This window comes from Apaloderma vittatum, unplaced genomic scaffold, assembly GCF_000703405.1.
Source record: "Apaloderma vittatum isolate BGI_N311 unplaced genomic scaffold, ASM70340v1 scaffold19151, whole genome shotgun sequence".
In the NCBI taxonomy this organism is placed as follows: domain Eukaryota; kingdom Metazoa; phylum Chordata; class Aves; order Trogoniformes; family Trogonidae; genus Apaloderma; species Apaloderma vittatum.
The window spans coordinates 1-144179 of NW_009698784.1; the positions used below are offsets into that span (position 1 = coordinate 1).

General features: G+C 39.8%; 1 protein-coding gene across 1 annotated transcript; it reads left to right on the forward strand.

The window, feature by feature from the left end:
• Nucleotides 1-18097: 18097 nt before the first annotated feature.
• Nucleotides 18098-77333, forward strand: CA10 (carbonic anhydrase X). The gene is made up of 7 exons (XM_009878156.1): nucleotides 18098-18268; nucleotides 36770-36955; nucleotides 63965-64060; nucleotides 66322-66394; nucleotides 73325-73479; nucleotides 75692-75866; nucleotides 76575-77333. The coding sequence occupies exons 1-7, from the start codon at nucleotides 18098-18100 to the stop codon at nucleotides 76595-76597; spliced, it is 879 nt and encodes a 292-aa protein (XP_009876458.1). The 3' UTR covers nucleotides 76598-77333.
• Nucleotides 77334-144179: the final 66846 nt, after the last annotated feature.

The window sequence follows — 144179 nt, forward strand, 5'->3', positions numbered from 1 at the left end:
TATAATATAATATAATATAATATAATATAATGTTTGGATTTCAGCCAGATTTGGGCTTGTCTGGAGCAATAAAGTTTGTTCCATGGATGAGGGAACTAGGCAGCACTTTTGCTGTGTAGATGGCAGTCACGTAGGAGATGGATGGACCTTCTCAGCCTCAGCTCACCGGTGTGGGTGAGCGCAGGACAGAGTGTGAGCATGCCAGCCCCAGCACAGGCACTGGAAGATTTAGTCCTGGCTGGAGAGTTCTCAGTTATGCTTGGCGCATAAATCAAGAGTAAAACAAGGAATTGCTCCCAAGGTTCTCAAAAATGGATGGATTTTGGATTTACTACAAAAAGTACTGTGCGCGCTGAAGGAGGCACAAAAAAAAATCCAAACATTGGAAAAGTGGAAAGGAGGCACAAGTGCACAAAATGCATCGAGCAGTTATTTACAGCAAGTAAGGATTAGGGGAGGCTGCTTGGGGGGCTGGAACTGCCACACAGTTCACCCTGCTTCCACTCTTCCCTCTCTCACCCGCATGGAATTTTCTCTGCCCTTTTTGCAGTCTTTTCTTATTGTTACACTAATTTTGCATCCGTACTTTTGTTTCTACAATGTGTTTTTCTACTAATGAAAAAATATTTTTAACAGATTAAGTTATTGACCCATTCTCATTACCAGTGGATTGCTTGTTTATATTCATGAGTGTTGATTATAGGTGAGGAGGTCCTTGCACTTACTATGTTCTGAAAAGGCTCTGACATATATGTATAAATAAAATTAACATTTATGGTCACTGGAGCCTATTAACCTTCTGAAAAACTGAAATTAAAAGCTTGAATTAATTGCAAATTAATGACTAAAAATTGTCATTTAGACTTTCACAATGTAATGGCTTGAAAACAGTAAATATTTTCAGCGTAAGTGCTCAGTGAAAACTGAAATCACTGGCTAAAAAGGGATAATATGTAGCTTTTGCAAAATAAGAATTTTCTTAATTTGGCACTGCTATACTTCAGCCTATGTGAACAGCATGTGCTTCCAACACTGAAGTTCTTATAAGACCAGGATGGGGTAGAAATCACCGCAGTAGCTGTGCAAATAGGTCTCCCAGCGACTTTAGGCATTCGTTAGTAAACACAGAGTAACGTGATGGTACTGAGCAACTTCAAAATGAAGGCATAAATCTTAAACTGCTTGAGCAATCACCTATGCAGGTAATCACCTATGCAGTCCAACAAACTGAACCGTTTAGCTTCGCATGCTTTAATGTTTTTTGTGCATGTTTTCTTCATTTATTTTAGAAAATGATCTTATTCAATAGTAGCTCCAACAGAAGCTGTTGTACAGGATTAGGCAGCAGGAGCAGCTTAGTCCTAGTAACACACCTTTAAATATCATCTGCTATTTTTGAACAAACATAAAGCTACTAGAGATTTCAGTTCAGTTTTATGAAACTCTGTAGTAAATACAGGATAAAGCAGTTTTTTATTAGACTTCTAAGTTACAAAGAGCCAAATTGCTACCACCTGGGATTTGCTCTAATAACTATCAGTGAAGGTGAAGATGATCCTTTTCCTTTTAATTACACACAATCCCAAATCACTGGCACTATCTAGCTGTATTTAAGACTGGAATTTAATCCTAAAGTATAATTTCCATCATTTAAAAATTATCATTATTCTTTCATGTATTCCACACAAAGGGAAGCGAGGGTTTTCAGTCTGAGAAATACATGCACGTGTCTAACTTTTTAACACAGTTGCTATTATTTTATTCCGTGGTCGTCGTTAGCATGAAAAACTAAAAAAATAAATAAATTAAGAAATCCTAGTTCTCTGTGTCACTCTGTACTCCTTATGAAGTGTTTCACCTGAAATGCAATTTTAAGTGTAAGGGGTTAGTCCAGAGATCTTACTGATTCTGTTACAATTTTAATTGCAACATGAGTTTAGTTAAGTTTTCCCAAAGAGCCCCCACTGGAGAGCTGGCCAGGCTGTGGCTGATTCCTCTGCCACCTTCCACTGAGGAGGACCAGTGCTTTCTGGCAGTAATTCAAAATGCGATCTAAGGAAAATACACTTGCCTGTGTGTAATCAAAGACAAAGCTTGTCTGGCTGTATCCACAGCATTTGTAGTCAAATGAAAGAGGAAAAACTCAGTTAGGGTTCTGGATCCTGTTCAATATTCTTGGCTCATTCTTTTTAAAATATTGTTTTACTGACAAACTGAGATGACAGCAGTGAAATGGAAGATGGTAGAATCCCAAAATGTTGAATGCACTTACTGTGCTGTGCTATCTATGTTGTAAAAAAAAACTAAAATAAATTAAATAATGCCACTTTTATTGTCATAATTCTGCAGTATTGTCAACACTGCAATATACAGCCTTACTTTCAAACCCTTTCAGGTCATCCTGAGAAGTACCAATGACCTGTTTAGAAAATTCCCGACTAGGATCTACAAGAAAGGGAATAGATTTCTCCTCATTCTCTTATGTCTCTCTTGCACCCTCATCAGAATTTTTGAGCAAATGCAAGCCTCTCTCCTATTTTCTATTCATCTTCCCTGAGAAAAAAAACCAACCTCTTCTTTCTGGGGAATACAGTTTGCATTAATTGCTGCTTCAAACAGCATGTACTTAAACATGGAAATTCAGTCCGAGATGAGACAGTAATGTTGCCCCCAAAAAAGGCAACAACTTTTCTCATAAGGATTGCAGTGCAAAAGAAAAGAGACAGAGAAAATATGCTACAGGGCACATAAAGAATTGATTCCAAACAAAATGTGTTTCAGAGTTTTCCCACAAGGCATCAGCAGCTTCTTAATGCAGTTCATTCACAAATTCCTTCAGGGAGCTCAGTAAATAAAGGCAGCTGATTCCACTTCTCTACAGGTCCATGAGAAGGAGAACATTAAAATGTACTTGAGGATTCAGAGGGGTGCTTAGAGCTTCCAGAGCAGCTGATACACAGTTGACCGCTCATTGGCTTTGGTCCTAACAATTTAGGCAGAGTTAGGGTCAAAAGTCCCTAGTGGAGCTGGGGCCCATTCTCTAATTGAAATTCAATGGCAGCTGAGCAGCTTGCTCCCTTCAATGTCCAAATCTCGAGTCACTGATGGTTAAATGAGCAGACACAATTCTCAGGGCGCAGGACTCTATTTGTAGCTCTGCAGCCACCTATCACCCGAGTGTCTAAACTCATCTAAAATCAGTACCAGCTGCAGAAATCCTAATGGATTCCACGGACTCTCCAGCAGCACCCTCACGTTTTTGGGCTGTGAGTAATAACTTCAGATTTGGACAAGATGCTTTTCTTTTTTCTTTATGCTTATTAATTCAGGTCTAAACAAGCCTAAAGAGAAACTGTAGGCAGAATTGGGCATGAGAAGGGAAAGGACCAGAGCAGCACTGAGTCCAGCTACATTAAACATTACATTCTTTCTACGGTAAATGACTATTTCTGTTGCAAACTATGGAGCAGAAAATATGTGATTTGGCAATTACAATAACCTGTCAAACAAAATGGAACAGAAAGGAAAAAATACTTTTTAGAAACTTTCTAACATCAAAACTCAATAGATCTTTCCAAAAACCTGTTTTCTGAGAGTTTACCAAAAAAATACAAAACCTCTCCTAACTACATTAAAAGAGAATGCTTTACAATTTGAAACAGCTGCTGAACCTGAGAGGTAGTAACAAAAAATCCATACAAATTCTAAACACAATCCATACAAATTCTAAACACAGAGGCATTCCAGGCTCTTCCATTAGTAACTTCATCACCCACACACATTTCCTTAAGTCTCTTTTACAATCTAGTGAAACTATTTTTATTCCTCACACTATTCTATATAGGGAAATCACAAGGTGAATGTTCTGGCAAGTAGTATCTGTGTATGCATGAATATCCTGAACGTATTTTTTGTTGCAGAACAGTAGGACAGTGGGTTTTTTTTAATGCCAAGCAAAGATGACAAGGGGAAGAAAACTAGTGAACACCTGTAAGTGACTGGAAAAGTCTAGTGTTAGTCACTGCACACAGGTCTGGGTGCGTATCCAAAGATGGGTAGTATATGACTATGCAAAAAGGTTTGTGAATTAGAGGTTAACTTAAAAAGGAGAAAATACTTCTGGGGAAACCATGATGTTGGAATTGCACTTTATACTTCGTAGAACATCCACTGAAGTTATCAGGTCTGTCCTGGTGCTTCATAGCTTGATTCTTCTAGAATAATATAAAACTACATATTTTTAGGATAAAAGAGATGCCTCTATTTCTGGGTCACAAAACTTAATGATTTAGCTAGATTTTTTTAAAAATCCCTGCTGAAGTTTGACGATGTTAAACTTTCTCAGACTCTTGTGAAAAATGCACCTTTAAGATCTGTAAATAGTTCTCCATACTATACAGAGCTAAAAGCAACAGAAGAGTTACTCACTCTGTTGGGTTAACACTAACCACTTCTCTTCCTGAAAAAAATAATGAAAAATCACTTACTGATTATAGAAATATTCAACACAAAGCCTGCTGCAATCTCCTACCATGTTCACAGAGGACATTCTTTCTTTTATGCATAAGGTCAGTAAATAAGAAGAGTTGTGAGCAGTTGTGTTTGCCTTTACTGTTGTATACATAAGAGAAACTGGTGGTTCCTTAGAGCAGCTGTGCATCACCCCGATGTTCATCAACAGAATGAGCTGTCACTGTGCTGGGACTCCAGACACAAACAGCCAGGACTGCAGATCAGTGATGCCCATAAAGTTGAAAGAGCCCTCTTCTGAAGAGGAAATTTCTCCGCGTTGGCAGACTGCAGCCTGGTGCTGTGTGATACCAGCTTTGGCTTGATGGAATTCACGGGCCAAAGCAGCAGGCAGACGCTGGGTATTCTAGTAGCATCCGACTGCCAAAAACTATTCTGTGGTGCTTCTAGACCTGGGCAACCAGCTGTGAGACATGGACTCAAATGACCTGGAAAGAAAATTTGGCTTCACTGAAATCGATGGCAGAAGTCTCTTTTTTCTTCAGTGAAGCCAGGATTTCATTCCTGGCAGTTGCAAAGCTTCTGTTTGTACTGAATTGTTTCCCTACTGTCAAGTGTTGTTAGATTTGGGGTGGGGAGGCTGTTTCTCCTGCAATTGTTTCTGGAGTCAAGCCAAGATCTAGAGATTTTATCTTGAGCAAACCACTTCTACTTTTAATTTTCAAAGGAAATCTGCAAACTTTTCTTGCTTTGTGCCAAGGAAATAAGGCTACTTTTTTTAGCAGAAAACCTGAGCTCGGATACAGTTTTATAACTCAAAATAAGATGTTAGTAACAAGGGCTTCAGAAGTGGAAAAATTTGATTGAGTTGTACGCTGAGCCATAGGAAGGGTTTGCCTCCAATCCTCAGAGAAGTCAGTGGTCAGCTGCTTCATATTCTTATTAACCCAACCCAAATACTACTTTCTGTCAGAGTTCTTGATGCAGCATTACAATTTGAGAGCTCATGGTGTGCTGCTTACACGCTGGTCATTAAGCTGCTGCGTGGTTGCTGGAGGCTGCTGTGTGTGGTGTGAAACCTCCCGGCCGGCACTCAGCTCGGCTGCTGCCGTGTGTGTGCACGCACCGAGCTGAGCGTTGGGTTGTGCAAGTGAAATCCCGATTGTTTCTCTCCCTCCTCCAGCCCATCTGCGAGGCAAAGATAAGCAAAACTCAAACACGAAGAGGCAGGTAGGTATATTTTGCAGCTACACGGAAACCAGCCAAATATTGCGAGTAAAATCCTGTTTTCGGCGCGACTCAGAAATAGGGTGAAGGAGCCTCTTTTCCCCCTGCGGCAGCCGCCGGCAGCCCCCGACCTGGCTCCTCGTGCCATCCCTAGACTCCTGCCTAGTCTGCTGTTCACGTGCTGTTTTGCGTCTGTGTGTAACAATTCACACACTGGTACGAATACTCATTATTCCAACAAAAAGGATATTTATGTCTGGAGAGAGTTACACAGACCATATCACTGGGGCTGACTTTACTTTTATTAGTGTATTAACCTCTGAGCTTTCCACATACCCTGTCATTCTTGCTGACAATAGAAAGGGAGAGTTTCAGCCTTTACCTTTGTTTAGTTGCTCCTACAAAGTATTTTACAAGAATGTATTTGCTACTGAATACAGTAACAAATCTTCAAATTTATTGAACAACTTAGGGCAGGATCCTCTCTGAGGAAAATAACCCTCCGTGGAAAAATAAAGCACAAGTTCAGAACATGTGACTGCAGTGCTCTAATACTTCAGTTGTCTTTGGAATAGTAATTATAATTCTAACAGAACTGACAGACCACTTTAGAGGTATTTGAAAATTATTTTAAAAGCCTTTAAATATTATTAAACTTGTGGAGCATACCCTACCAGTGACTTATATAGTCATATTGCTTTGACATACCGCATAAAAGCAGAGTACAGCAATGTTCACTTTGGTTGGCCATTATTTCCCTTACTCGTGGATATTTAAATAAGGGTTGGAGACTATCTGCAGTGCTGCTCGTCTGGAACTGAAATTTATTGTTCACTTAGCTCCTAAAAAATAATCTAATTTTTCAAGCCAATAGAAGATTGTGTGAATTATTCACCTTGGTTCATTATTGTAAGATATTTTACGGTGACACCACAGAAGTCATTATTTATAACGTATGGGATCATCTTTTACCGAATGCTTTCTCCTTTATCTTCTTGTAAATGTCTTGAAACTATGAAGTAAATCTCGATTCATCCAGTCAAAAGTGCCTAACAATGATAAATAGTTGCATTATGTGCACAGGATTGCAACTGTAATGTTTCTCCCCAAACTGCATATTAGCTTTTACTTCTGAGAAACAAGACTTTTGCAATGATTTTTTCCTTAAGTGCTTCACTTTTTTGTAGCACTGAATATCCTACCCTGCAGTTTAGGTGCAGATGAAAAAAAAAAAAAAATGGGGTTAGGGAGACTGTAGGCTTCCGGTTTTGAAAGAGAGTGAACTAAAATTAAAACACAGATTTTAGTGTGAAGGAAACCCTATGACTTGCCAGAAATAAGCCAGTGGTAGTGTGCACGTGAGAGAGAAGCTCTGTGTGTGTGTGTGTCTGTGATAAATTGTGGGAGCGAGTGTAACTGCAGCAGTCGGACTGTGGCAGATTAATGTTATGGAGAGAAGGCGGCTTTTGAAATACCAAACCAGAGTTTTGCTTCTGGAATTATGGCTAGAGCACCAAGGGTACTGTGCCACCGAGTTGGAAAGCTGATTTTGTTTAAAGAGAAAATGCGCATCTGGTACGTTACTAGATGTGGACAAACCAAAAAGAAAGGCTAAAAGTTGGTGAAATCTTCTCGTCTAATTGTGTTTGTGATCTGATTCAGGTTAAGTTCAGAAGCAACTTTCCTAGTTTCTGCAAAATGCATTTTCAATGAAGTATCTGCCTAGAAGCATCACTACAGGGTGTTTCAGAAACGCCACATTGCTCACTTCAGAAGCTTTCTCTGAAAACTGACCTGCCAGTCCAGTCACGCCATCTCTAACTTATAAGCAGTTCAGCACCTGGTTCCATTCTTTCATAATCGTCACAAACTACAGCCGGTTTCTGGTTCAAGTTTTGAAAAAGATGCGCCAAAAATAAGCCCTTTTTGATGTTACGCCTTATCAACTCATCTTCCTTCTACCTCTAAAATCCCAGAATGAAATCAATAGGGATTTTGTATTTATTTTGCGATGAGGCTTCCATTCTTTGAACTTTCTGCTTTTACACACGGCCTCGGACGTGTCGAAAGCCAGAACGCCACTGGTTAAATCAATGTTGCTGCTCTCTTCCTGAGAGGAGAATCAGGTACAGCGACGACTTTCCTACCATACGCATGTGAAACATTCGGAAAACAAAACCAACAGGGCATAAAAAAGAGCACAATTTCACAGAATCACAGAATGTCAGGGGTTGGAAGGGACCTCTAGAGATCATCTCGTCCAGCCCCCTGCCAGAGCAGGATCACCTACAGCAGGTCACACAGGAACACGTCCAGGAGGGTTTTGAATATCTCCAGAAAAGGAGACTCCACAACCCTGTGCCAGGGCTCTGACACCCTCACAGGGAATATATTCTGATATTTTTGTAGAACCTCCTATGTTCCAGCTTGTACCCATTGCCCCTTGTCCTGTCATTGGACATCCCTGAGAAGAGCCTGGCTCCATCCCCCTGACACTCACCCTTGATGTATTTATAAACATTTATGAGGTCAACCCCCAGCCTCCTCTTCTCCAAGATAAAGAGCCCCAGCTCCTTCAGCCTTTCCTCACCAGGCAGATGTTCCATCCCTCCATCATTCCTGTGGCTGTGCTGGGCTCTCTCCAGCAGTTCCCTGCCTCTCTTAGCTAATATTAGACAAAATATTATTGTTTCCGTAGATTATGAGGCCATGTCTCGCTGCTTTAAGTCTCTGAGGAGCGCCAAAATCGCAACGTTATGTACTATATTGACAGGTTCATGTAAAATTCAGCACAGCCTGCTACCCCTTGGCAGCCGTTCTCTGCAAGAATGGATGTGTCAGCCCTCAGCAGCAGCGGTGGTGGCCGGTGCGAGATGTGCCTCAGTGCTCCTGGAATTTCCTCTCTCGAGCAGCTGCCGTGTGGGTGCTGTAACATCCTTGTCAAACAGACAGCCGGCTGCTCGAGGTGGAAGGGCCTTCCCAGCGGTACTAACGCTGGCAGATGTTTTCGGTGTTCCTCGCGAAACACTGACAGTTGAACTGGAAGGGCAAGACGGCGCGACGAGCCCCAAGGCGCGCTCCTGTCGGCGACCTGGCAGGGCTGCGGAGCTCCCTCCAACCAGCAAAGCCTTGGGAAGGTGGGGGGAATGTAAAGTCAATATTCCTGATGGATCAGGAGGGAAACTCCAAAGCACGGGCCAGCCCACTTTTACAGCTGTTAATTATCCGTTCCTACTTACTGATGAAACTTCAAAGTGTGTATGGAGCACGCAGCAAAACAAGGCATTTTAATATTGTTTGGATTTTCTCCCTGAGCACTGAAAAAGCTTTACTTAGACACTATTTTCTGAAGATGGACTAAAAATACCTGCCTCTTCCAGTTACATTCCAGAAATCAATAAGCAGGAAAGCAAATTACTGCTCCTTCTCTTACGTCTCTGCTATTATGGTCTCAGTGGAGTGAAATTACTTTACAGTTAATTAGATTTTTAAAAAATATAGGATGGCTTCTGTATAATTCCCTTGGGTGTTTCTGTACCTCCCCAGTGTTTTAAATCCATTTCCAGGGGATGAGGCATTGATTTTGAGGAGATTTAATAACCCTTTGGTAACTGTATAATCACCTGTAGCTGCCACGCTAGCATTGGCTGGACCTTCTAATAGCTATGAGCAGCAGGTCAATACTTTCAGAAAAAATATGTGTGTGTTTTCACAGTCAGCCCACTCCTGTAAACAGGTTTTTACAATGTACGTCTACTTCAGGGTTTCGGTTCAGCTCCGGAATGCGCTTTCAAAGTAAATCTCATCTACTTACAAAGATTTAGTTCACATCTGCAGAACCACCCAACATGAGAACAGAAATAAAAAAATCTTATATCGCTCTGTGTGTATGGGCAACAGTATGGATGGGGATGGGGGGCTATGCGGGGGATTTCAAAGACACCTGAAAACACACTTCTCACAGTAAGATCCTCCTTCAAGCTACCCAAAACTTCTGATACTTGAGTCAATGCATCTTCTCACCCAACGTCTTGAAGGTAGGAAAGGGTGCTCTATAGCCAGAGAGGAATTTCAGAGGCATGCAGGGAAAAAGAATAGAATGATTTTTGAGGGGTTTTTTGATTTCTCATTTTTAGCCATCATAATTCTACTGTTGACATTTTATCTGGGTTGCTTAGGTTGGTGCCTTGCCTTGGATTTTAACTTTATCCTGTGGATGAAATATAAACTGAAACAAAATTAAAAAATAACCCTCACATGAAGATCCTTGCTACTGTGGCTGGACAATTTTCCCTAGCCATGTTCAGTGACGTCTGAGCACGGTGCTGTGGTTTGCAGGATCGGTGTGCTCTTAGTTTCAACCTCCTGTTATTTCAAGCACTTTCCTTTTGAGGTCAAGGTGAGCTCTTCCAGGAGGCCACGAGCAGCAGCACAACGAGGGGCTCTGCAGGTAGCACCCCGATTGGAAACAGTCCTCCAAACGCTATTGCAGTGCTTCAGTCTTGTGCAGTTTGAAACAAGTAAGTGGAAAACTGTGACTTTCCAGGGTGAGAGACCACCCTGGAAGTGCCTTCAAAATACCCGCAATCTTGTGCAATTTCGTGAAGTCTGTAGCAAAATATTTGTCCTTCAGAAATCCCTTTGTAGGTAGCAGAGGAAAGTCTTTAGCCTGCCTAGCAGAGTAGCATCTGGAATATCAGGAACTCCATCAGCATTGGGGAAATGATCCTCATCTTTCCTTTGTTTGCACTGACGTTTTTACAGGGGCTCTTCTTTTAGCTCATCAGTGATTGAGCTCGAAATAGCATAATCAACTCAGTGGGAATTACCCGTAATAGATTCCAGCCAACTTCTACTTTCAGTTATGGCTGGCTGAGTCCACATAATTTTGCTGCAGTTACTGTGTATTTACCTTAGGGTAGCAGGGATCAGAATCCATGAATCTGCATTTCCTAGACAGCATGGTATTTACAAACGTTGGATAGTAATTACTAATTGAACTTCACTGTTTAACTGTAGGTTGTTTTCCTCCTGAAGAGAGCTACCCATTATCGCTAATTAACACTATTTAATCAAGATTCTACTTTCCTTCTAACCTTTTAAAGAGACATTCATGGAATTTTTAAGAGACAGATGCTGAATACTTTCACACCAAAATTCTGTTCGCTCACATTTGACTTTAAATATATGTTAAGAGTTTATTACTACTTTTTCCCTCAATCGTTATATTAGCTTCTTTTCTCATATAGTTAATTTAGTTGTGCTGAGCTTGGTTATTTTTTGGGGAAAAAAAAAAGAGCTATGCTTGGGTTTAAATGTTTTTGCCTCACTTAACTGATTATAATTGTTGAAGTTGTGTTTGGAATACTAGAGTTTATTATTCGCATCCTTTATCAGATAGTTATTTTGAAGTTATGTCTTATTTTATGGAGAAACTTTCCTAGTAATATCTGGAGTACAAATTGGAATTTGGGTGAGTTTTTTTACCGCTGCCTTGGTGTACAAGCCTGATTTTCAGTGAGTGCTGATAACAGGGCTTCCCTGTTCCATGTAATTGCTACAAGTGCTGCAGTTTGGTGTAAGAAGCGGATGTATATAAAATGAAGCCTTGCTATTTTAAAAGATGTGCTTATTTCCAGTGGATATGTGAGAAAAAAATGAAAATATGAAACAAAACCAGTAAAAGCCAAATGTTAGAAAAATAATCACTCCATATATTTCTTAAGCCACTCTCATCATTGTGTTTTCTGAGAGTTTTGAATACTTTAGGTTGGCTAAAAAACGAATAGAATCAGTGATAGCTCCTTAAATGTGCCTTATTTTCCCATAAGTTAATGTGTGGGTGAGCCCTGTGAATTTTCAGGGGTGTATTATCTTTAGCAGTCATACCTTAACAGATAATAACAGCTATTTCGGATGTGTTTGGTTTTTTATCGCCTTTTCAAATTAGCTCTGTTCCCAGTTAACAAATATGGGAACCATCACTCTTTTTGATCCCCCAAGTAGCTTGTGGTGTTCTGAGTTTGAGTTCCTGGCTTCAAAACACTGTTGAAAATACACCCTCTCTCCAAACCGATGAGAGCACAGGTAATGCCCACGTGCTGGAAACAACATGAACATGAACCTGAACCTGCTGTGCTGTCAGCTGAACAGAGAAGGAGATGATACCAACTGTGTCACCTGAAAGAGCCTGAGCAGCGTATCACAAATCCCTTCATTTTTCCTCACTTACTGAAGTGTTGGAGGCTGCCACTGGTTGCAATAAATAACAAAGCACCTGCTCACACTGACCCTGCCTGTCAGGTTTGTGACGAGAAGGGTGCCCGGGTCTGAGCGTACGGAGGAGCAGCTGGGAGCCCAGCAGGCAGGGAAATGCACACCGGCACCAGTGAGCACGGGACAGAGAAAGGACAGAAATGAGACTGGGAGAAGAGAAGTCCTGAGTAACACAGAGCGTGTGCCTAATGACACTGAAGAGGAGGAAGCTTTTCTCCAGATACACTGTTTTCATATAATCTAGCTATCAATGTCTACCCAGTTTTTAAACTACTTTAATACCGGCTGGCATTTTCTTCAAATTGTAACTTGTGCAATTTAATGATAACCTTTAATTTTCTTCTACCCTTATAATGTAATGGGAAGCAACAAAAATAGTAAGAAAGTGCAGACATTAGAAGTACTTCTTATCAGAAGGATGTAAAAAAGTGCATTCGTGCACTGCAAACTGTGAGAATTTTAATGAGTAATGGCTTTCAACATTTTATTTTCCAACAATAACTGCTCTTTGGCACTAGTTTGTGTGATTACTACTGCTATTACAGTAGTAATGGATTAAGATCACTTGTACCCTAGACTGATGACCTAGTTTTTAGAAACATTAAGAATTTTCACATTGCACTGACTAGTGGAAAATGAAGTTTCTGAGCTTTCTTTTAGAAAACCAAACTCTTTCTGGGTTGCCCATTTACCCATTTTGCCTGTCCAGACGCACACAAAAGGTTTCCTTGAGTGAAATTCCACTTGGTAGGATTTGGTAAAAGGACACAGGAAGGCACAAGAATGCATAACTTGCTGATTTACTCTCCCCTCCCCGCCCCTAAGGAAGTTATAAAACTTCCTTAGTTATATTTAAATTACATCGACTGAAATTTTAACAACTCAAATGCAAAATTCTTACGACTTTTTCACAGACGACGTTAGCTCCAGAGCTGTCCTCGTTGCTGTGAGTACAGTCGTGCTGACACACAGATTTAGGTCAACCGATATCTCTCTGATGACGCTGATGTCACAGCACGGCAGGCTCACACGTATGGTTCTGTCCTTTTAGCTAAACTGCTGAATTAAGTCTGTAAACCTAAATAGCACTATCATTCAGCTTGGTTCACAGAATCATTCGGTTAAAGCAAGTTCCTTCCTTTCCTAGACTGTTTATGAACATGCATTTGTGTGGACACGTGTGCATTTGAGGGTGACTTAAAGGTTAGAAAACCCACCAAAGATACAAAGCTACTTCATGTGAGTTGACTCGTATTTCTTCAGACCCAAGTATTTTTCCTTTTTCAAGAAATTTTATGCTGTCCTACGTGGCCTTTTACTATTCAGGAGATTTTATGCCACCTATAAGGCCTTTTACTATGGTCAGCAGGATGCAACATATTTAAGGTTCCACCATATTTAGCAGATTCTACCCTCCATGACCCATCCCTCCTCCCAGTTACTGGGCCATCAGCTCCCGTGGAACCAAGATCCTTGACCCTGGCTATCACAGTCTGCATGAAGTCTGCACTTCATAAAGATTGTGAACCACCTTGCGTGTGTCCTCACTGGCACGCCTCACTGAAAGATGGGTGGGATCAGTGGCCCGAGGTGAACTGATGGCAGAATTAGAACCTCTGTTCATTCATCTATATGAAACGACAAAACAACTTGGACCTGGAGCAAAGCAGGAAGGGCTTCCCAGCCTCCAGGCGTGCACCCCCACAAGCACTCCCTCTTCCCTCACCCACATCTTGCACGTCTAAGTGTTGTGCAAACACACGTCCTTATAGCCTGCTGCAATGCTACAGCTTATGTTCTCATGCATACAAGCCTAATTAACAGCTATCACTCAATTTATTCTTGATTTAAACATAATTAACAATATGCTTAAGTAATGATTTTGCTTATGCCTACTAACTGAAGCCAAACTTGTCAAACTATTGCTCCATTAATTTAATTTTTCCTCTTGATTTAGGGAAATTCAATTGCTGCAATGCAGTTAGGCATATAGTAAATGTGCTCAGTTCTTTTCTGTTGCTTAGCCACTTCCAGAGTATCTTCCAGATTATTATGATTTGTTGCCTAGGGAGTATATAAGCACAATATGGTATCTTTACAAGCTGTCAGATGTACCTGACCATTCTATACAAGTTCTGTAGCATAAAAGGCATTAGCTTCATTCCAATTTTAAGTCATCTACCAAATGTCTTTTGCTCTGCAGTATCATTTTACAATTGGGGAAGAAAGTGATCCAAATAATTGTTATGACTGGTGATCTTATCTGTCACTGTTGGTCCAGCACACGTTAACAGGGTGTTCTACAGAGTTAGAGATGGGCAGGAAGGGAAGAATTCCTCCAGAAATAGAAGAGGAGCCACCTTCCACCTCTTTTCCCTGCTGGGTGCTGGACTTCAATGGCTGAGGCTCCAGTGGACACACACCCCAAAAGCGCCAGGTTGATGCACAGAGTGATCTTAGAGGCTTCACCTCTGCACTGTGCGAAAAAGCAGCATTTCCTTAAAATCCTTCAGTTCTGCCCCACATCACTGCTATTACACGCATTCCCACGTGGCTGTTTTAAGCACGTGTTTCTTAAGTTTTTAGACATATGAACCTCACTGCAGCTGCTCAGATCGTTAGTGAATTCTTCCTCCACAGTCGGCGGAGGGGAGTCTTTCCGACACGAGGCATGTCACCTTGACTTATCAGTATGCTTGTAGATAGAAGACCTCGGTACATGTACTGGTTACTGAGATCATATGAGTGTTCAGGAGCAGAGGTAATATCCTCAAGGTCTCTGACAATGCGTACTGTGCCACACTCGATGACTAATACCATTTGCTCAGTAGTAAAATTCTGATTCTTTGACTTTTTTTAGCTGCGTTCCTCCTTTCAGCTGCCTGGAACAAGGCAAGACAGAGATGCTGTTGCGATGTCTCCCAGGGTTTGAAAAGATAGCCCAGTAGCACTATCTCTATTGATGTAGAGAGAGCTGTCTTGTGAATATTGCTGCCATTTAAGTCCCTCGCAGTTCAAAATATACCCTGAATAAGGGAACGGGTAGGAAAAGACCATGTGGGAATCCAAACACAAATGTTCTGCCTTAGAGAGCAGTGTGTTGTTAGCTGCCAGCTTTTGAAAGGTTTGCGGTCATTTGGGGGGAATCTTCAGATATCTATACCATGATGCTCCAGCTCAGTGAAGGCTTATTTTATTCAGTACAGCTGAGGACAAGGGCCTGCATTTTCTGAGTGATCAGGCCTTTTAAAATCTCCCTTGATAAATAAAATAAATGATATGTGCCTCTGCTGTTATCATTTCAGTGAAAAAGACCTGCCTTGAAACTTCCCCAGCTCCCACTGACACTAGCAGAACTCCATGTCCGAGGTTTCTGTCTATAATACAGTTTGTACCAGTTTACTTAACAGTAAACCAATTTTGTTACACAGATACAGCCCCTCTTAAACCATGATCTGCTTTGTATTTAGTTTCCCTACCAATTAAAAATAAATCTATGTTACATAGTTTTCAGATAAAGGAAGCAATTTGATTAAATTAGCAAAGTCTTTCATATATGTAATATATGTAAAAAACCAAGACTTCCATATTAATGTACAGACACACACACACATATATGTTTGTAGGTTATACATTAGGACTATAAAATGGTAGGGGTCCAAAAGAAACTAAACAGGAGGAGAAAACTGGTTTTTAAGAGCTCTAAATTTGGCAGGGCACAGAAGGCAGAGGAGTATTAGGCAAAGGGAAATCAAACTGTGAATAAGCTTGCTGTGCCAAATTTTGATTAAGTGATGCCTGACTGAGTTGTTTCCTGTGAATACCTTACTCCACCTGGTGCACCTCCCCTCTGGTTACGGATTTCTCCCAACATGAAGCTAACTTAACCGTCAGTGCAGTTCGTACCTGTGGTTACGCAGGAGTACACATCTTAAGCTATGAATAGTAGCTGCATTACATCTTAACTTGCATATAAATTTATTCACATGGGTAGTACTTCCTCAAAATCTAAAGATCTGGCTTTCAGACTTAACTCACTTCAAGACATCATTGACCAGGCAACAGATGAAGGCTTATCCTCCTCCTCAACACTCACAAAGAGGTACTTTCAGGGCATTAAGTTCTGTGTTTTGTGATGTCCTACAAGGAGCATTTTACCCAGACCTTGGCTGATGTGTGTATTACCCACAAACAGGATGGCACTAGAAGAGTTGCTGCTATTTGCCTTAAATGACCTTTTGTTACTGAGATGACATTATGACATTTCAATCTATCTGAAGAGGTCTTTCTGTCAAAGCCAAACAAAATCGTAAGCTTTGCTCAGAGCCAAAAATTTCAGATGAACTTGGGGTAGGGTGATGCTTCTTTCCCCAGCAGAAATAGCCTAATTCCAGCTCTTCTTGCCATGGTTTTGAGTCCAAAACCTGGATTTATTTTTTTTCAGGATAACCTGCATGTTAATTAGCTTGTTGTGAAATCTTAAACATTGTGCAGGTCTGCAAAATTCCCAGTAATCCTTAGATCTCCTATACTGCCAGGAGATAGTTTTCAATTTTATCAAAAAAAAACCCCAAAACAAACACTAAGGAATTTTGAATTTAAAAGAACAAAATATTTGGACACAGTTAAGTATTTTATTTCAAATAACACTGTAGGTATGTGGAGCAAATTGCCAGGTGACCTCCATAGCTTTCAGGCAAATGCATTTGCTTAAATTTCTATCTTGTATGCACAAATGCTAACACAGGGTGAGTAGCCACTTGAATTGCACAAGTAAATATAACCAACATTTTTCAGCCATGTTAGTTAGTGTAAGTTGAAAATTAACCCTAAACCTGATTTAATATCTCATAAGCCTGATTTATATGCACTCTGCTGTAAGTTTTCATTGGCTGAGTATTTGAAGCAGAAAGCCAAGTGAACTATACATACAGAATGACTACTTATCATCGCAAGGCATCCTTCCCTGTGCATGTTGAATACTTCATTTTTCCAACAATCACTTACAAATCCTCAGCTATAAAGTCTAGATCCAATTCTCCTCTCACAACAGTGCAAATCAGAAGCAGCTATACTGCAGCCAGTGGATTTATACTACAGTAAATCCAACGTGAGAGAAGCATCACGCAGTTTCCCATTGACATCGATAAAAAGAACACCAGGCTCCATCTAAATAAATGGCAAGAAGCTTCCTTGAGTCCATTCTAGTTGGCAAAAGTTACTTGATAAATACATTTTAATGAGGCCCCTTTAATCTGTGCTGTGTTTCACCTGATGCTTATGTGGTAATTCTTACAAACCGGTTTACTACTTGTAGTATAAATACTTAGATGCAGTCCACCTACACGTATGTGTAAAAACATGAGGTCGGGTGTGCCGCATGTAGAAGAAATGTGCAATTTAGGGTTTGCAAATGGCATTTTTACATAACTGTTAGAAGACTTAGAGGAGCTCATAGCTGTAGTGGTAAAAATAGAATCATAAAGGCAATAAATAAATACTTGCACACACATACCACACAATAATTACTCATTTAATGTCAGAAAACAAAGAGGAACAGCTGCTGAGTGTATTTTCCATAACGCAAAAGTTCATAGGGATTTAAATGTGGTACTGATACTACACTTGAATCCTTTCCTGTATTTTGCAGGTATTGTTAAATATTCCCTGAAGTTATCATTCCCATATATTTCTAGTAGTAAGCAAAACTTTCTCTTTTTAAAAGCACATGGATTCTGTGAAATGACCAGTTTTGCCGTAAATGGGATTTTGCTTTAGAACAATGAAGAGGAAATTCACTGGTTGTCAATCCAGCAGATTGCAGAGACTGCAAATACCTTATATACTGGGGCTTTCAGCAAAAAAAACACCATAATTTGACAGTAGCTTGCAAACAGACCTCCTGCGTGTCAGAGCCAGTGCGAATCCATGGCTGCAGGTCTCGGCAGAGACGGTTTTTAAACAACTTCCTAGAATGAGCTCGCCAGGGCCAATTAGCGGCCAGCGGGATCCTGGTGTTTGCGGCTCTAGGGCTGCCTCTGTCAGCAGCAGCTCCAGGTTCTTGGTTTGAGAACATCAGGCAGGGGCGACGTGCTCGCAGCTGATCTCATTTTGTTTCACCGAAATGCCGCGGTTTCGGTGGAAGCAGCGAGTCTGGCACCGACACCTCGTGAAAACCCAGCCCGAAGGCTTCGGTGTCGATGTTCAGAGCCGGAGCCGGTGTCTGCGTGTGTTGGCGACAGCGAGCAAGGCGGAGGGCAGAGAGCACGAGGACCTTGTGGGATCTGATGGACGTGTTGGTATGATGCAGAGAAGACATTGAGGTGCTGGAGAGGGTACGGAGGCGGCTGCCAAGCTGGGAAAGGGCTTAGACCACAGGTCGTATGAGGAAAGGCTGAGGGATCTGGGGCTGTTTAGCCTGGAGAAGAGGAGACTGAGGGGAGACCTCATCGCTCTCTACAACTGCCTGAAGGGAGGTTGTAGAGCGGCGGGAGTTGGTCTCTTCTCCTTAGTGGAGAGTGACAGGATGAGGGGGAATGGATTTAAATTGTGCCAGGGGAGGTGCAGGTTGAGTATGAGGAAGAATTTCTTTACTGCAAGGGTTGTCAGCCATTGGAGGGGCTTGAGTCACCGTCTCTGGAAGTGTTTAAGAGACGACCAGATTTGCCTTGGGGGACACAGTTTAGTAGGTTGATAGGGCTGGGACAAAGGCTGGGCTGGATGATCTTCAAGGTCTCTTCCAGCTGAAACTGTTCCATGATTCTATGATTCTAAGTGTCCTGCTTTATCCCCCAAACCGCGACAGAGAAATGGGAATAGAAGAAATTTTCAGCTCCGCTAAACCAGCCCACAGCAATATGGAAATGTGGTAACCTGCGGCGGAAAATGGAAATCTAAGCAATTTCTGAGAAGGGAGAGAGGATAGGGTCCTCCTGTGAAAAGGGAATGTACTAAATGCCACATAGCTGAGCCTGACAGCTCTATGGAATTACTCATACATTGAAATTTTGTAAGAAGAGTGAACGCTTTGATTTTATCTCAGATAATCATGTTGAATCATGTTGCGTCTCAGAATAATAATAGTAATTTTCAGATACCATTAACATTTTGAGAAGCAACTATTTAGCATTCAGGACTTTGTTTTTGTCTAATTTATCAGTGTCATGAGTTTAGGGGGGCTGCAGGGAAGTGTTGTTTGTTTGTGCTAGAATACACACAATCAGTAAAAGTCCTTCTGCTTGACAAGTCAGCTTTTCCTTGCTCATTTCTAGAGTTCTCATTTGAAACCAAACTGTCTCATCTTTCTCTAAAAATTGTTTACTGCTCTTTTATCACCACTTGCTTTCATAAATGCTGTCAGTGCATAAGATGCCCTCTCTACTTCAGAAACTGCTCATAGCTGTGTATTCACAAAGGTTATAAAACACATTTCATTTTCACTGAAACAAGCTCGAGGGCCCTGTTTATAAAGTATCTCATACAGTCACACAGTATTAATTCCATTTGTGTGGAAGTTAAGCCATGAATTCCAAACAAAATAATAATCGTTCTGCCTCACTGGGGTGAAGGCTAAATTTTAGAGTATGATCAAGTTCCAGAAAATGGAGACAACCCAGGGCATAGATGAAAAACTGTCTGCATAGTAAATACCATAATTAATTTTAAAATATTAATAACGAGAATTAATTAATATCAATCAGAATTAATTCTTCTCTGTTGCATACTCTTAACCTGTGAGGGGAGCACATACGGATTAAAACTTTCAGTGAGCACACGGCAAAGCCTGAATGAAACTTCCTAAGATGCAGCGGGTTTTATGTCAGCGCGTAACTTCTTGTTGTTGGATGCTGTGGCTGTACTGTAGGCTGCTAAACCATCCAAAACTGAGCCCAGGATTAATTTTGCTTAACTTTGGAAAACGGATCAGAGAAGAGCTCGTACCTTCCGGCCGTTTCATGAGCCAGCTCACGGTTCTGACCACTGCCCTCTCCCTTAGCTGGGGCGGTTTCAGAGCTCTGCTGCCACCTCCGAAAGGTGCTTTGCTGACTCCCTGGTGCAAGGTCCCACACCTGCCCACTGCTGAAGGACAACTGCTCGTGGTAGCGTGAGCCCGGAAAGTCGAGCTCCTAGGCTGCAGCTCTCCCACTGATCCCTTAAATAGATCTAAAAGTGGGGAACTGGAAAATAAACCCCAAGCCACCAAACTACAGCTCTTCCCAAAGCACAATGCTAATCCTTTGTAGTGTTTTGAGTCCTTTGTAGGTTTGAACTATCACTAACGGCGGCATCAGTAGCAGAGACTCTAAAGATAGCCTGGTCACAGATCAGAAGGATATCAGGAAACATGAAGAAGCTCCTTAATTAATTTCTAATCCTTTTTCAGCCTTAATCTTTTTCATAGTAAGATCTGGCATTACACATTTTCTGCACACATGCTTTCTAGATGATGTAGATTAAGTCTTAGCTCTCTGATTTGCTAGAAACAGCCTGTCGGTAGGTTAGCTGTTCCTGCAGCCTCATACTAGAATACCACCGGATTATTCTGTCCGCGCTGATACATTCAGCTAAAATATTCATTAGAAGCATGTGAAGTTGGTTTAGTCATCCAAGATTTTAATCCCTGCTTTGTTCTGTTCTTCACAAGGCTTGTTCAATCTCTTTGCCGTAACTGGAGTTGTTTTACTTGTGCGTTTATTCCAGAATCAGACTTTGCATATAGCAGTGCTGGGGCAGGGGGCAGGAGGACTTCTGACCTTGTGGCTAGGGTAGGGCTGTGTTGCAGTAATAAGAACAAAAATACTGTGGAGAGGTATTTTGAGTACATACTGGTTATCCAATTGTAATCAAAAGGGGGGGGGGGGGGGGGGTCCTTACTAGTTAATGGCATAATGTCTTCTAATTTATGAACACAAAAAATAAATGAATAGGTGTCTTCTATTTATATAACAGATGCAGATCCAAGTGCATGCTGAATGATGAAAACCTTTACTCTTAACAAGACAAATACTAATCTTTCCTAATGAACTTTTTAACGCCCTTCTCTACAGACGTCCCATAGTGGAATCCGAGGTCTCCTGTCTGGGCGATTTGAAATATGTATGTTAGAGAATTCTGTCCCTATAAAATTCTGTAGCAAAACAGTTTCAGGATCCTAGAGAAGGATCATAATGGGCTTTTTTCAGTGCTTTCTAGAGAAGCTTCTAGATTTCCTTACAGTTAAACAGGAATTTTCCATAGAGATAGAGAGCTTTTTAAAAAGAGTTATTCGAGTGTACAACTACCTGGTACCCTATCACCTGATCTTGCTTCTGTGTGATTCCAGTAGGAGAATATCAGGCTGTAACTGCAGCAGGGATACAGAAGGGTATGTTCATCCTTTCAGTCTCAGAAACAAAGGTAGGTCAGTGCTGACAGAGTGTTTTGAATTGTTCCTGTGTCATATGCTCACAGCACTACCAGCTCCACATTTAGATAAGAAGTTATGATCTGCCCCACAGCCTTGATCACGAGAAAAACGAGTTCACTAGCTTGGATGAAGCATCGCACTGTGGAAATGAAACGGCCGAATATTTACGGAGCACTATCGGAATACACCCATTGCTGGGCTACATGTTTTTGTCAGGATTTAAGTATCTTTCAGACAGCAAATCACAGAAAGTAGAGTTCTGCAAACATCACAGAAAAATACAGGCACAGAACAGATGATGGTTTTACCCAGTAGACCCTGGGGACCCTCCCACATGTATTTAACTTGCAGCAGGGGTACACAGGAACAGGTACTATAGGAAAAGCAAACTCACAATTACAGCTGTGCTGACTACTCGTATGTAGGACAGTAAAAGAGACCAAACCAACCAAATCACTGAAGGACAAAGGGCGGGAAAAAATTCACTAAACAAAATCATGAAAACATTAACATTTTCCTGCTAGCCTAAGGGGCATGTTTATAGTTTCCTAGGATTATTAAAAGCACCACCCTCCATTGAAATATTATGACTTCGTAGAATTCTGTTTATTCAGCACTTCTGAGAACAAAGTCATGTCTGCCAAGGTGCCTAGGTGTAGGAAAACTTGACCTAGATGAGTGTTTCTCAGACTTTCAGCATGTGGGGGCCACCTCTGGTTCATCAGCCTTCTTGTGTCTGCAGCTCCCTACAAGGGACTCCCCTGCCTTGGAGAGCTTCAGCTGCTGCAGCTGGTGGGGTTGTTGGCAGTCAGCTTCCTGACATTTGTCGCTTTGTGCCTCCTCCTTTCAGTGTGATGGCATCAGGGCCCAGAGTCTGAGGAACACTCTTTGGCCTAGAGTCTAGATTATATATCTTAGAAGCTGTTGGTTTGATTTTAGTTTGCTTTGGTGTGACAGGACATACGAGGAATGAAAGGCAGGGATTTAGAAGTATTAATTTTCTTTTTTTTTTTTAAATACATAAATGAAAAAAGAAAACAACCAACAGTATTTAAACCAAAAACCTGAAATCCCTTAAAGGTGATTTGGCCATAACATTTTTATTCAGGTTTTTACTCAATACCTATTACTTTGTTGTCAATTGACAGCTTGTATATATCACATTTGGTTGAGTAATCCCTTGGTAGGTCTGGTATGTTTTATCATCTATAAATTCATGATGCAAGTCTTTTTTTGTACTAGGAAAGCATAAGCTGGTAGGGGGAAAAAAGGAAGAAAAAAAGAATGCTTTTGTGAAAGAGCTTGCATTACACCCTGAGTACGCATGCCTGAGAAGACATGCAGATGGGCATCTATGTATTTGGGTAATTATGTATATGTTTTAGATTTGATGGATTTATGTATCTATAAAAACACAGTTTTAGTACATGAAGTACACTCACTCTTGAGGTGGAAGTCAGGCTATCAAAGACATCTTTCTATTTCACGTATTTTAGGATTTTTGCCTCTACAGGTGTTTTGTAATAGCGTAGCACATGCAAGAATTTTGTATTGTTTCCATTTTATTTACTTGCTTTAGTAGATACCTTCTGCCCATTTAACTAAAGATAGTTAAATACCTTCATAGATACCTTCTGCCCATTTAACTAAAGAGTGATCTATATAGTCATTCCGGTATGTAGGCCTTTTTCAGTAGGATGACTGAGCAGACTGATACTCCTTAACATGCACAGGGCTTTCATACATTCAGACAAAAGTGAAATAATTCCAACAGTGAGGAAAAATACTTTTTGAAAATATAGACATCTTTTTAAATGTTACATGTTGACCTAGCCACTTTGGTACCATCACTTTTCTTCTCTGAGTAATGTGATTAGCCATAATTTTATCTTGAAATATTGTGTGTACTGTATCTTCCTCACCAAACGATCCTGACCAGAGGTATGGCTGTGCCTGCCTGTGAAAAGGCTTGAGTTATTCTTCTGTAAGTGAAGAAACCAGTTGCTGGATACTCTTTTCAATTAAGAAAAATAGCATTCTTCCCTTACCATCTCCAACTTAGGAAAGCAAGCGTTGCCGTTCTCCACCTTTGCTATCATGCATTGCCTCTTGCAACTCCTGCACATTTGCTGCTCATGCTCACCGAAGCTCCCACTAAACAGCTTCAGCCCTTCGCTCAGTTGTGTGCCCATACTTGGGGATGGAGTTGTCATGAAGGCTGCACACATAATTCAATTTGGTGGCTGAAATCACCTCTGAAAAGGGGAGATCTACCACAGAAACTTTTAGGTAGCATGCCTGTCTGGTTTTCAGAGGCCCAGTGTCCTTATTGCAAATGAATGTCAACAATAGAGGGATAATGGATTAGAGTGCTAGCAAAAACTTCCCATGTAAATACAGCCATTTGCCAAGTCGGTTGATGCCCTACTTTCAAGACTGTCATAGCAAGCAATTCTGAACAGTCTCTGCTTATTAAAAACCGAGTACTAAAATCAATATAGCAATATCTCGTTGGGAAAAGATTCAATTTATCAACAGGTTTGTCATTTTAAAGATGATTAAAGAACTCGTTTATTAGGCATCATCTAGACTTTAGAAATAGTTGGTATGGAAATAATAAGACATAAGCCACAATAGACTTACAAATCTTTCAGTTACATCAGGGAGTGGATATTTTTCTCTAAGTGAAGGCCTAGAAGCACTTCCTATCTTTACTTCAGACTGTATCAGTCTCCAATTACATATTAAAAACTGGTAGTGCTCCCAGATTTCAGTAGTTCAGGGGCAGACCCATTATTCAGAATCTGTGCATTTAAAATTAGTAAAAGTACCAAGTGTGCTGAAATTTTCATTAATGTCTTGAAAGAAATACTTATTCTGATCTGCAGGAGTCAATTTTTGAAAGCTCTAGTTCAAGTTCTGCCTAAGTCTTATCTAGTTCCTAAGAACATAAGCACGTTTAAAGTATTTTCCTCTAGTGCAGGCGAGAGCAACGAATCTGAGTGTGAGAATGAGCTCTGAAACTCATCTTCATCTAGAATAAAGAGAGCAAGGCTGTCTTTAAACTGTAAATAAGATGTCTGGTACCTTTCAAGTTCTCAGCTATAATTCATCACAAGTAGGACTGTGAACACACAAGTGCATGTGCAAACACCCAGAGCCGGGAAAGACACCACATCACAGGTATCTGGGAGCACTGAGCCTCCATTTTCCTTTCTACAAAGAAGAAAAAGGTGTATAAAATAAGAAGAAAAGCAATCGCTAATAAATGGCAATGCTGGTCCATAACTGAATATGAACTGCTACTTTAAAAGATCCTTCCCTGGGAAAATGATTTTCATAGATCAAGTCTTTAGAGTATATATAATTAAACCCTTCTCAGAAATGAATTTGTTGCTTATGTCTGGAAAGCAAAGATCCTATCTAGTCTCAAGCGTATCCCTGCTGGAAAAGCATTTAGTCCTATGCCGATTCCCAGCTAGCTTTATCCCGTAACGCCTTTCTCTTTTCCGTATGGACTCTTTTGCAAAGTCGGCTAAATCTGTATTTTGCTAAGCACAGTGACCAAGAAAAGCAGAGGAGAACTGATGGTAAATTGGCATGACACAGAAGTTGCTTTTCTAGTAGCCTTTTTCAGAAGTTTCTCATAATTTCTTTGTGATTTGAGCTAGCAGAAACATGTCTTTCACTCTGCATGGAATAAAACATGCTTGGGAATGATGTCTTGGTATTCGGAGCTTTGTGTCATTTTGATTACTTGTAAAAATACTAATTTACACAACTCCGGTATACATGGAGCTGGAAAGAAGTTTAGAATATTGAACAAAGAAGCAGCTCTTTGCCCTTAGCCGTGCAATCTATAAACACAGCAGGCAACATGGAATAAGGGGGAAAAAAAACCCCAACCAACCAACAGAAGCAACCAACAGAACAAAACTAAAACCTCTTTAGGAAGAAGAGAAGCTTTAGCAAGAAGAGTGCTTGTAAGTGAAGTCTTGGGAAGCTTCCTGACTGCAAGAGGTTTGTCTGTACATCCACTGGCATGGCCATGGGCTTACGTAACACCAAGCCTGGAAGGCTCAGGGGAAGCGAGCGCTCCCTCTCTGCTCTCATTCAGCCTGGAGCTCAAGGTCATGCTAAGCCCAAATTTCCCAGTCTTTCATCCAATTTGCGTGTTGACTCTCAGACACGTTCGAATTAGAGGCATATCAGAACACAGAGAAGATTTTTCTGGTAAAGCCAGAATTCAAAAATCTTTAGGGAGTTCTATTTAAAAAAAAAAAAAAAAGAAAGGTTTGTCTCTTTTAAAGTGCATTGTAAGGGGGAAAAAAGGCATTTTGGAATAGAGTGAAATGTCAGGAAACACAAAGATACGTTCAGGATAGGATTTGTTTGCAGATCCACTGTTTTCTCAATAAAAAGATACACAAATGCTTTTGAGGCAGATAAAATAAGATGAGTAAGCCAGCCCTCTGTTAAACAGGAAGGCTAATTTATTCACTTTCTGTAAAGAACTAGAAAAAGCAGGCCAGGACAAAACAACTCTGCTGCTGCTTAGAAAGAACGGTGAAATGTGCTACTAGGCAGAATAGCTCATGATTTTTACATGTCACAAAGGATTTGCCTTGACACATAATGAATTTTATTGAGGTCAAATTTCAAGTTGCCTAAATACTAGTTTACCTCCAGAGATACAGGGCTCAGGAAATTATTTTGCAATAATTATGCATTTTTTTCCTCGGCGGTGATTTGGGAAGCAGCTTGATACTGTGAAATACACCGCTTTCAAAAAATTGTTACAGTTCTGCTAAAAAAAAAGCTGATAAAACTTTTGTCCCTTTCACAGCTAAAAAGCTAAACTTTATAGATTCTTCTTTTCATTTCCACTGACTTATAATTTCACTAAAGCATGGCCATGCTTTCTCTGGCTACCCCACGACTCAGACACTGCAGTTTTCCTTAGGCAGGGTTCAGTACTTTGCATCTTCTCGGAACTTGATGACGAGAGTGGTCGGAGGATTTCAAAAGGCAGCAGCGGTCATGTCATTATTTTAGAAGACTTGTGAAAACTTAATAAGAACAGAAATTTAGAACTTCCTGGCAGCAGAAGAATTAAGAGGAATAAAGAATTACAACAAATGGAGGGTTCCAGCTCTTGTAAAATTGCATCGTTAGCCTTAACAGTGACGTGGTTTGGTGGCAACATAAAAGAAATGAAGGTAGAACTCTCATGCCTTACCCTGCTCAGAAAGCCGGATGCTTCTCCAGCGCTTGGAGTCATCTAATGCTCTGGATGCACAACGGCTAGAAGGTTCTGCCAATTTGCTAATCCAGGCCTATGTTTGAGGGCAGATATTTTTCTTCCTATTCACCAAAGTTAGCAAAAAGAAGATATTTTATTTCTGTATATACAGAGATGGGCATATATAGAGATGTGTGTATACACATGTAAAGGTATATGGATGCACAGCACTGTTGCTTCACCACTTAGCTTGAAAGATACTTCCCAGATTAATTTAGCACAGCCTTTTTGCTAATGCTGTATACAAGTAGAAGATACACCAACAGTTTAAGAAAAGAACTTAATCAATTAGTTATATCTGTTCAGAACAGCAGGGAAATTTCTTTTAAAATTGCATTCAAAATGAAATACTGAAGAAAATGTACAAGGAAAATAAAGATATTAGTAATCTGAATACATTTATTAATGTGCAGTTGATCAAATGAGATATGAAGCACCAAATGTCTAAAGCCTGTCTTGCTCTGTGGAAAACGCAAGGCAAGTGAAACACACTAATGTCACAGGAATTTCCATCTGATTTGGATTCCATTGGAAAACCTCTGGCATTTCAACTAAAGAGCTCTCTGAAAGAAGAGCTCTGAAATCCAGACACCTACCAAAGGTCAGAGCATCTCACAAAAAAAGGACTCAATTAGACCCTCAGGGTTTAAACATATTCAATTTTACATTTTAAAGCCACATAAAAAAATGCCAAGTAATTTTTCACTTATCTGTGTTTCTCACAAGTTTGGAGGCTTCTGTGCCATTTACAACCTTTTCGAAATTTATGTAAGCCTTCAGATTTTAAAAAGGCAGCTCTTACGACATCCCTTTATCAGAGACAAAAGTTATCCTTAACAGAGTTTTTAATATAGATTCCTCAAACTAAAATCTCATTACAGATTGCTAGATTAAATTAGGGTAATGAGTCCTCCAAGCCCCAGTTACTCTCTCAATTACTTATTGACTCAGCCTAACTCTAAACTAAGGTTGATGAACTAAAAAGAGGACACAAATGTAATTTTTCCCTCTTTCATATAGTGCTTGTAACTGTGTCACGGCACAGGATGAGACCCGTTATCAGGGTTTAAAAGGTGGCTACAGACACACAGGATTGTGAATTGCTGAGTCTAGTTCTGCAACTCTTCGGTGTAAGTTTAGTTTAGAGCTCATCTTTTTTTAAAAAAAAATGCTACATCCTTTTTAAATGCTAGAGCATGACACAGGCATGTGACACTTCACAATGAGCTTGAGTTCTCTGCTAATAAACAGTCGCTCTAGAATCCAGCCCAAAGAAGACGCAGCCGCGTGTGCTGTTGAAGCCCTGATAGTATTTATTTTTAAAATATGGTAGCGGTCTCAGCATGGAGCCTGCGCCCCAGTCACAAAGAACTTGGAACGGGACTTAGTCCCTGAGCATTGTTGCCTTCTCTGCCATGTCATGGCAGGTCAAGTCTCTTAAGGTCATGTTCCTTTTCCAACACTGCTCCTCCATACATCATTTGCCTACAGATACTCCGGTTTCAAGCTATTATGCAGAAGAAGATGGTGAACACTGAGATCCAGTCTGCTTCCTACAGCCAAGCGTTCTTCATTATTTCTTTTTTCACCCCAAAGAGCATGGAATGGATCCCCACATGCAGGAAGCTCTCAGCATCTTAATAGCCCCACTAAAAATCCTTACTCATCCCTCACGCCTTCAGGCAGCGTTGGAAGCAAATCTAGTCCAGTCACAGAAACCAGTTTTCCATTTCTCGATTTCAATAATTCCATTTTAATTAAAAAAAAAAAAAACCTAATGAAAACTCCAGGGTGGAATTCACCTATGGTTTAAATGGAGTTGGAATCTTGTAGATGGAGAACGATGTCACTATAAAGTTAGCATCAACACACGCAACAATTATTAGTGCTAGACTCCATAAATTTGGCTGCATTTGCTTTAGGCTTCATAGTTACTAACAAGCAAAAGTCATTGCATTAATGGAGTAGTGGAAATACAATAAAGCACTTTATTATCCCTAAAAGGCAGCATGTGGTGTATAGACTCTGTGGGGTATTAGCAGTGTTCTAGGAGCAGTTCCATTCGTTCACATCCTGTGGCATATAATTATCTCAGACTAATCATGACCCTGCAGGTCCTCTATTAAAATTATATTTTTGTTACAGAATGGTGTATACATTATTGAAGCACATTATTTTGATCACTGAAAATTGACGTATTGTGCTCATTAGCCAGTAAGACTGAATATTTAATTTATGAGGTTTGTTCCAAGTTTTTTAAAGATCAGCCACTTAGGGGAAGTAAATAGGCAGAACTGTGAAGCAGTGAATGGGAAAGTCTTGCTGAAAATAGTGCTTTAAAAAGCAAAAAAAAAAGTGTGTCATCCATACGCTGATACATGACACATTACATTAGGCAGGTAAATGGGTTAATTGGACTCATTAACATTATTTCCTCTTTAAAACTTTTCAACTAAGAAGATGAAAAGATTATTTTAATCTTTACACTTCTCTCATACATTTTACATTTTTCGCACGGGCCTTCTTTAATCAAATATTGATGATGATGCCTGTTGTTCTTCAAAGCTCAGCAATTATATTGCAGCTCCCTCACAGTAAGTGGCACTTGATCAAAACTCGGCTATTTCCTTATCTTTATTTCCCTACCCTCCACTTTTTTTTTTCCCCTATTTTTTTTATAATCACAACATAAGTTCTATTAGATCCTTGCCAGAAAAGTCCCTCTGGATGTTTTGCTTATCCGTTGGCCTCCAAGCAACCTGCTGAGCCTGCACCTCCCAGATGCTCGGTTGAAGACCAGAAACCTGCTCAACTGATGCAGCAGAGCCCACAGTTCTGTCCCGCAGCCACCCACCACTTCTGAAACTAAAGCCACGGATTTCAGTCGTGTCACACACACAAAAAAAATCAGTTCTAATTTTCTTCCTGGCTGTGGAAATCCCCGTGGTTGTATGGGATGGGTCAACAGTGCTCTCTGCTGGCAGCAACCAAGGCTAGCAGGAAACGTAGCTGGAATTTGCCTTAAAACTACCTTCCAAAATAAAGCACGAAATGCTTCGAATATGTACCTATGTCTAGGGCCCCGAGGCAAATCTGTAGAAGATCATGAACTACAAGGTCAAGAAGCATGCTGTCTATTGCAGGCAGGATTTTGAAAATTATGCACTAGCAGTGTTCCCACAATTTCTTAACGTACTGTTGCACACAATGATTAAGCGTAAAGATGAAGGCAGGAAGGAAGTATTATAAAAAGCAACTATTCAGATTTACAAATGTTCATCAAAAGCACAAATAAACTGAAAGCTCTGCAGAAAACAATATTTTAAAACATGAAGTCTTAAATGTGCATGTGTCTATGTATGTGAACACACAGAGAATACTTCAGGAAAAGAACAAAGCTCTCAAAAGTTTGGAATATCTATGGAACAGTTGTCTCCTATTTGATTATATCAATCTTCTCCTTAAACGAAGACTTTTGATGAAAAGAATAACCTTCTTAAACATCTGTTAAGTAATATAGAATCAACATAGAATCGTTATCAGCTGGAAAAGACCTAGAAGATCATCGAGTTCAGCCTTTGTCCCAGCCCTATCAACCTCCTAAACTATGTCCCCCAAAGCAACATCCAGTCGTCTCTTAAACACTTCCAGGGACGGTGACTCAAGCCCCTCCCTGGGCAGCCTGTTCCAATGGCTGACACCCCTTCCAGTAAAGAAATTCTTCCTAATATCTAACCTGAACCTCCACTGGCGCAATTTAAATCCATTTCCTCTCGTCCCATCACTCTTCACGAGGGAGAACAGACCAACCCCCACCTCTGTACAACCTCCCTTCAGGCAGTTGTAGAGAGCAATGAGGTCTCCACTCAATCTCCTCTTCTTCAGGCTAAACAGCCCCAGATCCCTCAGCCTTTCTTCATATGACAATTTTCCAGGTTGGGTCCACTCTAACAGCTAGAAAATCAAGACAGCAGCGTAAAACTACTTCTAAAATTTACTGGATGCCATAAGCCCAACATTAAGAAAATAAGTGGTTTTATATAGCCACTGCCTTGAAATTCTGCTGCAGAGAGCTAAGCAGTGCACCTTAGCAGGTTACATTTGAAATTCTAGCTTGGTGCAATGCTTCGTCAGATTTCAAATCACAGACTTGCCCCAAAGTCTACATAAACCCTGAAGCAATCTCTGCTTTGCACAAGAGAGATACATACTACAGTGCAAATCAGTGTAAATCAGTGAGGACAGTGCTTTATATCATGGATTATAGTCTGGTCAAGATACTATGAACAACAACCAAAAAAATATTAAATGAAAGGAACTTGCTCGGGGGACTCAGAAAAACATATTTCAGTTTATCCCTGCATTTAGAAACTTGCGTTCAGGTGACCTGAGCTACAGAGAGAAATTTTGCATAGGACAATCATGTCTAAGTGTCAAGAAGAAAGTAAAACAAGCTGGCATTTATGCTGACCTAGCCCAGTGAGACAAAAATCAATTGCAGATTATTTTTACATTTCTCAGAAGCTTTGAGTTCCATAGACGGCGGGTGCTAGGAACAGTTTAATATTGATGTTAACGTGATAATGTTTCCGTGGAGCACGTGTGTCCCTCAGACACCACCAGGGAGAAGAGTCATAGAATCATAGAATTGTCAGGGTTGGAAGGGACCTTAAAGATCATCCAGTTCCAACCCCCGGCCATGGGCAGGGACATCCCCCACTAGATCAGGCTGCCCAGAGCCCCATCCAGCCTGGTCTTAAAAACTCCCAGGGATGGGGCTGCCACCCCCTCTCTGGGCAACCTGTGCCAGGGTCTCCCCACCCTCATGGGAAAGAACTTCTTCCTCACATCCCATCTGAACCGACCCATCGCCAGCTTCAATCCATTCCCTCTAGTCCTATCACTATCTGACACCCTCACAAGCCCCTCCCCGGCTTTCTTGTAGCCCCCTTGAGATACTGGAAGCCACAATGAGGTCTCCTCTGAGCCTTCTTTTCTGCAGACTGAACAGCCCCAACTCTCTCAGTCTGTCTGCACAGCAGAGCTGCTCCAGCCCTCTGAGCATCCTCGTGGCCCTTCTCTGGACACGCTCCAGCACGTCCAGATCTCTCTTGTGCTGTGGGCTCCAGAGCTGGACGCAGTAAACCAGGTGGGGTCTCACGAGAGTGGAGTAGAGGGGGAGAATCCCCTCCCTTGACCTGCTGGCCACGCACCTCTTGATGCAGTCCAGGATGTCGAGCAGAACTTTCTTTAGGATCCGTGCTGTCTTCCACCCACTGAGATTGATACATTGACAATGAATGGCAGAAACCAAAGGGAATGACAGAGAACATGGCGTTAGCAGTTCGGGTGCTAACAGAGGAGGAAAGCCCACCAGCCCTGAGCCTGCGGACCTCCTTTCCTCTTTGGCTCGAATATACAACTCCAAGAGGAAGATATGGCAGCCAGGTGGCTGATGATTGAAACTTGGTTATTGCAGGACATAAAACTGGGGCACTACAACACCTTCAAAACATTCTCGAATCCTTGGTGATTTGCTTCCTTGCACAGTTCTAGGCCTTCTTTGGACTGTATCTATTTTCATCCTAAAGAAAGGAACACCTAATATTGCAGATAAGATCCAAGGACGCCGCAGCAGGCAGCCATACACAATTGATTTTCTTCCTTCCTTACATTCATTGCTGCTCCACTGCAGGTACTGATACAAGTTTAAACGTGTTCTTAGAACTAATCGTCAGACCACTTTTACCTGAATAAATCCAAAACGTACCATTTTGCTATTTTGTAAAGACCCCTAAGAAGCAGGGAGCCTGTGCTACCCCCTGAAGAAACTGCTAACATGGCACAGGAACGAAAGGCGCAGAATCCATCCCAGGTCCTTCTCCTTTCCTCTTGAATTCCTTGCTTACATTTCTAGCATGGCTTTGCCCTGAAACAGCCTTCTTTTTCTGTTACTTCTCCTGATCAGGGTTTTGAAGGCTATTTTAATACAGACTGTCATGCCAAGATGTAAGCCACAAAGCAAAAATATTTAGTTCAGGACTAGTTGTGGGAAAAAAAGATGAAGGGAACAAGATATGTGGTTAACTAGGACACAACAGAAATGCTTCCACAAATGCAGGGTTAAAGAATATCATTAGAAAAAAAAAGTTTGAGGATTGTTTTTCATTTTTGTTTGTTTGGGGAGGCTTTTTGTTTTTCTCCTAATGGTCATAAACAGAGTTGCAAGACAAAGACGCGTCAAAGAGTTTGCCTTTTTGAGGTATGCATTTTTATTGACTTTGCTTGCGTTCCACCTTGCAAAGGGCAAAAGTGGGACTTTTTTGTGATCGCAGGGCTGGCAAGTTGTACATAGATACCACATGAGTATTCAGATCTTACTCAGAAATGCAGTATAGAATAGATGAGCAGCGTGTGCCTGTGTGGCTGTCTTGCATCAAGATAAAGAGAGAGAATAATGCTGCTGGGGAATTACGTGCACAAAGCTCTGTGAAGCAAGAATTAAAAGTAATGAGATTAAATAGAAAATAACCACATCAGGAATATGTTAATAATTTAATTAAAGGCTGCCAAAGTTGAACTATTCCACAATTGAGGTTGAAGCCTATCGACATGCTCTGTTCTACTTAGGGATTTTGCCACAGATAAATTTGCCTGTCTGGAAATGTTTCTTAATGTATGAGGAAAATGCGGTCAGCTAAGAATGTCGTATGATTGTTAACTTTGACAATGGTGGACTTTGCTAGTTTCTCAGATAGGCTTTTACTGGTGATTTAACGTATGTTTTCTTTACTGCAGTCTCATTTCTAGCGCCTAAGATAAATGAGAATGCTAATCCTTCTGAAAAACAAGAGGGCAAGATTTAGTGCCCCGGGTTTGTTTGCTGTGTTTTCATCTTTATATAACTTCCAAGTCAGACAGAAACGCAGGGTAAAAGAGTCACTTTATAGCAGAGCAAGAAACAACACAGAGGCCGTAACTTTGAAGAACTTGGCACCAAAGATTAGTCTGACACATTAAGGAAACGGTTATATAGATCTTAACAGATCTTTTATATTCTCCTTTTAAACTACCCTGTAACATTTTGTCCAATCCACAGGACGGTATAAAAATGCTGCCCTTTCTGGACTAGCAGATATCATTGGCTCTACCAAGCAGAGTCAACATCTTTCCCATGAGGCATCCCTGTCTTCCTACTGTGTGTCTTGTAGGAGAACCCAAAATACAGAAAATGCCTCCTCCTTAACTGCTGTGCCTGCAACCTTTTACAAGACCACACGTGACTTTGGTTTCCACAAAACCAACTTGGGCTGATGTTCTAAAATGAAAGTGCGCTACCACTTTAAAGGCTCAGTACCATAAAAAAATCCTTTTCTCGGCAGGTTCACATGGTGAATAAGATGACAACCTTTTCTCCAGTAGCAGTTAAAACTGGACCTAGTGAAAAAAAAATGCTTTTTTTTTTTCTGACAAAAACAATGAGAACAACGTTTTATGTCTTGCATTATTTTTTCCGTGACATTTTCCTACTGACTAGTAGAACACTATTTGTGATCTTTGAGCATCCAAAGAGGTGTCTGCACTTACATGATACTATGTCCTAACACCTGTAAAGGATCATACTTGAAATGTATGCTTTCTAAGACGATAATATATTGGGTTTGTATATAAAACAGAACAAAATAATGATAGTAAAAAAATCCTAAATACTTCAATGTTTCATTCAGGTATAATCTAAGCAAATCATAGAATGTGTTTGGCTCGAGGGTACCTTTAAGGGTCATATAGTCCAAGCCGCTTGGCAAATAAAAGACACTTCTGTTCTTGTAGTTAGCAAATGCCCAAGAGAGAAGTGCCTATTCAAAGCTGCCAGCAATGGGGGGGTGTTGACTCTCTCCAGAGAAGAAATAGGCATGGCCACATCCCAGCGGTGCAGCCTGGTCCTGACTACACGGGCAGATCCTGCTGCTCTTCCCTTGGGCACACACTGACAAGAAGAAAACTCATGCTTCACTGAAGTCAGAGAAGGCAGATAAAAGCATGAGGCTTTGCATTTTTTTTATGCCCAAGATCATGAATTTTTTCTTTGCTGGTGACAAGCCTGTGTGCCCGTGTAGGAGACTTCAATAGTCTCGCTTCGAGTGTTCCTCCTCCCTGCAGGTCAGAAGCGAGGCACGTCTGGCGCTTCCCTGCCTGACTGGTGTTTGTCATCCGCAGCTAGGTAGGCAAATTCTGCTTTAAAACCACCAATACAATGTCGTGACAAGCACTGTATTTTTATGAGGGGGGAAATGAAGAAGACAAAATGTTACTCCCATTGACGAATGTGGCTCTAACAATTTCCCCTCTCTGCGCTACGGAGGGTTAACTTATTCATATTAGGGGGTATTCGCGTCACTTTTACCCTCAGAGAGAAAATAAGGGTAACCTAATTTGAGATTTGTACCAATTTAAGTAAGAAAATGGATACTGAATATTTTGAATCGTTGCTAAACTTAACTGAGCATTCAGTGAAGCGAGCTTCCATACGTGAATAAGAGGCTTTAAACCGTTTTCCCATATTTTTAAATTACATTTGTTACTTGTGATTAGCAGCTTTCTGTCATTCATATGCAGCGTACTGCAACTGAATGCAATGAACTGACCTTCTTCCGCTTATTAAACTCACTTGGTATTTAATTATTAGCATGCAAAGTCAAGCAGAAAAACTAAGGAGCATTTATAAGTAAGATCATTGTGTTTTATTTGCAATGAATAGGAATATTTGTTTTCATTACTTTTCATAAGAAATTTATTACTGCTTGTTTTGAATCGGAATAAACACAAAAAATAGAACATCTGTGTCAAAGTTTAAAAAATACGACAATCAAAGGCTGCTTAATCTCATCTATTTAGTTCTATCGCACAGTCTGTTCAGTGTAACTTTTTACAACATACTGTGCAAGAAAACAGGTCATTTAAACTCAGTAATTAGTATTACAGATAAAATGACACTGCAGCAATGTTAATTACTATAGTACTGATGTAGTATAGGATATAATACATAATAGTCATGTCTTTAGTTTTAAATTGAAGTGCAACAAAGCATATTATTGCTACACTTCCTCTTCTTAAAGTAAATTAATGTTATTCAAGTGTATCATTTGTATTCACGCAGAATGTTTTTAAATAAATCACAATTGTACTTAAACTCAAATTAGCATATTTCACTTTCTGATGGCATAAATTAAGGAACCTCTCGCTATAGGAACTTTTCCTATGACAGTGGAAATTATGACAGAATTATATTCCATGTGAAAAATCTCCACAATCATTTTCTTTTTCATTACAGCAGCTGTAAATCAGTTTGCAAATGAAGCACACCATTCCATCTCTTTAAAAATAAAGATGAATCTTGAAGAGCGTTACAGCTACTTAAGGTGTGGTAGGAACTAGAGATATATGGTCAAATTGTAATTAATTCTGTGCTGCTGTGGCTAAAATATCTGACAATTTTAAACATAAAATATTCATAACAAAACAAAGAGACTTGCAGAGGAGAACAATGAAAGTTTTTATCTGCAGCTCCAGTAGGAGCAGGGCTCCCTATTTATGAATAATTATATCTCTGATTTTTGCAGCACCTTTAACTTTTGGATAACTTTGTTATAAATATTAAAAGAAGGAAAAAATGAGTTAAATTTCAGATTTGTTCAAGTCTACTTAAATAATTTATGGCAGCTGAAATGTTCCCATTTTCACTGCAGAAATGTAATGAAGCCATTACTCAGACCTTGCAAAAAAAAAATTCAAAAAAAAAATCTAAAAACCTAATTATTTGAAAGTGTAATCATCTTATTCACTGTGTTAACCATGTGCCCCTGGCTAAAATATGGACGTATGGATTATTTAAATATACAGTCTGAGATTCAAAGCAGAAGTTGACGTATAACCTGAGGTTGTGTTTTCATCTCACAACAACAAGATGTATGGCTACATTTAAATGAAGGTGTGGAAGAGCGAAATCTTGAAGTACAAGTAACTAGTTTCTGGGATTTACAAATTATTTTGAAAATATGGTTTTTTCCCCCCCTCCCCATTTTGTTTAGGTCAGTGGGACGATGTATAATACAGGGAGACATGTATCTCTACGGTTAGACAAAGAGCATTTGGTCAACATCTCCGGAGGACCGATGACCTACAGTCACCGCCTGGAGGAAATCCGGTTACACTTTGGAAGCGAGGACAGCCAGGGCTCAGAGCACCTGCTCAACGGACAGGCGTTCTCTGGGGAGGTACGTCACCGTATTCCAAGTTACAAATGAACTACAGGATGAACTGCTCGCTTTCTATTTCTGCCTAAAGGTATTTGCGGGCTAATTTGTACTCATAAAAATTGTTTCCCTTTATCCATTCTGAAGATCAGGGAATTGCGCTTTTTTTTTTTTCTCCCATGCACTGCAATTTGTGTGCCTCTTGTGAAAAGGAAACTGTTGCATTTCTTGTATGCATAGACATCCTCTGTTCTCCTATGCACCATTTAAAAAGTAGTCAAGTATCTTTTGGTGAGTCCTTTATATCCGTAGTAAAGGCAAATACAGTAATAACAACAAAGCAATACTGAAAGTGCTTCAAGCTGTTACAAAAGTGCTACTTTTGCTACTCACTGGTGTGCAGCACTTTACATTGAGCATCATTCTGCCTCTGATTCACATAAAAATGAGTTGATACCTAATTTTAGAGATGGTTCCAGAGAAGGCTGTTGGTCTGCTGAAGAGATAAAGTTAACTTCACAAACAATCCCTGCCAGAATTGGAACCTGCTTTGTATTTTAAATATGTCTGTAATTGTTCCAGGAAAGACCATAATTTTATGATCCTGACACGTATTTCAGCATGGCCCATTACTCTTAATAGATAAATATTTCATGCAGTACTTTTTCAGGATATATAGTCAAGTTTGCAGACTTTCTGGTAGATCATCTTTGTTCTTCTACTGTAGAAGCATTTTTGCATCGAAGAGATGTAGAAGCATTTTTGCATTGAAGAGCTGATCCTTCTTCAGCTTGTGCCACGTCTGTGATCTATCTAGCATGCAACTCTACTCCACGAATCTTAAATAATGCTTCAGAACAACTACCTATTACTCTTGAGATTCTTTTTAAAGACACTGTAGTTATCCCTGTTACCTTTCTTTCAGAAGACCAAAATGAATAGTGCTTCATAATAAAGCACATATTTTCTTGGAGATGAATAATCAAATTACCATCTGTACTATCTATCACAGGCTCTGGTGATGAGTCAGTTAATACATGGCATTTTCTTTGGCATTGTGCAGCAGCAGTTATTTAAGAGTAGGAAATTAATTGCAAAGTTGTCAAATGATGGTATTATAATTTATGGTAATAATTTGCTTTGTTTTATAAGCTACATAGATGCATAATATAGCCAGTGGCAGCTTTTTCATGATATTATTCATGCCTTCTGGTTGCCTTCATTAAATTCTATAAGTGAACATATAATGTATTACTCCTCTAAGAGCTGAAATTTTTCAGAATGCTGTAGTAAATAAGGCCTTTGCTTTGCTATTCAGATTTACAGAGGAGCAATATTCAAACAAAAGCAAGCTGACTGAACAAGAAAGCAAAATACCTGGTTGAAATGTACCTTTGCTCTTGATATGCTGTATCACCATCATTTCAGATATTTTTTAACAATTTTTAAGTTTTACATTCATGAGTCAGACTATAACAAAAGGTAAAAACGTAGAGCATCGTTTTGCAACACGATGCTTAATTAGGCTCTTCTGGTTTTGAAAGTAGGAGTTTTGAAGTACTATTAATATTTAGTGTTTGCTAACAGAGACCTCTCGTTTCTTCGTAATAAAAGCAGAAAATCTAGCTAAGTGGAAACGACTGTCAGTCAGTCAGTTACGCAGAGCCGGATCCACAGTACATGCAGGATTTCTCTACCTATCTGAATTCTTCCTGCAGTGCATAGAAAGAGATTAGCATCTTCAGAAGATGATCATTGCTGATAGCCAAACATGCGTCGCTTAGGAGAGGACAAATCACTCTGTGGAGATGCATCTCCCTTGACGACAGAGCAGAGACAAACAGCAGGCCAAGTAGCTTAGACTAGATGCCTCCTTTTCTGATGAGGAGGTGAATTCTGTCCTTGGAGGATGTGTTTTTCAAAGTTTCAGATAGCTGCTCTGGGCAGCTGGGCAGGTAAGTTCCCATAAGGTCAAGTATTAATTACTAATTTGAACCTGCATCTGCACAGTTAAGTCCTGTTTATGAAGCACATATCATTTCCAAAGTACAAGCAGAGATTTGAATCAATCATGCAGAATAGCATGGCTGCAAATTTTCACTGACGGATGGCAGCTCACAGTGTTCTTAGAATATAACATCCACCCATACAAGTGTTGTCTGTATAAATAAGTGATTTTCAATAAGCTTTCAGCACAGGAAGATGCAATATCTACAGCTCCCAGCAACAATGGCAAGAAAAACGTAAACGAATTAGCTGACTTTACGATAGAGTACCTGCCTTTATAATGTAATGTAACACAATGAGATTATTCCTACTCCTCCTTTCCTCCTTCCCCATCCATACCTGTCCCCTCATTTTCACTGACATCTCCAACACGTGTTAAAGTCAGCACGTGGCAGAGAGAGAAGGGGAACCTGGGGAGAGGTCAGGGAGAGAGCAGTACCTCTCCTGCCTGAGACTCGCAAACCATTAGGCAGGCTCAAACAGTGGCTTAAAACAAAGTGCAGACAAGCAGAAACTTGTGAACAGCCCCGATATGTCTTGAATCAGCTCCAGTGTGCTTGACATATCTGAAATCCCACCTAATATCCGTGCTAAGCGCAAAGTTTCATCGCAGGGATTGCTTTTGCCTAGTGAAGATGTTCTGCAAGTGGGCAGGCACTCAGAGCAAGTTAGAGAGCACTCGAGTGGTACCATGGCATGAAAAATAATCTGGAAATAGGAGGTTGCCTCAAAATATACTGTGGCCTGAATGATACCAAGAGGTTTGTAATTCGCAGGCTTTAACATTTAACTACCTGTTAAATGCTGTGAACAGAGATGTCTACAATAACCTGTTTACATTTTAGCCCCTAATTATCACTTTAGTAGGCAGAATAACTGAACTAATGCTGAAATAGTTTGAGTGTAAGGGCTTTAAAAGCGTGTGTCAGATTATCATCGATACAGTTATCATCAATACAGTTTGGCACTGCTAACAATGAAAGAAAAGCAGACTTTAGAATGCTTAAATAAATAAATTGAGCATTTACTTGTCCCTCGGTTACATACTTGAGTGTATTTAATTCCCTATTCTTTGCATTAGCATCCTGCTGTATTATAATGATTAGAAGAAAAATCTTGGCGCAAGCAAAGTCCCAAACTAAGACACCAATTGTGTCTGCTGCCTATTGCCTCTATGCAAAAGATTTTTTAATGCTTGAGAGTCCATATCGTTACATGAGAAAGACCAACTTCCTTTCAATACTTCAGAATCGACCGGAGTGCTGTTGTTCAGGAATTGTCTACTTTGTTAAAATACAAAAGGTAACACGCTCCAAAAGGTTCATCGTGAAAATAAGACCCTAAAGGGTCCACACTTTACTATGTGGCAAATTCATAAAAATCCATACCATTTTTCTTTCTGTAGCAGAAAAAAAAATGTGCTGTGGGAGACTTCTAGCCACTTTATGGCTGGGGTTGTAGTAGAGTCATAAAAATCCATACCATTTTTATTTCTGTAGCAGAAAAAAAAAATGTGCTGTGGTAGACTTCTAACCACTTTATGGCTGGCATTGTAGTAGCCTTATCAGTGCAAAGGCAGAAAGTCAAGGAGCTTAATTATTTGGGGTTATGCACTTTTCACAAACTCAGTGGCTGGAGACTTTCAAACAAGAGACCAGAGTCAACAACACATGGAAAAATTAGATTCCTCCTTCTCTGCCCACCGAGTCACCCTTCCAAAACCCACTGACAAAGACTATAAACACACAGCGGTTTCATCGCTACGCAAGAAGTACAATGAAAGCCAAAATACTATCTAGATAAAGGAATGCGTATTGCAAGGTATAAACGCAGCTTGGAAACGAGATTTATTTTCTGCTGCTAAAAGCCTCTAAGAAAACAGAATAAAATACAAGAAATTGAGAGTCAAAGGGGTAAACTTGAAATTCTGAGATACCAGCTTTCTCCTACTGCTGCAATTTCTGTAACTGCAGGCATATTCTATGTGAGTGGGGAATTTCTAGTGATAGTAAAGGATTACTTATCAGAGATCAGTGTTGCAAATCCACCTTCCGATATTTTTAGACACAGGACTGTCAGATAGACAGCCCGCGAGAAGCATCCAGCCAGATGGAATAATTTAATCCAGCCTGCTGTAGAATTAGTCTGAATTGTTAAATCAGAAACAGTGGCTCTGTCACTGAGACCTTCTGTACACCTTTGGCTTGCCTGTGTGGTTCCAAATAACCTTCCCAAAAATGCTAATGTTGGTATTGTTTATACCCAAAAACCCCACCAAACCACAGAATCATAGAGTGTGTTGTTGCTGGAGGAGACCTTTAAAGGTCATCTAGTCCAACCGCCAAATAAATCTCTCCCCCTAAAAAAACCTTTACTGGTATAAAACATTGACTTTGTATTATGTCTCTAATTACGTTGGTAAAACAGAACAAGCCACAGTCAATAAGAATATGAGAAGAAATAGCAAGTGCAGGCCAACTATATTTTATTACTTATTGCAAACCTTTTACATCTCCTTTCATTTGATAAGGCCCCTATCTTCTTCCCAAAAACTTCACCACCTGGAAGGTGAATGTTCAATTGTGTTTCCCACGTGACATTTGGCTTAGGACTCTGCCTCCTTGTCTAACCTGCACCTACCCCATACTTAGATACCTCCCCCAGGTTGGTTTTTCTGTTTTGTTCTCTATAGGAAGCATCACTGGGGTGAGAATTTGAGAGTCTGGCTCTTCATCAGACTGTGCTAGCACATAGTCCTTTCTCAGGAAAGGAGCATTAAACCCACTGGCGGTGCCTCGGTGCCTCTTCGTAACCACGCTCCCACAGGTGGTTACAACCCCAAAGCAGAGCGAGCTGTGAGCCAATCCCTACTACAGCCCGTAACGCTGGCACTGCTGCCAACAGCTTGCAGAAAGAAGTTTGAAATTCAGATCCGTCCGTTGCCACAGGCCATCTGTATCACCTTTTGGAGACTCCACTGGAAATGGCGCAGGTCGTTCTCAAGTATTTCAGCCAGAAGATAAAGTTTACTGTACTGCGGTACTTATTAATGTTGAAAAATAAGCCTCTGAGGAAAATACCGGATGAGGGAACACATGTCTAATGGAAGGGTCGTTTAATAAAATCTCTATAACCTTCAGATTAATGTTCAGCTTCAGAGGAGAAAGTCAATAGGATAATGAATTAAATTGCTATAGGAATAGAATATAAATCAGGAAGAGGCGGTGTTATTGTCATCACTACAGTATAAGGAGACTATTCACATGAGCAATTCAAAATCAGTGGGAGATGAATATGTTCATTAGCTGTAAGAATGCACCTCTGTCCACCCTGAAGATTACAGGTGGCTTCACCCAAAATTTTATAAAATACTCATATCCATATAAAGCAGAGTTAAAGTCCAAAAGACACTTATTCATCAAGACATGCTTATTGTGTTTCTCTAAACCAAAATCAATTTTATATTTTAACCTAAATGGGTTTTTATTGGTGGTTAGTATAACAGAAAATAGGATTGAACAACATATTAGCACAGACTGTGGGATATTCACGCCTGACTGTGGTCTGCTAATTTAAGAGCTCTGAACCATCCAATGGAAATTCCTTTCCACTCTTTATTAACTTCATAAGGAAATTTGGTTCTTTAACAGGGATGTGTTTTAGTAGAAGGCTGCCTGGTCTGTCTCCCCACTAGAACTATGTGGAAATTAAATGGCCACCTCTCCCTCTGGGCAGCAGAGACCTTGGCATTTAAAAGCATGATCCACAGGAAAAAAATAAAAGAAGTATGGTCCAAAGAAGAACACTGCTGAGATAATCTAGACAGCAAAGCTTGCAGGGATGCATACTTGGAAACCTATGTTATAAAGTGAAACTTAGCAAAAATATTTTTAAATGTTCCTAAACTAGTTCCCGAAGAACAATGAGATGATAAATCAAGATTTTCATCAAAAGTTTCCCTGACTAAAGAGCCGCTGTACAAAGTAAGACACAATAATTAACCATAGGCTGTCTGTCCAGATGTGGAATTGGTAGTTACCGTCATTTCAGGACTAGCTGAGAGCAAGCAGAAGCTAGAGGGGCAGATCAGAATACTCTGAGACTCCCAGGCAAAGCAGAAAACCTGGACATCCCTTAGACTCCCTGTAAAAGTGCAACATAAGCCTTCTGCACATCAGCAACCAAGAGGGCACACGGAGCTGCTCTTTCCTGCCCTGGGCTGCCCAGGGAGCCGCGCTCCTGCCGTCCCACAGGTGAGCTCAGCACCAGCCTCCTGCCTCAGCCTGAAGGGTTGCAACGAAAGGGATGGATAGAAAAGGTTGGGGCACGTAGCAATTGAATAAGGCAACTTATTCCCCGGCAACTACATGAGAATGTATAAAAGGACAAGCTACAAAATATAAAATATCTGCAGGTTTCGTGAGATGCTGCAAATAGTTTCCAAAAAATCTCATACTGAAAATCTAAATGCTAGGTTTCATTTCCCAGGTTTCTCGTTTTATTTTGTTCTGACCCTTGTGTACTTATATTTCTTATAACAATTCAAAGGACTCGAGTTACACACATTTAACTGTTATTTTGTTGACGGCAAAGAAATATCTCTGCAGGAAAAAAAAAAGGCAAACTAATTGCTGTACCCAATTCCATTTCCTTGATTTCATGTTCCCTGGAATGTTTATTATTTTATTTTTTTGCGGGAGGTTTTCAGCATTACATACACTTACATGACTTATGGACAGAACTGTGGAGAGAGGGGATGACAGAGAGTGATTCCTTACAACCAAAAGCTGAAAAGGAGTGGAAAGCCAGGCAGCAACTGAACCATCTAAACACCCATGGCGATATGGCAGCAATAACAACTTTAAAGTACCCGTCGGAATAATGTGTGGACATCAAGATACTTTGTAAGCAGCAAATGGGCAACATTTAAAATGCAGCGGGTGTTTCTTATTGAGGAAGCGTCTCCTTTTGAACTGCTCTATTGGAAACCACAAGAAAGATGACTTTCTAGGAATACAGAACTGAAATTTTTGTGGCGCATTTCACATCAAAATGCAATAAACTTCCTACGCTGGCTACATGCTGAAAATGCATCTTAATCCTTAGTGACCTTCAAAAGCAGTTTCATCTTTAACACTTTTGAAGTGGAATAGTTGACTTTTAACTCATGTTCTTTCCTGTATTTTTTTGGCTAGGCAGTCATCTTCAAGTCATAGGTAATATACTCTTGTTAAATAACAAATACCAAAATTCAATAGCTAGAAGAAGTTACAGAATCAAATGAAAGTGTAGCAACTAAAAATCATTGATCATAAATATATAAATAGAAAAAACATACAGCAAGTACAGCTCTTTTTTTTTTTTTTTGGAATGACTGCATTGGTAGGTAATGCCAGCATCCTCTTGGAGTCACAATCTTATATTTAGTGCTGTTGTAGTCATGCTGCCATTTTTAAAGGAAAACTAGATTCTAGAAATAGCCTGCTTTATCCTTCCCTTAAGAAAAAAGAAAAACCTTAATTACACAAATCAAGTTATATAATATCCAAACTTTATACCAGCAATAAAGAATTTTACTTCATGTATAGTCAGCTTCTCATAAAAACCATTCATGTTATTTTTCCACCTTTTTAAAAATTTGATTTGTGGTGGAAATACAAATGTGGGTTTGTTAATTATTTTTTTTTGCAAGGGGAAGAAGTTACAGAGCATACAATAGGTCTAAGTGTGAATTTTATGATAGCACAGATAAAACTGGAGAAGTTGAAGCAAATTATAATAGGATGCTTCTCTTGGTGTAGAAACCACAAAAGTTTAATTATTGCACCAAGAAGGAATTAGGAATGGACCTAGATACGGCTATGGCTCTTTGTAGAATATAAACTAAGAAAAAGGTATGGGAGAGAATTACATATTTACTTCTTTTTGCAGAAAGGCTAACAATAACATATAATTGAAAGGAACAGTCATTTAATTTTATAATCCCAAACAGTCATTAGGTACTATCTGGAGTTTGAATGATGCTTTAGAGCAAATTTTTAACCACTTAGAAAATTTGAGACTAAATTTCAGGTACCTGAGCAGAGTTTTGATCTATGTTTTAGGCTTGCACTTTTTCATTTCATCAGATTATTGAGGTATTTGTGTAGTCCATTGCAGGTGAAAAATTACAGTTCACTGTCACATCAAATAAGTGAAAAACCTTTACAGAAGTATTTTAGTATGTCATCATTTTGATTATTTAGACCTGGTATAATTGCCTGAAACAAACTGCATTGAGTCTTTCTGGAATAATCAAATACCTTAACATTTCAGACAACAAATGATACAGAAATCACCTGATTTCCTTCTTTTCTGAATCTTCTGAACTATCCATCCATTAGCAGAACTGCAGGAACTGTCCAAACAAATTGCAAGCTCTATGACAATGTCAGCTTATATTAATGTAGTATGTGACACGGCAAAATATCTGCTGCATGGAATAATAAATATTTAATATCTTAAATACTGAGTGAAACAGATCCCTTTAGTAATAAATATATTTTTGCGCATGTTTGCTTCTCAGTTACCAACTGTTCTCTTTGCTTGGGGAGGGAGAAGTGGAAGAGAGTGTCGATGTAGTGAGTACAGTCTGTCACTGACTGTAATCTAAATCCCCGTGGTGCCTCAATTTTAAAATCCAGCATCATAAAGCAATAAGGTGGAGTTTTTCTGCTTAGAGTAGCAGCTGTAGGATTTGCTCTTAAACCACTGGGACACTAAAACATTCAGCACTCTAAACCTCCAGTGTCACTTATGAAGTGTTCGCTTTGCCTCATTCCAAATTATTATCATCTGCTTGGGGTGATTTTACTTGCTAGGGGATGATTTTTCTTTAATTAAAGAGTAATTCACCTCTGCAGCCAAAAAATGATGCTCATTTTGAAATGGGTTTTATGCTACTTGGTAATGATTTCTCCATTGCACTTCTTGTAAATTTTAACTTTTTCTCCAAATATTTTTGATGTAACGTTCCAGAGAAAGGAGGAGACAGTCTAACTTGTTAAATAAAAGCTCTTGCTGCTATTACAGACAACCACAAAAGAATATAAAAAAGCAGGCGTGTGTGAATTTTTATTATCCTTGCAAGTTACGAAAACAATTGAAAAAATCATCAAAACATTACCCTGGACAAAACTCTCATAAGAGAATGGGCTTTTGTCTGAAGCAAAATCATATGATTTGTTGTTTGTAAGCTGAGCATGGACATCAGACTGCAGAAAAAAGGAAAAAAAGGAAAAAAAAAAAGAAAAAAGCTCTCTTAGGCCAGTCTCTTTTAACTGATACCGCTCATGTGCTGGAGGATGAATGGTGGCGATGTGATCATAAACAGCAGAACCCAAAGTGAATTACAGATCCTGCTCCATCACCAGCAGACGCGGTGCAGTTCCTCGGGCACTGGCTCACGCACCCACATAGCTCTTGACTGCAACACCTTGTGTAATGCCTAAGCGGAGTCAAAACCAAATAGTTCTCAGCAAGCATGGCCCTTACCAGCCTGCAGAGTGGGGCTTTCACTTCGGAAGCTGTCTTCAGCAATTTTTATCTTACCCTGGATAAATGGAAGAGCTTAAGACAGCAAACGTGACCCTGATTTTGAACAGTCTAAACTTGTTGGTCTGGCCTTCTTGTGGGAGACAGGAGTTCCTGGCTCACACCCCTGGCCAAATCAGGGGAAAGAGGCAGCCAAGATCACAGGGAAGGTGCTCCACGTCCTGCGGGGCTGCTCTGGTCGCTGTGACTGGGACCTGAACGGTGGGAGGACCACATCGCCCAGGACTGAGTCAGCCCAGGAGAAGCTCCCTCCCCCGTGACCGTCGTTGCTGGTTTCTGACCCACAGGGGCAGCTGTGCACCCTCACCATTAGCTCTCTGACCTCCAGTTCATTTCTGTAGCTTCAGCCAGTCCTCATCTAGGTCTTTGTCCCTTACCTTATGTTTCATAGTTTCTTATGAGGCAATTTTGTATCTTAGTGAAAATCATGCAATTCTAGCTACCTTTTTATTACATTTTCAGGGAAGGCTGTGAGGTTGCAGAGTTACATTTTTCATTTAGCATACTGACTCGACCTTCCACCATCACTGCCGACCTTCCCTTAATTAAAAGCATACAGGCATACAATGCCTCCTAGGAAGTCAAAATACTTCAGATTTGTAGTATTTTATTTTAACCATCTAGGTAAGCAATACTCTCAATAAAGACTGAGAAGGAAATTCTTCTAAGCCTTTTTTTCTCTAGAAAAAATTGTGGTAGATAACAGACTGGGATATTTTACAAACAATAAAGGGAATACAAGATTTTGTAATTTCATAAGCAGGTCTTTCTAAACTTAGTACAATTAGATCAGTTTCTCATCCTACCTTTAAACTAGCACAGGAGTGATAGCAGGCATGAGACAACTAGTGTTAACACTGTGGAGAATTAGAATTGACAAGGTTAAACCACATTTCTTCGAAGTCCATTTTCTTTACATTTATCTTTTAATATCTCACCTTTATCTGTCTGCGCTCTTATTTCTGGACATTACTGCACACATCTGCCAAGATTTACTGGTTTAAATCTCAGTAAAAATTAATTCATTTTGTTTAGTTTATTCTCAGTTGTTTGGCTGGGTTTTTTAATCTAACTGCCATGAAAACATCTTCTAACTGACGATTTGCCATCGGCACATTAGAAAAGCACTATATACAAGTCATTACTCTGAAAGTTCTATCAAAGGCAAAGAGGCTTTTGAATTTTAGCCAGAAAGGGCAAGTCCATCACTGTCCATCTCTTTCCGTCATCTTGAATTTTATTTACTCTTTCTTATCAAAATATTAACATGCTACTGCCATCTAGTCCCTGGAAATTCTGCTAATAACGGAACCAGTTGGCCACACAGTCTTAATCTGCTTAACCTTCCGTATAGGACTGGTCAGAAACATCTGTCACATTCTCGCAAATGTATAATTCCTATGACTAAAAAAAATAGATTTTTTTTTTCTTCCAAGGCATATTCAATGTGAACTTTATACACTTCCTCTGAAAATCTAAGCACAAAGCGATCAAGTACTGAGCTATCCATCCTATGCAGTGTCTCCAACCCAGCCTGATACTTTGAAGTCTGTGTCCAAATCACAGCATGTAGGTATGATCCCGAGAGGCCCATCGCTTTTCGTGCTTATACAGGACTTAGTCTTACAGCATCCATGGCTACCGGAGCTCAGCCGCTCAATTCTCATTACCTGCTGCTTTTTTGCTGCACACCATGTCAGCCTGAAATACTCTGGCGAGGTTGCAGAGACAGAATTTTCTTTCTCCTGCTCCATTCCAGCAAACTACCAATGCAGTACGTTTCGCTGCATAAAGTTCATTAAATAAAGCTTTCAGATTGTGGTTGTGTTAAGATTCTCCAGAAGAAGCAAGAAATAAACCTTCACCTTTTGTTTTTTGAGAACAAAAAAGCTTGTGGTAATGCATTAACATACTTGTCTGAAATAAGGAATTCCAATTCAGAAATAAGGAAGGAAGATAAAAGACTTCTTAGTACAAAGTGTACTACTGTCAAGTGCTTTAAGAGAAGACAGGTTAGTGTTCATTACTTGCTCTTCACGTAAAAAAAGGGAAGGGTCAATCAAATATCACAAAAATATGTTTACCAATAAAAACATAATTGAAAATACATAAGTATTTGCAGAACAACCCCTTATAGGTATAACATAAAGCCCTCTTTTCTAGGCATTCCTTTAGCAGGACATACCTATATTTCAAACACAGAAACTAATAATCAAAGAGACAGTCAGAGCTCTGATCCCAGGTCTGTGTACTGTGAAATTCCTGTGTGGCTTTGGGGTTTGTGGATTGTTCCTAAAGAGTATCATAGCATTGGCCCGTGGAGCCAGCTTTACTTAAAATACAAATGACTACACCAAAATCGCTCCAGTTAAGCTGGATTATGGCACATTCTGTTCCAATTTTATCTTCAGAACAGTGTTTCCAGTGAGGTGTCCAATGGATAAGCTTGGGAGAATGGTGCTGATGTGATTCCGACAGTACAATCCATCCCTGGCCATTACTGCTCTAGGCAGGATTAGCCCCATGGAAGAGGCATCTGACACGAATATTTCCATGCACATCCAAGGCTCCGAATTACAGCCTAACCCTAGGAGCTGGGGTTTAAGGCAGAGCTCTCTGCAGGAGTCTGAAAGCTCCCTGTGCCCTAGGTACCCAGATTGTCCCTTTGGCAATCTGCCAATGCCCACAAACAAAACTTTACACACAACTGCAGCCCTGCTGAGGGAAGGGACATCTCAGGAAAACCAACGAATCATGACAAAGTAAGCTGGAGTGAGGAAGACATCGGGTCTCCAGGCTCTTGGCTAAATCACGAGGTTATCTGATGGGAAATCGGGGAGATTTGTGATAGCCTCTGCTTGCGTTTCAGCAAAATTTCTTTGAAATCAGGTTCCCTCCACGAGGTACTTTGGTTTTGCCATGTAAGCATTTTTGAGTGAAACTCTGTTTCAGCAAAAAAAATCCCAACTAGTTCTGCTTATGATTAGTGTAATGCCTTATTCTGTGTGAAGCCCAAGGGTGTGCTCAGTTAAGAGGATTTTCACTGTTTGATTTGCAGCTTAGAGCCTCCCTGTCTACTGTTCCTAAGTCACAAAAGGCACAATACAGGAACTGTTCTTCCTCCTAACTGTTAGAGCTATTCCCAGGGGCAATTAATTAGAAAAAAAAAAAGAAATCACCCTTATTCTTCCAGATTCTAATGAATGTCTATCTGTTTCATTCTCATAGGATTTTCTTTTAGAAATCCAGGAAAATGATGAAAGGAAAAATGGCAGGGTAAAAAAAAAAAAAAAAAATCAGTATCTGAAGTTCCAAAAGCCTTTTCCCATGGCCTATTTGAAAATATCTACTTTTAAGATATACTCAGCACTGGAAATGAATTTTTCATAGAAAAAGATGGAAATATTCTGTTAGAATTCTGAGCATTCAGGCAGCACATCTGGGGTCTGTCCCCACAAATCTTTATATACGTTAACAGCCCCATTGGAACAAATGAAACCATGGGCGTGCAAACAAATGTAAAGTCAAGTAGGGTGTGTGTTTACAGTACAGTTACTGTCAGGATTACAATACAGTGGGTCACAATACCAGGGAAGCAGGATGCAATTCCTAGAATTTAAGATATTTAAATCCATCTAACATGGATAGTGGTTTTGGCTCCACTGTGATCTTATATATGAACTTCACGTTCAATTTTTCTTATTTGATGTACAGCAGGTATTGCCAAATGACAGAGCACCTAGAAATTGCTAATCCTGTAGAAACTACCAAGTGATTGGAGTTAAACCAGAAGTTTTAGAAAGACACAGACTTCTTTACTAGCACAGAAGAACACATCAGTTTTGTGATGCCATCTGTCTTTCAAATGATCTTGTAAACTCATCAGTATTTTGGTTGTGATCATCAAACAATCTTTGGACAGCTTGAAGCAGATTGATTTTACCTGTGTACTGCTAGATGGTATTCCTTGTTTTGTGCTCTGAAAGTGGCAGCTTATAACTCAAAGTGAACGACTATTATTAAATCTACAGACGTACATACTTTAAAACAAATTTTAAAAAAAGGAAAGTCTAGAAAACCAACAGAACTACTGAGCTCTATCATCTTATATCAGCTGAAAATCTGACCTTTAATGTTTGTGAAGAGGAAAATAAAAGTCCAATGAAGAGCTGGAAGAGACCATCTGTCTCCTTTTAGTTGGTTGTTTTGTTTAGAGTTGGGCCTGAACCAAAAACCTAATTCAGGCATGTCCAAGGTTTGGAAGCGGTCACATCGCGGTCCCCTTGGATATTCAGAACTGCTGATAGCTGCTCACAACAGGCACTAATAACAGCCCTTGTAATGCTTTTTGTCAAATGCTTTACAGTCATTAACACGTTCCCCATTAACTATCAATTACCTCCCAGTGTAATTATTTTGCCAATTTTACAAACGGGTAGACTGAGACAGAGGGGCTGAGTCAACGGCAGTCACGACAACAGGCCAGGGCACAGTGAAGACTGAAACACGAGACTTCACAGTGTTTTCTAAGTCCTGGAAATTTTGGCCACCTGATTTCTCAAAATTCATTCGCAATGGTCGAGAGAAACCTTAACTAGGCAGGTCTTGCCATTGCTGTTTCTCCAATACACACTGCACTGTGCAGACGCCAACATCCAATTTATTAAAGGGCAATCATTAATTTCCCATCATATATCACAATTTTCTGCCACCCAGAAAATCTTTTACGACCTATACCTGAACTTGCCTCTCACCAGCTACTTTTTAAAATTCCAGACTAGTAATGTAGATATAGCAAAAGAGGCAGATAAAAACAATGCCAAATAGAGAAGACTAGTATAAAAAATATGCCAAGCTAAATAAATCTCAAAATACAAAGACACAGCCTGGCAGTACAGAGAAAAGGTGCGGTACTGCAGCCTGCCACAGCATCTGAACTTATTTATGTGTGCTTTCAGAAACACTTGCAAGAGCAACCTGTGGCATCCTCACAACGATGTAGGCAGCAGAGCAGCAGTGCTGCCCTTTCTCGCTGTGATGGCCTCTTGAAAAAGCAGCAGCCTGGTTTCAGGCATACATTCACTAACCTCTGAACACCTCTGCTAAAGGAAACGAGGGTATATTTAAGGACAGTTTTGCTTCTGTAGGAAATGTGCAGTGAGGAATGGCACAGCTGGGTAGCAGAGATTGTAAGCAACAGGAAGAACCAGGACAGAAAAGGGCAGGGGGATATATAGGTGCGAGTATGGGCAAGGAAAGCATCATTGACCTAGGTGGCATGGGCATCATTGTAGGAAAGTCTGAAAAAGAACTTAAAAAGAAACCTGTCCATGCTGGGAACATGGTTTTGCTTTCTTTTCTTCATCCACAGGCAGTAACCAAAGTTGACGGGGGCTCTTGGAGCAAAATTTAAGTCTATTAAATGAAGGTGGGCATCCTCAGTTCTGCACAGAAATACAGACTGACTCGATAAAACAGCTGAGTTTAGTTGAAATTATAGGGAAAAGCAGACAAATCTAGACTAGAGCACAAGAGCCAACAGCAACTTTACGTAACGTGTTTGAGAGAAGTAATGCCCTGAAGTAGCAACAAATGCATTTTTACATCTCAGCCTGAGAGCCTTACAGATTATACTTCTGGAAATGTCCTAAAAATCTCAACCTTGATGTTCAAACTCACAATTATTTTGAGCAAACCTGTTTCCCTGGTGAGTTGCTCTCTTTTTTTCTGCAGCAAATTCCTTCTACTCCCAGTTCTGCACAAAATGATTTATTAGAGAGATTGAGGTTTTTTCCCTTCTGGAAAGTGTCAGTTTCTGAACAAGATCAAATAATCTCCTGTAGTTCAGGTATTGACTAATTTTAATTATTAAAACCTTTCTCACAGGAAAAACTTCGTGATGTTTGCTCAGAAACCAGCAATTTTAATAGAATTCAGGAACTTCTCTTGAGGAGAATAGGGAACACTGGAGACAGAGTTCTGACTTTAAACTGGGCTCACAGTTGAAGGACATATTTGTAGAAAGTAGGAAGAACTAGCTTTTTCCTCTAGCTTTTTTCTATGGGTCTCCCTTTAAACTTACAGTTATGTGCTTTGTCAAGGCTAGAGTAATAGTAGCACGTATTTTGCTGTGCAGTAAAACTTAATAATATATATTTAAATGAATTATAAAACTAAGCACATACTTTGCATATATACTACACTTATTAAATCAGATATCAGTCTTTTATTAGATGTCATGTTAGCGATACGCAGTCCCCACTGCCGTAATTTTGTATAGGATCCCTTCCTCACAAGCCTATCAAGTCGGTATTGCTAAAGTGTCAAGGAAAAAAGTAAGAGCTACGTTTGTATTATAATTTCTTGCATTTAAGTTCTCAGGTTTTCGCATCATTGACAAGTAATTAGATGTTTTAGCAAGGTAATAGGATAATTACACTGTTGCTCCATAACTCAAAGTCTAAAGACAGCTCTATCTGCATTTAAAGTACATCGCAGCTCTGCCTCCAGCCACTACAAACCAGTGTATCTTACCACAAAAACACATTGTTTACCGCAGTGTAACAAAATCAAATATATGCTTAGTGATATAAGTTTGACAAAGTAATAAAGTAATACTTGGATTCAACATTATCTTCAATTAGGTGTCTACTCTGGTTGAAGAGTTCTTAACGCTACAGTTCAAAGAGCTGGATTTTTACCTGTTGTGATTTTCAGCTCCATTTCGATAGGGCAGGAAGAGAAGGGTTCTCTTTTGCTGCTCGAGAGCCATATACTGCAGGATAATGTACGTAAGAGAGAAATGAAATACAGGAAGAGGAGGCAGGCACCACATTAGGAGTAACTGATCAAATTTGTGAATAGTAATTTCACAGGGAAAAAGAAGACAAATCCCCCAGGAGACATTGTTTGTATTAAGAGATCTTTCCTTGCACCTCTAACAAAGAGCAAAGCCCGCTCCAGCCCCTGTGCATCAACATTTGTAAATATTTGGATGATTTTAGGAGCTTGGTTCGAATTCCAGGGTAACACCAGTATTTGCCACAGCCCAGCACTGCAGTGGCTGTGTGAGCATGCAGCTCCCTGGCTGCGCGGGGACACCCCGGGTAACGCACCCATCCCACCCAGGGTGGTCTGGCAGGTGGCAGTGGCTGCTGGTGGGGATGGGAGAGGGTCAGGCAAAGAAATAGTTCTGTGACGAGACAAGTTGAAAGGCGGTTGCTGCAGAGCTGCAGCTGTCCCCTTCACAATCCCTTCCTTTTGTTCAGACCAACTTAATCCCTTGTGGAAGTGACACCGCAGATCCCTGTTCAGTATTTTGGGGGGTTACAGTTCTTCCAGTGGGAAGCAGAAGCAGCAAGAAATAAATAGTGTGTGGTGTTTGACGGCGGTCGGAAACATTCTAAAGGCTAGGCCCTTTGCCGGCGAGAACAAGGAGCTGCTTTCACAACCTGGCTGAGGCCAGGCTTTCTGCCAGCAGAAAAGAGTTTACTACATGCACAAAATGAATTTCAAAGACTTCTAATTGGATCATCACCCAAATTCACCTTTTCTAACTGCAGAAAGTCGAACAGATTGAAAATGTCTTTAGGAATTCAGCCTTTTGGAGCATAGCACATTTCCTGGTTTGTTTGGGGGTTTTTATTAAGGGATAATATCTGTTTGGCATTTCAGGTATTTCCATGCCAATATTTTTAGCATTTCAGCAACGTAAATTAACCTGCGAAGGAATACAGACTTTTTTTCCTAAGCAGAAAAAAAGCTTTCGCTTCTGTTGTCTGATGGAGAAACCTGCTGAAGAAATTGCAAACATAACTTTACTGCTGCCCCTTTCACCACCATCATGTCTTAAAGGTGCATTTTCAGTACTAAAGCGACTCTGGACTCATCTGTGTTTTAAGAACAGACATGTCAGACAAACCTCAATTCCCATTAGGCAGATGATGCACCGGGGCCTCACCCCCTGTTTATTCATCTTCAGTCTAATTCTTAATTGAAGTGCTATTCTTTTTTTTTACACTGAGGCTGTCTGTATCACTGATTTTCTTCACCCTTTTGTCCATTTAATACTCAGATCTCACTGCTCAAACAGCCCACAGACGTAGCAGGTACCATAGTTCTGTTGGAGTTGCAATTGGTTGTCGTTTTTCACAGACGTTCACTTATTAATTTTAAAAACTTGTGAGTAAAAGTGTAATTTGGAGGCATGTTCAGAAAGTTGGCTCTCAGCTTTACTTCCTAATGTTTAGATGGGCTTTTCAAATGGTTTTCTTGTTTCTCAGCATTATACAGATAAGACAAACTGCAAAGCAGAGGTCACTGGTTTTTTAACTAGCGTGGGGAACAATTACCAGTGAGTTAGGAAAAGGTTTCTACTGTGCTGAAGTATCTAATTGGAAAGTTTCTCAAACAGATGGAAGAGTTTTCTTCTTGTCTCCATGAAGCTGAGATATTTATTTGTTGTGGATGTAGGGAAGCAGCTTTGAGGGATGATATAAAACAGGAAATTGCAGAAAATACCTTTAACAAAGAAAACCACTGTTAGATCCTTGAACTTCAACCAACGGCGGTATAATTAAGGCTACTGGAAAGGCTTCTGTGATCACCATCTTCCTGTGTTCGTTTGTAAAAGACACTAATGTGCAGACCTGTGGCTGGACTGAACTGCTCTGACCACGGGGCAATTTTCAGTGCCCTGTGCAAGGTACCCGGAAGAATGTGTTCTTATGATAAACAAATGCTGCTGCGGGTATGTTCATGCCCTTTTTGGTTTTGCTGTAGTGCATTTGTTGAGTAGTGTTTGCCAATACTTTACTTCCTTTCACCAAATCTGCAGATCGAGCTAAAGGGCTTACTTTATAAAAGATAGCTGGCTTAGTTATGACTTCTAAGTGTCAGTTATCTTTCCTACTCAATGCTACTCAATTGGTTTTGAAACAAGGTGATTTTGTACTTGTCTGCCTTAAGCTGTTCTGTCTCATGTTCTTAGATATTATGTGTCTTCTTGTTTTGTCTGTGCTCGTCATTTCTCAGATTTACCTCTTTAACTACAGATGTGAAAGCGTCTCTTTTGCAATTTACATAAACAACAAAAGGCAGTTGTATTTCCCTTAGTTCTGAAACAAGCTTCCAGGATACTCTTCAAAAAAAAAAAAAAGAAAAAAAACCCCAAACCAAAAGAACTCCAAACCAACCAAAAAAAAAATCTACAAAAAAGAAACTGCAACAACTTATTTCTCTCTCAGTCTCTGACTCTGCACCTTAAGCAGGAAATCCTGGTGTGAAATTTCTTCACGAGTTCTCAAAATTTGACTGTATCATCTCACCTACCACAGAATTAGTATCCTAAAGAGCCTTCAATAATTCAGAAAAACATTCATTCCAGAAATGCTTTCAGCTATTTTGAGTCAAGCTGGGCTTCCTTGAACTTTTCTGTGTTTGAGCCCTCACTTTACATTCAAAGATCTAGCGTTATGACCACTCACGATTGTAGCTGTTTCATCTTTTTTCCTCTTTTATCAGGCTTTAAATGTTTCCCTGTTATCATTCCTTAAGGTGCGAGAAATCCAAGTGTCCCACAGTCTCCTGCCAAAACTGTTTGTATTCTGAGCTTCTTTTTGCACCTTTTATGGGTGATGTGTCACAAACTGTCATGAACCAATAACACAAATTAAACTCCATCCATGGCATCCATTACCTCAGTGCCTTTCCCAACACCGTTAACGTTGCATCTGAGCACGTCACAGTGTTGTTAGTGGAGAAGTGCAGCTATTCCCGCGTCAGAGATGGCCATGGAAAAATGATATTCTTAATTTAACAATATCCTTCTATACTCAAGAGAACACGTAAAAACTGGTAATTGCCTTATTTCTGTTTTTTTAATCCTAACACTAAACTTCCCTTTTGTTTTTTTTCCTACTAGATTATAAAATAAGCACAAAAGGGATGGGATCAACAACTAGATTTTCACTAGCTCAGATTCTACTGACTTGTTCTGCTGATTCTTTTATTTATCAGTCCGTGATATTGCTTTGTCTGCTCTTGCCTGTCATTCCCACCCTTTGCACAGAAATGGAGCTACAGATGGCACTTTGGCAAGGTAGCCCATGAGCCATGGTGGCATCACGTGTTGTTCGAGAAGGGTGAACTGCGAATGCATCTCTGTGGCACCGCTTGGTGCCCTCGCACGAGCGTCCTTTGGACTTAGTGTCTCAGGGTAATACAAAAATAGCATCAATTGCTCCTTCACTGTGTTTTTGACTTGCAGGAGCCATTTTCTGCTGCTTTCTGCTGCTTTTCTGATTGCACTACAGAACTCTCCCACAAATTCAGAGCGCCACTGTATAACTGAGTCTCCCAAATGGAGCGTTTATGCTGAATTCATCATCGTGGTGTCTGAGCATCTGTTGTATTTAAAATGAGAAAACAATTTAAATGTAGTGTTTAGTCAGAAAATCCTGCACAAATCCAGAAATTATGATAGGCTCATCTAATAGCCTTTTTTCCTATTCTCTCTTAAGATGTGACTTTTGTAGATGATGGATTGGGTCAATGCCAAATTACAGCTTGCAATGAAATTCTGCATCAGCCAAGACATAATCAACGTTACACATTTGAGTCTAAGACTTCATTTTGATCCCTGCACAAAGTAAATTGCAGAACAGCGCCATTTATTTATGTTTACCCAGCTCTTGCTCATCTGCAGACGTGAATGACAAGAGTGGTTGACTGGCAGGTCAGCCAGAAATATCCCATGTTCCAAGTAACCGGCAGTGGACGGCGTCAGCAATGACTGCCCTGTCAAAAACATCTCCTAAAGTCGCTGAGCAGTCAGCACCACAGACACAGCTCTGTACCCCTGGGGCTCAATTTGGATTATTCCATTGTGTTTCCTACTGTCTGCAAGAGAGTACCGATGACTGTGACACTTGCAACAGTCCTGGCAGCATCTGGGTGGCAGAAATCCATCACCTTTTGCATTTATGTCTTCAGCCTATCGTTTACTTAATTTTTTGGTGTTAGCACAAAGGTGAAGGGTCCTAATAGCAAAATCTGAGACATGCACAGCCAATCTGGCCTCTTAAACTGGCAATTTGTACTTTTTACTCTAGTCCTGGGGATGCCTAAACGAAACATCAAATTTCCATTTGTGTGCCTGCACCTAGAGAAAGCTATTTAAAACCTAAACCAGGTGATACTACTATTTTATGGTTTTTTAAGAATCATAACGTATACTGAAAATAACAGAGAGTGTTAACTACCTACCAGGGAACCCTGGGTAACGCTGACTGCTGATCACTATTTGCTGAACAGAGGTATTGCAAGTTAGTTCTTGTTACCAAGTGGTCTGATGAAGTGTTAGACACCATTTGCAGTTTAAGTGCTAAATCCTAACATATCGTTATATCTAGTAAAGCAGCTTTTGCAGTAAATACAGTTAACCCTAGACTGCATTTCCACTTTACTGCATGATGTGTTATTGCATTTCACTGCACATGCTTTTATACAACTATCTGCTCGGCAGCAGGAGAAAACAGAGTTCCTTCCTTGCATTCTTAGTCATTTAAGTAAAAAAAAATTATAATCTTTTTTTATTTATCTAAGATACAGTTGCTGGCATATCACTATAAATGTGGACGGCAAGCCTTTTAATTAAACCAGTATTTTATATGCATTTCTTTTAAATCACAAAATAACTGTCAAAAGCAGTTAAAAATACAACGACAAATCACATTTCCCAGCATCAGCGTAAGGAACCTCAGTTTTAATAGAGAGAACACCAAAGAGGGTTATAAAATTATTTCAAACAAATGGTTCGTTTTGCCCTTCTCCTTTATTATATTAAAATAAGTTAATCTTTTTAACTGATTTTAATCTTAAAACCATAGTAGTCTGCTGAAACGCTAAGTAAATTATTGGAAGTATAAATGGTCATGTAAAATTTATTTTACCAATAGCATAAGAGTACCTCATTGCTGTGGGTTTATACATAAAAAATAACAGCCAAGTAGCTCTATGGATTAGTTAATAAGTATGTGGGTAATACCACCTTGGCAGATCCTAACATCTCATCGTAGAGTACCCTGTGCGTGAGAAAAAGATGGGTTTGTTTTTCAAAGACAATTACTGTGAATCATAATTTCTGTCTTAGGAAACAGCATTCTTCTGAGCCCACTAACAGCCTAGGCCTCCAGCTGCTACTTTGAATAGGCTCCCTGGATGCAGAAAAAGGGGCTGAATTAACGTTCTTACCCTACTTGAATTGTAATGACTTGAGCAGGCCAAGACTATCCACCAAGATGTGAGAACTAAAGACGTACAATCCTGGTGCATTCTCGGTGCATATGGGTGAGCGGGTGTGGACAAACAATGTTTGATTATTCTAAGAATTCAGGAAAAGACAACATTAGCATCCAGCTCCAATTCCTAACCAGTTATGAAAAAAACTGCAATAACTTTTTTTTTTTATTTCTTGAATAGCGCCTGCGGTATTTAGACCTGCGTTAGCAACACAGCATAAAAATTCTTCATCACTTGCCAAAAATAGGGAAAAGTCCAGTGCAACACTGCCAGGTACTTGTCCCACAAAACAAGACAAACCAGGGCCACAGGTTGTGAGGAGCCCGGTGTGTGCTCCCACAGATGGTGCTGGACGTTTCCATGAAGCAGGAGGTATATTTAGTTTGATTTAAAACAAGCCTAAAAATATTTTGGTCAGCCGCACCAATTACACACCCTAGAAGCAGGGAGCCTTGGAAAAAAAACTCATTTCTTTCACAGAGTGAGGACCTCAGATCTCATATCTGTTCAGGTCCACAATATTAATACTATAAATGTGTCGTCTGTGAGACGACATTACTGCTCTTTCCAAAGGATTTTACAAGACCTTTAAGAGCACCTATATTTTAACATTGGAATATCAACTGCTGTTATCAATAGGTTTGAACTCATTAAAATTATTTTCCTCACTGGACACGTGCCATGCAGAAATTACATTTCTTTTGCTTTTTTTATTAAACTTTTGTTAAACAAAAATGTACAATTTTTTTTCCTTAATGAGATCTTAGCCACTTTTTTACAAGGACTCTGAATCAAAACAAACATTTAACTTGTCATTTTGAGCAATTTTATTTGCTTATGCTCCCTGCTGGGCTGGAAACATGCTTTGTGCTTGCTTTCCATCAGGTATCCCAACAGTTTATCAGGTAGCACAGCATAATACAAATATTATAGTTACAGATTAGCTGTTCCCTGCTGCCGTTCACTTTGTGGTTTAGAACCCTTGTCGTTTACAAATCAAAATGTTTATGCACTCAATTATAACACTTCCAAGTGAGAATAAAGGGTATTCCATTACTCCCAGAAGGATTGTGGAAACATTTGTTTGCAAAGTACTGCGGTACTCCAAATTCCCTCCGTTTCATGTTTCTCCGTTTCTCGCTGCAGCAGAACAGCTAACATTTATAAAAAGGGTTGTGGGACGCACACTAGGGGTGAGCTCTGTAATTCACAGAGGGCCTTTCTCCAAGTTAAAAAATTGCTACAAGTTTGCTGGAAATTGTCTCTAGAATTTTTGACACCCACAACCACCAACACAGAAAACTGCCTCCTCTTGCTAAGCCACAAATACCACACAGAAAACATCCTGAGATGCACGTTTTACCTGGGTGAAGGTAAAAAATAGGAAAATATCCTCAGGTGCACATTTTACCTGGGGGAAAGATCAAGAAAACCAGCAAAACTAGTTGCAGAGGAAAACCAGGACAAACAATATGAGTGCTCTGAGTACGGAGCTGAACCTTCCCAAAGACCACATTATTACCATGTAAACACACATGCACGTATGCTGGGAAAGGGAATTAGGAGGTTTCCCCACAGTGGCCAGAAGATGAGCCATAATATCAGCCTATCTAGATCATTTTGCCCCAAAGATACAGGCTGAGGAGAGTGTGCTCAGTAGATTAATCCTAACGTACTGTCAACATCCCCAACACCGCCAGCCTCAGGTGCCTAAAAAGTGCTGTGTCTGCTCCTGGTCCAGTGCACATTCTTGGGTGATGGAACACGGGCTCATTCTGGATTTTCATCAGCTAAAATAGAGTAATTAATCTTAATTCTCTTCTCCCTGAAAAATAGAACTTCTGTAGCTCGAGGAAAACAAAGAGCTATCAGTTGTTCTGTGGCAAATTAATCTTAAAGGGGGAATCTTCCAAAGAAAATCAATAGCTTATAACAAGATTCTGTATTGTGTTTGAGCCCTGAAACTCAAACAAAAATCAAAGGGTACTTTCGGCATTGTGGGTTTAATACAATGTCATCATTTGAAAAAGTGAGAGTTTCACATGTAAGTAATTTTAGTTATGGGTGGCTTCACCTTCATGGAAGATCCTCATAATATTTAATACAGACTGCAAGATTACATGTCTTTCAGGCAACTTTAAATAAATTATTCTCAAAAGAAGGAATTTAATAGGGAATTATAGTTTATATCCTGCATGCAATATTCTATATGTAAGACATCTTTATTCATTTGTACCTTTCTAAATTAGTCTGTTCCATATGAGATGTCTCTTTACATGGTCAATCTTTTTTTTTAAAAAAAAAAAAAAACCTAATGAATATAACCATGGTGCCATGGAAACAGCTTTAAAATTAATTTGGGTGCAGACAACTCTAACACAGAAAAAGTGACAGGTTTCAGAACAAAACAAAAAATAGCCCGTTTTCATGCAGCACAGGGATCTTTGAGAAACAATAATGAAAAGCGAGGGAAGAGGATCTTTTCAAACTGTAGCAAAGCACAGATCTCTCTGGCATATTCCCCAGAACAGTTCATTACCAAACTGAGACGTCCTAACATTGAGGTGGAATGGGACAGAGGAATCCAGACCTGCAGGAATGGGAAACTTGGAACAAAAACCACTTAAATAACTGGTAAATAATGGCAGAGTTCTCAGACAAGTCCTTTATTGCAAAGACAGTGCAATATGGGGTGAGAGATCATTTATAGAACAGCAAAGAACTACTCTAATTTCTAATTAGCTCAAGCCTGTTAACTCCTTCCCACTAATACGTACTTGACTGCCTGAAGCCCCATGTGAGCTTTACACAGAGCGATGTGTCTCTCTTTGACATCAGGACAGGTCTCCCTCAGAGCCAGGACGCTGTTAACTGCCAAGGGCCACGTTTTGGTTTGTTAGATAAACTAAATTAATCGAATTCATTGTTATTGTGGGACTTGGTACAGAAGGAATTCTAGTCCAAAGCATATTTCATCACTTATTTCCTTGGTAATTCACAAGTTAGTTTGGCTGTCAGAGTGAACGGTTGTACGTAAAAAGAAAAATATGTTACTAAGCCTAAAAATTTCAGTCCCCAGAACCATGATGGTCTCAAAGTTCAGTAGTACCACAAAGTGGTGACTAATGAGCTTATAACTTTCATGTGCTGTGGAGTAAATGCTGTCATTAATTCTTTACAAGACCTTTAGAAAACATACTGCGTTCATCCTGCTTCCTAGCTGTCAGAATTAGCAGATGACTCCGTTGGCTACTTTGACATTTTTACTTTTTTGCTCCAGTTTGGTTTGTTTGCTTGCCTTAAAAACTGCCTACTGTGTGAATTGTAAAAAGGTCAAGCAATAGTTCCCAATCCAGACAGGGCAAAAGTAATTGAAACGAATGCACGATAGCAGTAATTTTGACCCTTACCTTATTTTTTTGGCCTGTGAACTGTTAGCTGTAACAAGTAAAGCTGTGTGCCAAAGATCTTCTAATCTTACTAATGCAAATATTCTCTTTCCTTTCAGTTTCCACTACCGCTTTTTACAGCAGCACCCAAGCAATAAAGTAGCACTGCTGAGGGATTTGGGGGGGAAGGGGAAAGAGGACAGGACAATGCTTCACAGCTTTTTATATTAGGAAATCTCGTTAGACCTGATTCTGAGTAATTTACTTATAAGGAGAATACATTTTGCAATAAGGTCAGAGTGTAAGAAATAGAACTGTCTGAATACTCCCAGGGTTTGGACACATCATTTGTTTCTCAGCTTATCATAGACTGGAATAACAACGGTGTAGGTTACACAAATTCGGATGCTGTTATAAGTCATCTCACTAGCAGTACACGTGGTGGTGGATGTACATAGATTTGGATGGCAAAGAAAGGCTTTGTCTTTGAAACTTGGTTGTGCACTGCAGATCATGTAGCGAAGTCATTCTTGTAGAAAAATCCTTGCAATTGTATTTTGCTACTGAAGGAACAGACGTTTCGTTCATCCAAAGGACAAAGCCATCAGTGCAGGCACTAACTCCCACTGCAGTATTTTTTGGGGTGGGAGTTTCCTGATTATAAACACAAAAAGCACACTATGATGCAATTTCCTTACTAGCAGAATGAGAATTTGGCCTTTTCTAAAGTTAAAGAGTAGCAGACATAGATCAAGTTAATACTGATCTTGTTCACCATGTGTGTAAGTCCAGAAATCTCAGCGGACAGCCGTTAGATTTATGCCAGCACATGGAAGACACACCTGATTTTTTAAATACAAACGTCAGAGTGCTGCAATTCTGAAAATGCCAGAACAATGACCTTTCTCAGTTTTCAGATGTCAATTAGAAAAGTAAGTTATCTTTAGGCTAAATAAAGCTAACTACCCTTTCAAATTCTTGCAAGTACTTAACTGCCTCATGAGTTCATTAATGTTGTTCATCTTTCTTTTAAAAAAGTGAGGCTACAAATTGCGATATCAATGGTAACAGCGTCTAGTGATCCCAGACAAATTAAATACCATTGTTATTGGCAGGGCATTTACGTATACAGGGAGAGAGATGAACAGTGCCTTCATAATTTAAAAGTTCCAGCAAATCATAAAACTAAAAAGCAGAAGGAAAGCTGTAGGAGCTAAGGAGAATCCAGTTAACAATCATACAGCAAGTGCCTAACTGTAGGAGCTTTTGTAATGGAGTTTGTAAGATCTCGGGCCAACAAATATTAGTATTTTGAATTCTGCAAGTGCTTATTTAAACAGTTCTATATCCTTTTCCCATATGTTTATTCAAATATTTCAACCCCTGACTCCTCTGTGTTTGGCCTGAGGCTGAAAAGTACGGATTACTCGATGCCCATGGCAAGTGCTGTTGCAGCAGGGAAATGATGTCAACCCCTGCAGTGCAATTCATAACTTGATGTGGGTAAATTCACTTACTGGCAATTTAGAAGAAAACATGCTGGTGCTGTGCCAGTTGGAGCCAGATGGTGACTGAAATTATTAAAATCGTGTGTGCTGCAAACCTCTGAAAAATTGCAAAATATCCTAAGCATAGATGGGATCCTAATAAAAACCAATTGGTGTACAGAGAGTATTTGCAAACAGTGCATGGTATGATGTGCCACTGTTTAATTGCAATCTTTCCCTTCCCTGTTTTTTAGGTTCAACTAATCCACTATAACCATGAGCTGTACACAAATGTCACAGAAGCCGCAAAGAGTCCTAACGGGTTGGTGGTAGTTTCCATATTTATGAAAGTAAGTATTCAGTGTTATCAATACCCAATACATAGACAATGGACTTCTTTTCCCCTGAGTTGTAAATCTAGGAATTGGACTCATCACTGTACTGTAGCAATGGCTCTGATCTGCAATCCTGAGACAGCGCCATCATAGGACTGAACACGGGATCCCTACTCCCAGGCATTTACAATGTAATGGAAAATGAACAGGGATGAAAAAAAAGTATTTTTACCATAAACTTCACTCATAACACTACAATGGCTATGACAAAAGCTACTAATTTTGCAGATTTGGTATTTCTTCAAGAAATGTTATTCATTCGATTAAAAGTAAATTTTTCCTAGTAGGTTGAGTCCCTGGGAAAGGGGGGATATTTGTTTCTTGGAGACATGCTGATGTTTCAAAGTAAACTAAGTTTTTCTCTCAGTGTTAAGAACATCTTAAACTATCAAAACTGAAGAACGTTAAAAGTATATCTTTTAATATCTTCCATTTGACAGAGCTAGAAGAACACGTGAATATTTTGTCTTAATTTAGTCTCCATCCTGTTGCATTCGAGATGCCGAAGTTAGATCTATAAATTGCACCGATCTAGCACTGAACTCAATAGTTTACCCAAACCTCCCAAATTACACTGGAGAAATCTTTTCTTTCTTTTCATATGAAGAATGCATTTCCCTCGTAATGTTGTTCATATTGTACCATTATTTGTCTCTGTTCATCGGTCTAAAAAGGCATATATTTCTGAGTAAGTGCTTCATACCGAAATAGAAAGCTTTCATCATCAGACCTTACATACCAGATACTTATTAATTCCCTTTAGTACTCTCTAATCCCATTTCATAAGGTAAAGTTCCTGACAAAGCATTAACCTCAGAATTAAAATACGCATTTCACAGAGCATATTGAATAATTAGATATGAAAATTGCCCTTTTATACAGGTCTAATATTTGAGAAAGTTATTCAAGTTACCTTTTTTCATGCAAAATGTATTGTATTATGACCCAACAATCTGACTTGAATTTGCATGAAAGGATAAAATTGAAGCAAGCCTTGCAAAAGCCCAGCGTGTCAATTTTGTCTAAATAATGCATCGCGTGTGTACTTGCTGAGCTGCACACCTCTTGCAATTTTAGCAAAATTTTAGTATCTGCCTCACCACATTTTTCTCTAGGCCTTGCTCACTGGCATGAGATGTGTTCTATTTTAAATGCCCAAAGTAGTTAGAAAAACTTGTAAGTAAAGTAGTTACTGAATTTCCACAAAACCAAACTTGAGCTGAATTTTCCTGAAGGCTACTTGTCCAACAGAGCTGGATTACAGTTTGTCCAATAGCCCAGTTTTTCCCCTACATCTTAATTACAATTTTGGGGAAATTTTCCATTTTTAAAATAAATTGATTTCATTCTGGATAAATGCTAGACGTACAACAGCAGCATCCAGTGTCTGATGAAAAGAAAAAACCACATTCCATGCCAACTGAAAGATGGGCATGATATTAGAAAGCTAACTACAGAGTTACTAAAATTAATCCATTTAAGAGGAATACTGGTTTTTCTGCCAATAACAATTTTGCCCTTTGGATGGAATAAAACCTCTCAAGAAATTATCGTTGATAATCCACGAGGATATTGTTGATGAGGTACATACACCCTCCACACACACCCCAAAAAACCCGACACAAGAACGATGCCTCTAAGCCCTCTACCATTTTTCTCCTAGACCCTCTTGAGGTACGCCTGCGCTGATGCAGACTGAGCATGTTACGTGTACGTACACACGTGTGTCTACATAGATGTGAGTGTGGGGGTGTGAAACTTAAGGCATTTCATCCTTGTACATAAAACAAAGGGAAGACAGATTCTATTTGTAATCTAAATAGTCTGCTGCAAGGAAAGTATACTTCTCAATACATAGAAAAAAATAATAGAGTGCTGCATGGAAATCCTCCCTAATTACATTAACTACCTGCAAATCCCATCAAAGCTGTTGGAGAAGAAACCTGAACTCTTACCTGTGGTCAGGCGTTCATTTTATTCATCCTATTCTCCCATCCACGGTGTTTGGATTTATTTTTAGATACCAACTTTCTAACTATTTTTTTAAAAGAATATCGAAGTAACTATTTCATCTTCCCACAACAATAAAAGGCAGAAACAATTCGGAGGAGTTGCAGGAGAGAGAGAATGAGTGTGTGGGCACACACAGCAGCTACACCTCCACAAAGGAAAGGTTTGTGAGAAGATTTTGACATTGTACATTTTCTCTTCTGTAGGTATCTGAATCCTCAAATCCATTTCTAAATCGTATGCTTAACAGAGACACCATAACGAGAATAACATATAAAAGTAAGTTTCTTTTGATTTACTATGGCTAACAGCTGTTTGCTTTCAGGATCAAACAACGTCTTTAGCAATCCACTGAAACTTCCTTCTGGGCAAAAATTACAAAGTTTGCGTTGCCAGCAACTCTGCATGATAAACTTGGGAACTTCACAGATCTAGTGAGGTCATCAGTTCACCAAATGAATTTTGAACTTCAAAAGCTATTTTATGTTTCAACAAGCAATACATTAATGAAATTATACTGAACAAATACATATACTGTATTCACACAGAGTACTCAGGAGAAACTGCCTACTGTTAGCGATAAAAGTCACATGCAGAGCAGCCTGGATTATACCAAATCAAGTTATGTCAAGATGCTGCAACGGTAACTGTGGATTTAGTATTCATTAATGCTTTCTTTTGGAACAGAACAGTTGTCACATTTCTATTCAACTACTGCTACATTTAATATAAAGAGGTTATTAACAGAGCATATATATTAACGCTCAATAATTCCATATTCGTATATTGAACTTGTGGAACACTGGAGCTTAAATGCTAGTGAAAATTAGGGTAGGTTCAGAGGAAGTAATGAAAAATACATATATCTCAATGGAACAAATTAAATCGCTTCTCCTGAAAACCTTACCCCCTTTGTCAAATATTCTCTTGAATTTCAAGCAGCCATTAACATATTAAATTAAACAATACCATAATTTAGCTTTCAAAAATAACAGAGCAAACTGAGAAAATAAGGGAAGAACTGTAAAACTCAGCCTTCATTTGTTATTCTGTAAGCAATGAATTTTTCATAAACTTTGTATTTTGCTTTTATTTATGAAATCTGGGAGAGAGTTGTTCATGATGAGATTGGTTGAGAGGACTCCAGAATTTGGTTCACAATTCTACTAGGGTTTACCTCAGTTTACCACTCTAAATTAAGTATATTGTACTAAATATTCTACAACAACTTGGTGTTTCTCGGAAAATTTTGCATCTGAAACTCCAGAGATCTCCAACATGCATGCATTAAACTTCAACAAGAGTTACTGAACTTCAGGTTTATGATGGAAAATTGGAAAGTTTTTTATACGCATCCCTAAAGTATAGTCTGATATCTTTCCATAGACTCTATCCATCCTTTCCACCTCCCTGCAAAGCCAGGGTTGTAAAAATAAATAAATAAATAAATAAATTTTAATGGCTAATTGCCAAACAAGAAAGCACTAGAAAGATTCTGAGTCTTGCCATACAACACAGAATTTGAACAACAGAGCCAATCCAACCCGATTCTGAAGCAGACAGTTCCTAGTCCTCTCCTACAGCACACACTTTTCTTCACACTGACGCTTCTCTTGTTTTACCCTACAGTTAATGAATTTTGTTACGTTTTGGGGGCCTAAAAAGAGGTCTCTATTATGATAAAACTCTATCCTCCATAATGGCTATAGAAAGGAAGGCGACAGAGGGTTCCCCTCAGAATGTTTTTTCCAAATTCTTCTATCGGTATGAAATATCTCCTCTGCGTAGAAGCAGCAGAGGATTAGCCCCTTTTTTTATCATGAAATTTCACACTAAGATAAACACATACCATATGCTGCAAAATCAATGATTAACAGAACTGTTTTAATTTTCAACCGCTATTATCACTAACAAGTTTATCTGTTAAAATGAAATCCTTGATATAACACACATAAGATTTTGCAGGACACTGGGATTTCTTACTGTAGTAACAAGTATTGACTGGGAATTTTTTCGTGTAAATTGGGAACGTGAAAGCGTTATTGAAAGTAATTTTGCAGTTGTCTTGCGTGATGGATTATAGCATCATTGCTGAAAACTAATTTTACCTCTTACATTGCAAGGATTTCTATTCTGCCTCTAGCAGCTGGAGTTATTTAGCTTGTGCTTTAGGGGTCCACTCCTGAAGTCAATACTCAGCAGGCTCCTGACAAAATGACCAGTCCCAGCGTGCTCAACAGGAGCGTGGAGCGAATGATAAGTGGTGCAGAGGTTTGGTGTCAGGACAGTTAGAAACGTAACAAAAGTACTCTTCTGAAAGAACAGCAACTGAATTAAGAGCTATGCTGCGGCATGAAATTTCCATGGGCAAAACACATTAAAAGGAGAATGTCTGCTCCTAGATATTAATGGCTACACTGAAGTCAAGTGGACCCCAAGGAATTTTTAAAGTGGATTCTAAAGGCTTATTTTATTCCATTATCACAAGCCAAAGAATCTACTGTACACTAGTTGAAACAAGTGTTCTTTCAAACAAGCTTTAGTCAGAACCTATGTGAATATCTCTGAAGAAAAACTGCTTTGATATTCCTCTTTAATTACGACATTTGGGGGGATGAGTTAGCTTTCTTTCAGAACAGTTACACGACTTTAGCCTTCACTCAAAATTCAATAGGAAAATTTGGGCTTGTCATTGCCCACCAAATACTGCTATATGTTCAGATAGGCAGAAGTGCTGCAAAATTATGAGTTTCCTCAAATTCAACCTTTAGCTATATTATAGATAACGTGACCAAAGAAGGCCTATGGCATCCTAGGGGGTGCCTCAAGAAGAGCAGCAAGCAGGTCCAGGGAGGTCATCCTGCCCCTCTGCTCTGCCCTGGTGAGGCCACATCTGGAGTGCTGGGTCCACGTCTGAGCTCCCTGCTTCCAGAAGGACAGATGAAACTGCTGGAGAGGGTACCGCAAAGGGCTACAAAGATGATTAGGGGACTAGAACACCTCTCTTATGAAGAAAGGCTGAGGGAGTTGGGGATTTTCAGTTTGGAGAAGAGAAGACTGACAGGGGTTCTTATCAATGCTTATAAATAAATACTTAAAGAAGTGATGTCAGGAGGATGGGGCCAGCCTTTTTTTTCAGTGGTGGCCAGGGAAAGGACAAGAGGGAAGAGGCACAAACTTGAACCTAGTCCCATTTAAACATGAGGAGGAACTTTGAAGGTGGCAGAGCCCTGAACAGGCTGGCCAGGGAGGTCTGAGAAATGTTCAGAACCTGCCTGGACACCATCCTGTGCAGCCTGCTCGGACTAAATGATCTCCAGAGGACTCTGCCAACCCCTAACATTCTGGGATTCTGTGAGGTGAACAAAGTATTGTGATTTTAAGAGACTATCCTGAAAAAGTTTCAAGATTCAGACTTCTGGAAACAAGAGACTATTCGTTTCTGAAGGTTTGTGTTTCAGCGCATTCTCTGAAGGACTGAGCTCGTGCAGCTGCTGTCACGAGCAGTAAAATCTCAGGAGTCTCAAATCAGGCCCCAGGGAACCCTCAGGTATTCAAAATGAGTCTCTGTCAGCCTGGGTTTAAGTGACTTGCAAAGGCTGGTAAATGGAGAAACAGTTTCAGGATTAAAAAGCTGAGGATCTCTACATTCTTCACCCTGTAAATTCAATTCAGTGAGAAATGTACTTTCCCTTTAGTGGATTATATGATATGAACTTCCAAATCAAATGGATCTTCCTTCGTTCAGTAAATAAGATGTTCCCTATAAATACTGCTGCTTTAAAGAGAACATACATAGAGTTTTCTGTGAAGCAAACCTCACATCTAGCACAAATCTAGGGATAAAAGACTACTATTTCCACCATCTGCAAAGAAAATTTTCAGAGTCAAGGCCTTTATAAAAGTTAATATGAAATCTAATTTGTATAGAGGAGTTCATGAGCTCAGAAATCACCCTAAGGCACAAGCAAATCAAGATACACAGAATGTGGGCTGTAGATAGGAGTGATGCTGAGAATGCACTAAAGGCCAAATGGGTTTGTTAAAGGAAGTTTACTACTGGCAAGAGATCACACATGGTGATTCTGACCATTTTGAACTACAAACTTGCAATAAATATAAAACATTAAACTGTCGCTGTCTAGTGTTGGTGCAAATCCACTAGTTCTGTTTCAATTCTAGAATGGGAAACCTTTATCAAGGTGTGGGGAAAGCAGAGCTGTTCATGAGAAAAATGTTTATAATCAAATGCTTATTCAGTAGTCTTTTCCTGGGCCATTCTCTTGGAGACATGTGATTTCCTGTGGGAACATAACCCATATACAAGCATGAATAAATACTGCTTTTGCTTGGCCAAACTATTTTATTTCATTGTTTCATGCACTCCTATCTTCCCCTTTTCGTGAAGTCATATTTTCCTCCAGTTTCCCATTAACCACAACTGACAGATTTTGACATTTATCAGAATTCACTGTCTCTCCTTAAACACCCCAAGTGAAGACAGAGGCAACGAACCAGGTTTGTAATGGCTTCGCTGCTGGGGGAGAAGGTCACACATTTTGCAGGTGCTCAGTATGCAAACAAGGAAACCCGAGCAGGTGATCAGCAGCTCAGCAAGGCGAAGGAGAGCATCTCTCCTCAGCTTGAGAGCACTGGCATCTGTCAGGCTTGCCCGAACAAGCAGAACTGTACCCCACCCTGCTCCCACACTGTTACATGCCATATTCCACACCCTGGGAGTGTTGTTATGTTCTGAGAATGACTAAACACTGTAAATGCACAGACAGAAGCCCACATCGAAATAATGAATCGCATTCTCTATCAAAGCAATGTGAGGCAACTCCAGACCCCCATCGTTACCCCCACTAATACCAGCAATAAATGTGCTTCTGTATCTTCCATTTCATAAGTAGTGCTATTGTTAATAATGTGCCCTGTTCTGAACACAGATTAGTCGACTAGAATGTGGCACAGACAAAATATATATATGTATTATCCATATCCCTTGACTGTATTAACCTTCAGTTCGCTTTCCATCTCCTGGTAAACATATCAGGTCAAACTCTACTGTGTTTAAATCACGAGCCCAAGTGAAGTCAATGTGGATGTGAGAAAGCAGATTTGGTCCTCAGAGTCTGAAACTATCTATTCTGACGGACCCTGTGCCATTTGGAGCTAACACACCACTCTCCATGGATTATAATCTCATAAATAATGAACAGGATGTTCATGTGGGAAAGAGAGAAATGTGCAATGACTCACTGAAAAGAGGCACTAGCTTGAAAAAAATGCATTCGTTGTCATCTCATCTAGCTCTAGAAGAAGTGCCACTGCACCGCAAATAATATTTTTAATGAATAGGACACAGGTGTATTCAGTCATCTCTAGCTGTAAAAATTTAACAGCATTTTGAAATTAATACTATAGAAATGGTTTCATGCTTTTGAGGGGGTTTAGAAAGACTCTGTATCCCAGGCCACGGGCCAGCAAAGGCTGAACATGTTAGGAAAAGTGACAGTCAGCCACCTACACAACACTGCTAGTGCTTTCCCCTCTACTTGAGCGTCCAACTATACAGCATGACAATTACCCTGGCTTGAAACACAATAACATGTCAGAAGGCTGCATTTCTGACAAATTGGAAAGGATATGCTAAGATTATATTTTGTAAAATAATAAACATAGGTCAGATATGAAGTAGCTGTAACGCACTGGTCAGCGTAGTGTAAATGCTGCACTCTCATATTGACACTAACCAATCTGTAGCCACTAATATCACTACCCCACAAGCTTGTAGTCTGTTGGCTGTGCTATGTCAAAATAAAGAAAGGTCATATTTGCTGTGCCTTTGTACTTTAATTTTCTATTGCCCAAGACAGTACGCTGCAGCTTGTTTGCGTTGGGTTGGTTTTTTTCCACTATATAATATGAGACAACAAGCATTTTGCTCATCTAAGTTTTGTCCTTCAGCTATAATATGTTAAGTTCAAGTTAAATTACTCTTTTATTTTTTAGTTCTATTATGCTTCCTTGATGGTTCATATTTCTTTCCTTGGTTCCATTTACAATCTTTTCCCGATAGCCGAAAAAGATCAGAGAATCCAACAGAAATTCTAAATCACGTTGACTTCAAAGATGCACTTTCAACATTTTTTATTCTGAGCAGTATCTTCTTCTTTAGTTATACTGTCTTTCCTTGCCTTCCATTCAAATCAATGCCAGTTTGTCTTGTGTATTGAAAGGGCATTGTTCCTTGCCTGCATTTTAGCACTCACTCTGCTAATGAACCACACTGAACACCCTACATGCAAGTGAAAGCGTGCGAAGAGATTTCGTAACATTACGGCTCGTAACCAGCCCAGATTTCTCCAAGATACATGATAGCAGTAGTGTGTAAGAAGTGTGTACATCCATCCCTGAGTAGTTCCTATTAAGGAACTCCTACAGCCTAAGCTGTGGCAAGAAAATCTGAGCCCCAGTTTTGACAGCACTGCCAAAAATATCGTAGGGCCAGCAATACACAAGGGAAATAATGCACATAGTATAGAAAAGGCTGAGTTTTGAAAGGTATAACTATCTCTCATTATATTTTGGTGCATGTTCACAGAGTGAATTCTGTTGCAGAGGGATACCTCATTAATTCTCAGGGAGACCTATGATAAAAGCAGGGACCCTCGTAAACTGCTTTGGGTGTGCTTTTCCACCCCGATTTTAGTATTCCGAGTGAGCTGGCGCTGCACCTACCCCCACTGTGCACATGAAAGGCCAGCAAGCTTCATTGAGCAGCTTTATTATCATGCATTAACCTTAACTTCCTCCTCTGGTAGAAGGGCAATTAGATTTTAACCCTCTCAGCCTTCCCAAGGCTTTGTTGAGCAAAAACTGTTACTCACTCCAAAATATTGTAAGTCGGCATTCTGCAAAGACTGCTGCATCCAAATCAATAACTGCAACCTCAAGGAGCTTTTTAACTACAATTCTTAAATGTTACTCCAGAGTTTCACTGTGAATGCTTGCGCTAAACTCACAGGAGTGCGCATGGGCATCTAAGAGGAGAACTCAACCCAAGCAGGATTGCTGAGTTCCTGTTACTTGTTCTTGTCTCAGGTGACAATGATGTTCTAGAAGAAAGACTGTGCATAAGAAAGGTGGGATTTTTTTGGTGAAGATAGAATTCTAACTTCATTGTTTTCCTTCTTTATTCTCCAGATGATGCATACTTACTACAGGGGCTAAATATTGAGGAACTTTATCCAGAGACGTCTAGTTTCATTACATATGATGGGTCAATGACAATTCCCCCCTGCTATGAAACAGCAAACTGGATAATAATGAACAAACCCGTCTACATAACAAGGATGCAGGTAAAAAATAATTTTAAAAAATACTCTATCTAGTATATTTAAAAAAGAATATATTGCATGTATCTATTTGTCGCTTTACATACAAAATTAAATTCAACCTTTTGCTGTAGGGATCTCTGCCTGCAACTTATACAGTTTGGAAAAGCACTGAAGAGGTTTCTTTGCCGAAATAAAAATATCAACTATTCCAAGCTCCCTATGGTATCTATACACACACATATACTTTGAGATGGGTCCCATCTTCACTCTGGTTTTGAACCAAATGCTTTTCAGCAGTCTCTTCTAAACTTTATTACTCTATGACTAGAATAGATATGTGGGCATTCTAACAAAAGTATAGCAGTGTTGTACAGAAGTAAATGAGGTTATTAAGTATAACAGAGGCCGTTCTCGGGTGAGAAAGGAAGAGAAAAATTGCGAGTGACACTTGTGGCCGTTTAAGTAGATGGCACATTAATGTGACAGAGATCCATTCCATCAGGGCTTCTTGAAAAAAGTGAGCTAGTGCTTTTCATATAGAGTAAGACATCAGGATAGACATTGCAAATATCTCCAGAGAAAACAGATTGGCAAATTGAAGCCCCCATTAAAAATAAACAGGGTAAATTATGGAAAATAGAACATAATTAATTTCATAATCAAAATGAGTGAAAAAGTCATAAAGACTATATTTCTGTATGACTTGCTTACAATCCAAGGCCTAACATCAGAAAACAACAAATTTAATACCAAGTGCAGTCTTCTCAAGAGCTTCCATGAGCGAGTTGCCTATGGAGCTGTGAGCTGAACTAAAATCTATTCTCTTGCATACTAGAATCCCGAAGGAATACTTGAATCACCATCTGCCTGTCCCAAGCATGCAGCAGAAGCAATCTGGCTTGAGAAATGAGATGAGGAGTGACAAAACAACCCTAAACATTACTTTGGGATTTAAAATCATATTAACATTGTAAATAGGATGGCTCTTAAAAGCCTGAGAGATGTTTTATCTTTGTGATATTCCTTCTGTCCAGTTTCGTCTAGATGCAGAGAAAGCACTTTGTTTCTTTTCTGAATGGGCAGTTTGGGAGAACAACACAGCCCAGCACAGGCAAACATGCAGGGGACTTCAACATTCTCCTAGACGCAACTTTTTCAGTTCAGCATTACATCCAAAACAAGGATTAGAATACTTCTAGAGTCTGTGCTAGGACCTATGGATTATAATCTCACGATACGTACTCCTTGTCATGCTTTACTGGTTAGTTACATCTCTGTGATTAGTGCTGCAAATTGACTTCATGGAATATTTACTAATTACACTGTGTACTCAGGCTGGAAAAGTAGTGCACAGCTCAGGCTTTCCTTGGAAGCTGTTAAAGGTTTTCAGTGTGTTAAACTCAGCTAACTAGACTTCCCCATTTAAGCATTAAATGCCACAACCAAATCTCTTGAATTGTACGCTGACATGGAAAACGTTTTCTTTTTACATTTTTAAACCAAAATATTTTCAGGGTTTCCAGTTTACAACTGCAGGTTTTTTCATTCCCCCCTCCCTTCAGTTCCCTCTACAATGTCTGAGAGGTTTTGGTTGACTTGAACCAATTACCATGCTTTTAGCACACTGAAAATCCTGAGTGATTTAGTAATTCCCTCTCTGCTGATCCGTAAAACCATCTCAGAGTCTACCACAGGAATAGTACAGACACAGAACAGACAGGATCGAGACAGACCTGTTAACAGGGAGAGGATTTCACTTTTTAGCATCATTAATTTCATTACTCCAGCAGCATGATTGTCAGTTATCCTTTCCATCCTGACTGGCCATACCTGATTCTTGAGCACCATCATCCAAAACTCTTGTCTTCTCAACTGGAAGCTACAGAAATAGCTACAAATCTTCGGAAATTAGCTCTTGTTATTCATCAAGTGCATTTTCTCTGCACCGGCTGCTGCCACCCAGTACTATGGATTCCATTTGTTCCCTGATCAGCCAGGGACATCTCACATCATTTTCATTTACTCTCTGCTGAACTAGTTACTTTTGTTTAAAATGGGGCTCAGAAACAAAGGACCACAGAAGAATCGATTTTACGTCATTAACTCTTTCAACCCACCTCCGACTGCCAGTCACTGAAATTGTTTAACTTAAGTAGTCTGTTTAATGGTGTTGCATGTTGTTTGCTTACAGAAAAGACCAGTACTAAAAATCCTTGTTTTGTATTTTGTATAGATGCATTCTTTACGACTGCTAAGCCAGAATCAGCCATCACAGATATTTCTGAGCATGAGCGACAATTTCAGACCAGTCCAGCCTCTCAACAATCGATGTATCCGAACTAATATCAACTTTAGTTTACAGGGAAAAGATTGTCCAAACAATAGAGCACAGAAACTACAGTATAGAGGTATGTTCTACCTCCAGAATAATTATTTCTATGCTTCCACTGAGCTCTTTTCTTTGAGAAATCCAAGTGCATAACAAAGCTTACGAATAAAAACAGATGAAACTCCAGATATGGGAGACGAACAGTGCGAGTCAAACATTGTGTACCTGAAACTTGCCCATGAACATGCAGGAAAAGCATGACAAAAAGCAGTCCAGGACAGATAGTGGTTTTTTTAAAAGCAGACAGGACAGGCCTTCAGATTTCTAGCCTCATTTTAAAGTCTTCTCACCTTACAAAGTGCACTTTAGCTCTCTTTTACCCACATTAGAAAAAGGGAGATGAGCTAATCTTGATGACAGCTGATCTTGAAGGAAAAAATTTCACTTTGGAGGTAGCACCACTATAACAAACACCCAGATTGGAAAGTCTTGTATTATATATTAAGCCAACACACCAACCCAGGCAGCTGCTGGAAGAGTCTCACACTGCCCGAGCTGGGGGCTCACTGCTGAGCTGGAACGGGGCTTTTGTGTCTCTTTGCCAATGCATGCACCGTTGTATTACCGGTCAGAACGGTGTGCAAGGGCCTTCTTACCAGTAAGATTATTGTTATGAAGGAATACTACTGAAGGGTGGAAAAGAAAATGCCTAATACAGTATTAAATCCAGCCAGTTTCGTATTTATTAAAGCATAATTGTTTTTGTTTTGTTTCTCTTTCCTTTCAGTAAATGAATGGCTCCTCAAGTAAGTAAGACAGAGCAGGCAGAACCCATAACCTCAATGGAATGCTCCTACTGTGAATTGACATAATCTAGAATGCGCCCAACCTCACTCTCTTTGGGTTCGCGACAGCACCCGCAAATGTGCTGTAGGAAATGAGCTGCCATGGTGGAAACTCAACTAAAAATTCATTCATATGATCTGTGGTAATTAAAAAAAAAAAAAAAGTAAAAAGACAGTATTACAGTAAATGTGATTACAATTTTGATACAGTTTTCCTGAACTAATTTAGCTTCACAAAGAAAGACTTTTCAGCCTTTGTACATATGAAATTCTTCCTCTTTTCCCCCCCTCCCTCAAATTGGAAAAAAAAAAAAAAAGGAAAAAAGAAAACAGGTGGCTCGGTACAGCATCAAAGTGGAGTTGTGTTCTGTGTGCCAAGTAATCCTTGGAAAGCTCTCATTATTTCACTGTCATTAATGGATACTGACAAGACAGAACAAGAAGATTGTAGAGGAAACTTATTTCTAGGTTATGATATTTCTGTTCATTTAATTAAAAAGGGACAGACTTTGAGAGATAAGTATTGTAAATATATCACTGCAGAATATAAAGGAAATGGAAATATTTCCCTCTTTGTCACATATCTGTAGTAGGATTTGCCAAAATCAGAATTGATCCATTTTCTGTTTCTTGTTTTACAACAGGTCATACGTTGTGTTGGTTACTATTAACAAACTCAATAAATGTGTTTAACAAATTAATTTAGTAAACTTGCTTTGATTTATTTTCCTTTCTGAAATAATAAGCCTCTACTACTTGTGGCTGCATTATTTGTGTTTTGTTTGGTGATTTTTTTTAATTTTCCAATTTATTTTTTTTACTTCATTTATTTGTTTGCAGCCAATGTAAGTGAGTTAACGGCAATTGGGAATGCACTTAAAGCTGGTGTAACTTAAACTCCACTCTTTGGTCCATCATTAATAGGAACTGGGCTCAGAAACAGAAAGTTGAAATATCTCTCAGTTTAAAATTGCCATTTTCCCCACTAAATCCATTCTTGGGGCAAACAAATTCAGTCCTGTAAATGGGTGATGGAAAGGGATCTCTCTTCTTTACAGAAAAAGCAGGAGCTGACCAAGTAAAAGCGAATGCCTTTTTTCTTGTTTATAATGGTCATTCACTGTGTTTGGTTACTGTCAAGAACTCAATAAATGTGTTTAACAAGTTCACATAGCGCACGTTTGACCTTCTTGCACATTAAGGGATTTATTTATTTTTTTCAAAATCTGAAGAGAGGGGACACCACACGCTATTTTGTTCCTAATGCTTGCTTTATAACCCATAACACGTTGAAATTCACAGAAAAATAAGACGAAGCTAAAAAGTACCGTGCCTGACCATGTTGCCGTAAGTGATCTGTAACTTCTAAACTTGTGGTGTTGGGATTGTTTCCACTGCTTGTTTGGGGTTTTTGATCCTTCTCCTAGGATTGTCAAGGTTGTAGAGTGAAGTTACTGAGAGCACAAAGTCCACAATGCTTCAAGCTGTATTTTTGGACAAATATCCAGCAGTTGTTGATGCAAGTTTGTCAGTGACAGAAGGTAGGGAAGATAAGCCAGGCCTCCATTATACAACTTTTAATAGGTAATAAAACCTATTTTCTGTTTTACTGAAAGCTGATTGAAGGGATTTAAGAGGAGGGAGACATATCATAGAAAGGACTGGATCTTTCTATCACAGGATTAGGTGAGGCTGCAACTAGAGAAATGGAGATATTGGGATACCACAAATATATTTGTCAACATTTCCCTGAGATAATACTTCAGCATCCTTCCTGCTTCTGACAGACCCTGCCTTTACTCTCCCTGTTTTGGTTTTCTGGGGGTTTCCCTGTCAAAATTATTAAGCAGCTTTGAGAAATGGGATAAAGGCTTAGCCCACAGAATACTGCCAAAAAATACAAGAGGTGGAAAGTCTCTGTACTAACTGTTGCTGCCATTAAAAGAAGAATAAATAACAATATGGAAAGAGCTGCTACATCTATTAATTGTCAAGACAAGCTGGAAAGCAAGATTCAATTGCACCCAGAAGGCCAACACCTGAAACCAAATAAAACCCCTCCAACACTTAAAGCATTCTTCATGATCTTTGACATTAAGGAGTTCTGTTTATTTTTCTCTTTTCCTTTTTAAACTGCTTAAGGTTAACAATACTGAAATTCCATCACAATCTGAAAAAAAATGCTGAAACATTCTTTAGCTACCATTTTCAGGAGCTGAACCTTCCCCACAAGTCAAGAACTGAAAGGGGAACTGTAACTGGTCAATATACTTTACTGCAAATACCAGAAATGCAGCAAAAAGGCAGATATTTTGCATGTTCTGCTGTATCTCTCAAAGCTTGAGTAATGCGCAGTATCCAAAAAAATCCCAGGTGTTTGGTTCCTATACTCAAAAGAGTACAAATTTTTCATGGAAATCAGTTATACCCGCTTCATGTTTTGATTTTTTTTTCTGTTAGATTTTATTCCCTAGATGTAGTGGCTGACAAAGCATAGGGAGTTTGCTGTAAGAAATGCTGATTTACTAGCAAATGGCTTACTGCAGTTCTCACAGCATACCGTAAAATTATTCAAGGAGCCTGTTTGCACAGTAAAGAACAAGAACCATTTATAATGTGAAACATAATGCAGGCAAACATTTTCTGTTTCCTATGGTGTCAGGCTTCTATTCTAATAACTAAAGATGTGTCAAACATATACTCAGAACAGAAAATGAAAAACGGGATAATAAATCTTCTAAGGATGGGAAATAACCCTTAGTATTTAAATAGAGAAAAAAAAATCCTTAGAAGAAGTATTAGAAAAAAATAGAAAGAAAAAAATTGACACAGGTTAAGAATTTAGCCAGATGCTCCTACCCTGTAAGGGAAAAAAGAGCTCGAGGTAAAAGTCCAAGTAGAACAAAGTTACAGCTGCAAAGCGCAATAGTTGCCCCAGAACAAAGGCTATGAACTTCAGCCTTGTGTAGCCATTCCCAGCACAAGGAGATACTCAACATCTGGCAAAGAGAGCTTATTCTCCAAAATATTCTGGTTTTTGCATCCAGGGCATATGTTCAAGTGCACAAGTATAATGTGTTTGGTTGATCAGGAGAAAACAAAGCTGAGTCATTGTTCCGAATGCCCTTCCTGATTCCTTGGCTACTGTTCTAGATGGGCTGTATTGGGTGATTTTGTGAACCTCTCTCTAGGGCTCTGCAAAGAAACTGCAGCCTGCCAGAAATACCTCGTGCTTTGCCTCGCTCACCGTCCTGCTGCACACCTGCGCTGCTCAGCGCGTCATCTATGCAAAGCTGGTGCCCGAAGGGAAAAGCAGACCTCACCTTCCTGCCGCAAAGACGGCAGGGCTGGCTGAGGAAAAGAGAGGGCAACGCAAGCACAAATCATGAAGGACGACTTAATTACGAGCCACTGGAAATATGATTGTTGCACCCTGGCTGCCCTGCGTCTGACGGGCTCTTAGAACACGCAGTGCCTCGTCTCCAAACTTCACCCAGGTTCCAGGATTCAGAACACTCCACATGTTTAGATGGTCCAAGGTTTATTCCTGCTATTTTTATTCCACCTTAGTGGTGTCTGTCCAGAGAAAATAAAAACGTACCGATTGACTGAGAAATTCAGCTCCATGTGCAAGTTTTGCATCAAAGGCTTGACTGAACACAGCACTTTTGCTAAGGGTTCTTTGGATGCCGTCACACAGTTTAAACTGAACAAAATCCTTCTTGCTAAAGGATTGTAAACTATACCTGGTAAAGGGGTGGGAATGTGTCAATCCAATGAGGAAACACCATATAAATATTCAAATATGTGATAAAAATCTTATGAAGGTATGTTAAGACAACATAGAAAGTCATAAGCATAACAGCAGAAAACAAAATTCAGGAGAATCACAAGGGGAAAAGATTGATCTTTTCGCTCTGTCCTGAATTTTTCCTTAATGTTACAGTAATATGGCAGCAAGCTGATTTCAGCTTGCTGCCTTATTTCACGCATAATTTAAAATTTGACAGCAACACAAATAACAGTGACATTCTCAGACATTCATGCCAAAGTTTTGCCATACTGGAGGACTCCTTCATTAAACATTTATTTGTATCTGTGTTCTGCGAGCTGCATAAAAATTTACAGAAATGGAATTCCATTGACAAACATTTCACCCAAATGCTGTCTGCATTCCTCCGACACAGATGGCGGTTGAAATGCTTGCATCAAAAACTAATTTGCTGAAGCTCTGCCATAACCTGTAGTTAGATGGATTGTTCTATATGGCTCTTCCTTAAAGGATGTGAGCCAGCTAAAACAAACATCTCCTTCTGAGATCTTAAATCTTCTAGCTCAAGTTACAGACCGATAGGACTTTGGCTCTTAGAAGTTGTGATGAATCCCAGCATAATCCAGAATACAAATGCTAAAGCAATTACAGAATAATTCCAGCCTTCAGGAATTGACTACTCCCTCATCTCTTACATATTACTTGTCTTACAAGTAGAGAGGACTTCTTCATCGGGAACATACTTTCCTGTAAGCACAGGAAAAGCCAGAGGACTTACTTGTTACCCCAGGTAAAATTTGTGTAGGGACTCGAAATGATCTGAACGGAAACATTAATGCAGCTCTGCCTTTTGGTGGGCTGATACAGATCAAAAAAGAAGAAAATAAAGCATGTGAAATTCACCCAATCTTCTAACAAACAGGTTATTTCTACTGAAGACTTAGCGTTCATCTGTGTCTCTGTTCTTTCATCCCACTGTGCCAGAGAGGCAGCGCATAATGGTTTCAGTGGCATTTTGGGTACAGTCCTTCAGCTCAGAGCCCGCCTGCCTCCTCCCTCCTCTGCATCATTCCTGCCCCGGCAGCCCTGCCAGCCCTTTCTTTTTTTAATGTATCTTTCACATTCTTCTGTTCCCGCATACACTTCACACATGGGCAGACAATCATTCCCAGGGCAGAGATGTATTTTCCTACCAAACATTTAGAGCCCTGTTTTCCCATCCTCTGTTTACCGAGTAATTAGCCCTACATTTAAAAATACAAATCCAAGCTGGGTAAAAGAGGTTGGCTCAAATCAGCCACAGCACCGTCTGGGTTTCCACTGCGCACGCAAACCACGGCCACCTTCACGCTCAGGACAAACTGCAATCTCCAGTCTCTGAGCAAGGATTGATACTGGTACGTGGTGAGACAGTGACCGGCACGTGGGATTGTGAGGCTTCTGGATGAGTTACGTTTCGCGGGAGGCTCATTTGCACACACCTTAGCCCAAGGGCTGCAAGCCTGAGAGCAACCAAGTCTCCATCAGCCTGGCTGCAGGGCTCACAGGAGCGCATCCAAAAGCTGAAATACGGACCCGTCGTTGTGATTCTCCATGTTCCTGCACCACCCATCAAGCAACACAGCCGAGATCATACCCGCTGCTGTCACCACAAGTAAGGATATAAGAAATGCCTTTTGCTTCCCAGCCTCTACACCTTGATACTGGTTTTCATCACAGAAATTTCAGTTATGTGCTCGATTAGAGAGCAGAATACTTAAGGGAGTTACTACCAGCCTTTCCTAGCGCCCACACCTAAAGCAGGTACTAGAAACAAGCAGATAAACTTGCCCTTCCTTGGCTCTGTCATAATATTTATAGACACATCTCAATTTTAGTTTCCAACACAGAAGGATTTCTGCAAAATTAGAGACTCCATACTGTATATTTTGAGAGAAGATTTTCATTCCCAAGCCACGTAGACAACAGACATGGGAAATCTGGGGCTGAGTTCAAGCTTAGAGAAACCGTACCCAGCAATAACAAAACCATTTGTGCTCTCTTTACATCTGCTCGGTGCTGCACTGTGATTTGGAAAGGACTGTGATCCTGCTATGCACAGAAAATGGATGAGAAAAGAAACAACTATTTTAAAGGCAAGAACGTTTAGTCTATGACAGCCTGGGTTTTTATGATATATTTGCATGGCTACTGCAAATTTTTTGGGATGTTTTATTACCTCTTCAATTTCAACATCTCAGATTAATAGTGTCAAGTTCTTTTTACTCATCTTTAAAATTTTTTTTGGCAGTTTTATTATAAATTTTCACAGATTAATAGGGAAGTTGCTTGTTTGGGGCATTTAGGCATAGAATATGGTCTAAGAAAATGATATTAAGGTTTCTTACCTAAGGGATTCTTTGAAGTTAGCAAATGTTACTTTCTTCCTGTACAGTCTATCACCTTCATGCTTTTCAAAGCCAAAAAGACTGAAAGAGATAAAAACTTCTCCAAACTTCACAGCCTTGAATTTATTTTTTTTTTCTTTTAAGAGAATTTACCTTTATTTAATTTACAAAACGGAGTACAGGAGCAACATTCTCTGCAAGCAGCTCCATAAATACTGTGAAATGACTAACAAGAGACATGCAGCAATGGAGTCGAGCTGCTTTTATAGCCTGGAATTTGTCACTGTGAATCAGAAGGTATCGTGAAAGGGCACTAAAGTTTGGTGACTGATTGTGACAGGCTGGAACTTCACCAGGGAACCAACCTCTGTGCCTTTCAGGAGTGGGCATCTTATGAGGGGGGAAGACAGGGGAAAAAGAAATCGGATAAGATTGACTTCAAGATGTTTCTCTTAGTGAAAGTTTTCATGTCAACAGTCATTTCAGTGCTAATGTCAACATTTTTTTGGAAGTAGTAGTACCCCGTAACATTCATTAGGGATGTCATAAGCATCCCACAACATATGGTGTCTCAAATCCAATTACTTTTCTATTCAAACCATGACCTTGAACAGGTTTTCAAAAGAAGAAAGAACACAGAAACCAAGGCCCTTATGCTTAGCTGATGACTTAGTGACATATTACTGAAATTCAGAATTATGTCAAATTGGCTTTTTGTTTGTTTTGCTGTCCCCTTTTTTTTGTTTTCTTTCAAATTTAAGAGAGTTATGGAAGCTTATTTTAAAGAATTCATGGTGGCAACATCCACTTCTTAAGTCTACTAGCGCATGAAACGCACTGTGTACCTAGAAAAGAGCATTTTGAAATACTTAGCCAGCCCTTCAGAAGGCTGACATTGAAATTATGTCCTGCACAGCCTGAGGCTCACGTAGTGATAGCCACACAGCCTAGATGTACGAGGGGCTCACACTGACCAGGTTTTCCTCACCTCAGCTGCCTGCTTTGCATCACTTCTGAGTATCAGTCCTTCCAGTTCAATCCATGCAGAAAAAGGACAGAAAAATTCAGAAGAGCGTGTTTCTAGAGTTGTTATTTAGTCCCTACACCTAGCTAACTCAGGAGATAAACCCTTTCCTCTTTATTTTACCTTTTGAGAGCACTAAGGTCACACAAGGATTATTTAGCAGTACTTGTTTGTCAGACAGACCTTTTCTTCTGCAACAGCTTCCCCTATATGATTTTAACGAAAGCTCCAAGGGCATTTCGCTTATGTGAAGGTCTAAAAAACCGACCCTATGTCAAACATGTTATGCCTCCAGAAAATAAGTTCTTTACATATATAAATATCTTACTGGAACTTCTCCCCCTTGGCACAAAAATAGAGGTACCGTTGTGCTGCTAAACAGATACATATAGAAATAACACTGAATATAGAAAGCTTACAATTACTTGCCAATTTTTGGCAAGTTCTTCCTAAGACAGATTACACTGATACAAACACCCATGCCTTTAATTGTGCAATTAAATCTGGAGCAATTACTGTAGATAGTTACTGTAGTTCTAACACTGAGCTTTGCTGAAATATCCAATTATTCTTGCATTTTAATGCATTAAAACATGTAATTATGTTTACTGCATGTCCATATTTTATGCACGGTCACTAGAAATCAAGTTCCCTTTGAATATATTTTCTAATTGATATTTAGAAACACTGGCAGACAAAATAAGTGCTGGAGCTTTATTAACACAGAGATATATACACTACCATAAACCTCTGTTACCTTTTCTGATGGCGAGGAGAACATTAATTCAATGCACGCACTCATGAAAGTATTTATAATTTTCCTCTTAACTTTAAAGTAACCTACAAGGTATGGAAAGATCAAATATGATTAATATTTTAGAAAAAGAAATATTGATGAAAGAAAAATCCAGGAGAAAAAAAAAGAAGACAAGGTATATACCATGGAAAAAAAAAAATTTATCTGAAAGGGCTGACTTGTCTCAATAGCTATCAGTATTATTCATGGGAACAGAGCACAACAAGAGAAACCATCTTTTTAAATATTCCGCCTTTGTAGCGTTATTTATAATGTGAACTGAGCAGCATGAGAAGGTGACAGCACTGCAATAGGAAATATGGTCACTCAGGAGAAGTAATAATCAGCTCGCTGGAACTTCCCTCCAGTCTTTTTTTTTATCTCCAGGGAGAAACCTAATCCCAATCCAATGCCACCAGGAGTTATTAGATCTGCTCGAGCAGCAAGAACCGTGCTATCAAACTACAGCCAGCACTGTTTAGATAGCAATATTTAGCATTTAAATACTTCTGTTAATTTTCCAGATGCCTTGAAAATTACATACCACCCTTGCTAGGTGAGATAACTGAGGTAACCGAGGCAGAATTCTGTGGCTAGTACAGGGCTACTCAAAAAAGTAATTCTACCCAAATGCCAAGTTCTGTGCCCAGGCTGCACCCTCACGTAGTTGTTTTCCATTTCCAGCCCATTTCATTGCTTTGTCTCTGCATCTTCTCACTCCCCATAGTGAGCATAAAGAGAAGAACATGGAAAAGCTTGCTGAGCAAGATCACATACAGTTAAAAAAAAAAAAAGATAATAAAAGCATACCAAAGTCTGTTTCATAGCTCACAACAGGCCTCCATAAAATCCACAAACAGCAAGATGAACAAAATATAACTAGAAAAGGAAAATGTTACTTTAAAAGCAAAAATGTAAGTTTACAGATTTATTTTTTTTAAAAAAAAAAGGATAGTAAGATGAAACAAATGTAAAACAAAACTGGTAGTAACTATTTGCTAACGTTGGATACTAGATGATCTCTAAGGTCCCTTCCAGCCTATGCCATTCTGTGATTCTATGATACTGTCCTTTCAGGATGTTGTTTTTAATACTGGCAAAATACAGGGAGGACAGAAATACCAAGTGTCTGACAGCAAACAGAAAAAGTACACAAATTCAGTGCTTGACAAGACCACCATTATAAGTGATACGATTCAGCTTAATTATCAATGCTTTTAAGGAATATTCATGCCCACGCAATTTTTAGAGGTGAGGGACACTTGCCTGAGAGGAGCTAGAACACAAAAATGTGTCACAGGAATGTCCTATGTTTTGTGAAACAAAGAAATGGCTTCTTCAGACCTCTGCATCATCTGTCACTGTGCTGAGCAGCCGTTGCCATGAGACAAACGCTGCCAATGGTTTTTTCTTCTCTGTGAAGGCCTAAGTTCAGCAACGATTGATTTTTGATGGTGAGTTTATGGAGACCACACAATATGCAAGTGTGAGAACATACAAATTACAGAACAGTACTTACTGAGAACAGTACTTTCTGAAGTACCATACTCAGAAAAACGCCTCACTGGGAAGAATGGTTTAGTTAATGATTTGCAGCATGTAAATTCTGAAATTCACCTGTCCTACTGTAACATCCCTCCAAATCCCTAAGCATTATTTTTATTTTCTTTGGTATTTTTTGCATCCTTTCTCTAGACAAGGCTGAGATGTCATCTCTCATGAACTGTCATAACTGCTTTTGTTTTCTGTCAGCAGCTGTGCAATGACTATTGCAGTTCAAGGCTGAAATTCACGTCCTAGCATTTTGCTCCCCCTTCTTATAGCAGTAGATTAAGTACTTTCTCCCAGAACCATTTCAGCACCCCAGAAGCATCTGCATTTGATTCCACTGGGAAAAATCCTCTCTAATTGCTAAACCATTTCTTGCTTAAGAACAGAAGGCGATACAGAATGCAAGAGGTAGGGGCTCTGAGAGAACACTCACACCTGGATAAGGGAATGGGAAAAACTAGCAGTAAGACCCCAGACACCACACACGAACGTACTGTGTACCTCCACGTGCATGAGAAACAAGTTAACGTTCATCCATCTCAATCGCATGCGCTGCTGACGCGCTCATTAACAACTGAAAAACAACCCAGGACGGAATCGCCAGCACGGACATATCCTGCATCACTGAAACCTCACCAGCCAGAACCTGGGACATCACACAGCCCCATCCCCTCCCTCACGCACCTCAGACATGCACGGGCCTGGGAAAGGACACGGAAAAATCACACTCATCCTCTCTGCTAATACTGAACACGAGGGAGAAGACTCAGGTAAGACCTTCATTCAGGTTCTTTCATCTGACAGCTGAAACCAGCAAAGCCAGCACACTGCTTAGATTCCTTTACAAAGAATCACGGACGGGCAGATTTATGAAGGAGCTTGCTGAGTTTAGGAGGAAAATACATAAAGCGCATCGAGCTAGGAATAGCCAGTGTTCACAGGTGTTGGGTTATATGCAAGAACTTCCCACCCAAAGGGCACAGCAGCGATCCCAATTGCACCAGAGTCTCATAAAGCCCAATCTCAAAACTGCTAAAAGAAGCAACCTTACCTGCAGGGAGTTGAGACCTGATGAATCAGCATTGCATCTTCAACTCCCTATTGCCTGGACATGAAGCAGGATCTCTTCAGTTTTCTGAAACTTTGTCATGTGAAATAGAGGAGAGGTCCTAAAGGCAAAAAACACCCAAAAATGAAGAGATACCAGTTAGAAACACAGTCTGATTTGAAGCCGCATCACTTATGCTTGAGAAAAACTTCTTGTCCACCTTTGCTGAGCCAGTCAAAACTTATTTCAAGAAACTCTCCTGGATGGCAAACCCAGGCATCTACAAACTTCGCAGAATCGGTGTGAAGACTTGGTGAAACAGAACCTTCCCATATAAACCCACACAGTATGCCAATACCATAGCACGTGAACCCAACAACAGTCCAATTTTCAAAACAAACAGCAGCTGGATCAGTTTTGTATCCTCACTTAAAATCCCTTGAACTGGCATATTTGACAGCTGGGCACTGTAAGTGGAGTTATATTTTTTCATTTCTTTAATAACAAATTTTCTTCTCCTTGTGTATTCCATTTGTTTCTTAAGTCCATCAAACTAACATAAGTTCCCTTCCACAATCCCACATACCATTCTAAAGTACAAGATGAACATGTTTCTGAAAAGCTCATTAAATTATTACCTTGTGCTTTACAGTATTATGCAAGTTAAAATTGACTACAGATTTTTCTTAAATCTGCAGAGTTTTTTTATTTGCAAATACCTGTTTGCTTCTTTGCTGAGGAACCAGTTAATAGACAAACTAATTCTTCCGTCCTCTACTGCTCAAAACTTTAAAACTTTCATTTTATTTTTTTTTTAATACGTGCACAAGAAGTGCCATACATGTGGCAGTCACCGATTATTCAATAATGGTTAGGGGGATTCGTGTATCACAGCTCTGGCATACAGATGCTGTCATCTTCATCTCATGTTTTCAGAGCCCTGAGGATTTTCATTTTTTAGGTTGATACCATAATTTCTCATGTTGTCAGTTCCAAACGTGTATTGACAAGACTGTCAAGTAGTTACCTTTTGTGCATTTATTTTCTCCCTCTCAGCTAATTCAAAGCTTTTCAAATTATGAGAGAGATAATCTATCCTTTAAGGTGTAAATAAATTCAATAGAGACGATGCATTTAAGTTTATTTCTGTTATAGTACAATTAGCTGGTTTTTTCCAGGGAAGCTTTATTTTTATATGGCCCATTGGCATTCAACTAATATCCAGCTTTCTGGCTATTTAGGAAGATAAGAACTCGATGGATAATTCTATTTATGTACAAAAGGTGGGGTAGAGTGAGTTCAAACATGAAACAATTTCCATGGAAGAGAATTTTCTCAACCAGAGAATAAAGAAATGTTTCTTTAAATTTGATTTCCGTTTTCAGTGACCACATGAAAAAAATGCCAGCTCTAGAGAACATTTGCCTCTTCCCGGTGACTTCAATAGTCATCATCGTTCTCTGTTAAAAGGAAAATCTGTAAAAGTAACTATGGATCATTTCTGACCATTTGATAACCTAACCATTGTAGGCTTGTGCACATATGCAAGGCAGATTCTACCACAGATGGCTATGTTTGTAATAAGCAGCTGCTGATATTTATGAAAAAAAAACTTTCAAACCATCATCCCCCTGTGGTGGCAATGCTTTGTTGTTTTTTCTGTTTAGAAGAAACCATGGCGGACGCTTTCTTGTGCGTTCCTTTCGATTAAATGCATTATATTCAATGGGAACGAATTCACAGCCCAACAGTGAAATCTCTGAAACACTCCTAAAGGCCTTTTTTTTTTTTTCAGGCTGATAAATGTGTTTCATGCTACCACTCCCTGAAAAGGACTTCAGTTTGACTGTATTGCTATTAATAACCTAGAGAGCTTAAGGTAAAGAGGATGCACTAAAATGGTTAGAGCTCCTCAAAATAAAGCAAGAATGCATTTTGATTAAAAGATGAACACATTCCTTAAAACCAAAAATTGCTTCCTCAAGCAACAGCCACCACCATCCTGAAGGCCTCCAGCTTGTGCCAGCTGTGACGTGTTGTGTGCTGCATTAAGGCAAAGTAGCAGCAGTTGATCCCATTACAGAAGGGAAGAGAGTCCCAGCTGGGCAGTTTGCTAGGATCAACATCTGCCTGAATCTCTTTCTTTTTGATTAAAAATCCCTGTAGTCTAAGCTAACCCCAATGTGTCTTCTAAGAAGTTAAAAGGTTCCTTTAAAGTTACAGCTGTTGACGTCTAAATCTCTCCTTTCTTGATGATATTACGCATACCTACAAGAAGGATTTCCATGCTCTCAGTGTAGAGGAAAAAGAACTGATGTTTCCGTTAAGGCTTTTAAATCTTATATCTCCAGAAAAGTGCAGATATCTGCCACTAATAGCTTTTTCTTTACATACTCTGGAAGCGTGATCAGTTTGACCTTCAATCTGTTTTGCGTTCCACACTCATCTTCCTTTTTCTGCTTGTGAGTCTGTATATATTCCCTTTCAGAATAGTTCATGTCCTCAATTTCCCCTGCAGATTTGATGCCTGTAACCTTTTTATTTTAGTGTTAAAGTTTGAGCCCCATGGGATGCAACCTGGATTCTGCAGGAAAAAAAAATTAAAATCTAGAGGAATAAACTTACCGTAACTTCAATCTATTTTTTATTAGTGCAATAAGTCTATCTAACCATATGATATACTGAAGTTATGCTTGAGCTACCAGTAAGTATACAGGGTAATAATCAATAACACAATTAATACTGCAGCCAGCATTTCTTGGTCACTGAAGGATTCAGTAAATATTGCTGCGAAGTGAATCAAAAGGTGTTGCAGTAAAAGTGACACCTTAAAAGCATATTTTGAAAGCACTAAGTATTGCTACAAATGGTTACTGGAGAAAATATAGCTTGCAAGGATCTCATTCTTCTCTTCAAAGAGAAGATGATGAAAGAGAAGAGTTTAGGGTGTCTATGCACCCTTTTAGAATCTCTCTTTATTTTACTTCTTAAAGATGTGTCCTAAGAAGTAAGGCAGCAGTTGAATCATAAATATTGTGACCGACGTACTGCTGGCTAAAATGCCTTATTTATCCCTCCTGCCCTCTCTTTCAAAACAGAACAACATGGCAAACACTCTTCAGAAAAAATGTCCGCACTAGAGAAACACAAACTTTCCTGTTCCATCTCAAAGCACTGAGAAATTTTAGCATCTCACGACCTGCTCACCTTTCAATTTCTAGTTTAAATCCTCCACCACATGGCATTAAAATGCTTAATGTACAGAATCTATACATACACATCTCATTACATTTAGCATAATTAACCATAATCAATTATAATATCAACTATGGTTGTGTCTGCCTGAACCACTAAACTATCCAAGAAAAATCCTTATTCGTAGCATGGCAAAGACCTTGGAATAAGATCAGTCAAGTATTTGTGAGCTGAAGGACTGGACTTGCGTGTACACCTTGTTTTCAAGTCATTGTTCAGCTTGTTATCTAAATCAGTATTCAAAAGGGCAGTATCACTTCTTATTTGCATTCAGCACAGATAGCTTTGCAAGTTTAGTATCCCAATGCACTGCTCAGGGTTAAAGCCATGGCAAATCATCCCAAAGCAAATAACAAACGTTAAGTTACATCTTCACCACAGCTGACAGCTTGTGTTCAGGTTGGTGGCGCTTTCGTTTGTTGTTTAGTCTTTTGTGAAAACATCGTATAGATCTGCATAAATCTACTTCGTGTTTGTAGTGGAGAAAATCTTTTATTATTCCCTTTCAATTAAGAAGGAAAACAGCAGGATTGTGAAGTAAGAGAAAAGCTGGGGAATTCCTGTAGAACAAGAAGTTCACAAAGGTAGCTTTTTTCATTGTTCCCTCTCTGCAGGCACGTGATGTTGGGGTGTGTGTAATTATACAACTATCGGCAGCAGCAAAAAACAATTATATTTTTGACACGTTTATTTCCACACCCTCTACTTCCCTCAAGTGCTAGATGTAATCACCCTGCTGGACTCCTGCTATCAATCACTTGCTCACCATGGTTTATCACTTCCTTTATATTAGCCAGAAAACCCACAGTAAAGCTGGAAGTACCAAGCCACCCTCTAGTAGCTACTCTAGGTCCTTCTGTGTGCCCTCGGGCAGCACCTGAGCGACATGAAAACAGCAAAGATCTGCTGCAAGCACAGCATTACCCAGAGCTGCTTTAGTGCTCGCTCACTCTTTCTCTGAGCTGGGCACCTTTACTCTCCCCAACATAAAACACCAGATTTCTTTCACAAGCATAGAAACATTTTATTTATTTTATTTACATTAAGAGTTTGGAACCTATGCAATGCCAAGAACTGACAGTCATCATTTCTTTGAATTAAAATAGGGGAAGTCACCCCCTCAAAGTTTCCACTGAAGATAAAATCTTCACTTGGTTGTAAGTAAAATGCAAATTTACCAGTTAATTAAATGTAAGGAGAAAAATACACAGCAGTTCCTTCAAGTACTTAAATCTCTAGGAAAACACCCGCTGCTTTCAACAGAGCGTTTAGATGAGTAGTGACCTAAGAGAGATAGAAGGTGGCGGCTGTTCTGGGATTTGTATAAACAACATCTATTGTGTAAACAGCAAGTATAAATATTTTTCCTACTGCAGTCAAAACTGAATATTATTTGGCGACAGCTTTAACAATTCTGAGTTTTGTAAGAACAAATAGTAAGCATAATTATGTTTAGTATGGCAGGGGCTTAAAGAAAACTCCTTTATCAAAACCATGAAGCTATGCCCTTGAATTAACTTGCCCAATGCATGTCACTCTGTTCCTGGCATCATGGTGTATGATCATTTTTATATTGAAAGAGCAAATGAGACACTGAGCAAGTGTTCTCAGAAATTTAAGTTTTACATGGGTCATCAGTTTACACCACAGTGATTTTATAGAACTCGTACTGGCCAGCTAGAGCAAACCCAAGACATCCTAAGTGGAAAACCCACGTACCTAGTATGCAAAAGCAGTAATTGTAGGAGATACATTGCGAGTGATACTGTGCAATATTACTTACTTCAGAAAGGAATTATTCACATTAAGAAACAACTAATTCACAAGACTGGAAACCTTCTGGTCCCCAAACAAAAAGGCAAAGAGGTCTTAAGTTTTGCAGACATATACACTGCCACAATAAATTTTACTTTCAAGTCCTGCTTCATTTCAGCATCGCAATCCGATTTCACTTGACACTCATCGAATGAGTCATACAGGGTTAGCAAACACCAACATATTGGTGAATTAAGACTCAACACTGCAACATCCTGAAGATACATTCTTTACTAAAAGGGGATTTGATATTTCTTTAGCATTTACAAAACATATGCAAATGTGTCAACACATCTTATTAACCAAACACAAAGCCCATGCAGTAACTATAGCAATCAACTGTATTAAGTTTTCTCTGGTTTGCTGTAAGGCAATAATGGCTTAGTCTATATTAATATGCCACTCAGCTGCTCCAGAAGCTAATAAAGTACCTTTTGTACTAACTTTTGCACCATCTTTATTATACATATAGGATAATAATCATTTAAGGAACCTATGCTTATATATTTCCAGCCTCGTTTCCAGTTCATCCTAAAAACACAGGTTACTTTTAGCATATACAGGCGGGGAAAAATAACAAAAAAAACCCAACCCAAACAGAAAAAAGCGACGAGCTGCAAAAAAAAAAAAAAACCACAAACATACCCAATGTATTCAGATGAACGCCTGTACTGCTATCTGCAGTGTTCCTAAATCAGCATGCTTAGGGTTGTTTATGAGCAAAACCAGGTACAAGACGACAATAAACTTCATATAAATCTGCATCATTTAATAAGGAAATTAATTTATAAAGTAGTTTATACAACAAGGGAAGTTAAAATATACTGATGCAAAGGCGAATTTAAATTGTTAGGAATAATTCAAAGTCTAGTTTCCTACTGAATACAGTAAGAATTTTCAGAGGTGGTGTTTTACAAAGAACATACAGATTAGATTTCAAGTCCATGTATGTAAGCATTGATTTGATAGTTCAAGAAACTTAAGTTTTCTTACCATAGCAAAAAAGCTTTGAGGAAGGAGGAACTCATCAAGGTACCCTTTTATAGCTCTTTATAGCTCTACACATAAAACATCTTTGGCTTCTATTTTTCTTCTCCCTTTTTATCACTTAAACCTTTCTCATCCTGCTTCTGTATGCAAAGCATCACTGTAGCTACAGGACAGACCTGGCCCATCTCAGCTCCTCTGTTTTCAAGGCAATGATTTTGGAAATACCTTAAACTGCAGAAGCAAACACTGAATTTAGAAGCAGCTTTTACGTTTGGTCACAGCCCTTTTGCCATTACCTCTTTGCCAAACTGTTCAGTCCTGCCTCAGACCCTTGTATCTGAAGAGGCATTTGAGATTTGGCAAGTTAGGCCAAGAAACCAAATTAAAATATGTCCATCAAAAACAGGTATTTAGTTTCAATCTGGCTCCGTAAGTAAATGCCTCTGCTGGCACAAAGGATGGGGCAAAATCGGCACAGAAACAAAAAGAACTGTCACCTTTGGAACCTTACAGCATTGGTGAAACCACAGCTTTAGTAATTTGACAGAAATGGTACATTTGTTCAATTATGATGGCTGTGTGATGGGATTAAGTGGAGTACTCATGTTGTACTACTAAGCATTCTGTTCTTCCTCAGGTATTCCAGCTGAAATAACAGCCAAGTCTGCATTGACATAAACAAACAGGAAAAGGAAGGCTGAGCAACACAACCTAAAAAAAAAAAAAATATAAGATGCTTAAGACCTGTAAGGAATCCCCAATGATATGATCTTTTAGATCAACAAATACTGGGGGGTGGGGGGGGAATCTATTAAGCCCTAATCTATTATATCCTTCAAAATGTAATTACATTATCTTCATCAAATACTAAAGGTGCTTCAAGTGCCATTTCAGCGGCATTTTAGTGCTTTTTGGCACCGTGGTGTCAGTGCTGAGACAAACTGAAGTGACAGCGTATTTTAAATATTACATGATTGTTCCTTGACCCATTTCCCTGCTAACCAAAGACCACTGGCAAACTAGACTACATCTAGAACATACTGGCAGAGGGTGGAAGGGGTGTATGATAAAAACAGATTAAAGAAAAAAAAGACACTTCTTAGAAAATGTCAAAACTTCTGAAGAATTTCCCATTCTGCAATTTTCTCAGTACTACCATGCTCAGAAGCTCACTGCATCAAGTGCTTGGGTTTGTTACACTGGGGAACATCCATCGTTTAGATGGGGAGAATGCCATACAGCTGTATCACAGCAGTGTCATGAGATTTTATTAATACCTGTCAGGTACTCTGAGCTTCTCAAATCAAAGACTTCGTGTAAGCGCTAAGTCACAGACAGACAGAAAGTCATCTGCTTTGTCTTGGCTCGACTACAAAAAGTCATGACCTTCTGTAGTATTTCAAAGCAGCAGCTGAGACAGAGCCACATCTTTTCCTGCAAAAGTTCAGTCCCTGCCATGTAGTTAAAGGTCTCTCCCTGCAACTGTGAATTTCTCTTTGCCATTTAAATAGCTTCATATTTAAGCTCTCTGCGTTGCTTCATGCACCCACAGCATTTCTGTAGTACCAGAAGAACAACTGAGAAGTATGTGCTAAACATGTTTAGGTTACAGACCAGCAACCTTACTTTGCCACTAGATTCAGCCCATTTTAAGAGATAAATAGCTATGCGTGTAACTGGATGCATGGATTAATTGTATCACTTTACTCCCCATCATATTCTCCTACCCCCCCCCGAAGAATACATGCATGTATTTTCATGGCAGAAATTTTGTGCATTCTGCATGATCAGCAGTAGCACTGGAGGTGCCTTCGGCCTACGGTACAATACCAGTAGATAAACCTTGTACAATGGACAAGAGGAACAAGGGAAGGGGAAAGTTAGAGCTGGTAGCTGAAAACATGTACGTGCTCGAGTGTAAATGAGCACTGCGAGGAAGCAGTATCAGTGTGGGTACTAGAGGCTCTAAATAGCAGAGGGAACCACACCAGCTTATGACTGTGCTCATGCCTTATGAGAGAGTAGCAGCATTCCAAGCAAGATTTGAACACAGTACTCTGAAATGTCCTAAAAATAGCTAGTAAAAAAAAAACACAACAAAACAACAACAACAAAAGACAACTACAAACCACCAATCAAGACTACAAACAAAAGAAACTCCAACTCCTCTCAAGCTCCATGACACACTCTGCTTCACTTCTGTAAGACCACTTCCACAACCTTCCCAAGGACTTGGTTTTTTTCAACACACTCCTCACACTCACCCTGTCTTACTCCTCCTTATCGTCTCTCTCTCTCTCCCCAAACAACTTGGCTGAGCAAAGAGGCCAGGTCATCTCTCCTTCTCCTCAGCCTCCCAGGCCCTGCCCTTATTTCATAATCATCCTTGGAAAGTGAGACCCCAGGACCGTTCCTGGGTGTTGCAGAGCCTGCAGTCAGCGAATTCACTCACTCGCAACCCTCCTGTGCACAGTGTAGATCATCTGTAACACAGTGATGAAGGCTTGACTAATTACAATTGATCAAGATCATTAGCAGTAGGTTTATGACATTATGGTGTTACAAAACCAAAACAAACTAGTTGTGTACAATTTGCTTTGGAACAATCCATATGGTTGTTGCTAGTGTTCAAGCATTATTTTATAAGCTTCCTAGATCCTCTAGATTTTTGTGTTACATTAGAAACAGATTTAAGCACCCTATAAAAGACCCTGTCTTCCACAGGGAATTACCAAATCACGACTAAGAATTGTAAGGCAGAGGATAAAGAAATTACACCCTTACCATAAAAATTGGATTAGATAATCACAAATGTATCATGCAGTCAGAGACGTATCTTAGAATTCTAAAAGACTGAGATTCTTCAAAGTCCACAGACAAATAAGATAGAATGAAAACACACGTCATTAGTTGCTTTGTGTAATTTTCATTTGACATGTGCGTGTTGGTTTTCCCTTCAGCACTGGAACAGTGGCTTTTTTATTCAGGAGAAATTTAATCAGACTATAACTGAAAAGCATGGGAAAAAGTTCATGAAAATATAGATTGAACTAACCAAAACATAGCCACAGAGTTAATAGCTAGAGAATTTGAACTCCCATAGAATCTTCATTTAATGAAAAGTTGGTATTATTCATCCATTCAAGTCATCTAGAACACTGAAGAGCATAAATTATTCCACAACACGTTGGCAGTAAACTTACACTTACTCAACTGGCTTCGAATCTGATTGTTTCAGGTGGCAGAATAGGAAAAACTTTGATGTTTGACTAAGTCTTAAAATATTGCCATCTGTTCACAAGCTATTTGCCAACAGAAAGATGCCAAAATTCATTCAGTAATTGTCAGGAGTTGCTCACTCTATTATTGATTGTGCATGGCTGTAAGACAAAAGCAGCTCATGACCTGCTTGGATTACAACTGACAAATAAGCAGACTCACAGAAGAATTCAAGTGGATAAAATAAATACACAGCAGCAATCTCAGCCCTCTCATATATTCAAATAAATAAGCAAAGGCTTTATTCCTGTACTAGAATAAGCTAAGAATTTACCTCTTCACAAAATAAGGAAATACTCATAGTAGTGATGTTACCGACTTCAGAGGAATCACTTCTGTGAATAAAGAGCCAGGGCCATGTATAAAATTGGAGCAATCTGAATTTACGTTTTCAGAAAATAAGGACATACTCATAGTAGCGACGTTACTGACTTCAGAGGAATCACTTCTGTGAATAAAGAGCCAGGGCCATGAACAAAACCTGAGCAATCTGAACCACCGCGTAAAATCTACTTGCCAAGTGTCTCCACTGAGCTGAACGTATCTACGCAGCTTGGTTTCATTTTTGTGATATAAGTTTTCCTCCCATTCACAAATCCAAGCAAGTCTCATTTATGCTGGCTCTGCCAGGTCTGTCCAAGAGGAAAAAACTGAATAGATAACACCACGCCCAACAGCCCAGTGTGGTGTGTGCAACAGTGTCCTCAGGGAAAAGAAAGAATAGCAATAATAAGAGGAATGCATCCCATTTGTTCAAAGTCTTCGTCTTGTCAAATATACCAAATGTCAAGATGAAAAATAAAATCATTTCCAAATGTAGAAGCATTTCAATTAAAATGGCTTGTGCATTTTATTGTGAAGGAATTAGAATCCTAAGAAACCACCCAAATACTAGAGAGGGACTTGGCGGTTTCCAAGACCATCACAACTGACTTTCCATTTTTAGTTGTTGCCAGCTGGCTGATACACTGTGTAATCTTCTAAGCTGCTAGAGCATTTCTAATGGTTCAACATTCTTGAAATCACATGACACTAATTATAATAGGGACTTAAATTATAATTTAGCTCTAGAACACAGTGTTACCAGAAACTGGATACAGAAAGACATTCTAGATTTCTAGGCTCAGGAAGAAATTCTCACTCCTTTTAACTGAAGTTTTGGTCAGCAATCAACACCCAGAGAGTTTAAAATATTAACTTTTCTATATTCATAAGGCTTCCAAAATTCATATGTTTACACATTGAAGAAATCTGAGCCCCACATCCTCATCCTCCCAAAGAAAAAGACGTATTGAGCTACTTCTTCAGAAACTGATAAAGTAAGTGAACTATTCCCATTCCAGTTCTTTTCATACAACAGTAGTAGTAATTAAGAGGAGAAGAAAAAAAAAAATAAAAAAGAAAATAAAAGGGAGGAAAAAACAAACAAACAAAAAAGCCACAAACCATAAGAGCAGCTACATCACATGCTTAGGGTTAGGCTGGCAATCCATTTTAACCTGAAAACCAAATTTTGAGATGTAGAGATGAGGGTAGATGTGTACAAAAAATAAAAACAATAAAAAAAAAAATCACAAACAACAAAGCTTAATAATGGCACCTCTTTATGAAGCACAACTGCTTGTCCTTAGCAATTGCTTGAGGCCCCAGAACACATATTTAAGACTTGTTCCTAGTTTTAAGTGCCCTTTAAATCACTGAAGACACTCTTTAGGACTAGGATCTCATAGGCAGCTCTTCCTTCATCAGTCAGATCCCATTGTATTTGACAGCTATTGAATAGCACATATCATAGTTCACCAAGTCTGAAGAAAATAAATAAAATGTGCTGAGGTCAACACCGTAACAGCAAGACAGACTATAGCACATAAAAACAAGCAAACCCTTCAGCACAAAATGATCTATTATTTTGCAGTAAGTTCAAGAAGAAGGAAAAAAAAAAAAAAAGCAAGCCCGGGAAACTTTGGGAAGCCTAAAAATGTTACCCCTTTGCCCCTGTGATAGTCGTTATTAAATGCTGTCACTGCCACATGGGCAGATGACATATTGGGTGCTGCATCGCGTTGGAAGGGGACTATAAAAACGACTTGTTGGTGCAGTTATGGAAACCGTGCATTTTGGGAGGGTGTCTCTTTACTTCAAGGCATATAGCCAATCCGAATTAGTAAATTTAAAGTTGTGTCCTAGCTGCTTATAAAGAAAAACTGCTCAACATTCAGAGTACGAACCGTTTGCAGAAGGTATATGGCGAGCACATGTCCTCTTTCTTAGCTCTGTAGAAGTGATATCAATTTGGGAATAAAATAAATAAACAAATATTAGTGGGGGAAGATATAAGCACACAACTGCTTTTTTAGTGGAGTGTGCTATTAGGGGGCGGCACGTTGTGGGGGCTTTGCAGTGATGTTGTGGTTTGGTTTTCATTTTGTTTTTTGGGGGAGGGATGAGAGTGTTTGTTTGGGGGTATTTTGACCGTTGTATTCAGGACTGAGAAATCAAATTCCAGGAACCTGAGTCATGCTTTACATTCAGCATCGAAGCTGCAAATCACTGCACACATGTGATTATATGCACATATTAATAAATGTACATGCACATGTATACACGTATAAATAAATGTACACACATATGAAATTTTACTAGAGAACCATTTAACATACTATTTGCAAGTACCAGGAAGACAGAAAAAAAGAGCTGTTCCTATATGCATCTAGGGCCCCTTTTCCCCTTCCCCCTTCTAAATCTTTTTCCTCCACAGGCAGCTATTTACACACAACTTTCAATTTGCTGGAAAATCTTAAAACAAACATATGCACAACCTGCAAATTGAGAACATCCTCAGTGAAATGGAATAAGAATATGGTCCGGATGTACAGCCTGTTTTTAAAGTAAATGACAAGGTTGGAATCATTTACCAAAATGGTCTGTTTAATCATCTTCTCAGAGCACTTAACATTTTGTTTAACTTCCAGAAGAAGAAAAAAATATAACCCAGGCAGTGAAAAAAATGCATTGCGTATTGGCTTAGAAGAGACTGACTGGGGATAGAATGGCTTGATACTCTCTAAGTAGGAAATCTGGCTTCGATTCATTGGGCTGGACACAGAAACCAAAGAATTAAAAATTCTATCCATAACAGTGGATGAGAGAAAATGTGAAAGACATATTTAAGTCTTTATTTCAGGAGCATTTGAAAATACGTGTCCCCTTAGCCCGTTTGGTGCATCAGTAAGATAGACGTTTCTCTAACTTGCAGCCACTATGAGTTAGGTGATACCACTTCCTGAGAGTCACCTGAGCCTCATAAAACATCCATTTGTTATTTTAGGTGTAAATAATCCAGAATTACACTGCAACAACCTGATTCAAAGGATTATTAATCAGTTGCACGGTGGCATAAAGCTTAACAGAATGATTGACTACAGACAATGAATTCTTCCAAGGCTTCCAGCTTCTCAAAGTTTCACAGCTTCCAGATGGTTTATCAAGAGCACAGACATCACAGATATGCTCAGGCTTGCAGACAGGATAAAAGAACACCAAGCAAAGCATGGCACTACAATAAAAATTTGATAAAGCAAACCTAGATCTTTCAGCTGTCACTGATGTTACGACACCAATATTTTAGATTTTTCAAGCAAAAACCAGAAATCTCCAATATCTTACAACCTAAAGTTAATGAAGGCAGTTTTGCAAGCTGCTGTCATTTGTGTCAGTAGCAAAGATGGCAATTTCTCAGCATGGCACTTACTGTTTATTTCTGTCAGCTATACCTTTGCCCATGCAAGAACAGAAGAACCCGTGAGAACATGGATGGCTACAGCGCGAAAACACAACTTCACTGTACCTGGTAGGTGACTTTGATTCACTTCATGTCATTTCTCTCCACAGACAAAAAAATACAAACCGGCACAGACCAAAGGGAAAGGCATTCCATCTAAAGTTAGAGGTGACACTGGTTTTTTTTTTTTTTTCCTAATAATCACAGAAAGCACCCATCAGACACACACAGGAGCCAGTCCTTCAAAGGAACCACAAACTCCCTGGCACTGAGACAGCCGCAGGCTCCAACCACTCGTGTGAGAACGGACAGACTGACGACCCTGATGGCTGGGTGACTGCCTGTGGCACGTTCCTTTCTGGAGAAGAGTTACAGGCCGGTGAGAAATGGGCTCTGTAATGAAAATGCCAGCACAGCCCAGACTATAGCAGCCCTCAGATGTGCTACTTCAATGCAGGAAATTACAATGTGCATGAAAACGATACGCTGGGGAACCAGTAAAGATGATTAGTGAAGCTTGGCATGAAGCGTAAGGCAGAAACCCTTTTGGAGGAAGCTGCTTGTTGGCAGATTTATTGTGACATGGTATCAGTACGCAGGCAGAATTAATTATAGCCTTATCAGCCACGCTAATCACACCGTGTTTCACCGCGGTGACATCCTGACCAGGACGTATCAATGCTGCTGGGATGCCTGTCACATCCTACCTGCAACACCCGCACCAGTCAGCCCTTCCCACAGAAGGTGTAAATTGCCTCATTTTGTCATTAGTAAGTCAAAGTCTCTTGAATCATACAAGATAAATTTGTATTATAAGAGTGATTTTGACTGCAAAGCCATCAGCCAAAGATATAAGTTAATTGCCACTGACTGGACGTGAAAAGCTGTCAGTCTTGATAGATTTTATTTTTCAGGTGAGTGACAAAGCAGTGAATCTGGCTGCTGGTTGCACCAAGAAAGACAAATAAGATGCAGATTGCACTTTTAAAAAAAGCACAGGATGTTGACAAAATAATAATTCACTAATTAATTAAACTGTATTGTTTATTTTACTTACATAACATGACACAGAATATACCTAATATTTTAGTGATCTTCATTTTGATAGATAAACATTGTGCACACAGACTCATGGGGCCAGGGCACCTTTTCATCATCTTTGGAAACTGTGATCAGCGATACTGAACAAAAGCCTTCTCTAAACAAAACATTTCTCTTTAGAAACTGTAGCAAGACAAAGAGATAAAAAAAAAGAAGGATTTTTAAACAACAGACACCCCACCTTATATCTCACTTTCTCTCAAGCTAACTTAAATACAATCTCCTTTTACAGGAAAGGAACAGACTCGGTTAACTAATCATGCATGAGGAGCTCAGTTTGCTGCTGGGATGCATTTCTCACTGCAGAGTTAATCTAGGTAGCCACCAGGTGGATTTCTCTATTCCAAGATCGAGCTGCCTTATCCCAAGGAACGAACAAACACATGTTTGTTGTGAGCAGTAGGGGACCCACAGCGCTGTTGCTCTGAACTGCTCGGGGCGGGTGTCTGGGGAAGGGAGTGGAACACGCTGGGAAAAAATCTCACAACGTAGCATGAGCTATTTGAAAAAGCCTTTCTTTGTACACATAGCCATGGCAAACACTTTGGTACCTCTCCAGTGCAGCTCAGTACTGCGACCGTTGTGCGTGTGCCTGAACGTATCCACCCCAGCCATGAGCGGCCAGAGAGAAATTCAGAGATACACACAATAATTAGCACAACTCTTCTCTCATTAATACCTAAGGATATATAGCCATTCTCCGTAAATGCATGCATGTAAATGTATGACAAAGATGTAGCCAAGGAATCCTAAGAACACAAAGAGGTTGTGTTGAAATGGTCTTCAGGGACAAATTGTTCATTATTTTTCACCACACTCCAGTCTGGCAGGAGAACAGTTCCTCAGGACCACAACCCACAAGTGAAATTCTTACCCCACAGACAACCAGGAAATATCTCCTACCGCCTCCAGTAAGGGGCACGACTTCACCGTTGGTAAGGCAGGATGTTCTCCAAAGCCTCTCTAGTGTATTTTCTAGTATTATCTAGTGTATTTTGTTTAGCTACTTGCTCATACCTTCCTCAGGGATTTTCTGACATCACTCCTCACCATTTGGATTATTCAGTCTGTAGCTGTGTCAAGCAAACCACACATTTCTCTATCACATTTTTCAAGATCCGTTATGCTTAAAACCAAGAAGAATGAGGGAACCTTCAAAACAATGAAATCAGAAATTGAAAGGCTGCCATATTCTAAGAAACATCCATGCCTTCCAGAACAAGATGTTGAATGTCTGGATAAAGAGGAATAAAGGCATATTGCCAGAAGTTTTCCTGCTAATAAGAAATCACTGTCTTCCAGAATATTGCCCCCAAAATTATTCCATTCTTATAAAAACTAACAAAACAACAATGTATCAGCTATTCAGGCTAAGGCATTTCAATTCTTTGGACAAAGTATTTTATAATTCATGTTCTCAATAAAAAAAAAACAAAACCAAATCAACAAAACAAACCCAAAACTTTCCTTAATCAATTTGTAAATCAAATGATTAATCATGTTGAGAATACTACTTGAAAATTAGTCCTTGTTACACAGATTTAAATTTGGAAGATTACATGCTGCAGTTGTTCAAATTTAAAAAAACAACAAAAGCACACCACTTTATTTACATCATGCAGCCAAGTCTGAAACAAACATTAGATGAAGACAAAGAGGGATGTTGCTCTAAGGAACTCCGCACAACTAAATTTATGGGAGACATAAGCAGTGGACAGGGTTTTTCTGCTAAGCCTTTATTTGAGTAATTTGTAACAAGACTGATTAACATTGCCTTTTTGGATATAAATATAGATAAAGCTCTGAACAGAAGGACAGAATGCCAGTCCAAAGAATCCTTGCCAGAATAAGTATTGAAGGATTCATTTCCTGGGAAACTGATTTATGAAAAACATAAAAACCTTTCATATTCTAAACAAATATTAAAATGAAACAGTAATTTAATGACTTGTTAATTATTGTTCTGAAGGTTTACTTCTGTTTTGAAGCTTAGAAATCAGAAACAAAGAACTGAGAAGAACTAATCTGAGAGTTGTTGGTGCAAATACATCAAGGATTGCATTAAACAATTGAGAAACCATAAACACCACAGCTTAGCGTCTGCTATCTATCGGTATATATGTGCTTTTGAAAGATAGATATGACATGCTGAATTGTTTCAGCAGCAATAGAACAGCCTCCTTTAGGGTTTGATCCTACATTCACTGAAGTAAATAGCTAAGTCCCCATTGACTTCCATTGTACAGCATTAGGGAATTAGAAACTAGAGTGTTGGAACCCATTTATTTTAAATTTCTAGATGCACTATTCACCACAGACATTATAGACATTTTAAAAACAAGGCGGGGGGGGAAGAACAAAAAAAAAAAAAAATCAAACTAGTAATCTGTTCAGTGGGAACACATTTCAATGAAGAATTTGAAGAGCCTTGCCTGTTTTCACAGCTGTAAGCTGCTGGGGAAGCCCCAGTATATTTTGTCCTTGGCATCTCAGCTCAGCTGCAAGTGGGTTTATTTTGGAACTCCAGAAGTAGCTAATTAAAACAGAGTTCTGTTTAGGCATTTTGCATATGGATTAGAAAAAAAAACCACAATCGGAACATGATGCGGAAGAGATTTCTCCATGAAACACACTGATACCCCCACACCACAGAGATACAGACAAGTCTGTAATTCTGCAACGTCCATGACCTTCAGTCTTTTGGTAAAAGGCAACTTTCTTGTCTTTACATTAAACTTCCCTCCCCGCTTTGTTTTTAAACTCTCATTGTAGCACTAACACCTTATTGCACAGCAAGTGGTTGTCAAATAATTCTGAAAAACAAATCACAGCTTCCATCACATGTTAAGCTTAAAAAGGACGCAGCAAGGTAGCAAAGAAAGTTTATGTTGTGACTTCTGTATTATGTGATAATTGCAGTGATTGACAAGAGTCTGAGAAACAAGGAGGAAGCTATAGAAGTTTATAATGCACTGACATTTGCAGACAAGGAGGGCTGTCACAGTTGTCAGAACTTTAATAAATATGTTAACTTTCTGACTCTTGTAATAATGAGATCTCTTCTACTTCCTGATATTTTGTTATCAAAACTCCATTATCTGTCCATCCCAGCCCAACACAAAAGAAAGCATTTACAATGAGTCACCTTTTTAAATGCGATCAAACCAAATCTGACATTTAAGGCCTGACTTTAAGGTGGACTAAGTACCAGAAATACTTATTGAGGTGAAGAGAAACCTCAAAAGCTTCAATTCTGCCCCAGCCTTCCCACAGGCACCCATCCTGTGCCGGATAAAAAAAGAATTATGCACCAAACAAATCAGAACCTTGCTTCTGCAAACCTACGTTTGAATTTCCCCGAATTTTGATCTATTTTTTGTTGTGTTCAACCCTCACTTACAATGAAAATCCAGGAAATAAATCAGAAGCTTAAGTAGTTACACTTTTTCGAGAACAAAGCTGGCAGAGCAGCACTCCAGAGGGCACTTTTCAGTTATAAACCGCTTTGCGTACAGCAAAAATTAGCTAACATCTCTCTATACCTTCACACAAAATTGAGCCCTCCAAATACTGGTTAATCTAACTGAAGAGCTGTCAAATACTGCAACATTATAAATGTAGGGGAAGGAAGAAAAAAAAGGTTCTGTTCAAGGCCAAGCACAATAGAGACTGTAGAGTAGATGCAGTGACAGGGAAACCTTTAATTTAACAACGAGGGTATCTGATGGAGAAAGAATTGAAGCGGGTAAATGTGTCTTTTTAGACCAAAATATGACTTTGTCAGGGTCTCAGTTCTTCAAATCTGAAGGAAGAGGTGAACTGCCTAAAAGGGCACAATTGCCCATCACAATGAAGAAAAGTAAAACAATACGAGCCCAAAACAAGGGCCCACAGCATGCTGGCCACAAAGAAAAGAATTAATTTGCTGTGAATTAGTTAATCTCCAAAATAGTAGGAATGTTTCAGCCTTAGAGATCATGCTAGGAAAGAGGACGCGGTTGACATTAGCCAAGAGCAAGGAGACCACAGCTCGCCAACCAAAGGTGAGAAATGGCTTTCAAGCAAGATGTGAGTGCCAGTCACACAGCATCACTAAAGCAGCACAGGTGGAGTAGTAAGAAAACAGAAAATAAAGTACTTCTCTGCATCCCGTGTTACACAAGAGGTCAACAAAAGACTTTACCACCACAGGCCATTTCATAGAATCATAGAATTGTCTGGGTTGGAAGGGATCTGAAAGATCATCTAGTTCCTACCCCCCTGCCATGGGCAGGGACATCACCCACTAGATCAGGTTGCTCAGAGCTGCATCCAGCCTGGCCTTAAAAACTTCCAGGGATGGGGCTTCCACCACCTCTCCGGGCAACCTGCTCCAGTGTCTCACCACCCTCATGGTGAGAATCTACCTGTTTCTAGCTTTGCTCCATTCCCTTTGGGAGAAGGAACGTTGTGGTGTCTTAGCCCAGCGTGGTCTTGAGCTGAGCTCTGCCGCTGAGCTCACCAGCTGAATTGTCCCTTTGGTATGGAAGTCTTATTCCTACTGAAATATACAGGGAATTAACTTCAGAGAGAGAGATTCTCCCAACGCCCTGCACACAAAAAGAAAAGGAGGAAAAAAAATAAGTTTTATCACACACATAAGGGGAAAGATGCAAAGTTTGAGAGGCTATATAGCCTTTCCCAGCTAAAACACCATTGTTCCTCTCCTGAATATAATAAAGACAAAGTTTTAAAGGCAGAACTTGACCAGAGCACACAGATAAGACTTGCAAGTTTGAAAATTCAGGTAGGGTCTTTAAGCTGCTGCTTTAAGAATTACTGTATTCATGAAAAGTTCAGCAGCAAATCAGCTTGAAATTATTTTTTTATTCCCATTGGTTTTTAAAAAAATGCAAAACAGAAGTGCCACAAAGCTCATGTTAAGAAATAATTTTGACAAACAGTGTCCAGTATTTCAGGTGGGAAATGGGATTTGCATAAATTCTATTATGATTTTAATACATGGGGGGGGTTATTTTGCTTAACAGCCTTTGCAGGCATATAAATTAAATTATAGATTTGCTGCATGTGTTATTAAACAGAAATCTGGAGTTGTGCTTGGAACTGAGCTACAGCTTTACCTGACAAGACTAAGGAAAGTAACAGCATAACTCCTGAAACAGCAGGCAACTACATGACAAGAAATGACACTCCTATCCCTTCAAGGAGCAACTCCTTCCCAGAAGTCTAAAAATAATGTTCATTTTCCTAAAGTCCCAGTATGTACGATACTGTACCAAGATGTTACAAAATGCGTTGATTATACAAGTGAGTTCACCATGTGGATTTTGTCTTCAGCATGGAGGAGAAGGAAAATGAAGAGGGTTTGTAAGGTAGTCAGAATTGCTTCTGTGGTTCGTGTGAACAGTCAGGTATTTAGTTTAATGTGAAACATTCAGACAACCTTACTTCTTGCCTACTTTTGATCACACATACATAAAATACCACAGTTTACAACTTCTCTGCCCTAAAAATAACTTAAATCTATCTAAAAACGGTAATTTATGCTGAGGTCTTACATATTTAAGAGCAAGCCTCGTTAAGACAATGAGAATATTTATTAGTTGTGAGCATATAAACACAAGTTCATTGTTCAAGCATGTCATACCAACACAATCTATCAATATGACCATACAGATTACCCAAGTTCCTTGCCTTTGAAATTCTCATTTATCATCAAATATTTTCTGTAGTTAAAACAATTGTTTATTTTGCTCACAAAACCAGGGCTGAAAAATCATTAACATTTCAAAAGATATAATGATTATTTATTTATTACTGGTTTGTTGGTGGTTTTTTTTCCAGTTGTCCTGAGCCACATTAACTCATTTACAAAATGTAGTTACATAGAAAGATAGATCTAGCTAAACCAGATTTATTAGATTCTCCCTTCATGCGACATTTGCACGAAACAAGTACATCTCCTCAGTATTTCTGTGCATCTGCAAAACACTAAATCATCCCAATGTGCAGTAGTAGTGACAACTTCTAGAACCCATATACTTGTGAATTTATTTTTTTAAAACTAACAAACTTTCAGAATGTTCCACTAGAAAAAGGGAGAGCTTTCCTTGAAATAGCATTTGGGAAGGTACCATTTCTGCAAAGCTTTCCCTTCAACAGTTACAAGGACAGACAAAAATGGGCAGGTTCCTGCAATATTCTCTCAAGCATCACTCAGTGTCAAAGCTCTTTTATGCTTGGCTGCAAAATATTTGACTTCAAGACTGTTATCTTCATTATGGCACAGTGAAAGGTCTTCCAGAAATAGGGATAATATTTGCAAGTTAAGACAGAATTAATCATACTTTCTCAATCTAAACTGAAATTTAAAAATGTGTATTCTTCTGTGCTTAAACTCTTGATCCCTCTGCCTCAAGCTCCAAGTATCTCTAAAGTGTAATAAGTCCCACTGGTCTAATTTCACGTTACCAGCTCATTGGTTCCTGTTAACAAGACAATTTTCCCAAGCATTTTTCAAGTGCACTCATTTAATAGCATTATCATTGTCTTCCAACTGAGTTAATGGACTCCACAAAAATAGACCTTTGTAATGAATATGCCTGCTCTCACCTCAGCTTTTAAACTCTTTGAAGAATTAGTTCCTTAAAGCTGAAAAAGCAATTCATGTGTCAAGTTCTGCTCCCACTGAAATCCAGAGTCCTGTTGGCCACAATATCTGTCCGATGTAATCAAGAGTAAGAGCCACACTATAGCCCGTGCTGTGTGCTGCAGTACATCTCTCCCATAATGAACATACAGCCTTCCCTCTGCTCAACGCACATTCATTTCTCCCTCTTTGCATTCTACCAGCACAATATATCCTGAGAGACCTCCCCAGCTCACTCGTTTACCACCATTTCTCCTTAGAAGTCAAGAGGGAAATATATGCTCACTCTTGTCTGCTTGCTGCTTCTAAATCAATCCCTCAGATAGCAATTTATTTATTTGAGTATTTCATCAAAGCACAAAAGGAAGTAAGTTACTGGCTACTCATGGCTTATGATGAATCTTCAGATAAAGCAATCATACTGAATATTTCATCCAATTATAATTCACACACTTCAGTGGTTTGTATCAAACAGCGGATGAGGATAAACATTGCCTTTTGATGAAACATCTGAATATTTGATACAGCAATATACTGCAACATCAAAACACATAATCAAATAAATATTGCACTGAACAGGCAGACTTATGGTTTTGTGAAATCAATGCAATAGACCAAGGGAGGCTTTAACACAGAACACCCAATCATGTGTTGTTTGCAGCCTGATATAGAAGACATTTCCTTGTAATTAAGGAGCATGAGCTCTGTCCACAGCTTTTTCTACGCAGCATCAGGGCTGGAACGTGAATCTCCCCCATAAGGAAAGCAGCAGGACTGGCACACTGAGAAATATCCCAGGTATTGTGGAATGCAAAAATCTTTTCCCCTCAAATTGCAGGCAGCAAGTTGTAGTAGGTGGCGATACATCTCATTGGAAGATGTTGCGAGTACCCAGATCTCGAACAAGGAGTTACTGCTGCATCTCACATTTCCCAAATAAAATAATTTACTAGACTCTGAATCTCCCTGAATCCCACAATCAATAGCTGATGAAAAGTTGTCTAACAGCAACAAGAAAAAATTGGGAGAAAGCTTAGATTCCCCTCTACTAAGCTTTCATGTGGTTCTTGCAAAAGAAAAGAACAAAGAGGTCACCTAAGTTATCACTATAGCACCCAGCTACCAGAAGGGCGTTCTCTGCAGCGAGCCCCGCTTTCTGTCATTCCCTCCCCTGAGTATCTGTCACAGCTGGTCCTGCCTGAAGGGGGACATTTCAGCCAAAATTCTGCCCAGAGCAAAGATCGTATTTCCACACAAGTTTCTTACAATGTAGAAAATTCCTACATTAAAGTACCTGAAAAGAAGGGCATGCTGAGGAGGGGTGCTCCTGACAAGAACGGTGTTGCCGCTCGTTACGCACCGTGGGGATGGACACGGGAACTCACCCCAGTGCCGCGGGGCAGCATGAGGAGCCCAGAGACAGGAATTGCTCGGGACACAGCAAAGGAAAACCAAAGTGTCAAAAGGTCTAACTGTACAACAACTCTTAACGAGACAGCAATGATCCTTGTCTTGGCAATTTTCTCTATTTTCTTGGATGTTTTTCTTCCACTTCAGTAAATACACCATCCCACCTAGTCTGAGGAGCCTGACACACAGCTGGATGGAGCTCATTAGCTGATCGCACCCAGATGCTTGACAGCATTACACAGAGCACTCGATGCATATTACTGAGAGGGATGAAATTTAACAGCAATTCAGATCTTAAAAATAAATAAAATTCTCCTATACAGTTAGATGGTTTTCCGTGCTGAACTATATCCAAAGATATTTTTAGCAAGCCCAGCTGCAGAGCCTGGTGCAAAACATCAATACAATCTGTAAAGCCAAACCTCCGCGTGTCAACGGGCACCAGACAGAACGCGCTGCCCTCCACGGAGGCACGTTTTTGCATAAAAGGAGGAGAGCTTGCAAAGCAGTATTTTGTTTCCTTCAGAAAAAGGGAATAATGAGCACTTTCTACAGAATGGTGAGGGCCACAATACATACAAAGGTCTTTAATTTACAGCTTTAAAAGCCCCATCTGCAGGGGTGGATTGCTATCGCCAGGCAATACCCCCACACACACTCACAGTCCCACCCCAGGCTCCTCACAGCCTCCACCTGAGTTTCACCAGTTGCCAGGCAACCATCACATGGCTATTTTCCCCATATTAAAAAAAATACCAAAAAAAAAAAAGCGTAGTTATCTGTAGAGATAACCAGATATGGATACACGAGTTTCAGCCACAAACAAGCACAGAGCTGGACCAGACGAAGTGAGATGATCTGCCCGTTTCCATCTCTGCCCCACACCCCTGGGAAATCCCAGGAAAACTCTCTCCTCAGGAAAATTTTTTAGGTGAGAAGGGCTAGGCCATCCTGACAGGCCTCCCCTCCTTCTAAACTTCATTGATACCCACCTGAGAATTTTAAGCATATAACTTCATTTTAAGTGAAACTTTGTGGCCCTGACAAGTCATTCCAGAAGAAAGCAAAGATGCAAAGCAATCACAAGGTATTTTTTTACCTTCAGTCACTTGTAAAGTCTGAACGAGAGACACTCCAATACCTCACCACACATGTATTTCCATAACTTGTTTTTTATATGACTTGTTTTGACAAGGACAGTCCTTTCCTATTACCATTTTTAATGAAAATGGAGGTGAGGGAGGAGAAGCAGACTGCTGATGCTGATCTGTGAAAACAATTAATCGCCTGCAGATGCTGAATACTTTTCTCTTCTGGAGGTTTATCATATTACTGTCTGAATCCTTCCCACAAAGGAGCAGGTACGGTGCTGGCAGGAACATCTGTGAGGAGTTGCACTGTACCTGCTTCTATATTGCTTTTAACCAGCCAGACAGCAGAACAGCTCAGACTATCGCATCCTCTGTTGCCCAGAAATTCTGTATATTTGTTAGAGCTAGGAAGTGCAAAGATAATAAGGTTAGAAATACGTGCATTTCACTGTTATGTGCTGAGGACAGGACAGTCGCCGATGCATGCAATGTGTTCCTAACGGCCCTTCTTGTGGAAAATAAAAACTACAGCTCTGCAAGTCTTACCAGTGAGAGGTTCCTCCGTTCTGTTTTTGGTCTAATTAACTAACGAAATGAGGTTGTACCTGTGTGTCTATCAGTCCTTGTAATAACGATTTAACCTGTTGGCTAGCCTTAATAAAGTCAGCAAAGGGGCAGCAGTCTCAAAGATATTAAGTTCCCGCAGGTTTAATGAAGTAACGGATAACTCCATTTCCTCTGCAAGCCTGTTCTTCCCTTGCTAAATCCTTCAAGGTGTTTCAGCCAAAGAAAGGGCATAGTTTTACTTAGTTATCAGCAGTTATTTTCCTGTCTGAATAGAGCTGCTGCTACTGAAGCTGCCTGCAGAGGTGCTTGTCACCACTTCTCAGCTCCAGCTGACTATAAAGGCATAAATTCCAGTCTTCCAACAGTGGCCCTTCCCAGGGGAGTGTCTGCACCATGTTAGCCTTACCTACTGGGAGGGCTTGTTTTGTGTGTTTGAGTAATTTTAATTTTTTCACATTTTCTCAAGTAGTCTTTATTCTTCAGCAATTGTTTGAACTGATATTTAAATTCTTACCAAGCGTTTGGACACGTTCCTGTGCAATCTACTGTAGGTGATCCTGGTCTGGCATGGGGGCTGGACTAGACGATCTTTTGAGGTCCCTTCCAGCCCCTAACATTCTGTGATCCTGTGTTTCTTTTTAAAAAAGAGTTATGCTCTTGGACAGCATTAGGGCAAGAAATCAGTGTTGAAACTGCTTTTGATTTTGCACGTATGTGATAATTTTGGAATATTACTTCAAATGTTTATTGCCATTACATGCTTGAAAGCCAACTTTACGTAGCTCACGCAACTCAGCAACACTGTATGGTCTACTCATTAAACATGCATAAAAAGCTAGTGCAGCTCGATGATCTACAACTAGAGTTCTTTATAAGTAAACAAGTCAATCACCAGCATATTCAAAAAAGTAACTGGAAATAGGGACAAAGTAGTTAAATGCTACTAAAGGAAGAAGTTGCTCAGCCTGATATGCCATGACAGGCAAAAAATGCATGTATTTCACATCACTGTCACTTAGCATATTAGGTCTCCAGAGTCATCTGTAAAGGACATCTAAAATCGCTGTGACCATACAAGGCTGCTGGACCTAGAGCAGAGATAACCTAACCCTAGCATTTTCTCTTAAATCTGCCTTCCTCTCAGACTTACTACACACAGCTTAGCTGACAGTTAATCAGAATTTGGGCAGGGAGCATTTGTGGATTGCTTCTGTAGTGAGAAGCAAAACAAATGAACTCCATTTTCACAAGATCAAAGGTTTATATGTTAAAGGGAGACATAGGCACCTTGCTAGCATGAAGAAGCAATAAAACATGAATTATTATTGCGACACATTTTGCTCTAGAATCCTACAGGATAGTTTGCGCCTCTTCACGTTGCAACTCATGAATAGTAAAATGCGATTGGTTTGGTTTCCCAACATAGCTTCATGATATGAGCTCAGCAAAGACTGCTTTTCATTGCATGAAGAACTACACAGTGATTTCTCAAAGTAATGTGGAGTAAGAAACGTGGTACGCTGCAAATAGGCTACTAATCATGTAATTAACAAAACCATCCTTCTTAAATTCTTGTGCTTTTAATAGCAAGTATGTCTACTACTTTTGATGTTAAAACTCGGTTTCATTCCAATCATCCATGACGTGCTCAGTTCCTACACAAAGTCCAAAACATTTGTTTTCCATGAGTGTGGGAGTGGAAAAAAAACCTGCTGAGTGCTTTGGTGAAGTTCTACATATAAAGGGATTTAATCCACACTTGCACTTAGTGGCTCTAGTTCATCCTCCAGCAGAGGAAGTTTTATCAACCTTTAGTCTGTGGAAAAGTTTGACTTCACCAAAACTGTGCAAGTTATAAAAACACAGCTTAACAAACAAAAAAACCAAAGTACTCAGAGTTTTTTCCAGCCATGACGTTTGTCATTCAAATGCAATGCAAAATGCATAAGGGCAGTTCCATAGTTGTCAGTGAAAAAACCATGATGGTTTCAGGGTTAGCAGTGTGAGCACAGGGATGCCAAAATCCTCAGTTCTCATCCTCTTCTACAAAATCTTTCTGTGGCCTTAGTAAACAAGGATAAGTCACAAAGATTTGCTCAGCATCTGCTGATAGCTCTAAGTACTCAGCACTTAAAAAAAAAACCAACAGATTTTTCCTACAAGGAAATATCTGTTTAAGTGTCATTAATCTGGTGGTTGTTCTAACCTACTCTGCCAGGATTTGATAATAATAAACAAAGAAATGTCATAAGAACAGGAAATATATGGTTATATAAGTGTTTTTTCTCCTCATTTGCAATGTGAAATGGTATTGGAAAATACTCAGTTATCACCCACTGCCCCCAGGATATAAACGGAGAGTTTTAATGGATTCATGCAAGAAATTCATGGAATTCTATCCGCAGTAAACAGCTCTTCTTCCTATTCCATCAAAGGCTATTTCAACATCAAGCAGCACAACCACCTCCCCTGGTGAATCCAATTTTCTATCTGCAATCACTGCTCCCAGATGGTGGATATTATCAGTCAAGAATCTGTTTTTAATAACAACTTGTTTGATCTGTACAGTCTATTGCAAAGAGCAGATCCCTCTGGCACAAAGTACTTTTTCACTAATATTTTGCAATTATTATAAAAGGGGGCTGCACAACCCTATCTTGAAGAGATTCTTCACAAGTTTAATTTTAAAAGAGCAGAAAACAAAACCAGATGCTAGATTAGGACCAGAAGAATTGAATGCCTTCCAAATCTTTTTAGGAACAGTCATGTTTAAGGGGAGTAAATAATATGTCTCTAAATGTATGCACACAACCCAGGCCACCTAAACTTTTGCCTTTTGGTTTTCCAACTGTATTTTTTTATATACAGTCAGAAAATCATAGTCCATTTTATAGTTTCTTGTTCACAGCAAAAACTTCAAAGTCAGATAAATTTTAGGTAATAGGTAAAAAAAAAATAAAATTACAGTATGAATTGCCATTGGCCTAAACATAAGTTCTTCATTAACTCTAGTTGAGTTTTACACACCCCTGCCACAAGAGATGTGGTATGAACTTCCCTTATGCACTGTAAAGTTTAAATACCACAGATTCTCCTGCTCTGGCCAACCCACTCAGGAAAAATACATGTAATAAATTAAAGTGAACAGAACTTGGCTAGTTAAGCTGTCATAAATTTATGGAAGAAAACCTGTTTGTTATCTTTTTAATAATAGTACCTCTTTAAATGCATAATACCATTAAAGCTTTTTTTCCCCTGCAATATTACTGTCCTTGAATACAGTAAGTTTCAAATAGAAAACAGAAAGAGTGAAACTAAAATGCATTAGGACCCAAATATAAATTAATAAAATTAACTGCCAGCTCACTTCAACCACATTTTCACTGGGATAGAATCATAGAACAATTCAGGTTGGAAAAGACCCTTGGGATCATTGAGTCCAACCATTAACCCTACACTACAAGTTCACCCCTAAACAGTATCATCCAACACCACAACTAAGCGACACTTAAACACATCCAGGGATGAACCTGTGTTTAGTATGTGATCAGGATTTATTAAACTTGCATAGTAATTCTGGCAGCAGCAAGAAACAGAATGAGTCTCACCAATATTATTTCATACCCTATCGGTTTGGTCAATACAGAGAGTGTTTTAAAGACCTTTGATTTTCTTCTATATATCATTTGATAGTAGTAGAAACAGATTCCAATTAAATCTCTTCCTGTGATGTGTCTAAAAGCATTTGGAAGAATTTAGTGTAGAAAAGTAACAGAAGATTATGTTCAAGGTTTGAAGTTGGTCTGGCTCTTAGATTTACAGATGGGGGGCAATGCTACTTGATCAGCACCACTGACAAATGCTGAAGTGTTAGCCAGTCTATCTCCTGAGCCTGTTTTTACCTGAAATGGGATAACTTTTATGCTCCATCAATTCACGGCACATTTGTAGCTATGAGGAGAAGGAAGGCTCCACTAGTCATAATGAATTACACCTACTGAAAATAATCAGGGTATTTTTCATAAATTCTAAAGCTGTAAAGACACTCAACATGTAAAAATTGATTGATCCTTGTTTGTTCTCCAGGTCTGTGATTCAGTATCAATTCAAATCTTATTCTGCTGGGTGGAGTGTAAAACAAATGTATCTTCGTAGACCAGCCTGCATTTTGATGCTTAGGTTTTGTATTTGTATATATATTTGCATACACAGGTACACATTTCTTATATATGTATTTATTTGTTCATGTGTAAATAAAAGCCAGTTCCCAATTTCATGTTCAAAATCAAACACTCTCTGAATTTTAATAAATCCCTTCAGGGTGTTTGCAGGTTATGAATACAGAAGACGAGTTCTGTGCATGCATTTCCAGAGTTATATTACCATTTAAGCATCCTTTATTTCCTGCCCTTCAACTTGAGTATAAAAAAAACACCTTTCTGTTTTCATTTCAGATCATATTCTTGATCAAAAAAACTATGACTAAACTAAACCATTTACCCTCCTACGAAACAACTCCCTATATTAAAGCATACCACATGTCACTACACAGTAATTAGTGCAACTCGTGCAAAACAGCCAGCATGATCAGAATTAAAAGAATTTAAAATTTAAAGAAAAAAAAATCATGTAAGAAGAAGCATTCGCAGAAGATCACTTATCTGGGCTGTTTATAGCAGCATAAAGAGGGGAGAGGTGTAGAGGGCAACAAAGAGGGAAGTTCAAAGTATCTTCTTACTACGAAGAATTGTCATCTAAAAGCTGACAATCCTAAGGATTTGTTTATTTATTTACTTATTTATTAGAAAAAGGCAAAGCATTGTGATTTTAAGTCAACAGTCATGAAAAACACTGTCCCTAGGGTACACACAACTTGTGGGGCTGGTGAAGGGGCTGATTGCAGAGAAGAAAAAAAAGAGCGTATTCAAAATGTTCTATACCTTCTCCATGAAGATTTACATTAATGCCTTTTTTTTTTCCCTGCGAGACTCGAGTTCACACTTCAGAACTCTGTTGTGCTGTGTTAAGGGACAGCAAGATGTGAGTGTTAGAACATCCCTATTTCTGCCTTGATAACACAGAGGGCTGCGCGGAGCTCAGCTGTGCCTACAGATTCCTCATTCTTGTGTATCCGCATTATAGTACATATTAACTAGTCGCCAACATAGAATGGAGGGATTTTTCATCAGTGCCTATAAATTTAGCATAGAATAAAGAAACCGGGCTTTGGGATATACAATCTTCATTACCAGGTTCCTCCCGCAGGTTCATAGGGACACCTTTTCCCCCACTTGGCACAGATATGCAGCTTGTGGAACAGCCAGGGAAGATGCACAGCTTTATGTCACACAGCCCTGCTGGCCGGTTCCCTCCGTCTCCCCTGTCCCGGGAAAGATCACTTCAGAAAGCAAGGGGAAAGCAAGAAACCCACCTAATTAGGCTTCCCAACGGCCACAGCATTAGGGAATCTTCCTGTTCAAATGGTAACACGCTTATCTTCCCAGGAGCTTGCCAACATACAGGAGAATGCTTGAAATAATTTTGTGTTTCTGTTTGAGACTTATATTGAAAGACCTTTAGGTGAAATCCAGCCAACTCATTTCGCGGTATTATAAAAGCTTATGAAATGCTCAATTTTTATTATGTGATGATACCTTTTATAAAAGCTCAGCACAAAACCAGTAACCATTAGAACAGACCCTTAAGAGAAGCTCAGATCTGTGCCTGGCAAGAGTGTATAATTATCGCCCTATTCACCAAAAACCAATAAATTAAGTAAACAAATTACAAACACAGAAGGTTCAGCTTTTTCAGTTTTTCTTTAGTGTTAGCCCAGCACTGGAGGAATTGAACACATTAAAACTCTTCCAAACTGTGAAGGATAAATTCCTCTCATGAGTGAAGTCATGCAGATAATTCTCAGCTGGATAATTTCATTTTTCATATTGATATTTGTTGTGCTCAGGAGACATAAGCAGAACAATGGAAAAACCTGAGACCACCACTACTAATCGTCAGTAACTGCTTTAAAAGATTGGATAGAGCTCATGTGTATGTATGTATATACATATATAAATAATATATAATATACCTAGAAAAATAAAAATAAGGTGGTTTGAGGCAATGCGTATTGGTTTAAAAAAAAAAAAAAAAAAAAAAAAAAAAGAGGTGGAGGGGTGGGCAGGGAGAAATGTGAAGACACTTAGAGATGCCCCAGCATAATAGAAGGAAGATGGGGAGCTCTGCTCCTAAAACCCTTCACAAGTCTTTACTGCAAGAACTTCCTCACACAGTAACTGTTGGACCAGCCTCATCCACAATTCATTAAGGAGAACAGACAGACCCACAAGGAGAAAAATTCTGATACATGGGGCAAAAGAGAAGATAGTTTCACTGCTTCCCCCAGCATACGTATTTATTCAGGGAAAAATCACACCCCACTCCCAATTAAAAGCTTACCAGGTTCAGATTTCAGGTGTCAGTCTCCCTTTAAATTTTTTGAACAAACGGCCACAATAAGGCACCCCATTAATTCCATTGACAAAATGCCCCTTTACTGCAGGGAAGAAGAATATTTTCCCAACCACTTTTATCAACGGGACTGAGCAGCAGCACTGAAACAAGTATTAAGGGAGGTGCAGATCTCTGTGCTTACAGGTTTCTGGCGTTCTTTTTGCAACCCAAAAAAAATCAAATGTGGTCTTTGGATTAGAAGACAGAAATGGGATCAAGAACTGGAGAGTCATTTTCATGGCTCAGCGGATTTGCTGTGCACCACTGGTCAAACCTCTTAACCACTTTGGGCCTCACTGACTGGTATAATGGGGTTGATAAAACTCCATAACCCTTCCTATGATGAGGGTAAAGCATAGTTAAGGTGTTTTAAGATCCCACTCGTAGGAAATGCAAGCTATATGATTACTTGTCTAATGGCATTTTAGTCCTCAGTATTTATTGTCATTACCCATGTCTGTCAGGAACGTGACCCCCTCAGGTTAGAGCTCTAAAGCCACCTAGACACCGTGACAGGTTCCATCGTGGCGACTTGCCTGATCTCGGCAACAAAGCAGTAAACGTTAGGTGCAGAGCAACAGAAATTAGTCACAGGTCACCACCACAGGCTTCGTGTCTATTTGCCAGCTGAAAAGGTAGCACAGCTCTCCTGCATCGGCAAAGGTCTGGTGCTGTACTGGGCACAACATAACTTCAGCCAACTTGGACAAAGCCTTTCACAATGAGCGCTTTTTTCAATCAAATTCCATTACTTTGTTTTAAATAAAACAGTCTGAATCAACATGTTTTCAAATCTCACGAGCCTCTCGAGTAAAGTCAGGTTACGAATGCAAAAGACAAACTTCTGAATGTGATTCCACTGTGATAGGTCCCTAAAAAAAGTCAGGAAAGGCATTGTGCACTAGCTTAGCTTAAAAATAACTGATAAATTGGCAAAAGAAAGCCAAATATAAAACCAGTAGTTACTCCAGATATATAATTAAACAGTTGAGGTCTTGATGGAGAAGCAGCTAGAGTAAAAACACTGTGACACTTGTAGAATGCTATCACCTGGCTGAATTGTAAGTCGTACTTGGATTTTGTTAGCTGCTACTGTATAGGAAACATTCAGTAAGTTCAATGTGCCACCTTAAAAAACACTCTCAAAAAAAGAAGTAGCGTCTGCCAGAAAATGTCAGACCAAAAAACTCAACCACCATTAAATCCATTAAAAGAGGTAGCTGACCAAACAATGAAGAGGATTATGAGCTAGTCTAGTCCAGAATAATTTTCCAGCCTGCTAGCATTCCTCCCCCATCCCTGACCAACCATCCTGGTCCTAGGATTGGTACCAACCAAGGGTCTGAAGAACAACAGATCTAGAGCTCTCCTGGAGTCAGTTCATTCTACATCACAGGCGCCTGAGCTCCTGAGCTGTTTTCCCTTCTTTTCCATGTTGCTGAGAGATAGGAGTACGAGATGTCGAGCCAACCATGTGTGCAGAAGTCCTTAGGAAATCTAAGTCAATAAAGAATGGGTAACAACTCTCTAACGTATGGGATATGCAAAGGCAAACAATCTATGAGTTTCTTGGAATGCTCCCAGCACACATCTCCCACCGGGGAAAAATTCCATCTGACTGATCAAACTGATGGCATTTAAAATCCTTGCTCATCACCACCCCCCGAGAGAAGCCAGTCAATACCATCAAGAGAGGAAGGGGCTGTTTTCCACAAAAATATCAAAGCTATCAAAAAAACCCAGTTCTTCTCAGCTGGCAGCACAGAAAGAAAGACTCCCTGCATTTTTCCAACAGTTTTTAAGAAGCAATTCACAGTTTGGGGTCCCAAAATAACTTTAATCCCATGCATGTTAAAAAAAAAAAAATCCCAATGCTATGACAACACAGGAGAGTTCACAAGAGATAAGCAAATTTTGTTTAATACATTTTCACAAGAGCAGAACACATTGCTATACCAAATTCAATACAGCCAACTCCACACATTTATAAACCATGAGCAAAGCCATGAAGATTAGATTATTTTTTTTTTCCTCCTTTTATTTAAAGCTGAGGTTCCCATGGTTCTGGGAGCTTGGATTTTAGTAAAAACAGCAAGCGCTGCTAGACTCCCACCATTGCAATCAGCTTAACTGCCAAGAAACGTAAAGCAATGCAGTCCCAGACTCCTTCCCCTCTGTTCAGTTAAGTTAATTTCTGTGACTGCCTGCTGTCTTTTTTTAAAGTTGAGTTATTGCACCAAGTCCTGAGTTGGCTACCTGCTATCAGTGCAAAAGTAGCAATAGAGTTTCCAAGGTACTGACAGATATGACCTAACACTCATTTCTTCAAGAAAAGGAAGTGTTATCCCCATCTTGCACCACACCAGGTGATGCATCACCAGCTTAAATGATGTGTTCAAGGTCACAGAAAAAAAAAAACTTAAAAATTGGCAAGTCAGAGCTTGAGTGTATTTCTGTAACTCAGCCCAGTGCCTGTACTAGAAGATCATCCCTGATCTGCTCACACTGCCTTGCTTAGAACTTGTATCACTTCAGTTGTATGCTTTCTTCACGTACTATTTTGACATTGCTTTGCAACACAGACAAACAGTTATAAAAAGATCCAAGGCAAGTAAAGATGCAGCATTAGAATGTATTCCTTTTGACCAGAAGCCCTGATATCCATTTTATTGCAGTAAGGATCCCACTAGATCCCACATAACATTCATTGCCACTAGCTGCCACTTTAAATCTCTTTTGCTAGTAGAGCCCATCAGTTTACCAGCTGACGCATAGCTGTTGGAGATTATTTGACATTTGCTGCTTCAACTGTGACTCTTTAATAAAACAATAATTCTTTTAATATCACCGAGATGGGTCCTCCAGGTATTACAGAAATAGGTAAAGCTATCTAAATATATTCTTCCAACCTGATTTAACCACATCTTCAAAAGGAAGGGGAAAAAAAGAAAAAAAAACACTACAACAAGGCTGAATCCTTGGCCAGGAAAAGCACACATGGATTTATTTTATGACTGTAGGCTAAAGTCATATTAATTTTGTTCAAATCGTTGTATATGCTGGTACTAGAAGGAATTACTGCAAAAGGTTCAAATCCTAAATCAAGCACTGCTTCAAATAAGGTCATTGGTGACAGGAGGAAATATTATGAAGATGTGTAACCCTGACTGATATGCACACATAATGGAAAAGGGTTGGCCCTGCACCGGTACGGCAGAGGTGACCAGTACTAAATTGTCTACAACAATGTAATTGTCAAATAACATTACTCAGATTTTAAAACAGAATCTGCTGAAACTTCACAATTTTTCACTGTTCATGAGAGCTGCACTGAAGGCTTCATTCTCTGTAAATGAATTCTGTTCCTGATACCAAGTCTGACCTTCCATTCCTCTTCCCTATCTTTCTGTACAGGTTATGCCATTAATCTCAAACACCTACACTCCATACGAGTTATTTAACATTGCTACAATAACGCAGAGCACTTACTTTCAGCATCCAAGCATAACTGAATTTTTTAATTACTGGAGGGTAAAGTTGTGATTTAGTGATACTAAGGAGACTGTGCTTCTCAAACTGAGCTCAGTCTTACTAGAAGGACTCAGCTTAGCTTGATTATATGATGGACAATGAGAGAAAACAGCCAAGCTAACACAGAAAAACAGGTGCAATACCTGAAGCAACCTCAAATGGTTCCAGCCAATTTTCCCCCTTAAAAAAGAGCTTTTGAAACATCCTCAAGAGAACTCTAACTGCTGTTGCAAGTACAAATCCTTATGGTGAAGCAACAAGTTCCAACAGACAAAAATTAACATTTATATTTTAAATGGACAAGCTGCAGAATAGGAAAAGTCCTTAACTGCACCCAAACAGCAGTACTGGCAGAAGACTGAGGAAACACTTAAAATGTTTTCAAGGCATGGGAAAAAAAAAAGTGACTGCTGATTTAAAATCCCTTTTATGGCTACATTTATTGCCATTCTTATTGTCATGTCTAAGCTTGCTCTACTGCATGAGCCTCAGGCCTCTCTTCCCATCAACTTCAAACAGGGAATTTATTACAGAAATAATGTGGCTTCAGCCCAAAAAAGTACACACAGAATACTGCTAACTAGAAACAGCCCTAAATACGAAATGCTCAAAGTATAGCCCTTTAGAAAGCCAACCCAGCAGAGCTAATAAGCAACCATCTTAGTCATTGAAAACGCTTAACAATGTATTTCTTCTTTACAAAGCTACAGATTGTTTTCACATCACTGATGCCAAAACGTGGCCAAAAAAATATCTGCTGGGCCAACAGAGATTAGATGTTTTGATGGTGTCAACAGGTCCCTACCTTTTCTGTGCATCTGGCAGAATCCTTATTAACGGGAGATCGAATGGGTTTCAAGCCCACAGGATCAGAAAGAAAAACAGGAATAAATGATGTAGTATGTCTAGGGACCAGGCTTCCCTTCAAGGCAGTGACAGATGAAGCCAGCTGGCTTTGGTGTCTTAGAGGGTCAGGGATAAAATGAGCCCTCGGCAGCTGGAGAGGAGTCCCAGCGCAGGTGATGTTTTTAACCTCTCCTGTGAGCTTCCAGTAGAATAAAGCAGGAGATGATAAAAATGAGTATGTAACGAGCCACTGTGCCTTGATGGCTCAAGATAGACTTGACACTGCCAGGACAGCCATATCAGCCCGAGACTCTGCCAGCTCTATTAGGGAGCATAAGCCATGTTACATTCAATGTCAAAAAGGAAACACAATAGAGATGTGCTCTGGGTAACAGCTATTGTGAAAGACACAGATAAAGGGTGCTCTGTGCTCAGCACCAAGCACATCAACAGATTCCTTTTTCCAGCTATTCAAACATACATATATTTAGCCTACCAATAACGTGCAGGCTCCACTTATAACCAGGAAATGTCATTCTTTCTGATTTCAGTCTGTCAGGAGTTTAAGCTTGCACAAATTAATCACCCCAGAAAGAGCAATGCCGTAACAGCCGGTGCAGGAGAGGAGTTGGAAAGCCTCTGCATGGTGTTCCACCGCAGCACAAGCTCAAACCCAATGGAGACACAGAGAAACAACTTGGAATTCTCCCTGCGGCTGTTTATTTGCGTAATTAATCGTTCTCCCAGACACGAGAGATGATGAGGATATTTACAATCACGGTGATTGAGAGCAGCGACCTCTCACTCCTTGCTATGATTCCAGCATGAAGCACAGATGCGTGAAGTGCACCTGGTCCAGCATCAGCTCGTTCATATGCTCTTGGTCATGTCCTTGCTATCCTACCATGTCAGCTTACATCAGATGAAAAACAGACTAGACATCTTATTACACGCTTTGTATTTTAATAGTGTCATAGGTGACTTGGACCATTTTCCAAGTTTAAAAAGTCACACAATAAAAAAAACCTCTGCCAACATCTTAGAAGGCAGCAACAAGCTGTGCCCTAAACATTCAGAGTTATAGCAGGATGCCCAGGGATCCCTACGTTTGGAAGGTAATCTGGTACCCAGCCCATGGAAGTTACTTTCTCGTACCATCATCTTCCCTGAAGACACACTAAGGGGAAAGCACAGCCTTTGTCCCTTGTGCTTTCCCAAACTGCCTTTGCAACCACTGCTTCCAGCGGGTGGCACAGGACAACCCCCCAGTATCAGATACTCCGTTCATCCCAGTTTCAGGGCACATGAGTGTCTTCTACTGCAAGTGGAGTTACATGAGAAGGTGCTTACGGAAGACCAAATCCTCTCTTTTGAGGGGCAACGAGCCTGTGGGCAGGCACAGCACCATCCGAACAGATGGGCACATGCAGGCAGCCAAGAGGCTCGGCACACGGGAAGTCTGATGGCTGCGCGCAGGATTTCCAGCCAAGCTCACCAGCCAGGCTGCCCACTCGGACACAACGCACCTCTGCTTCAGTGGATATTTTCCTCTATAACCTATCTTGAACTTCAGTTCACTCCTGCAGCCACACGAAGCAACGCCTGACCTTTGCAGATTAAGAGAAGCAGGCTCAGATGGGGAGAGAGGTGGTTAAATGCAGTCATCACCCTGCGGGCTCTCCGCTCAGCTCCCTACAGAAGGGGGTAACACTGACTGTTGATTCTGTGATAGTTTCATCAAAATCAGCACACAGCACCACAGCCAACTTTGATAACACTTCCATATCCATTCACGCAGCAAGAAAAATGGGGAGAAAGGAGAGGAGCTATTTTGCAGGATGTGAAAATAGAGCCTATAGCAGTGACGTACTGCAGAACTTGTTATTTTCTCTGTGGAAATATTTCACGTCATGCCTTTGACCCGTGAAAACAGTTTAACAGGGAACATTCCAAACCGATTTTTACAGTGATTTTTTGTCCCCTCAGGAACAAGTATGAAAGTAACCAGACAATTTGTGCAGCTTCTGGTAAAAGAGCTGAAATAAAAAGGCCCCTATTAAACAGCTTTATAGTAACTACAGCATGCTGGAATCATCATACATATATCAGTATAATACTGCTGCCTTCCACCTGCCTCAGTCCTAAAGCGATGAGGATAAAGTGGAAAAAGTCACGCCAGCAATTGCCTGAATCCGTGAACAGGGTGTTTACACGCTGCACCACCTATTTCTGGGTTTTCGTGAAAAACTGTCATTTAAATAAAACATACATACATTTTACACGTACATTGCATAGTACCTTGCTCTACCTGCTAGGCTATTTTTGTTTCGTAGGGATCCTTGCGTTCAAGAGCACGGTGTCGATGTACGTGATGCATCCTGCAGAGAAGTGGCAGCTGGAAGTTTGCTCTGCGATTGCCATCTTGTGGCCACACAACCCTGTCCTCCTCGGGCTTTACTGCTCCGAAACAAATCCATCTTGGAGAACGTAACATTTTTCCTATTCCTTGAGCCGTCGGAGATGATTTAGGGCTTTGGCCAGTTAAAAAGCCAGGTTGTGGTGTCCGAGCGAGGAGCTCAACCAAACCCCTCAGCCCTGGGCACCAGAAAGGATTCAACTGAGCTGCTCCCAAGCATCTGCTCCGCAGCAGGGCAGGAGTTGAGTCGGCTTTTCTGAGCACCTGGGAAGGGCCTCTGGCTGTTATCGTTAATGACAGTCATCATTTGATGACCTATGAGGTCACATAGCAAATCAAGAAAAAATGCAGCAATTCTGACAATGAGGCCCTTTCACCTTATTTCATGACACCTGGAAAAATGCACATATTGTCTCAAGTGCCATTTAGCATCTATTGATTAAAAAAATACTAAATACTCACTATGATGGACACAGACTGTTTAAAAAAGTACATCTCTTTAAGCACATACATTTCAGAATATATTGGCCGGGATTCACACACTGCTACACAGCATAACCACAACATAGATTTAGACAGATAGATATAATTTTATTTAAATTACCACCCATAGAATGTCTTGCCATGAGTTTAGGGTATTTCATAGAGTGAGACATCACAAATCTGAAACCAAATGAGACTTTTCTGCTGTGGTTATAAAATTTATCATGCAAAACATCATTTTATCCATGCTATCAAGTGAATATTTTGATCTCTGCTCTCAGACTCATTGTGTAGTTTAGCACATCTCCGGCACGAAATAGGAATACATTGTAATTCTGACAACCACATAGCCCAGAGGCAGAAGCTTGGAAGGATTCCCAGCAAGAACTGCAGGGGAGAAAAGTGCCCAAACACTTTAATGCTCATTAAAGGGACAAAAGTAATTCAGTCTTAAATTTCACTAACAGGTTTCAACAGAAAGTAAGCCTTAAGGCTTAAACAAACAACAAAAAAAAATAAACAAACCACTACACAAACTCAATGATGACTTCTCCCTTAGAAGGTACTCTCTAATGGGACACCTTTCTAAATGCCAAAGTCTGCTGATCTCTTTTAGGGTGTTCTGGTCTCTTCTGAAAGCATCAACCTCATGCACCTGCAAGAGATTTTTATTTTAAGAGTTCCTATTTTAATATGTGCTGGCAGGTGCTCTACAGAAAGAATACTTAAAAAAAAAAAAGAAAGAAAACAACAAACATACACCCACCTCTATCCTAATGACTCATTATATGAAAGGGGCCACATACAGGTAACAGATACCTTCCTTAGCTTTCTTAAGACCTATTCTACCACAAAGCTTCTCTTATTTTGTCTAGCTATGCCAGCTTTTTGTAATAAATTAGAACACTTACAGGTCTTACCCTATTTATATCCATGTATCACTGTGGCTACAGTAAAATACCACAAGACACTTTTCCCTATTTCATCCTTATTCTGGATTTTTCCAGTCAGCCTCTTTTAGCCTCCTCTTTTCCAAAGAAGTGACTGGAGGAAGAGAAACATCTTTCAATGGTACCAGACCATTTCAGCCAGGGAATGGCATTTGCAATCTCACAGCACAGTTCAATATGTAAGTGCTTTCAGAAAGAAAAACACCTAATTATTCCATCCAATTATTTGCAAAAAAAAAATACTCATTGGTTTAATTATTTGGGGGCAGACCAGTTATTTGCTTTTTTTAGGGAAAGGGAACCAAACATTCAAATCCCTCCTGGACGCATTTCTGTGTGACCTACTGTAGGTGATCCTGCTCTGGCAGAGGGGCTGGACGAGATGATCTTTTGAGGTCCCTTCCAACCCCTGACATTCTGTGATTCTGTGAACCACCACCAAAAAAAAACCCCAAAAAATCCATCTCAAAAAAAAAAAATCCCACTCAAAATCACCTGAAAACATTAGGTAGAGTGTGTTCTCCCAAGATCAGCACTAATCCACCAAGCACAAACCAGGAGAGTGTTAGTTCTTCAGGCTTACCCTCCTCTCCCTGCTTCAGCAAGAGGAAGCAAAATCTACAGTAAAGCCTATAACAGATTGAAAACAGAGTAAGGACTAGCACATACAAAATAAAACCCCACACCACACAGACTTTCCTCTTCACTTGAGGAGCTGCCTCGCTGTCTCTCAGCCTCCCCTTCTCAAAAAATCCTGTTCTTGCTACCAAAATGAGCAGAAGACATGGAGACCCTCAGGTTCCCTCCTCCTTTTCCCAGCACACACCCAGAGAACCACAGTCGATGCCAAGTTCACAAAGGAGCAGCACAACCATTCAGTCTGACAATTTTTCCCCATCTGCTTCCAAATCTCCTGGGTAAGAACATTTACCTTGGGCTGCAACACAAGCAGCTCTGCATGCATCTTCCTTCGGATGTTTGGAGCTTCCACGCCCAGCCAAACCCACCCGATTAGTCCCTCTCTCCTACAGCACAAATACTCCATAACTTTCCGATCAGACTGAATTTGTTTGCAGACAAAAGGCAGCAGAACATTGGGTGCGAATGTCGCTCATTGTGAAAAAGGGACTTAGAAAATATAAAGCTTTGCAGCACATTAGAGAAAAGCTATATTAAAAAAGGCATCTAGTAACAGGTGCAATCAAAAAAGCCACTCACAATTTGACACCAGATCTGTCTACAGCTGTACATCAGAAATCTAAAGCCAAAGCAGCAAAGGGCAGGGGGACCCCAGGGCTGTCCCCAAACGCTCAGTCCCTGGCTCCACAGAAGTCCGCAGCTGCTGCAGTAATTCCCTGAAAACCAATGTGTGGTGCTGTTTTAACCTTTAAAGCTGCCTTTTAAGTGCCCTAAACCAAAAAACTTCTTAGAGAAGGCAGAACTCTGATCCATTGCCTAAGGGAATGAAATTAAAAAGAGGGGAAACACTCCCCACGCACGCACACTTGGATCCTGGCAGGGCAGGCTCTTTCCTCCAGCATTGGGCATTGCCACGACCTCCCCGCGGCTGCTCTAATTCTTCAGGAGGAAAAAAAACCCACAACAAAACACTTGAACAGTCTCCAGAGAGGTCAAGCATCACCCTGCCCCTCCCAGCATCAGCTGTCCCCACAGAGCCCCTCTCCCTCCCCGGGGTTCAGGCTGCTTGGTCTCCCCCAAGGGAGGAAGGCCAAGACAATCTTCCTCTCTGCTGCCCAGTTGCTCCCTTCCCAATGGAAAGACAAACACACAAAGCACAAAGCAAATAAAGCAGATATCTATCATTAAAGCCCCATTCAGAAGGGTCTCATCAGTTCAAGAAAACCAAGGGCTCTGAGTAGAAAGTTATGATTAAAATATAAAAATCAAGGTTTGGAGGCTGCAGACAGCCAGAATCAGAGCAAACATCACCCTCGAGCCTCATATCGCCAGGGAACAGAGATCTTGCAATTATATCTCAGTCTTCTAGCAATGGAGCATCAAGGGGCCAGAAATGGAGCGATGCAACAGCGACATAATTTGGTGAATCCCCAGTCCCAGTTACAGCAGCGACAATACAGCATCTAGAGGATTTATCCCACATAAGTGATGAGCACATGAACAATTCAAGCAATGAGCATTGTTTAAACAAGATAACACTAAGGTTTCCCTATGGGGGACTACACAAATCATAAGGTGCCTTTCTCAAGGACATTCAAAATGCAGTAATAAAGCTTCTATCAAAGAAAGATAAACAGTAAAATAGGATTAGCAACGTCCAGCACTTCAACACATGTGTTTCAAAATTAATGCGAACAGCAGGACCAGTAAAAGAAATCTTGAATATACAGATATAAGTGTAATTTTTCTTTTAATTTCAAGAGATCCAGAAATACAAGAGATTACTTTTTTCATCTGGATCTCCCCTTCCAAGTGAGACCTCAGAGACAGAACAGCGCATGACTTCGGCAGTTATTGGGATCCAGAGCCAAGACTGTTCACAATCGTCTCATGCAATCACGCAGCCGGCGGCTGCTCTTTGGAGGGAGAAAACTTCCACCCCCAAGTGCGGAGAACCAAGGGAGGCTGCACGTGGTGAAAATCTCAGTGACCTGATCACGTACATTTAACACGATTCTAGTAAACACGGTGAACCCTCGTGTGTAAAAACTTACGAGAGATTTCACAAAGACGACAAGGAAAACAGAAACCAAACATCTTTCCTGAGGAACTTCAGGTATTCTGTCAGTGACGTGTGTTGTTGCTACTGGCAATGGACACCATCAGACAGTGTTTATTGTGATTGGCAATGTGTGTGGGACCAGTTTGTTTCTGCAGGTCTTTGACACATCAGCATAAGAGAAAAACTGCAATACTTGAAAAGCAGGTGCTTGCTATTATAAACAACCAAAAGTAACAAGAGTCTTCTTGAAATAAGCTGAATGACTTTTCTTCCTGATCACAGCATCCATAACACCACCTGGTAACATTCTCATTGAGCAGCTTTGACTGCCATAACCTCATGTTAGTACAAATTGGGTATTGGTGCAGAGTCAAGGTCTATGCTGAATTTGCTAAAGCGTCGTCCGATTTCCTTCCAACTTCTGCCTGATGCCCAACTCCCTTCCACCTTCCTGCCTCACATACTTCTGCCTGACATCCTTATGACTTCCTTCCGAGTTCCGCGTCCCTTCCACCTACTGAGTTCTAAACAAACATATAATGATTGATCAATCCATTTTCTGGACAGATGGTGGAAGCAATTAATTGCAAGAAACCGGAAAAATTTGTTAATTGAAAACACTGGAATATTGTTCACCTGTTCATGATCTATTTTTCTTTTATCCAAAATGAAATTGAGACATTTCATTTACAGCTTCAAATTAGTACATGCCTATATGACTACCATACACAGATTACTCAAAATCTTCAAGTTTTAATTGTTCAGTCATGTTGATTTTATTATTTTTTTTTTAGTTATTGGCAATATTAGAGCATACTGTATGTATAAACAGTGTATAAAGAGAATAATTAGCCCTGTTTGTGTGTGTGTGAAAACACATTTTTAGAACTTTAATTCAGATTGTATTTGATACAGCATCTCAGGCATTAACTAGCTTTTATTTACAAAACTTATTGAAATGTACAAACTCTTAGTTAGATTTTACTAATTGCATTTTTACCTATCATTAAAGGGCTTTTATATAAAATTACAAAAAACAAACCTCATTTCATCTATGTCATTCAAAACTAAAGAGGCTGGTCCGAAAACTTTCAGTGGGAGTTTTGCTTTGGTAAACACTGAAACAATCAAACACAAAAAACCAGCTTCTACTAATGAAAGATGCCACTATTTGGAAGCAGAAGCCTCATCGAGAAAAAGTAGACTGAAGACATAGCAGCACTCTGCCCAGTGGTTGAAGACACTTGTAGTGATAAAATTAATGACATTATTTAGTTGGTTTACTAACCTGTATTTATACTGGCCCTGAAAACATCCGCGTTCTCCCAGGTGTGCTGCCCTTTGCAGAGGCTCTATCATTATTAGCTTGTTACACCCCAGTGATTTCAAAGCCCTAACTTTTTGTTCCTGTCGTATTTTCTATTTTATTATCTTTAAAAGAAAAAGGAAAGAAGTCTATAGAAGGCTATAAAATATTATTTACTCAACAGGTGGATGGTTTCTTTCAAGCAGCCACTACCTATCTTCTGTACAAATGGAAACGACAAAGTATAAGAAACCTTCACACAATTCTTTTGGAAAAGGCAGCATTTCTGTGAACAATAACTACCTCCAATGTCACTTTTCTTACTCTCATAAAAACTTTGGTTACCTTTTCTTCTTTCCCAAAAAAAAAAACAGGAGAGCACATGTGCATCAGCACAAGAATATGATATGGCACAGAAGCCCGTACACTTAATTTCAAACCTAACCAACTATGACATGAAACAACAAATAAAACCAATGAGATGGGAGAGGAAGAAAAAAAAAGACTGAAATCCCAATCTTACAGGTAATGTACTAGCACATAAGAAAGAGGAAAGATCACAGGGGATCTTTTCCCATCCATACTAATATCTACTTAGCACTGACAGCAAAAAAAACCCAGCAAACAATGCTAACTAGACAGCAGTTTCCCATTAGGGTTAGTCTGGAGCACAGGAGATATAGATAGCATCTGCAGAAACGGCACCAATAAAATGCACAGGCAAGTTTCTTCCCTGATCCTCCTCCTCCCCCCTTTCACGGGGTGAGGAGCCCCCGGCACCCACCTGCCCTGACTAGCTCCCATCTCCAGGCAAGTCTGCCCCAGAGCACACTGTGCAGCCAGAAGGCTGACAACGTCCATGGCCAAACGCTCCACCACTCTTCTGGACTCAGCCAAGACAAAGACAGCTTTGGATTCTGGATTTATGAAGCTGAACCCCAAGTGTACAGATGTTCACCCTGTTATTCATCAATATTCAAACATTCATCACTTATTATCATAAAGCTCTTCACAGAGATGTGGATACAAACATTTCCAATTTACAAATGGCCCCTATGTCGTGCCCACTGTTGCAAAACATCAAAACTCAACCCAAACCTCCCTCACCACAGATTATTCTTTAATACAAGTTAATGCTATCAAGATAACTGGGGGGCAAAGTAAAGCACACAGTTTCTCTAAATTCCCTTCCACAAAGGCTGATCCCTGCATTCCTAACTGCAAAGCACTGATACCCACAGTTGGAAGGTTCTACGAAAACAGTATTGCTCTGTCAGTAATAAATTAGATGTTAAACATTTGCCAGGTGTGGGGGTTTAGGCAAAGAAAATGAAGTTATTTTATCAAACTAATATTTTTACTCAATGAATGAAGATTCATAAGTTCTGTGCATTTGGAGCCATGTTCTTTCTATTTTATCTTTAAGAAGTGAAAAAGATGACTGCAACAGGCTACAGTAGCTTTACTTTCCTGGTGTTCTTCAGAATGGATACCCTGCATGATTGAGCAGAGCTGTGTTCAATTCTCAAAGCAATTTACTAGAATTGAGAACAGAACGTTTGGTAGACCAAGTTGTTCAGTCCTGGATGATTACTTCTTATTCCAAAACAATTACAATAAAGAGAAAATGGTTTATGTTCCTGTAAAAATATGACTGTTTCCAAATAGCAACAGAGAAACACATAGATACACATTCACAGCCACAGAACCCACTAAATAAAACTGAGTAAGTCCACATTACACCAAGAATTACCTAATTAAAACTCATTGATTTCTTTACTTTTCATATTTTTGAAAGAGCTATACAAAGTAGGATATATACCCTATGGTAATAGGAAATGTGCTTTTCCCCCATTCTGTATTATAAGCTCCAGCTCCATACAGATTAGGAGTAGCTGGTGCAATGCTGAACAGTGATCCAAGCAATGCAAGGGCGCTACCTGGGACTATACCTCTTGTAGGTTATTGGATCAAAGAAAATGAAAAGCCATTGCTTTTCACAGAACTTGTTCCACTGGAAACTGGGACTTGTAATTAAAAAAAAATCTCTCAATTGTGTTCATCATAGCACTGCAAACTATTTACTGACACTGCAAAAGGGGGACAGAAAGTAGCCTCAGTTTTCAGAGGTTTCTGCAACACAGCTTGCAGAAATCACTCACGCCTGTGGCTTCACCCCACCAAAATGCCTCACCAGCAAGCGACTGATCCGACAGCATGTCAGCCCCCTGGTCAGCAGCTGTTCTCAAGGCTTCATAAAAATACTAAATGTCTGCAAAAATCACTTTACTGAAAGGCAAAGGGTCACATTCTTTAACCTTCACAGTCTACAGATGTAAAAGACTACAAAGTACAGGACAGCGTATGACAAAGCATAAGAAAGAAAAAAAAAAAGAGCAAACAGAGGCTAAATGGATATTTCAACATCTGTATTCCTCTCACATTTGTGTCTCCAAGATGCCAGCGAGGCAGCTCGTTAGTGCCAAATCTGGTGAACGCTTTTTGGATGACGAGCACACCTGTCAGCTAGGCACAAAATGAGACCAATGGCTTACTCTGCAGACTGGAACGAGCAAGTGGCAATTATTTTCTGACTGCCTTCTAGAAACTGTCTTAGAGAACCAAAAATATTCGGAACCCATACCTACCTTACCTCTCGAGACAGTTTTGGACTACCTGCCCTTCTTCATCACATCTAGTCTAGCAATAAATTCACACTTGGCAAGTCAGGAAAAGCTGCAGAGGAGTACTTGTAGAAACATTCCAGCTCTACAGTGTTTTTTTTCTCGTGAATAGATATATCTGCATATAAAATAATTAGGAGCTATTCAAGTGCTGCGAGTTGAATATTAATACAAAACATCTGCTTTCACTGCCCATTTGTACTGAGGAGCACGTTGTAGTGTCAGGTTATTGTAATGTCAGGTTATTGTAGTTTATATGCTAGCCATGTACAAAAACAATTACTTTCAAATGAAGCTGACATCATTTGCCCTCCTGTGCCAGAGCTGTTCATCAGATGTCTTACCTCTGCCACGTATCACTTGATTCGCTCTGAATTAATCTGCTGGGTCATGAAACCCGCTCATTTTAAATTTTTAGAAGACTGTTACATTCTTTTAATCCTCTTCCATACTCTTCAAATGACTTTCAAGTCTTATTCATGGCTAAACAGCAGAATAGATTAATTTGTCACCTCAGAACGAAAAACAAAGTTGGAGAAATTGGATTTACTTTTGCAAAATATAACCTGGCAAACCCTTTTGGAGCAGACAACACCTTTTTGCTTTGTGCTTGCCTACAACAAAGTCTCTGGTCTGTGGTTGGATTTGCAGACACCACAGTAAAAACATACAGAGGAAATGAATTCAGGCCTTACTCAGGAGAAGCTGAAAATGGATTTATGTATCTGTGCATACAAACAAGAAAAGCCTGAGGTAAAAGAGAAGGCAGAAAACAAAAAAAAAAAAAAAAAGAAAAAGGAAAAAGGGAGAAAGCCAGCCATGCAACCAGTCCCTTGAACATGCTCCTTTTCCCAGCGTCACCAAGTTGCTCATGCTCACCAGTTCCCCAAAGGATACATCATTCCACCCACCTGCATCACCACTGCAAAATTAGATTTTGCTTGAACACTGGAAAGATCTGGAGACAGTCCTGGTACATATATGCATGTCTAGGACTACTTTCAGGATTTGAAACAAAACAAAACCTCCAAGATTTATGCCATCACTAAAACTGCTGCGAAGAGACATTACAGGGATATCTTCAGGGGAAGAGCCTGTTCAGTCTTTTTCACCTTTCCAGAAGCAGCCACGAGGTTATTAAAGATTTACTTCTTCAAGCTCCAGTCCCAGGTTACAATTAACATCCTGAGCCATAGGAGCTTTTCAAAAGCTATAAATTCTACTTAGGGTGCAGCAACTTATTCTTTGCCTTTATCCCACTTGGGCTAGTTATATTAAAAAGAGAGAAGTGAGGTTAGAGAGCAAAGATGTAAAGGGGGAGGGGGGGAGGAATTTTTCACAAGGAAAGGGATTTAGCCCTGCAAATGAGTTTTCTCCAGCAGTTATCAGAAGTGGCAAAGGTAGAGCTGCTGGGCCAGGGAAGCCCAACCCCACGGGGAGCTATAGGCTAGAACAAAAAAATCATAACCAAACCCACTGGTGGGGGTGTCAAAGGAGAGCCCCATACAGCCTCACCAGCTGTTTCCCTCCTATGTGCTCCCACACCAATCAAAAAAGCTACATCATGGCAGAAATTCTGCCATGTGCCCTAATAATTATTTTTTTTCTTTTTTTTAAACGGCATTTCCAGTCAGTTGGAGAAAGATTTACCAGAATGAGAATCCTTCTGCCTGAGCAGAGAAATGGGGAGGGGGGAGAAAAAAAAAAAACAAAAAATAAACCCCATATCAGAGCTGTCTGTTTTTACATACTATTAGACAAATAGAATACATGAAAGATTTAAATTCTGATCTGAACTTTAAAGAACATCCTGTTCCCTTGGGTAGCAGAGTTCAGCCAAGAGAATGCTTATCCACACTGACTACTTTGCATATGGTTCTTCTCAGTAAGAGCACAGAAGGCTCTTTTTATAAAAGCTCAATGTCTTTTTTTTCCCCCAGAAAATTTTCCAAGACACATAAAAACAGGAAGCTTCCTTGCAGAGTTAGTACCTCCTCTCTCTTTTTTTTAATCCAACAAACAAGAGGCCTTTTTCATGCTTACAAATCATCGATTGCTCTTTTAGCTTTAGAGGGATCATACCAGCAAAAATACTGCCCAACAAGTTACCTAGAAGCACAACCAGGTACTAATGGCAAATCTGCCCAGCAGCAAATTGTCACCTTTGTGGGGGCCATAGCCCCAAACAGCTCCATCCAGCCTTAAGCTGGCAAGGGGAGGTGGTGAGAAGCATTAGGCAACCTTGTCAGCATAATTCATGGAGATGCATATAAGACATTCAAAAATTACTATGCAGTAAGAGCTTGAAGTAATTTTACACACACCGAGAGCAATCAAAGGGCTTGACCCAGAGAAAGTATTAAAAATTCGTGGAAAAGAAGAATAAGGGATGTCTCTACTCCAATATCAGCTCCCGCAGCCTCTCCTCTCATCCGCTCCGCATCGCCTGAAAGCGCCGCTGCTGCGCACGCTGCGGACACAGCAGAGCCGTCTCCAGGTCTTTCAGGATTACCGGCTGTGTGTGGGGTCACTGGGTTTACCACATTTAACATTAAAGTCTTAACCTCTAGAACAAAGATTCAGAAAAGCATTATACCATAAGGAAACTCTTACCTGCCTTCCCAAATTCAGCCACACCTTGACTCGAGGTGAGTTTGTCTCTCCAGGAGCTCCCGGCTCCGTCTGAGCCTGCTCCAGCAGAGCATCCTGCTACCCCATCCCACCCCAAACACCACAGGCTTGTCCACTTAACCTAATAACCTGCCAGCCTTAACAAGCTCCACCTGTGCTTGCTCGTGGTACAAAGGCATTTGTGTAACCACTTCTAAAATACTTCGGATGGTGCAAGAGAGAGTTTTTCTCCCAGTATGATGAAAAATCTGGTGCTGTAATTTAAAAATACCTTAACATTGAGCAGTAGGTACCTGCTTCTTCTGAATTCTGTGGAAACAAGACCCAGCCTCATGATTTTAAAGGTGTTTTTTTTCCTTTCTTTGAAGGGGCTTGTTGAATCTATGCTTCATTTGCAAGGCTTGGAGGTGAGGAATTGATATTAAGTAGGTGTTAAGTGTTTGACCTCCCCTGACTACTCCAGTTGCTGAGTGCAGGAAAAGAAAAAACCCCAGGCCCTCCCCAGTTTCTCCTACTGACTCCAGCCAGAGCTCAGCTGTTCAGCAGCTCAAAATTTAAAGGTTTCTGCAACCTAACTCCATGACCCATAAACCTTCATCCAGCCAGAAACACCTGACACACCCAGCTGATGTTTTGCTGGGTAAAAAACTTCAGAATAAGGCGTAAGTACGAACGATTAATGAAGTGCAGAACTCCTTGAAATATGTTTTTTAATTCCCATGCTTTCATGAAATGGTTTGAGAGAAAATTAATATCTACATCTAAGTTCTTTGGAATGATTTTGCTTCTGCTACAACACACACATGCAGGCGTATGATTCAGCAATTAATGATGCTTATAAATGTTGTGATACCACTCTGTGCAGAGAGTAGCATTGGATAGTCTTAAGTAATTTTTGCCTAATAAAGTTAATGAAGTATATGTTAGTAGCTGGAGTATATCAATTTCTTCACTTTTATCACCACAATATGTATACGTATATAAAATCACTACCATAAAAATTTGCTAAACTCAATTTTTTCAGGTTTTCTTCCCTAACCCTTCTTACAACCCTGATCTCTGGTGGTGGCATGGCCACTTACATGGTAAAATGTATCTCTGTGATATCATCAGGGGCTTCACAGAAACGTGTGCTCTGGCTGTGTCCTTGAGAGCAAAGGATCATTTGCTATCAAAAATGCAGGAAAACTATGAAGGGAGAAAACTAATGAAGCAATGACATACTCATCAGGAACATAATCTGTGAAGTAGCCCCATTAAAAATACCGGCTAACTTTGTGCAGATTTAAAACTGTTATGAGTGTTAACAACAATTACATGCCTCATGTTTTTAGATTAAGGGTCTGGCTGAGCTAGCGACTTACTGCAGCCTTTTTTCTAGGGTCTTCTCTAAGTCTGCCTGCAAGCAAGGCAGAGGTTCCCAGAGGGTAGTCTGGGGAAAAGGCTGAAAAACTCAGGGGAAGAAGAGGAACTTGGGAGTCTTGGGACTCCCTAAAGCATCAAACTAGAGCAGCCATAGACCTCACTGCTTCTATTGGAGTCTGCCCTATACCCAGAACCACACCAGACCTGTAATACCAGCTTTCTGACCCTCATTAGACAGCCTGCTAAAATTACTGATTACCAGAGACACCCAGTGACTCCTGTGACCTGTAAGCAGTGGGAGAAAAATGAGGTTTCCCCTCCCCTTAAACATCAACCCTGCACTGAAGTTCTGCCTTGAGGTACAACGCAGCAACAGCCGAGCATCAAGCGCTCCTTGCCTCATCAGTCCTTTACCAGTCTGTCTGGAGCCTCCTTGAGTAGAAAAGCATCCTAAGAACATCCTATTGCATCCAACCAGGATAACAGAAGCTCGTTCATGCAAGAGCAAAGGCTGCTTGTACTTGCTGAGCTATGAGGAGCATCTGGCTGGGCTACCAGCAACCTCTTGCCGGGCAGTCGTGCCCCACTTCGGTCACCACGCAGGACAGGCTCCTCTTCTTGCAGACCCCTTCCGCAGAAATGTGTTATTTACTATAGTTAAAAGTTAATAAAATCTTCCAGAGCTGGGAAAGTGAGATACTGAAGACCTGACCTGTTCATTAATTTATCGTGCGTGTTTCACCTTCATTTGTTCTTGGCAATGTTTTGCATAGGCACACGCAGGTTTCTGAGCTGAAAACATGACGGAAAATGTTGGATTTACTCTATGCAACTAAAATACCAAATCAGCTAAGCCAGCTTCAGAGATTCATACCCTTTCAAGAGCTCAGACACCCACTCATTTATTATTCTATTTGGAAAATCTTACATGGTACTCAGCTTTTCTCCCTCTGGGGGAAATCAGCATATGGCAAAAGCAGGAGTAAAACATTAAACGCATTCAAGTGAAGTTTTGTTCCACTGTTTTAATTGCTCTAAGGTGAGGACATGATTTGCTGGAGGATATATTCAAACAAATCAATGAGTTACTATGGCTGCTAATTTTGAAGGTATGCCCCAAACAGGCAATTTCCAGAATTATCTCTCGGCTGCTTTCTGGATAGAAGTAGGACTATATCAAATGTACTGCATGATTCTGTATGCATTGTAATGAGACATTTGTTTATTATGACACCCTAAGTTCAGATAAACAGAATAGTGTTAATTAATTATTTCAGCAATAGATAGAATTGCTGACTGGATGCTACTGAACACTTCGGTGTATCATGAGTATTGTGCAGTGCGCCGCTGCCGCCTGTAGAAATCATCACAGATTAAAAATCCCATAGGTGGTTTCCTCTAAACTTTTTGCTAAATCCTCAGTGATCTTTCTACTGTCAATTATGTCACAGCCCCTAAATAGCAGCCATATCCCTTAACACTACTGGAATTAACTTTATTGACAGGAAAACAAACAGCTAAGACAAAAGGTAGTGGCCTTTAGGTTTTGTGTACAAATTTACTTTTCAGGGATTTGGGGGTGGGGTTTATTCCCCCACTCTTAAAGGCTCTATTTAACGTCTTTCATGCAGATTGAAGACAGTGACACAAGAAGTTTAGGATCTTAGATAAAATTCACAGTGGAATAGCAGCTCTGGCATTATTAGCCATGCAGACAGCAGGGTATTTGTGTGAATTTACTATAAAGGTAGTTAATTTTACATGTCCCTTACCACAGCGAAGATTATTGCATTTATTGCTTCCACAAGCTCCTCTCCCTTCCGCATTGCTGGATTGCATCTTTGTGTCCAAAGGAGCCACAGGAACCTACATATTTTTGTGTAAGACTGAATTTTCTGCAACAGTCTGAACTGATGTAGAATTAATATCTTTGCAGAAACCTGCCAAAGCTGACAGGTTAGTTAGAAATACCAGTACAAAAGTCAGTTCCCACAGAACTAGTTTTCTTCACAAAAACCTAAACAGATTCATCAGAAGAAGCACTTTCAAATATCTGGGGGAGGAGAACAGATTGGAGATTGAATGAAACACTTTCAGGATCATTCCAGAATAGGAAGGCAGTAAAGAAGAAAATAGCAGGCACACATGCAAGAACAGGACAAGGCATAGTCTTCAATGAGACAAGCTAATGCAGCATTTAAGAAAAAAAGTGACAGGAAATCAAGAAACAAAGCTGAATTCCCAGCTCTGACTCAGTATGTAATTCATTTCACCTCTGCACCTCTTTGCCCTGCCCATAAGATGAGCGTAGTATTACTTACTAGGCTCGATTCCTCACCTTAAGAATACATTTAACATTTTTTCCATAATTATGCACTGCGGGGCTCCAGAACGGTGATTTAAGTTACACAGTGCCTTTACTTTGAGACCATCAAGTGGACATTGTACCTGCAGCTAGTACTGATTGCTAGTATGTTAAGCACAATAGGATGAGTTTTAAGCAGAATACTCATTTCTTTTCTCACCATAGTAAACTGCACGTTTTCCAGTCTGTGCCTATCGTGTCTTTTATGCAAACACCTTGAGGACTGTTAGAAACACAGCTTCAGCTTCACAGCCCTCCCAGGGGCTAAGTGTGAAGCTGCAGCATTTCTTCAAAAGCTGGAGGATACATAATCCCCATCCTACAATAGGAAAAGGTGTTGTTTATAGCCCTGAATTTCAAAAAGACCTTCAACTCTCCAACAGCTTAGACTTACCCCAAAGCTACACAGGCCTCTTTGGGAAGCTTAACTCTGTAAAATTCAAAACATTTGACTGACTTCATTATAATCTGCATATTTCTGAATTCCCTCTATATCTTCCTAGTAAGCCATTTGCTATCAGAGCTGATGTCACACATCACCTAAACCGTGAATAAGTCACCAAAAAAAGTGTTTTCTGCTCAACTGGAAAGAGCATTCAACCTTGGCTTTTTCTGTAACTGAAACCTGCACACCTGAGGGATCCCAAGTACAGGCTCTATTCTTTTCCACAGTTACACTAGAATAAGTCATTACATCCAGTTATAATAGGTCAAAACAAATTTAGGGATAGAAAATCAGCATTGTCCAGTCAAACAATGTTCTTTTTTAAGAAAAACAACTTTAATATGAGATTAGCTGAATTCTGGCCAGGTTTCTGGCCATAACACTTGATTTGGCCATAATGGTTGATCTCTTACAGTAATTAATCTTAATTGGTACACATCACTTTGTCGCTTCATCTCAGTATGTGGTATAATACAGAGCTGAAATACTCCTGCACAAAGCGGTCTGCGAACTGACAGCCCAGGAATTGCTCTGTAGTTATTACAAGCAGCTTGGGGGCCTGACTCTGCTAGAAAAATTTATGCAGATGAAAGATTAGTTTGTGTTAATATAGACATATTTTTATGAGCAATAACAGCTGGTATATACAAAATTAACTTACACAAATTTGTCTTATTCATTTTTCAAATAAAGTCACCATCATAAAATGCTTTTTTTTTAAATTAAAAAAGGTTTAAAAGGTGAAAATCAGAACAAACCACAATTCTTTGCGTGGTGTTTCTAGAGAAATGTTGAAACTCTCAGCTTTGATTTCAAATGGGAAACATTTGAAAGACAGAAAAAACACTACCTGAGAAAGCAGCTCAATCTATAGCAGGAGTGAATTATTTGCCGCAGACAATTTATCATGAGAACTTAGAAGGTGTAGGTTTCTTCCTCTCAGAGAATGCAAGAGAACCTGTGTTCTCAGAGAACCTGTGTCATCTTCCTGTTACATTTACCCAACCACTTCTTAGGTGTCCTCAGTTAAATACAACCTTGAGTTTCTGTTCATTTCCAAACTATAATCGCTTCATGTCACACTATAGTGATCTTCTCTCTTACTCTTACTGAACTGAAGCACACTGCAGCTAGCACAGAGCGGTTACAACTGCCCCACAGCAGAACAGATACTTGTATTTTGTTGAATGAATCTAGCAGGACAAATCCCACATCCCGCAGAACGCACACACGGGATCAGCGCAAAAAAGTCAGCGATCAACGGGCACCACTTTTCTTCTGAAATCGAGTTTGTATCTTCCAGCCTATGAAGAAACAACTTCTTCAGCAAGCTGAGCTGTTACCTCTAACTCCTGCACGCAATAAAAAAGTAGTTTGCACGGTCACCCAGACCCACTGAAGTCTGTCAGAGCACACGTAACCATGGCTGTGCTGGCAGTCACGTGTAACACATTTGTACAAATGAAGGACAGCGTTCTCCAAGGAAGGACGGTGCAGCCATTCAGTACAATAAGGCTCAGAACAAGCTGTTGCTGCTGCAATGCGTTCACTAGAGAAACAATAGAAAAACAAAAAAACATGGCTTAATTATTTCATTCTTAATGCAATTTCTCCCAACAGATCAGGGCTAATAGTTTTTCAGCAAGTAACTAAAACAATCTCGTGAACAGCAGGATGCTCGAGGTTCTGAGTGACTATGCGATTTTTTTAACAATTACCTTTGAATTGTAAGTACTCAGAACACCTCTTCCAGTAACTTAGAAATCTGCATCCAAAGCTTAAAAAACAAAGATAAAAGAGAAATAAAGAACCCTTGTGTTTAAACATGTTTATTTCAGCATAACACAGAGCCTTAGCTAGCTACACTGCAGCAGGATTTGCAAACAGAAGTTACTGAGTCTTCATTAAATGGATGTTGAAATTCTACTCCCCTCTGTTCCCAGCCATGCAAATTTGTTAAAAACATCTCGCTAGGCTTAATTTCTTAAGTCAGTGTCAATGGAGTAGAAACTGACTGAAAATACAATGGAATACATGCTAAATCCATGATAAACACAGATCCCTGACAATGCAGAATAGCCCTGGGTCGCAATGATGAGTAAGGGCTCCTACATCGCATTTCCCAGCTCCCCTCTGCTTCAACTCTTCCTCCCATCTGTTTAAGTGTAATAAAACATCCAATATCGCACACACAGAAATGCAAGTTTCATATGGCAGGCAATCCTACAAGCAAAACAGAACACTGCAAGGACCGAGATCTCAGGCACACTTTGCAGTATCTGTTACAAACCCCTTCTTTCCGAGGTGTGCTATGACTGCCACATCCACTAGATGGGTTCAGCGCTGCAGCCAAAGAAGAGAAGTTCATTTGCTGTCTGATCACCGACCATTTGGAAAAATTGTGTTACAGCTGAAACAGTTCCACATGGAAGAGATTTACAGAACCGTAACTTTGCAAATAATTTTGAAAGCAGCAATCCTGGATATCAAGACACAGGATTAAAAAATAAAAGTAAAGATCACTCAATCCCTTAAGAATTTGCTAAACCACCTGCACGACAAACACAGCTCTCAAAACAGGAACAGGGTCAAACAGCAGATTCAAGACAGACTTGGTAGCAAACCTGATAATCTTCTAAATAACTAGTGTTACTTGAACATCCAGTCTTTTTTTTTTTCCTTGGAGGTTTCCTTTCTAAGCACTAACCAGACTAATTCTCTTTAGCTTGCAAAATCAGACAAGATCACAGCCTGAAGGGGAAAGGCTGCGGTGATAAATATTTAATGGACTACATCAATAAAATTTATTTTGCCAAGGAGAATGGAAGGAGCGGAAAAGCAGAGAAATAATTCATTAAAAGAACTTCAGCTTAGCAATGCCAGAAAAAAAGCCATGCTAGGAAAAAAGGATTTAAACACAAAGAGGTTTTAAATAGGTCAGAAGCTTAAGTACGATTAACACAGAGCAAACCAAGAGAGGTAAGTTTCAGAATGAGAGCACAGCAATCTGTGTAATTATTCCATTGCAAATAAATATCTCTTGTAGCTAGTAACAGTTGCAACCTCTTGCAGTACTTCATATTGTCCAACCTTTAAGATCTCTTTACTACATGAGAGTGTTGTTGCTCAAAACCCATTAAGAAGTACAATAATCACCTTGGGGTTTCCTTTATTTCTCAAGGCAAAAAGTCTTCCCTATTTTAAGTTGGATGGGGCAGTAAGTTATGTTTTCCATCAGACAAAAATGCCACAGCAAGAGTTAAGGCATTTAGTACAAAGACTCAACATTCTTGTACTACGGTGCTCCACGTAACTCAGCATAGAGTTTATTATTTGCAACTTCATGTAATCTGCAAAAAAAAAGTTTAATTTCTCCTTCCTGCCACTATTTGAAATCACATACAGTGACACAAGAGTACACATCACCTCGGTACATCTTATAAAAACCTTTTCAATTTAATGTCCCAGCAGGATGAGTAAGGAAGATCAGAAACTGTTGTGTTTATGCTAACTAAACAAGTCCCGGAGCCCATTAATCCTCAAGTTCTAATTCTAGATCTGCAATGACTTGCTGTAGGGCTCTGAACCACTGGACTGGAGTTTTTAATGGGTAAAGTGGAAAAGCAAATACTGTGCACAGAGCAGCACAAGGTCAGGACAAGCAGACAACCTCACCCACCAGCAGGGCTGCGAAAGGACACACGGCTCAGTACCACGGAGCAGTCAAACCTCCAAATAAGTGATTCAGGGCTGCCCTCTAGTGAAGTCATAAACTAGTTTCAGCTTCTAGACGTCTAAAACTTGACAAAATCTCGTTCCCAGGCAGATTTTAGCTAATTTGTTTGTAACAGAGGACTCCTACAGCAAGCATCTTAATAAAGTGTGCTTATGATTTAATTTTACTCTTCCATTCTAGGGAAAGTATTTACCTTAGGTTTAGCACTGCAGTAAGGTTAAACCCTGCAGTCAATTTAACATTTCCACAGCATTTTCTGCTTTTTCCTGATTTGTGAAATCAAGCTCTCATCTTCCAAAGAATCACTGGCAAAGCCATTTTAAAAACCCATTATATCAGAGAACACAATATTCTATTGTTAAAGCAGTATGACAAGAATTTAACATTATATATAAATTTTTTTATAGGGTTCTAGAATTAACTTTTTTCTCATGGTCAGAATACCTTTTTTGTAACATCACTTTCACTCAAGGCTTCCCAACTCCACTACCGGTTAGTGGAGCACGTTGGCTCTTGACGTTACTGCCCAAAAAGCTCCCTTACGGATGTAAGGATGTGTTAGTCAAAATTTGTTCTCAAAACCGGGGTTTTATCGTAGCAGATTCCTAGTTAACTTTTTGTTCACGTATTTGAAAAGAAAGAGGCGGCCACGTGAGGAATAAGGTGATCAGAGGTGTGGTATCTGCCATCCCATGAAGAACCAGCAACATAAGCCCTTGCTAGGTGACCCTAATGGTATCAGAATTTCACAACGGATTTGAAAACCAATGCTTTGCTTTCATAGAAAGAATGGGTTCTTCCTTAAGAATTAAACCCATATTACATGGAATTGTTTTTGTGACACATAGCAGGCAGTAAGCACAACCGAGGGTGGAGTTTCTCACTTTTTCCTTCGGCTGCCTTGAAGCTGTAGCTGGCCCAGGGAGCTGGGCTGAACTGCGACACCCACATTAACAGGGTTCCAGGTTAATTTGCTCCTCCAGCCAGCAAAATGCTGCTTCCAACCCAGCCTGAAATGAACCTGGCTGACGGAAAAGCTCAAGTGAAACGCGTGGAGCA

Coding starts and splice junctions, on each gene's coding strand:
- CA10 (XM_009878156.1), top strand. CDS start 18,098: ATGCCGCGGTTTCGGTGGAAGCAGCGAGTCTGGCACCGACACCTCGTG. Junction 36,956..63,964: donor GACAGGCGTTCTCTGGGGAG/GTACGTCACCGT, acceptor CCTGTTTTTTAG/GTTCAACTAATCCACTATAA. Junction 64,061..66,321: donor TAGTTTCCATATTTATGAAA/GTAAGTATTCAG, acceptor TCTCTTCTGTAG/GTATCTGAATCCTCAAATCC.